Consider the following 144,179-nt stretch of genomic DNA (forward strand, 5'->3'; position numbering starts at 1 on the left):
TAGGACAACCACCCATTCTTACTCGACCACAGGAAGGAGAAGCACTCATATTATATCTCGCAGTGGGAAGTCGGACAATAGCCTCAGCACTGGTCAGAGAAGACAAAAGTGGGAAACAACCAATCTACTTCATCAGCAAAGCCCTACAAGGAGCTTAACTGAATTATAAAAGATAGAAAAGTTTACCTACGCTCTCATACTAACTTGTCGATGACTTCGCCCATATTTTCAAGCTCACACCATCAAGGTTCGGACCAACCAACCCATAAAAGGCATTCTACAAAAGACAGACTTAGCTGAAAGAATTATACAGTGGACAGTCGAGCTATCTAAGTTCGATCTTCAGTATTAAGCTCAGACGGCGATCAAGACTCAATATTTGGCCGATTTCATTGCTGAATACACGGACACCTCAGGAACTCCTACAAAATGGAATCTCTATGTAGACGGCTCTTCAAACAAAATCGGGAGTGGGGTAGGTGTGATAATAGAAAGCGATCAGGGAACCCAAATTAAATTTTCCTTGAAATTCGAGTTCCCTGCTTCCAATAACCAGGCCGAGTATGAGGCACTATTGGCTGGTTTGAAGTTGGCTAAGGAGGTTGGAGCTTAAAAGCTTATTATCTTTAGCGATTCACAAGTAGTTACCTCACAAATAGAAGGGACCTACCAAGCCAAAGACCCTACTATGAAAAAGTACCTGGACAAAACCAGAGAACAACTCGGACAACTCGAGGAATATGAGGTCCGCCATATACCTCGGGAACAGAATGCTCGAGCTGACGCACTCTCAAAACTAGCCAGCACCAAACCATGGGGAAATAATAGAAGCCTCATCCAGGAAATACTGCAGAACCCATCAATTTCAGAGGAAGAAGAGGTCCTAGCAATATCAGGCTAAGATTAAGGATGGATGACTCCCATAGTCAACTATCTTAAATCAGAAATACTCCCTACAGATAAGAAGGAGGCAAAGAGGTTAAGACGAGAAGCACAATACTACACCATCATAAACAATATCCTATACAAGAGAGAGATCTGGACACCCCTATTAAAATGTATACCGACCTCCAACACGAAAGAGGTTTTGGAAGAAATACACAGTGGCATATGTGGCAACCATCTTGGAGCACGAGCTCTCTCCAAAAAGGTACTCCGAGTCGAATTCTTTTGGCCGACCTTGCAAAAAAAAGCAACAGAGTATGTCAAGACATGTTCACCATGTTAGAAACATGCTAACTTTCACATCGCCCCACCAGAGGTGCTCATCAGCGTAATATCACCTTGGCCGTTTGCAAAATGGGGACTTGATCTCCTGGGACCCTTTCCCTAAGGATCAGGACAAATCAAGTTCCTCATTGTAGGGGTCGATTACTTCACAAAATGGATTGAGGCAGAGCCCCTAGAAAATGCCACTACTCAAAGAAGTCAGAAATTCTTATATAGAAACATTGTCACAAGGTTTGGGGTTCCTTACTCCATCACCACAGACAATGGAACTCAATTCACAGACACAGGCTTCAGAAAGCTGGTAGCAGACTTGAAAATAAAACATCAATTTAGGTCCATAGAGCACCCACAAGCTAATAGACAAGCAGAAGTAGCTAACAAAGTCATATTGGCTGGGTTAAAACGGAGATTACAAGACGCAAAGGGAGCTTGGGCCGAAAAGCTCCCACAAGTCCTATGGGCATATCGGACAACTCCACATTCAACCACAAAGGAATCACCTTTCCAATTGGCTTACAGAATGGAGGCAATGATTCCGGTAAAAATCGAAGAAGATCCCCCAGAACGATCTACTACAATGAAGAGGCCAACTCTCCACTCCAGAGGGAAGAGCTCGACCTACTTCTAAAAATCCGAGAAAGAGCTCGGATCAGGGAAGAAGCATTAAAACGTCGAATGGCCTCAAGATACAATCAAAAGGTAGTACAACGAAGCTTTGACAACAGCGACCTCATCCTAATCCGAAATGATATCGGAACAAGTCGACCAGGAGAGGGAAAGCTAGTAGCTAACTGGAAAGGACCCTACCGAGTCACAGAGGTACTGGGAAAAGGTTACTACAGAGTGTCCGAACTCGAAGGATGAGAGCTACCAAGGTCGTGGCATGCCTGCAACCTAAGAAGGTACTATAGTTAGGAGGTAATAAAGATCTTAGGTCAAGGTGCACTCTTTTTCCTGAAAAGGTTTTTTAACGAGGTACCAAGCCAAGATCTGTAAAATTGCCTGACTTAAAAGGGAAAACACCTACATGTATATATTTTATTTGCCTATATGTCTACTTTCTATTAGAATAAAACCTTTCAGATTCTCTACAAAGTTTCTCTACTAAGGCGCATTAATCTAAACGCAAAAATCCTTTGCCCGATTACAAAGCTACAGGTCGGCAAGGTGAAAACCAAATTCACCACCTGACTTTGATAAGCTCGGCCAAAGTGAGAACCAAACTCACCGTCCGACTTCGACAAATTGGCAAGATGTAAAAGCGATAAAAATAGATTAATACGAAAAGTTATAAAAAGTAGTCCATAGTAAAGGGCCCGACGAGGTCTGAGAAAAAATGGATTGCTAAAAATAACTTGGGAAGGACCGGCATGAAGAAACCGGACCAATCCCCCAAAGCAACAAAAAGTTATAAAAAGTAATCCATAGAAAAGGGCCCGACGAGGTTTGAGAAAAAATTGATTGCTAAAAATAACTTGGGAAGGACCGGCATGAAGAAACCGGACCAATCCCCCAAAGCAACAAAAAGTTATAAAAAGTAATCCATAGAAAAGGGCCCGACGAGGTTTGAGAAAAAATGGATTGCTAAAAATAACTTGGGAAGGACCGGCATGAAGAAACCGGACCAATCCCCCAAAGCAATGAAAAGTTATAAAAAGTAATCCATAGAAAAGGGTCCGACGAGGTCTGAGAAAAAATGGATTGCTAAAAATAACTTTGGAAGGACCGGCATGAAGAAACCGGATCAATCCTCCAAAGCAACAAAAGGTTATACAAAGTAATCCATAAAAAAAAATGCCCGATGAGATCTGAGAAAAAATGGATTGCTAAAGATAACTTGGGAAGGACCGGCATAAAGAAACCGGACCAATCCCCCCAAAACGGCAAAGTTATAAAAAGTAATCTATAAAAAGAGGCCTGACGAGGTCTAAGAAAAAATGGATTGCTAGAAATAACTCGGAACGGACCGACGTGAAAAAGTCGGACCAGACTGGTCAAAGCAACAAAGTAATAAAAAGTAATCCATAGAAAGAGGCCTGGCCAGCCCTTATCAAAATGGATTATTAAAAATAACTTAGAAGGGATCGATACGAAGAAGTCGACCCCATCCGATTTAAGCGACAAAGTTATAAAAAGTAAACCCATAAAAAGAGATCCGGTGAGGTCCAATTAAAAAAGGGATTACTAGAAATAACTCGAGAAGATTTGACAAGAGAAATCGAGACCAACAAGAAGACGTGCACTAGAAGGAACGCAGCTCGACCCAAAAAAGCCACGACCTCACAAGTGTTCTATATTAAAAGGAACAGCAAAACAGAGCTAGCCTCAGAGGCCACTTCGACTACAGCAGGAAATAAACAAACAAAAGAAGTCGAATAGCAAGACTCCCACACTCTAAAAAATTCCTGGAAGTGGCGAAAGTGCAAACCAGTATAGCAAAAAGATACTATAATAAAAGCTCAAGAAGACAACCTCAAAATCGACCTTAAGAGCTCAAAAGTATTTGTTTTTTGAAAGGCAAAAGTTGCTAAGTAAAGCAACCTAAAGCAAAAGTCAAATCATCCAAAAATTACAAAAAATAGAGTTCAAAGACCCACAAGCCGGGCCATACAAATACATAAACAAACTACAAAGGACTTAAAGACTCCCCAGTGGCGGCATCTCGAGGCGAAGGAGGACGGGTCGCAAGTGGGACAGCATCAACGGTTCTGTTCCAAGGGTTACCTGAAACTGGAGGTCGATCTCGGATGAGATCTTCTATACTGGTCGGAGATGACATGTCCGGCTGGCTGGTGGCAGCCGGAGCTGTTGTGTCCGACTTGTTGGACTTGCTGCACTGCTGATCCTTGGCCACCGAAGGGTGGGGGTACCTGCAAGAGACTCCGATGCTTAAGTTAGCATGGGTATTAAACAGGTTTATTGTAGAATCAGAGTATGAGTTATACCTGAGTGCTCCAGTGTATTTATAGTAGTTGTAGAGTGACCTTTCTGGAGATAAAATAGTTATCTTATCTTATCTTATCTTTGAATGAGGTCAGCTTATCTTCAACGGAATCGCCTTTCTCTCTGTAGGCTTGGGCTGCCTTTAGATTGGGCTGTGTTCCTTCGTTTTGGGCCTTCTTGGGCCTCTGTGGCGTTTTGTCCGAGCTCTTTGTGAAGAGGTCGGTCATTGGCCGAGCTCTTTGAGAAGAGGTCGGATAGTCTGACCTGAAGAGGTCGATCGGCTTGTCGCTAAACATCCCGGGTCAGACAGCTTGACCCAGGGTATGAACAGTGCCCCTTCTTGAGTTCGATCTTTCCGTGAGATTGTGATTTTCAGAGCTTCGATCTCTTTGGAAGTCGTGCTCAAGCATCTGTCTGGCTTGTTTCTTCATTGCTTTGCAATCTTTTGCAGATTTTCTAGAGGTTTGGTACTTCACAGTCCAACCTCTTTTGAGTAGTAGTGTGGGTTTTCTTCCCTTGCTTTCTGGATCGCGCCTTGCTTTAAATTTGTTGACAACCCTCTGCTTTGGCGAAGTTATCCCTGTGGCTTGATATCCGGACTTTTAGTGACTTGTCCAATGACTTTTTAGTATTCTTTATATAGAACCTTTTTTAGTCTTGGATGACGTTTGTAGCCCTGTTTGAGATTGTGCCTTCTTTGAGTAGAGTTGTATCCCTTTTAGCTAAGCACATTTGAGTCTTAAGTTGTTTCCCAACCTTTTGGCTTGTTCTTTTTTGAGATCGTACTTGCGCCTCTTCTTAGCTAACGTCGACCTGTCTGACTTTGCCCCTGCTTGAGTTTGGACCTTTCCGTGAGATCGTGCTTTCAGAGCTTTGATCTCTTTGGGAAAGTCGTGCTCAAGCATCCTGACTTTGGTCGATCTTAAGTAGTTTCTCCTTGTGCGAGTTTGGTATTGCCCCTTTTTAGTTTGTTGAGTGGTCTTTTCACCCTTCTTCCGATTTGTTTGTCTTCACTGCTCGGGCTTTTTAGTCATAATCCAACAACTTTTTATAGTTTGTTTGGATGACTTTTTAGCGCCGTCTTTGAGGCCGTGCTTTTTGCTTTTTAAGTAGTGTCTTTTTTCAAGACTTCGTACTTTTCAGCGAAGCACTTCTGGTTTTGGTATTTTGACCTTTCCTTGGCCTTTGTGAGATGTTTGTAGAGTGTTTGGTACTTTTGCTGTCCAACCTCTTTTTGTTTTGTCCACTTTCTGCTTGGTCGAGGTGGTCCTTTGGGGCTAACTTGTCCGACAACTTTTTAGTGTTCTTTGGTAGAATCTTTTTAATTAGTATGAACAATTTCGATAGCCTTGTCGTGGAGCCGTGGCTTTTTGGGCAAAGCTATGTCCCTTTTAGCGCACGTTTTTCGTTAGTTCGATTTCTCTTGTCGATCCTTCTTTAGCTTTCGTTGGTCCGACTTCTCTTGTCGGTCCAAGTTGTAGCTTTCGTTAGTCTGACTTTTTCCTGTCGGTCCAAGCTGTAGCTTTCGTTGGTCCGACTTCTTCTCGTCGGTCCAAGCTATAGCTTTTGTTGGTCCGACTTCTTCTTGTCGGTCCAAGCTGTAGCTTTAATTGGCTCGGGCTGACTTCTTCATGTCAGCCTCTTCTAAGTTATTTCTTAGTAATCCTCTTTCTTGGACCTTTGTCAGGTCTCTTTCAGGGATTACTTTTATAACTTGTTTGTAGGAGGCCGACTTCTTTACGTCGTCCTCTTCTAAGTTATTTTTGTAATCCTCTTTCTTGGACCTTTGTCAGGTCTCTTTCAGGGATTATTTTAATAACTTGTCTGTTGTAGGAGGTCGACTTCTTTACGTCGTCCTCTTCTAAGTTATTTTTGTAATCCTCTTTCTTGGACCTTTGTCAGATCTCTTTTAGGGATTACTTTTATAACTTGTTTTTCGTAGGAGACCGACTTCGTTAGGTCGATCTCTTCTAAGTTATAGCAATTCCTCTTTTATAGGGTTGGCTAGACCTCTTTCCAGGGATTTGCTGATAACTTGGGTTGACTTGGTCCGACTTCTCAACGTCGGCCAGTCTTTAAGTTATTATTTTAGCAATCTATAAGACCTCGTCAGGTTCTTTTTTCGGATCACTTTCGATAACTTCTTACATTATTCTGTGTTCATCTTTACCGATTTGTAGAAGGTTGTCTTTTTTTTTTGGTCGACCTTTAGATGAATCCCGTTTTCATCTTTATTGGTCTTCCATCGTGATCGTGCAGTGAATCTATTTTTCACTTTCTACCGATCTGTTGCTTTATAATCGGGCAATGAACTCTGCTTTCACTTTTTTTCCGACCTTGTCGAAATCGGGCGATGAATTCTGGTTTCATCTTTGCCGACTTTTATCGTGATCGGGCGGTGAATTTGGTTTTCACCCCGCCGACCTTGTCGTGATCCGGCAGTGAAATTTGCATTTCAGATTAATGCGTCTTGGTATAGCAGTGAATTTTGTTTTCACTTTATCGACCTTTGTCAAAATCAAATGATGAATTCGGTTTTCATCGTGGTCGGGCAGTGAAGTTGGTTTTAACCTTGCCGACTTGTCGCTTTGTAATCGGACGATGAATTTGGTTTTCATCTTGCCGACTTTGTCGTGATCGGGCGGTGAATTTGGTGTTTTACCTTGCCGACCTGCCGTAGTCGGGAGTCATGGTAGGAAACTTTTTAGGGAATCTGCAATCTTTTAAACAATAAAATGAAGATAAGAGTGTGTACATGTTAGTACTTACCTTTCTAGGTTGGGCAATCTTTTTGGATCTCGGTCTGGCGCCCTTTTTAGGTATGCCATGACCTTGGTAGCTCTTGCCCCCTTGAGGTTGGACATTTTGTAGCAACCTTTCCTCAGTTCTTCTGAACAACTTGGTATGGTCCTTTTCAGTTGGCTGCTAGCTTCTCTTCTCCTGACCGACCTATTCTGATGTCATTTCGGATCAGAATGAGATCGTTGTTGCTGAATTACCTTCCGATTGTATCTTGAGGTCATTTGACGTTTTAACGCCTCTTCCTTGATCCGAGCTCTTTCTCGGGTTTCAGGAAGTAGGTCGAGTTCTTCCATTTAAAGTTGGGAGTTGGCCTCTTCACTGTAGTAGATCACTCTGGACGATCCTTCTTTGACCTCCACTGGGATCATTGCCTCCATTCCGTAAGCTAATCGGAAGGGTGATTCCTTTGTAGTGGAGTGTGGAGTTGTCCGATACCCAGAGGACTTGTGGGAGCTCTTCTGGTGGGGCTATAGGGAAGTTGGCATGCTTTTGATGTAAGGCTTTGACTTTGTATTTGTTCTGAAGAACTTTGGTTATTTCTACAAAAAGTTTGCATCTTTGATCGTTTGTTGTCACTTTTCTTTTGTCATTCGCCTTTGAGAATAATGTGTGCTTTGCTTAGGGTTTGGTTGCTGTTCTTGTTTCTTTTCATTGTTGCCTGACTCCTTTTGTACAAAAGTTCTAGCTTTTGTTTTGACCTTTTGTTTGAGAGGTGTTCGGGCTGTTTGGGTATAGATTTTCGACTTCTTTTCTCTGTGTTCTTGCCCTGCTGTTGCCTCCAAAGGGTGCCCCTGGACCTTCGTGTGAGTCTTGGGATTTCCCTTTTACTGCTGTATCTGACACCTGATGTTTTACTGTTATTCTCCGAGTTGTTTCCTTATTTTCCCGAGTTGTTTGGTAGTAACCTCATAGTCGACCTATGTCTTTGAGATGTCTACTAAGATCCGGACAGCATGTCTGATTAGCTGGATTTCATAGTTTTAATGCGTGTTACTGTGGCTGACCCTGAGTACATCCCTTATACCGCCTTCGAAATTGACTCGTTGTGGTCTTGTAATGTAGCCTGGATGAGGCTTCTATTATTGTCCCCTGGTTTGGTGTTGGCTAGTTTTGCAAATGCATCAGCTCGGGCATTCTATGTGTCGGACTTCATTTTCCCCGATTTGTCCGAGCTGTTGGTGCTGGCTGGTTTTGAAAGTGCATCAGCTCGAGCATTCTATGTGTCGGACTTCATTTTTCCCGATTTGTCCGAGCTGTTTTCTATTTTTGTCCAGGGTCCCCCGAGATGTTCTCTGGTTTTGTCCAGGGTCCCCCGAATTATCCGAGCTGTCCTCTGTAGGATTCTTCCAGCTAAGTTTGTTTTCTGTAGGATGCCTTTTATGGGCTGGTTGGTCCGAACTCTGATAGTGTGAGCTTGAAAGTATGAGTGGAGTCATTGAGAGATGAGTACGAGGGCGTAGGCGAACTTTTTCTATCTTTTGATAGTTTAGTTCGGCCCCTTGTAGAGCTTTATTGATGAAGTAGATGGGTTGTTGCCCACTTTTGTCTTCTCTGACTAATGCTGAGGCTATTGCCCGACTTCCCACTACGAGGTATAATATGAGTTCTTCACTTTCCCGGGGTCTGGTGAGAATGGGTGGTTGCCCCAAGAATAGGAGAAATCTCGGAAGGCTTGTTCGCATTTCGTTGTCCTTTTCAAACCTCTCTCCCTTCCTTAATATACCTCTTTGAGGTGTCTTTTGCAAGATGATTTGGAGATCGAACCTCTTGCGAATCCTCCATTTATCATATGAACACGTCTCTTAGAGGGGTGAGGTAGACGTTCGACTTATCCGACCTCTTTGGTGTGAGTTGGACCTTTAACTCGTCCGACCTCTTTGTTGTGAGGTGGACCTTCAACTCGCCTGACCTCTTTGGTGTGAGGTGGATCTTCAACTCGTCCGACCTCTTTGGTGTGAGGTGGATCTTCAACTCGTCCGACCTCTTTGGTATGAGGTGGACCTTTAACTCGTCCGACCTCTTTGTTGTGAGGTGGACCTTCAACTCGCCCGACCTCTTTGGTGTGAGGTGGACCTTCAACTCGTCCGACCTCTTTGGTGTGAAGTGGACCTTCAACTCGTCTGATCTCTTTGTTGTGAGGTGGACCTTCAACTCGTCCGACCTCTTTGTTGTGAGGTGGACCTTCAACTCGTCCGACCTCTTTGTTTTGAGGTAGAGCTTCAACTCGTCTGACCTCTTTGGTGTGAGGTGGACCTTCAACTTGTCCGACCTCTTTGGTGTGAGGTGGACCTTCAACTCGTCCGACCTCTTTGGTGTGAGGTGGACCTTCAACTCGTCCGACCTCTTTGTTGTGAGGTGGACCTTCAACTCGTCCGACCTCTTTGTTTTTGATTGGGCGAGGTGGTGGGATCTTCTCAGTGTTGCGTATTTCTCGTTAGACATCCACAAGAGATAGATTTCTCAGTGGGTTGGTCTTCTTTCTTCCTGGACTCTTTATCCTTGTCCCGTAGTAGGTTAGGAGAATCTGGTTTTTGAGCTATCTCCCAATCGGGAGTTCTCCTCCATATTGATATATTTTTTCGCCCTTTCTTGAACTTCGTTTAGAGATGTTAGGTGCTTCTTGGATATTGAGTGGTTGAAAGGTCCTTCTCGCAGGCCATTAATGAGACCCATGATGGCGGCCTCTGTTGGTAGGCTTTGTATGTCTGGGCATGTTTTGTTGAATCTTTCCATGTAGTTGTGAAGACTTTCCGAATCTCCTTGCTTGATTCCTAATAGACTGGGGGCGTGCTTAGCCTTATCCTTCTGGATGGAGAATAACGGATTGCATCTGAGGCCTCCGTGAGATACATCCTGCTTCTGAAATTGCTAAGATGATGGCTTGGATCTGATGTGCCATCGTACGGGGTCATGTTGGGAGCTTTGAAGTCCTTTGGGACTTTAGCTTTCATGATCTCTTTGGTGGATGGGTCTTGAACTTTGTGGGGGCTGTCTTCGTGACCGGATCGAGTTGTTTTGGCCTTGAGATCTGCTTCGAGTTTTAGGAGCTTGTCCTTTAACTCGCGGCGTCGCCTTACCTCTCTTTGTAGATCCTTGCCAACTTCTCATTGATGCTGGCTTTCTTTTTCAAGTTTCTTTAGGCGATCTTGAAGCGCTTCTATTACTCCCGGATGTGATGAGTTTTTGTCTCTGTTAGATTCCGGAGTATCTTTTGGTGTAGTGTCCGCATTTTTGTGCGGCGTTCTGTCCTCTAGATCTGAATCGTGGTCGTTGTCATGGTCGTCCGCCATGGTGATGGGATGACTTCCAGGTTCCCCGGCAACGGCGCCAATGTTCCGAGGGTTACCTGAAACTGAAGGTCGATCTCGGATGAGATCTTCTGTACTGGTCGGAGATGACGTGTGGTACGCGGAATCGTGATTACACTTTAATTATGTAAAATTCATTGCTCTTTCTTTCCCTGGAAATGGCGCCAAAAACATGATGCCAAGACCATGGTTCACAACTCCGTGTAACTAACCAGCAAGTGCACTGGGTCGTCCAAGTAATACCTTACGTGAGTAAGGGTCGAATCCCACGGAGATTGTTGGTATGAAGCAAGCTATGGTCACCTTGCAAATCTCAGTTAGGCAGATATAAATTGATAATGGTGTTTTCGAATAATAATTAATAGAATAGGGATAGAAATACTTATGTAATTCATTCGTGAGAATTTCAGATAAGCGAATGGAGATGCTTTCGTTCCTCTGAACCTCTGCTTTCCTGCTATCTTCATCCAATCAGTCTTACTCCTTTCCATGGCTGACTTTATGTGATACATCACCACTGTCAATGGCTACTTTCGGTCATCTCTCAGGAAAATGATCCAATGCCCTGTCACGGCACGGCTAATCGTCTGGAGGCATCACCCTTGTCAATGGCTTCATCTTATCCTCTCAGTGAAAATGGTCAACGCACCCTGTCACGGCACGGCTATTCATCTGTCGGTTCTCGATCATGCTGGAATAGGATTTACTATCCTTTTGTGTCTGTCACTAACGCCCCGCAATCGCGAGTTTGGAGCTCGTCACAGTCATTCATTCATTGAATCCTACTCGGAATAACACAGACAAGGTTTAGACCTTCCGGATTCTCTTGAATGCTGCCATCATTCTAGCTTACACCACGAAGATTCTGGTTAGGAGATCTAAGAGATACTCATTCAGTCTAAGGTAGAACGGAAGTGGTTGTCAGGCACGCGTTCATAGGGAATGATGATGATTGTCACGTTCATCACATTTAGATTGAAGTACGAATGAATATCTTAGAAGCGAAACAAGATGAATTGAATAGAAAACAGTAGTACTTTGCATTAATCCTTGAGAAACAGCAGAGCTCCACACCTTAATCTATGGAGTGTAGAAACTCTACCGTTAAAATTACATAAGTGAAAGTTCCAGGCATGGCCGAGATGGCCAGCCCCCAAAACGTGATCAATAGATCAAAATATAATCCAAAGATGGTCAAAAAGACGTCTAATACAATAGTGAAAGGTCCTATTTATAATAAACTAGCTACTAGGGTTTACATGAGTAAGTAATTGATGCATAAATCCACTTTCGGGGCCCACTTGGTGTGTGCTTGGGCTGAGCTTGAGTGTTGCACGTGTAGAGGTCCTTCTTGGAGTTGAACGCCAGTTTTTGTGCCAGTTTGGGCGTTCAACTCTGGTTTTGGATCCTTTTCTGGCGCTGGACGCCAGATTTGGGCAGAGGGCTGGCGTTGAACGCCAGTTTGCGTCATCTAAACTTGGTCAAAGTATGGACTATTATACATTGCTGGAAAGCCCTGGATGTCTACTTTCCAACACAATTGGAAGCGCACCATTTCGAGTTCTGTAGATCCAGAAAATCCACTTTGAGTGTAGGGAGGTCAGAATCCAACAGCATCAGCAGTCCTTCTTCAACCTCTGAATCTGATTTTTGCTCAAGTCCCTCAATTTCAGTCAGAAATTTCCTGAAATCACAGAAAAATACACGAACTCATAGTAAAGTCCAAAAATGTGAATTTAACATAAAAACTAATGAAAACATCCCTCAAAGTAACTAGATCCTACTAAAAACATACTAAAAATAATGTCAAAAAGCGTATAAATTATCCGCTCATCACAACACCAAACTTAAATTGTTGCTTGTCCCCAAGTAACTGAAAATCAAATAGGATAAAAAGAAGAGAATATACTATAAATTCCAAACTATCAATGAAACATAGCTTCAATCATATGAGCGGGACTTATAGCTTTTTGCCTCTTGAATAGTTTTGGCATCTCACTTTATCCATTGAGGTTCAGAATGATTGGCATCTATAAGAACTCAGAGTTCAGATAGTGTTATTGACTCTCCTAGTTCAGTGTGATGATTCTTGAAAACAGCTATTTTATGAGTCTTGGCCGTGGCCCTAAGCACTTTGTTTTCCAGTATTACCACCGGATACATAAATGCCACAGACACATAATTGGGTGAACCTTTTTAGATTGTGACTCAGCTTTGCTAAAGTCCCCAATTAGAGGTGTCCAGGGTTCTTAAGCACACTCTTTTTTTGCTTTGGACCTTGACTTTAACCGCTCAGTCTCAAGTTTTCACTTGACACCTACACGCCACAAGCACATGGTTAGGGACAGCTTGGTTTAGCCGCTTAGACCAGGATTTTATTCCTTTAGGCCCTCCTATCCACTGATGCTCAAAGCCTTGGGATCCTTTTTATTTGCCCTTGCCTTTTGGTTTTAAGGGTTATTGGCTTTTTGCTCTTGCCTCTTGGTTTTAAGAGCTTTTGGCTTTTTCTGCTTGCTTTTTCTTTTTTTTTCTATTTTTTTCGCCTTTTTTTTCTGCAAGCTTTGTTCTTTGCTGCTTTTTCTTGCTTCAAGAATCATTTTTATGATTTTTCAGATTATCAAATAACATGTCTCCTAGTCATCATTCTTTCAAGAGCCAACATATTTAACATTCTTAAACAACAACTTCAAAAGACATATGCACTGTTCAAGCATTCATTCAGAAAACAAGAAGCATTGTCACCACATCAATATAATTAAACTAAGTTCAAGGATAAATTCGAAACTCATGTACTTCTTGTTCTTTTGAATTAAAACATTTTTCATTTAAGAGAGGTGATGGATTCATAGGACATTTATAACTTTAAGACAAAGTTACTAACTACTAATGATCATGTAATGAAGACACAAACATAGATAAGCACTTAACATAAAAACAAAAAATAGAGAAAGTAAGAACAAGGAATGAATCCACCTTAGTGATGGTGGTGTTTCCTTCTTGAGGAACCAATGATGTCCTTAAGCTCTTCTATGTCTCTTCCTTGTCTTTGTTGCTCCTCCCTCATTGCTTTTTGATCTTCTCTTATTTCATGAAGCATGATGGAGTGCTCTTGATGTTCCACCCTTAGTTGTCCCATATTGGAACTCAATTCTCCTAGGGAGGTGTTGATTTGCTCCCAATAGTTTTGTGGAGTAAAGTACATTTGAGGCATCTCCGGGATCTCATGGTGATGAGCTTCATACGCCTCTTGAGCTCCATGAATGGGCTCTCTTGCTTGCTCCATCTTTTTCTTAGTGATGGGCTTGTCCTATTTAATGAGGAGATCTCCCTCTATGTCAATCCCAGCCGAATTGCATAGGTGGCAAATGAGGTGAGGAAAGGCTAACCTTGCCATGGTGGAGGACTTGTCAGCCACCTTGTAGAGTTCTTGAGGTATAATCTCATGAACTTCCACCTCTTCTCCAATCATGATGCTATGGATCATGATGGCTCGGTCTATAGTAACTTCAGACCGGTTGCTAATGGGAATGATTGAGCATTGAATGAACTCTAACCATCCTCTAGCTACAGGCTTGAGGTCCAATCTTCTTAGTTGAACCGGCTTGCCTTTGGAGTCAATCTTCCATTGAGCTCCTTCTACACATATGTCCATAAGGACTTGGTCCAACCTTTGATCAAAGTTGACTCTCCTTGTGTAGGGGCGTGCGTTCTCTTCCATGTTTGGCAAGTTGAACGCCAACCTCACATTCTCCGGACTAAAATCTAAGTATTTCCCCTGAACCATTGTAACATAGTTCTTTGGATCTGGGTTCTTACTTTGATCATGGTTCTTGGTGATCCATGCATTGGCATAGAACTCTTGAACCATTAGGATGCCGACTTGTTGGATGGGATTTGTTAGAACTTCCCAACCTCTTCTTTGAATTTCATGTCGGATCTCCGGATACTCATTTCTTTTGAGTTTGAAAGGGACCTCGGGGATCACCTTCTTCTTGGCCACAACATCATAGAAGTGGTCTTGATGGACTTTGGAGATGAATCTTTCCATCTCCCATGACTCGGATGTGGAAGCTTTTGTCTTCCCTTTCCCCTTTCTAGAGGATTCTCCGGTCTTAGGTGCCATCAATGGTAATGGAAAAACAAAAAGCTTATGCTTTTACCACACCAAACTTAGAATTTTGCTCGTCCTCGAGCAAGAAAAGAAGAATAGAAGAAGAAGAAGAAGAAGAAGAAGAAGAAGAAGAAGAAGAAGAAGAAGAAGAAATGGAGGAGAGGGAGAGTGGGAAGTGTTTCAGCTAAGAGGGGTGTGTTGTGTGAATTTGATGAAGAATGGAGGGCTTTATATAGGGAAGGGAGGGGGGTTAAGGTTCGGCCATATGGGTGGGTTTGGGTGGGAAATTGGTTTTGAATTTTGAAGGTAGGTGGAGTTTATGAGGTAGGTTTATGGGGAAGAGTGGATGGATGTGAGTGGTGAAGAGGTGATGGGGAAGAGAGTTTGAGGTGATTGATGAAGGGTTTTTTGGGGAAGAGTGTTTATGGGGTTGTGTGAAAGAGAGTGGTGAGAAGAAGTGAGTGGAGGTAGGTGGGGATCCTGTGGGGTCCACAGATCCTGAGGTGTTCAAGGATTTACATCCCTGTACCCATTAGGCATGTAAAAATGCCTTTGCACACAACTCTGGGCGTTCAGCGCCAGGTTGGTGTCCATTTTGGGCGTTCAACACCCATTTGTGTGCTATTTCTGGCGTTGAACGCCAGAACCATGCCTGTTCTGGCGTTCAGCGCCCAGAAGCTGCCCATTTTGGGCGTTCAGCGCCAGAACCATGCTCTGTTCTGGCGCTGAACGCCAGACAGATGCTCCTCCAGGGTGTGATTTTTCTTCTGCTGTTTTTGATTCTGTTTTCAATTTTTCTATTTATTTTGTGACTCCACATGATCATGAACCTATAAAGACATGAAAAACAATGAAAATAAAAATTAGATAAATAAACATTGGGTTGCCCACTGTCAATAGCTTAACAGTGGGCTCTTCATGGAGCCTCACAGATGTTCAGAGCATTGTTGAGACTCTCCAACACCAAACTTAGAGTTTGGATATGGGAGTTCAACACCAAACTTAGAATTTGGTTGTGGCCTCCCAACACCAAACTTAGAGTTTGACTGTGGGGGCTTTGGTTAACTCTGCCTTGAGAGAAGCTTTTCATGCTTCCTCTCCATGGTTGTAGAGAGAGATCCTTGAGTTTTAAACACAAGGGAGTCCTCATTCATTTGGAGGACTAATTCTCCTCTGTCAACATCAATCACAGCTCTTGCTGTGGCCAGGAAAGGTCTTCCTAGGATAATGGATTCATCCTCTTCCTTTCCAGTATCCAGGACTATGAAATCAGCAGGGATGTAAAGGCCCTCAACCTTTACTAACACGTCCTCTACTTGTCCATAAGCCTGTTTTCTTGAATTGTCTGCCATCTCTAATGAGATTTTAGTAGCTTGCACCCCATAGATTCCCAGTTTCTCTATTACAGAGAGGGGCATGAGGTTTATTCCTGAACCAAGGTCACACAGAGCCTTAAAGATCATGGTGCCTATGGTACAGGGTATTATGAACTTTCCAGGATCCTGTCTCTTCTGAGGCAATGTCAGTTGATCCAGATCACTTAGTTCATTGATGAACAAGGGAGGTTCAACTTCCCAAGTATCAATGCCAAATAATTTGGCATTCAGCTTCATGATTGCACCAAGAAACTTGGCAGTTTGCTCTTCAATAACATCCTCATTCTCTTCAGAAGAGGAATACTCATCAGAGCTCATGAAGGGCATAAGGAGGTTCAATGGAATCTCTATGGTCTCTAGATGAGCCTCAGAGTCCTTTGGTTCCTCAAAGGGAAGCTCCTTATTGATCACTAGACGTCCCAGGAGGTCTTCCTCCTTGGGATTCACGTCCTCTCCTTCCCTTACAGGTTCGGCCATTTTGGTTATGTCAATGGCCTTGCACTCTCCTTTTGGATTCTCTTCTGTATTGCTTGGGAGAGTACTAGGAGGGATTTCAGTGATCCTTTTACTCAGCTGGCCCACTTGTGCTTCCAAATTTCTAATGGAAGATCTTGTTTCATTCATGAAACTTACAGTGGCCTTAGATAGATCAGAGACTAGGTTTGTTAAATTAGGAGTATTTTGTTCAGAGGTCTCTGTCTGTTGCTGAGTGGATGATGGAAAAAGTTTATTATTGTTAAACCTGTTTCTTCCACCATTATTAAAGCCTTGTTGAGGCTTTTGATCCTTCCATGAGAAATTTGGATGATTTCTCCATGATGAGTTATAGGTGTTTCCATAAGGTTCACCTAAATAATTTACCTCTGCTATTGCAGGGTTCTCAGGATCACAAGCTTCTTCTGCAGAAGATGCCTCTTGAGTACTGTTGGATGTAGCTCGCATTCCATTCAGACTCTGAGAAATCATATTGACTTGCTGAGTCAATATTTTGTTCTGAGCCAATATGGCATTCAGAGTATCAACTTCAAGAACTCCTTTCTTCATAGGCGTCCCATTACTCACAGGATTCCTCTCAGAAGTGTACATGAAGTGGTTATTAGCAACCATGTCAATGAGTTCTTGAGCTTCTGCAGGCGTTTTCTTTAGGTGAATGGATCCACCTGCAGAAGTATCCAATGACATCTTAGATAACTCAGATAGACCATCATAGAATATATCCAGGATGGTCTATTCTGAAAGCATGTCAGAATGACACTTTTTGGTCAGTCCTTTGTATCTCTCCCAAGCTTCATAGAGGGATTCACCTTCTTTCTGTCTGAAGGTTTGAACATCCACTCTAAGCTTGCTCAGCTTTTGAGGAGAAAAGAACTTGGCTAGGAAGGCCTTGACCAGCTTATTCCAAGAGTTCAGGCTATCCTTAGGTTGAGAGTCCAACCATACTCTAGCTCTGTCTCTTACAGCAAAAGGGAAAAGCATGAGCCTATAGACTTCAGGATCTACTCCATTAGTCTTAACAGTATCACATATCTGCAAGAATTCAGTTAAGAACTGAAAAGGATCTTCAGATGGAAGTCCATGAAACTTGCAGTTCTGCTGCATCAGAGAAACTAATTAAGGTTTCAGCTCAAAGTTGTTTGCTCCAATGGCAGGAATGGAGATGCTTCTTCCATGTAAATTGGAATTAGGTGCAGTAAAGTCACCAAGCATCCTCCTTGCATTATTATTATTTTCGGCTGCCATCTCCTCTTCCTGTTCGAAAATTTCTGAAAGGTTATCTCTGGATTGTTGTAATTTAGCTTCTCTTAATTTTCTCTTCAGAGTCCTTTCAGGTTCTGGATCTGCTTCAACAAGAATGTTCTTGTCCCTGCTCCTGCTCATATGACAAAGAAGAGGGCACAGAAAAAATAATAATAATAATAATATGGATCCTTTATACCACAGTATAGGGATCCCTTTGTGAGTGGAAGAACAGAGGGAGACAAAGAATGTGATGTAAAGGAAGAAACACAACTGTGAGGAGGGCAGAGATGTGAGATGAGATGTTAGTAAATGAATAAATAAATAGAATAAGATGGGAGAGGGAGAATTTTTCGAAAATAATTTTTGAAAAAGAGTTAGTGATTTTCGAAAATAATTTTTTTTTTTTGAAAAAGGTTAGTATTTTTTTCGAAAAATTTTAAAATCAAAAATAAAAATAATTAGTTAATAAAAAAGAAATTTTTGAAAAAGAGGGAAGATATTTTTGAAAATTAGAGGGAGAGAGTTAGTTAGGTAGTTTTGAAAAGGATAAGAAACAAATAAAAAGTTAGTTAGTTAGTTGAAACAAATTTTGAAAAGATAAGAAGTTAGGAAGTTAGAAAAGATATTTTGAAATCAAATTTTTGAAAAAGATAAGATAAGAAGATATTTTTGAAAAGATATGATTGAAATTAGTTTTGAAAAAGATTTGATTTTTAAAATCACAATTAATGACTTGATTCATAAGAAATCACAAGATATGATTCTATAACTTAAAGTTTGAATCTTTCTTAACAAGCAAGTAACAAACTTGAAATTTTTGAATCAAAACATTAATTGTTATTGTTATTTTCGAAAATTATTTGATAAAAATAAGAAAAAAATTTTTGAAAAAGATTTTTGGAATTTTCGAAAATAACTAAGAAATTTGAAAAAGATTTGATTTTTGAAAAAGATTTTGAAAAAGATAAGATTTTTAAAATGAAAATTTGATTTGACTCATAAAAACAACTTGATTTTAAAAATTTTTGAAAAAAGTCAAATCTAATTTTCGAATTTATGAGAGAGAAAGAGGGAAAGATATTTTTTTTATTTTTGAATTTTTATGATGAGAGAGAAAAACACTAAAAAGATGCAATGCATGAAATTTTTAGATCAAAACAATGAATGCATGCAAGAATGCTATGAATGTCAAGATGAACACCAAGAACACTATGAATGTCAAGATGAACACCAAGAACATATTTTTGAAAAAATTTTGATGCAAAGAAAACATGTAAGACACCAAACTTAGAAATCTTTCATGTTTAGACTCTAAGAAACGAAAAATGCACATGTAAAACAAGAAAAGATACAAAACATGAAAACATCAAGATCAAACAAGAAGACTTACCAAGAACAACTTGAAGATCATGAAGAACACTATGAATGCATGATATTTTCGAAAAATGCAAGATGCATATGCAAGTGACACCAAACTTATGATATGACTCAAGACTCAAACAAGAAACACAAAATATTTTTTTATTTTTATGGTTTTCTAATTTTTTTTGGATTTTTTTCAAAAATTATATGAAAAAGAAAAAATAAGGATTCCAAAATTTTTAACATGAATTCCAGGAATCTTGCCATGTTTAGTCTAAAGCTTCAGTCCAGGAATTAGACATGGCTCACTAGCTAGCCAAGCTTTCAATGAAAGCTCCGGTCCAAAACACTAGACATGGCCAATGGCCAACCAAGCTTTAGCATGTAATTCAGACATGACATGCCTGACATACCCTTCAGTCGTGTAACAGCTGATGGTTGGAAGCCTCAGTCCAAAAGAATTTAGACATGGCTTTACAGCCAGCCAGGCTTCACATGCTTCATGAAACACTAGAATTCATTCTTTAAAAATTTTGAATAAATTTTTTCGAAAACAGGTGAGAAAATTTTTGAAAGATTTTGAAAAGTTTTTGAAAATAAAACAAAAAGAAAATTACCTAATCTGAGCAACAGCATGAACCGTCAGTTGTCCATACTCAAACAATCCCCGGCAACGGCGCCAAAAACTTGGTACGCGGAATCGTGATTACACTTTAATTATGTAAAATTCATTGCTCTTTCTTTCCCTGGAAATGGCGCCAAAAACATGATGCCAAGACCATGGTTCACAACTCCGTGTAACTAACCAGCAAGTGCATTGGGTCATCCAAGTAATACCTTACGTGAGTAAGGGTCGAATCCCACGGAGATTGTTGGTATGAAGCAAGCTATGGTCACCTTGCAAATCTCAGTTAGGCAGATATAAATTGATAATGGTGTTTTCGAATAATAATTAATAGAATAGGGATAGAAATACTTATGTAATTCATTGGTGAGAATTTCAGATAAGCGAATGGAGATGCTTTCGTTCCTCTGAACCTCTGCTTTCCTGCTATCTTCATCCAATCAGTCTTACTCCTTTCCATGGCTGGCTTTATGTGATACATCACCACTGTCAATGGCTACTTTCGGTCATCTCTCGGGAAAATAATCCAATGCCCTGTCACGGCACGGCTAATCGTCTGGAGGCATCACCCTTGTCAATGGCTTCATCCTATCCTCTCAGTGAAAATGGTCAACGCACCCTGTCACGGCACGGCTATTCATCTGTCGGTTCTCGATTATGCTGGAATAGGATTTACTATCCTTTTGCGTCTGTCACTAACGCCCCGCAATCGCGAGTTTGGAGCTCGTCACAGTCATTCATTCATTGAATCCTACTCGGAATAACACAGACAAGGTTTAGACCTTCTGGATTCTCTTGAATGCCGCCATCATTCTAGCTTACACCACGAAGATTCTGGTTAGGAGATCTAAGAGATACTCATTCAGTCTAAGGTAGAACGGAAGTGGTTGTCAGGCACGCGTTCATAGGGAATGATGATGATTGTCACGTTCATCACATTTAGATTGAAGTACGAATGAATATCTTAGAAGCGAAACAAGATGAATTGAATAGAAAACAGTAGTACTTTGCATTAATCCTTGAGAAACAGCAGAGCTCCACACCTTAATCTATGGAGTGTAGAAACTCTACTGTTAAAATTACATAAGTGAAAGGTCCAGGCATGGCCGAGATGGCCAGCCCCCAAAACGTGATCAATAGATCAAAATATAATCCAAAGATGGTCAAAAAGACGTCTAATACAATAGTGAAAGATCCTATTTATAATAAACTAGCTACTAGGGTTTACATGAGTAAGTAATTGATGCATAAATCCACTTCCGGGGCCCACTTGGTGTGTGCTTGGGCTGAGCTTGAGTGTTGCACGTGTAGAGGTCCTTCTTGGAGTTGAACGCCAGTTTTTGTGCCAGTTTGGGCGTTCAACTCTGGTTTTGGATCCTTTTCTAGCGCTGGACGCCAGATTTGGGCAGAGGGCTGGCGTTGAACGCCAGTTTGCGTCATCTAAACTTGGTCAAAGTATGGACTATTATACATTTCTGGAAAGCCCTAGATGTCTACTTTCCAACACAATTGGAAGCGCGCCATTTCGAGTTCTGTAGCTCCAGAAAATCCACTTTGAGTGTAGGGAGGTCAGAATCCAACAGCATCAGCAGTCCTTCTTCAACCTCTGAATCTGATTTTTGCTCAAGTCCCTCAATTTCAGTCAGAAATTACCTGAAATCACAGAAAAACACACGAACTCATAGTAAAGTCCAGAAATGTGAATTTAACATAAAAACTAATGAAAACATCCCTCAAAGTAACTAGATCCTACTAAAAACATACTAAAAACAATGTCAAAAAGCGTATAAATTATCCGCTCATCAACGTGTCCGGCTGGCTGGTGGCAGCCGGAGCTGTTGTGTCCGACTCGTTAGACTTGCTGCACTGCTAATCCTTGGCCACCGGAGGGTGGGGGGTACCTGCAAGAGACTCCGATGCTTAAGTTAGCATGGGTATTAAACAGGTTTATTGTAGAATCAGAGTATGAGTTATACCTGGGTGCTCCAGTGTATTTATAGTAGTTGTAAAGTGACCTTTCTGGAGATAAGATAGTTATCTTATCTTATCTTATCTTATCTTATCTTTGAATGAGGTCAGCTTATCTTCAACGGAACCGCCTTTCTCTCTGTAGGCTTAGGCTGCCTTTGGATTGGGCTGTGTTCCTTCGTTTTGGGCCTTCTTGGGCCTCTGTGGCGTTTTGTCCGAGCTCTTTGAGAAGAGGTCTGATAGTCTGACCTGAAGAGGTCGGTCGGCTTGTCGCTAAACATCCCGGGTCGGACAGCTTGACCCAGGGTATGAACAGGTTCCATCCGGCCGGTTCAGGATCTGAACATCAGGGTCCGACTCGGAATGGCGGACCTCAGCTGTAGGAGTTGGAAAAGTCAGAGCATCAAAAGCTTTAGCTGACGGCTCAGGGCGAGGACCATCTTCCTCATCCTCATCTGGGGCTGACACAATCCTACCATTCTCAACAACATTATCCAAACTAAAGAGACTCAGGTCGAACTCGGGAGCAAGAACCCGGACTTGAGCTTTTAGGTTCCCATATGCGTCAGTCACACTACCCACAAGATGGTCCTGAAGCTCAGCATAATCAGCATAGGCCGTCTCAAGTCTCTCCCTGACCTCCAGCAACTCGCCGTTTGTAGTAGTATAACTCTCCTTCGAATTCTTGGCCATCTCCTCGGCCAAATTCGCAGCCGCCTCAGCCTTGGTAGCCCGAGACTTTTCCTTCTCTAAATCCAGCTCCAGCTTAATAACTCTATAGCATCCAGCTTGACCTTCAACCCCTTAATCCTGTCATACTCCGACTTGGCTTCCATCATAAACGCCTTTGTCGCATGGACGGGGGAATCTTGAATTGAGCAAAACAAGGCCGCACCCATGTGAGCCATTCAAACACTAGCACTGGTAATAAAATTCATATGACGCAGGAGGGACACATCGTCCATGGAAAGTCGGCCATAGGGAGCAATCTGGTTATCAACAAACCTCACAGCATCAAAATCAGGGGCATCCAGGTCAAAAGGCTCAGTAGTCTTCTGATTCTTAGGAGGAGGGCCAGCAGCAGAGTGAGAGGCAGCACCAGAGGTCAGTGGATCAGAAGAGGCCAAGCAAACTTGGGGAGTAAGGATAATCTTCCTCGGTTTAGAAGTATCCGAGGTCGACCTCCCCTGGGCACCCTTTGAAAATTCCTCCCCAAAACCTTTGGCCGAAATGTTCTGAGCCGCGGTAGCCTTCCTCGCCATCTTAAAAGCCTTCATACCATCAGTAGTCTTCACCATCTCTGAAAAAAGAAAGCAAAGCAAAGGCCAAAGTTACAAATGAGAAAGAGATATATTGACAAAATAAACAAAATAAAGACAAGGCTAAAAAGAAATCGGCAGCTACCCAATTCAGCTCGAAGGAGGGAGGGATTCCCCAAAAACCTCTTCGTATCAAGATGGGGAGGCTTCCCCCCAATTCTCCTCCAGTACATGTACAAAGGCCTGCTCGACCTCATTTAACATCTCCCAAGAATACCTAGACACTACCACATTCTTTTGCTAGTATAAGAGGAAGACAGGCTCATCATTCTGTTCCAAGAAAAAAGGCCGAGCTCCTTCAATAGCTCAGACCTTGAAGTAATAATTCTTGAAGTCCCTAAAAGACTCATCATACATGTAAAAAACTTTCTTCCCCTGGGCAGCTCGGAAAGAAACCCAGGAAGCCTTCTTCTTAGCCATCTCAGGTCTTGTCAACACAAAAAGATAAAGAAAGAGAGTTTGAGAAGGTCGTACATCTAGCTCCTGACATAACAATTGAAAGATCTTTATGAAACCCCACGAGTTCGAATGGAGTTGGGACGGGGCTACATTATAGGACCACAACAAGTCGGTCTCAAAGGAACTAAAAGGGAGGGTGATGTTCATTTGGCTAAAAAGTAATCATAAGCGTAAAAGAATGGACGTTCCCCCTGAGTCAGAGAAGGAAAACAAACTCTCTCATCTGGATTAGGTACTACCACTTCATAATTCTTCTCCTAATCTCTATCACTACAAAGTCGGTGATGCCTCCTAAGTTGTACGCAATATTCAGAATTCACCACAGAAACACACATCAAAACAAGGGAGTCCAGCCAGTCAAACATGCCCTCGGGGACTTTAGAAGACATCTCGACAATTTTTTGCGAGAAGACATAGGCCAACTAGTCCTACAGTGAGAAAAAGGAAAAATGGGTTACTAATCAAACAGCTCGAAAAAATACAGAGATAACACGGGCAAAAGCATGCAAATTTTAAAAGTCAGAACAGCAGTAAAAGGAAAACCCCAGGACTCACACTAAGGTCCAGGGGCATCCTTTGGAGGAAGTTATGAGGTAAGAACCAAGTCAACCCAGAAAGAAAGAAATCAACAGTCTATCTCCTAAAAATCTCTCAAAATACGAATCCTCCACCAACATCACTTCACAAAAGCAGCAAGAAACCCATTATCATCAAAACAGCAAAGCTACAGTCATCCTCTACCAACAGGCCAAACAAAAATAGGGGACCCAGAGACGAGGACATATAAGGACGAAAAGAAACAAGAAACAGGGATAATCCTAAGGCAGCAAAATTGCTCAAACGCATGACAATAGCAAGAGAGTGCAAGAGCCACTGCAAAGATGCAAGCTTTCTCAGGAAAAATAGAAATGAAATGCCACAATCTTTTCCTCGAAGGAATCAAGACTCACAATCAGTAAAAAATCACATGCAACAGTTTTCTCCATACACAAGGCGATAATCAAACACATAAAGGGGGGAAAAGAAAAATGCTAACCTGTAAAAGGATAAGAAGCAAGCACAAGGAGAAGATCATAAAGAAGTGACGACAAATCCACACCAGCAAGAAGAGAAGTGCACGTGGGCGTGAGAGAAACAGGGGGAACAGAGCAATGGTAGTAAATAACGAAGTAGAAGGAAACGAAGAAACTGAAAAGTAAATCTTTTTGAAATTCAAAAGTAAAGATACGAAAGAGGGAAAGAAGGAACGGCAAAAGGAGTTAATAAGCATTAAACCCTCGCACGTTTCTAAGAAAACAAAAACAACCAATTAAAGAGGAAAACGTTCCGCATTCAAGCTACTAATAAGAGTTCTACAACGAAGGTCGAAAATGCTCGAGCTCGGCTTCCCCGAAAGAAGCCAAAGTCTAGTAAAGAACACGACCTCAAAAGAAAGACCAAGCTCAAGCAGGGGCACTGTTCATGCCCTGGGTCGAGCTGTACGACCCGGGCTGATGAAAGAAAAGTCGACCGACCTCTTTAGGTCAGGATTACCCGAGCTTTTCTCAAAGAGTTCGGCCAAAACGCTACAGGAGGCCCAAGAAGGCCCAAATAAAGGGATACAGCCCAATCTAAAGGCAACTAAAGCCTTAAAAGATAAGGGCGGCTCCCCTTGAAGATAAGATGACCTCACTCAGAAGATAAGATAAGATAACTAACTTATCTTATTTGGAAAGGTCAGCCCACACTACTATAAATACACTGGGGCACTCAGGTATAACTCATACTCTGATTCTAGAAAATACCTGCTTAAAGCCCATGCTAACTTAAGCATCAGAGTCTCTTGCAGGTACCACCACCCTCCGGTGACAAAGGACCAGCTACATCAGCACCACCACCGCCTCCAACAAATCGGACGTATCAGCTCCGGCCGCCACCGCAGATCTCATCCAAGATGGACCTAACAGTTTCAGGTAACCCTCGGAATACCATCCATTGAGGAGGTGGATGGCTATAAATTGGAGTGGGAGTTAGAGGGTGTGAGTCATTGTAACAAACACTTGAGTAATAAAGTGTTCTTTCCACCAAAGCTTCCTTTTTCTTGTGTTCTCTCTTGTTCTTAGCTTTCTTGCTAAGTATTGAGGGTTAGGCTGACTTGGTCTTAGCTCAAGAGGTTAAGTAAGTCCGAGTGCCAGCACGGTAGCGTTGGAATGTGTCCAAGGCCGTGACAATTTGGCATCAGAGCAAGGTTCAAGAGGGAGCACAAGTGGTTTGTGGGTAAGACTTCTACTATCACCATGGAGCATGTTGAATCTCAAAGGGGAAGGGATGCTATTCCTTCTCAATGGGAAGGCAAGAAGGCCCGTTCTTCAAGTGAGCCTAGAGGTAAGGACTCTAACTTCTTAGAAGAGAGAGTTTCTATGTTGGAGAATGTTCTATCCTCTATGGATGAGCGCTTCCAAAGGGTAGAACATGACAAAGAGACCCTCAAGGCTCACGTGTTGGGAAAACAAGATGCTATCAAATAAAGCATGCTCCAAATCGAGGAGAAGCTTGATAATTCCTTGAAGTTATTTGAGGAAGTTCGAGTTTGGTTCGAGGAGGCAAAATCTCGACCAACCATTATAAGGGAGACGACAAAGATTGATCTTCCAAAGCCAAAGGAGTTCAAAGGCGTGAGAGACGCTCGAGAGGTGGAGAACTTCTTATGGCAAATGGAGAGGTACTTTGAAGGCCAAGGGGTAGTTGAAGAAGCAATAAAGGTACGCACTACAGCTCTCTACCTTTCTGATAATTCTACTTTGTGGTGGAGAAGAAAGTGCGTAGATATGGAAAAGGGTACTTGCAACATAGTCACATGGGAAGATTTCAAAAGGGACTTGAAAAGACAATTCTTCCCTGAGAATGTGGTCTATGAAGCAAGGAAGAAGTTGAGAGAGTTGAAGCACAAGAGTACGATCAATGACTAGGTAAAGAAGTTCACTACTCTCACGCTTTAAATCCCCAACTTAACATCAGAGGATGCATTGTTCTTCTTCATTGATGGACTCCAACCTTGGGCAAAGCAAGAACTACAAAGAAGAAATGTTAAGGATGTCGATGAGGCCATCGTGGTAGCCGAATCACTCACTGAATATCATAGGGGAGACTCTAAACCCAAGTCTTCCTTTAAACCCAGTTCTACTAAAGATGGGGGAGATAAGGGGAAGAGTTTCTCAACCAAGAAAGAAGGAAAATACTCTTCAAAAAAAGAGTATGAGGAAAAGAAGAAGTCTTTTGTGTCCAAAGGAGGATGTTTCGTGTGCAAGAGACCATACTAAATGAAAGACTGTCCCAAGTTAGGGAATCTGGCATCTATCACCGAAGAACGAGAGGCTCAATCACAAGTAACTGAGTGTGTTGGATCTATCCAACACATGAATGCTGTGAAGGGCAAAGAGGCAAGCACTGCAGAAAAGAAAGGCTTGATGTATGTCAAAGCCTTTATCGATGAAAAACCCATCATGGCTATGATCGACACTGGTGCTACACACAACTTCATCACGCCTGATGAAGCAAAGAGACTTGGGTTGAAGATCATCGAAAAGAATGATTGGTTTAAACTCGTGAATACCAATGGTGAACCCCTTAGGGGAGTAGCAAAAGGCGTTGAGATGACTCTTGGTTCTTGTTAGGGCCTTGTAAATTTCTCAGTAGCACCCATGGACAATTTTAAAATAGTCATCGGGCTCGATTTGCAAAGAAAGGCAAATATAATACCTATGCAAAGAAAGGGTCTCCATGCATGGTCCCTACAATCTCTAAAGTTGGAGGACCACCGATGCTCTTTACTACACAACTCAAGAAAGGGTCAAGAAGGGAGAGATTACATATTTGGTTCTATTCCAAGAGGAGTCAACATCTGAAAGAGAATACGTTCCTCCTGAAATCAAGGAAGTCCTTGAAGAAAATAAGGATGTGATGTCTCCCGAGTTGCCAAAACAACTACCACCTAGGAGGAAGGTGGACCACAAGATTGAATTGGAGTCAAGAGCAAAGCCACCAGCCTCAACACTTTATAGGATGGCACTGCCAGAACTTGAGAAGTTGAAGAAGCAACTCAAGGATTTGCTAGATGCTGGGTTCATCCGTCCATCGAAGACACCTTATTGTGCACCAATCTTGTTCCAAAAGAAGCATGATGGTTCGTTGAGACTATGCATCGACTATCAAATACCCTATTCCTTTGATAGTCAATTTGTTTGATCAACTTGGTAGAGCCAAGTGGTTCTCAAAATTGGATTTGATGTCAGGATATCACCAAGTGAGAATTGCTTATGGTGATGAGCCTAAGACCACGTGTGTCACGAGATATGGATTGTATGAGTGGTTGGTGATGCCTTTTGGCTTGACCAATGCTCCTACAACCTTCTGTACCTTGATGAATGAGATCTTTCGACCTTACCTTGATCTGTTTGTAGTGGTCTACTTGGATGATATTATTATCTATAGCAATACTTTGGAGGAACATGTGGAACACTTACGAACCGTGTTTAAGATCTTGCGAGAGAATAACCTATATGTGAAAAATGAAAATTATTCCTTTACAAGGGATGAAGTCCACTTTTTGGGATACATCATTAAAGGTGGAACTCTTTGCATGGATCAAGGAAAGGTGAAGGCTATCAAAGAGTAGGAACCGCCAAACAAGGTATCTGAATTGAGGTTATTTCTTAGTTTGGCTAATTACTATCAGAGGTTTATCAAGGGATACTCCACCAAGGCTGCACCGTTAACTGATCTTCTCAAGAAGAATCACTCTTGGGAATGGTCAAAGGAGTGTCAAAAGGCCTTTGATGAGTTGAAGGCTACTATCACAGAAGGACCAGTACTAGCACTACCCGACTACTCAAAGGTATTTGAAGTCCACATTGATGCTTCTAACTACGCTATTGGAGGGGTTCTAATACAAGAAGGACATCTAATTACCTTTGAGAGATGCAAGTTGAATGATACAGAGAGGCGATACACCGTCCAAGAGAAGGAGATGACCGCGGTAGTGCATTGTCTGAGAACTTGGCGTCACTACTTACTTGGTTCACACTTCATCGTCAAGACAGACAACGTAGCTACAAGCTACTTCCAAACTTAGAAGAAGTTAAGCCCCAAACAAGCTAGGTGGCAAGATTTCTTAGCTGAGTTTGATTTCGAATTTGAATACAAGTCAGGCAAAACTAATGTGGTAGCAGATGCGCTGAGCTGCAAGACTGAGTTGGCAGCCATTTCTATGGTCGAAAGAGATATTGTGCATACCATCAAGGAAGGGTTGCATTATGATCCATTAGCCAAGAAGTTGGTGGAGTTGGCTAGAGAAGGTAAGACCAAAAGATTTTGGCTAGAAGATGAGCTTCTTTACACTAAAGGGAGAAGACTATACGTCCCTAAATGAGAAAATCTAAGAAGAAAATTAGTGAGAAAATACCACGATACCAAGTGGGCTGGTCACCAAGGTCAGCGAAGGACCTTGGCACTCATTGAATCTTCTTATTATTGGCCTCAAATGAGAGATGAAGTGGAGAGCTATGTGAAAACTTGTCTTGTATGCCAACAAGATAAAATTGAAAATAAGACACCAAGTAGGTTGCTGGAACCTCTGCCTCCATCAAAACGGCCATGGAAAAGTGTCTCTTTAGATTTCATCTCTGCCTTACCGAAGTTCGAGGGGTTTGGATCTATTTTTGTGGTAGTGGATCGATTTTTGAAGTATGCTACCTTTATACTTGCCCCTACTGACTGCACTATAGAGGAAGCAGCACAACTATTCTTCAAGAATGTGGTGAAGTACTGGGGATTGTCTAGGAGCATCATTAGTGATCGAGATCCACGCTTCACAGGACGACTATGGATAGAGCTGTTCAAACTCCTTGGGTTAGAGTTTCGTTTCTCAACAAGCTTCCATCCTCAAATCGATGGGCAGACTGAGAGAGTGAATGCCTTACTTGAGTGTTACTTGAGGCATTTCGTAAGCGCTAGTCAGAAGGATCGGACAAAACTCCTAGACATTGCTCAGTTCTCATACAATCTACAAAGAAATGAGTCTAAAGGGAAGAGTCTGTTCGAGATTGTGACTGGACAACAGCCGCTTATGCCTCACTCTTTTTCTTCCTCTTACTCAGGGAAGAGCCCTGGAGCTTATCATATGATCAAGGCATGGAAAGAACAAGCAAATGTCACTCGTTCTTACCTCGATAAATCTACAAAGAGGATGAAGAAATGAGCAGATAAGAAGAGGAGGCATGCAAGCTATCAAGTGGGAGACAAGATAATGATTAAACTTCTCCCACAATAATTCAAAGCCTTTCACAAGGTTCATAAGGGGTTAATCTGCAAATACGAAAGGCCATTTGAGATCATTGGACGTGTTCGGGAGGTTGCTTACAAAGTACAACTCCCTCCCTCTATAAAGATCCACCCGGTCTGCTATGTAAGTATGCTTAAACCATATCATGAAGACCAAGATGAACCGAGTAGAGGTGACTCGAGTGGTGCTCCGCCTGTGGTGATTAAATCCTTTGATAAAGAAATCAAAGAGATCTTAGCCAATCGTGTCATGTGACGAAGAGGAGTACCACCAAGTATCCAATACTTGATCAAGTGGAAAGGGCTCCCGATAACCGAAGCTAGTTGGGAAGCTCGTGAAGATCTGTGGCAATTCCAAGAACACCTAGAACGCTATCATGAACAGAACGCGACGAGGACGTCTACGCATTAGGTGGGGGAGAATGTCACGGTAAATTTTAGAATGTTAGATTTAACAGTGTTTGTATAGTTTTCTAGAGTGTTTAAGAATGCTTTAGATGGTTTCAGAATGTTCTAGAATGTTCTAGAAGGTCCTGGAATACTCTAGAAGGTTTTAGAAGACTTTGGAAGGTCATAGAGTATTCAAGAAGAGTATGAATATATATAGAAGTATGAAGAGTAGTATGGAATAATCTAGAAGTATTTAGAAAGTTGTGGTAGGATAGATATTTGTAATGAAGGTTCTAGATGATTGATCTAGACTGTTGATTAGATTTAATCCTAACCATCCATTGAGGAGGTGGATGACTATAAATAGGAGTGAGAGTTAGAGAGTGTGAGTCATTGTAACAAACACTTGAGTAATAAAGTGTTCTTTCCACCAAAGCTTCCTTTTTTTTGTGTTCTCTTGTGTTCTTAGCTTTCTTGCCAAGTATTGAAAGTTAGGCTGACTTGGTCTTAGCTCAAGAGGTTGAGTAAGTCCAAGTGCCGGCACGGTAGCGTTGGAGTGTGTCCAAGGTCGTGACATTGTGCTTTTTAAAATATCAAACTCCTCATTTTGTGTTTGGTAAATAAAAAAGATCATGTGCTTGTGCTTGCAGCTTTTAAAAGATCAGGGTACTTTTGAAAGCACCTAAGATAGAGCTTTTCAAAGTTGACTTGTGGTTTTCAAAATTTAAAAGTCTAATCTAACTTCATATATTAACTAAGAGTATATACCCATTTTGGTCCTCAAAAAATTTCAGACTGGACACTTTAGTCCCCAACTAAAATTAATTGCTCGATTGGTCCCTAACAATTAACTCTGTCACTCACTTAGGTCCTTTACTCCGTTAATTCTAACGGAAGACAAAATAGTCCCTGACAACTCTAACAGGGGACAAAATGGTCCCTGATCTCTTCTGTTCAGAAACGACATTGTTCTCTCTCAATTTTCATCATATCTCGCATAACACTAACAGTCTAATACTATAACTTCAAACTACACAATGCACACTCTATAAATTTAATGTTCACAAGAAAATAAATCCTCAACTTGTTCTCAACCAATTCATACTCAGGAAACTAATGCTTATGTCTCTCAACTAGTTGTCGTCTTCGATGGATCCCATGAATCTAGACAGCAAGTCTGATTTGTTAAGACTCGTCGTCGTCGTTGCCATCTCCCTCCTCCTTTGCCCTAACATCTCCATGACTACATTGTCCACCACTACCATCGGTTCCTTCAGCTTCTTCTCTAAACCAATGTTCAGTAATCGCTTCAGTTTCCATATGAGCGACAACGGCGACATTGCTCGTTGTAATAGCTTGGATGCGAGGTCGAAACTGTCTCCCAACTTGGACTCCGGAAAAGAAGGAATGAAACACTCAGTGTCTATTTCAAATGAGAATTTACATATGATGTCGAAGGAGAATCTTCTCATGATGTCCTAATGTCCAACAATCTATATTGCTTGCCGGAGAGTGGAGAAAGGTGTGCCCTTGGAGCAGTTGTGGAACTTGGTCTTGAGGATGTCGTGGACGTTGTCGGGGTTGGAGGTGATGTTATCAAAGACATGGAAGTAGATGCTTTTGGTGGGTGAAGTGCAGAGGAGGTGGATGTATCAGTCACAAAGATTTAGGAAGTGTGTGGTCCATGACATGTTGAGGTAGGTGCGACACGTGTGACAATTACACCATGACTTAATCTTGGAGCTAAAGAGGAGGAAGAAAAAGATGGAAAAGAAGACTGTGAAGGTGAAGAAAGAGAGTATGAATGTTAGGGTTATGCGAGATATGATAAAAATTGGAGAAGAAAAGTGTCGTTTTTGAATAAAGGGGTCAAGGATCATTTTGTCCCTTGTTAGAGTTGTCGGGGATCATTTTGTCCCATGTTAGAGTTTTCAGGGACCATTTTGTCTTCCGTTAGAGTTGACGGAGCCAAGGACCTAAACGACTGACGGAATTAATTGTTAGGGACCAATCGAGTAATTAATTTTAGTTGGGGACCAAAATGTCTGGTTTAAAATTTTTTGAGGACCAAAATGGGTATATACTCATTAACTAATTTCCAAATTTAATGCTTACATTTATGTGTATTATAGTATTTTAAAATTTTAAAAGCTATTTTACCAAATGCAATTAATGTTGCTTTTGTTCATTAAAAGTTATTTTTAATTTGATTTACCAAACATAAATGTTACAACTTATAAAAAGTAAAAGCTTTACCAAACTAAGCCTAAGGGTGTTCGCGGTGTGGTTTGGATCGATTTTGAGTAAAAAAAAAAAACTCATCTGATCCGAATACTAAGTTTACTTGTGATGCAGTTTAGATTGGATGATTTTTTTTAAAAAACTTCGATCCGATCCGATTCAATTTCGAGCGGTTTGGATTGGAATGGATTTGCAATTTTATAAATTAAAAAAATTAAATATATATAACAAGTCTCAAATCAAATTTTAAATAACCAACAATGACATAGCAAGTCTCAACAATATTTTAAAAAACCAACGTTAACATAACAATAGAAATAAAATTATAAGTAAGTGAAAATAAATAAACGAGTATATACCCATTTTGGTCCTCAAAATATTTTAAACCAGACATTTTAGTCCCCAACTAAAATTAATTACTCGATTGGTCCCTAACAATTAATTTCGTCAGTCATTTAGGTCCTTGGCTCCGTCAACTCTAACGGAAGACAAAATGGTTCCTGAAAACTCTAACATGGGACAAAATGATCCCTGACAACTCTAACAAGGGACAAAATGATTGATAAACCCATATTTTATGATATATTTTGTTCCTAATTTAAGTGATTTATTCAATCATTCACTCACTTATTCATGTTAATTGCATAGTTTTACTTTCCCTTCCTTATTATGTGAGATATGTGAAAAACATGTTTCCTATGCTTTAAGAATAATTATTTTAATTACCCTTTATTACTATTCGATGTCGTGATTTGTGCGTTGAGTAGTTTCAGATCTTCTAAGGCAGGAATGACTTAAAGGATGGAAAGGAAATATACAAAAATGGAAGGAAAGTACAAAATGGAGTTTTTGAAGAAACTGGCAGCGACGCGAACGCGTGGACGACGCGGCCGCATGCCCAGCACGAAGAGAGCGTGACGCGAACGCGTGAATGACGCGAATGCGCCTCTTGAGCAGAACGCAGATGACGCGGACGCATGACCGAAGCGAACGCGTGATAAGGAAAACTCCAGATGACGCGACCGCGTGACCCACGCGGACGCGTGACAAAGGCCACGCACCAGAAATTACAGAAAACGCTCCCAGCGATTTCTGAAGCCCTTTTTGGCCCAAATCCAAGTACAGAAAGCACAGATTAGAGGTTATAAAGTGGGGAAATGCATCCATTCAAAAAAGGAGTCTCCAATTATTTACTTTTGATGATTTAGATGTAGTTTTTAGAGAGAGATTCTTTCCTCTCTCTCTCTTAGGATTAGGATTTAGGATTTTTCTTGCTTTCATGATTGTCCCTTTTTATCAGGTTCAACTTTTCTTTTTATTATCTTCTCAATTTAATTTATGTACTTTTCTATGTTACAGATAATTCTCTTAATTGATGTTATTTGAGGTATTTCAGTTTATGATTGCTCTCTTTTGTTTATGTTACTGTTACTTTCAACCTGAAGATATTTTTATTCGAGTAGATTTACTTTTCCCTTTTAGTCTTGGTTAAGAAATCAGTAACTCAGGAGTTATCAAACTCAACGTGATCAATAATTGTTATCTTTGCTAATTGAATTGAACTTCAATAATTCCAGTCCTTTCTTAGGAATTGACTAGAACCTGAAGATCATACTAATTAATCCACTTGATCTTCCCTTGCTTTAGTAAAGGCTAACTAAGTGGGATTAAGATTCAATTCTCGTCTCCATTGATAAGGATAACTAGGATAGGACTTCCAATTTCTCATACCTTGCCAAAAGTGTGTTTTACAGTTATTTATTTATTTTACTTGTCATTCAAATTACTTGTTCCTTACTTTCAAAATCCCCAATTTACAATCTTCATAACTAATAGTAAGAACAGCAGTTCCTTGAGAAGACGACCCAAGGTTTAAATACTTCGGTTATTAATTTTAAAGGGGTTTGTTACTTGTGACAACCAAAACGTTTGTACGAAGGAATTTCTGTCGGTTTAGAAACTATATCTACAACGCGACTATTTTTATAAAATTCTTTACCAGCAAAAATCCTAACGTCAATGATCCCTGGCCCCTTTATTCAAAAACGACACTATTTTTCTCCAATTTTTATCATATCTCGCATAACCCTAACATTCATACTCTCTTTCTTCACCTTCAGAGTCTTCTTTTCCATCTTTTCCTTCCTCCTCTTTAGCTCCAAGATTAAGTCATGGTGTAATTGTCACACGTGTCGCACCTACCTCAACATGTCATGGACCACACACTTCCTAAATCTTTGTGACTGATACATCCACCTCCTCTGCACTTCACCCACCAAAAGCATCTACTTCCACGTCTTTGATAACATCACCTCCAACCCCAACAACGTCCACGACATCCTCAAGACCAAGTTCCACAATTGCTCCAAGGGCACACCTTTCTCCACTCTCCGGCAAGCAATATAGATTGTTGGACATTAGGACATCATGAAAAGATTCTCCTTCGACATCATATGCAAATTCTCATTTGAAATAGACACTGAGTGCTTCATTCCTTCTTTTTCGGAGTCCAAGTTGGGAGACAGTTTTGACCTCGCATCCAAACTATTACAACGAGCAATGTCGCCGTTGTCGCTTATATGGAAACTGAAGCGATTACTGAACATTGGTTCGGAGAAGAAGCTGAAGGAACCGATGGTAGTGGTGGACAATGTGGTCATGGAGATGTTAGGGCAGAGGAGGAGGGAGATGGCAACGACGACGACAAGTCTTAACAAATCAGACTTGCTATCTAGATTCATGGGATCCATCGAAGACGACAACTAGTTGAGAGACATAAGCATTAGTTTCCTGAGTATGAATTGGTTGAGAACAAGTTGAGGATTTTTTTTTTTCTTGTGAACATTAAATTTATAGAGTGTGCATTGTGTAGTTTGAAGTTATAGTGTTAGACGGTTAGTGCTATGCGAGATATGATGGAAATTGGGAGAGAACAGTGTCGTTTTCGAACAGAAGAGATCAGGGTCCATTTTGTCCCCTGTTAGAGTTGTCAGGGACTATTTTGTCTTCCGTTAGAATTAACGGAGTAAAGGACCTAAGTGAGTGACGGAGTTAATTGTTAGGGACCAATCGAGTAATTAATTTTAGTTGGGGACTAAAGTGTCCAGTCTGAAATTTTTTGAGGACCAAAATGGGTATATACTCTAAATAAATAAATCACATTTTGAACATAAAATATTTATTAAATAATAATAATACATGAATAATATAAAAATATAACAAATTAAATATGTTATAAGTATAATTGTAAATATAATAATAAAATAATAATATTATAACACATTGTTCGATTTGGATTGAATTGGATCGGATCGATTGTGAAAAATAGATTCGAAAATCGATCCGATCTACGGTTTGTAAAAAATAGAATACAATTAAATCTAAATTAATACGATTTTAATCGATTTTCGATTTAAATTGAATTAAATGAGAAGTTTAATTTGAATCGGTTTAAATTTGAGCACCTGATCTAGACTCAGCATTCAGCATTGTTTCTTAACAGACAACTATATCACTTTTGATATGTTGATATGCTATCGAAAATGGCTAAACAGTAAACCCATCTTAACAAGAACAACAAAGTAAAGAGAGCTTGCATCTCTCTTGGATCATCGCCCCAAAACGTCAACATGGCCGCCGAGTTGACAATCGGTTTCGTTGGGGAGAACCTATCTAGATTGCTGATTCAAGAGTCAGCAGTGTTGGGCGGAGTAGCGAGCCATGTTGAGTCCATAGAGAAGGAACTTAGGCTAATGCAGCTGTACCTCGTTGAACGTGGAAGCTGGGAAGGCTTCGATGATTGGGTAGATAAGTTGAACGAAGTCGCTCTTGAGGCAGAGGATGTCATTCAAACCTTTGTCTTCAACTCAGTGAAGCGGAGGAGAGGGATTCACTATTTGTTTGTGAGATACAGAGTTGGCAAAGATCTGGACCGGATCAGCCGCAAGATGGGAGACATCTATCAATCTGAACCACGTAAGCAAGAGCAGATGGACAATTTGCGTGTGACCGTTGAATCTGAACCAGGAGAAACCTCAGCTCCCATGTTATCCCAAGCTATAGAACTGCTTTCTAACCTCATCAGTGAAAAGTTGGTTCTGCACTGGAACGTGATCAAGATGGTAGAACAAGCAAAAGATGAACTTGTGGCCATGCAAAGCATTGTCTCCAGTTTGAAATCAACAACTCAAAGAGAAGGCATCTGGTTGGAGGAAGTGAGGAGTATCTGTGATCTTACGGAAAATACTGTTGAGACCTTCATTGCCACAAGAAAGGATAAGGCTAGGTGTCGCCCTTGTTGGTTGTTTGCCCTGGAATGGAAATTTAAGAAGAAGATGGAGCATATCAATACACAAATTGGAGAAGCGCTTCACAGATCCTTGACTTACGGCATTGGCAAGGCAGATTTGGATTCTATAGGCGACAAAATAACAAGATCAGTGCATGTTCCAAACTTGACTTTGAGACGCGTGATACTTTCAAAAATCCCGTGCTTCATTTATTATGTTCTTTATCCCATCGCCACCGACCCTGAACTGAATTCCATACCGTTCTTCGTATTTGTTGTTTTCATGCAAGTTATCATATCTTTTCTGAATCCCAAAAAAAGGCTCGCAAAGAATCTCCCCAAGAAGAACAAATTTAAGAAATTAAAAATGTTAATTAGTCTGATGTTTATGTTTGCAATTGATTTAGCAATTTTCGTCTTCTCCGCAGTTTTCGGGTTGTGGGCAATGATACTTGAGTTTTGTTCTTTAATCGCTTCGGTTGTTATATGGGGTGTGTCATTGTGGAGGTCAACTGAGAGCAATTTGAAGTCAACCCAACGAGACTTGGCAATAATGGATGCATTATTCAGTGATATTGCAAGTGTGCAAGGCCTGAATAACAGACAGCAAGCATGGCTGGAGCAATTAAAATTGGTGGCTCAGAATGCTCGGTCACTTCAGGATGCTGTACATCAAGAGGGTGGATTTTTCAACAAACTTAAATTTGCGAATGACATCAATGGCTGCTTGTTTGAAATCCTTGTTGTCTTAGACAGGAAGAACATTTATGGCATTGCAAATATGGATGAAGGAAGTGGGCTAGTCTCATCGGGGCCAAGCATCCAAGTCCAAGAGGGAGAAACCAGCACTAGTGCGGTTCATGTTGATAACAATCATGATTTTGGCACCGAGAAGGATCCAATTGCAAAAGCTACGCCCTCATACCGACATGTCAAGAGTCTCAAACAGAGAGTCCGATCACTCCCGAGGGAAATGCAACTCATGAATGCTCTGTTTCAAGATGTACAAGAGATGGGGGAACTCAATGGAAGATCCCAAGTGTGGATTCAAGAAATGAAAGGCATTGCTCGTAAAATTGAAAATGTCATCCAAGAATATACTACTAATTGTAACTTGGAGAATGCACCAATCCACATCCGCATCATGAAGTGTTGGACCCGATTTAAACTTAGCAGGAAGATAGATGCCATCGAAAGCAAGATTCAAGATGCCACAAGAAAAGGAAGGAAGTATGGTTCGGTGCGACTTGAGCCCCATCCCAAGTCAGTCTCAGTGGCTCGATTACGCAAAGAGTCGAGTATCATTGGGTTCGATGATGTCAAGGTTTTGATGGATCAGTTACTCTCGGAAGAGGTAAGCAGCTGCATTATTTCAATAGTGGGAATTGAAGGCACGGGCAAAACAACACTAGCCAGATTGATATTTGAGAATGAGGCTGTTACAGATGTATTTGAGTGTCGAGCTTGGGTTCAAGTGCCCTCCGGTTGTACGGCTGAAAAGCTACTAGAGGATATAGCCAAGGAGATTATGGCAGGTCAAGAACTCAGTTGCACAACACAAGAGATGATTCAAGAACTAAAACACTTCGTGGGGAATAAAAGATGTCTCGTAGTTGTTGATAACATTGAAACTTATGAGGTCTTGGGTACCTTGAGAAAGACCATAATCGATGTGTCACCAGCATGGAGGCTTCTTATTACCAGTCGCAATGCAAACATGGTGTTACAAGCATCAGCTGCAAGAACCTTTGTTCACCAGCTACACTTATTGGATGATCAAAATAGCTGGATAATGTTCAAAACAAATCTGAAGGTGAACATTTCTGAAGAACTGAAGGAGGTTGGAAAACATATTGTGACAAAATGTGGTGGCCTTCCATCACAAATATTGAGAATGAGCGAGTTGCTTTCAAATACGGAGGCCACCACGGAGGAGTGGTCAAAAGTTCTACAGGAGCTCGATCAAGATAAAAAACCTTGGCTTGAAACAATCAATGCAATCAATTTGAAGCTACCTCTTTATCTGAAGAAATGTCTTTTTTATTTTCTTGAATTCCCTGCTGAATTTGAGATTCCTGCTAGACGACTGGTTGTTTTATGGGTTGCAGAGGGTCTGGTGCATCATGCAGAGGATGAAGAGCCTCCAGAGCAAGTTGCAGAATCGGTCTTAACACAATTGATAGATCTAAATATGGTTCAAATTGCAACAAGAAAGCGCAATGGTAAAGTGAAAACATGTCGACTCCCTAGTGCTATCTGGTTGGCAAAAGTTGAAGAGTCTAGATCTCGTCAACGCCAAAATGAGACACGTTCAAATAGAGGCAAAAGACAAAACATTACCCGCCGGGTGGCAGATCGTCTTGACGAAAGGGATGCCTGCTACAGTCATATTCATGGTACCATAGAAGATTCTTCAGCTTCCCTAGAAAATTACAAGAATGTTTTCTCTTTTCTGTCCTTTGATGCTCAAGAAGGAAGTAAGCCTGGCCAAGACATAGGTAACTTTCTCAGACGATGTATTGCAAGTGGATGTTTTTTGCTACTGCGGGTGCTAGATCTTGAACGTGTTTACAAGCCCAAGCTACCTAAAAGCATAGGTAGACTTTCTAAATTGCGGTATCTTGGATTAAGATGGACTTACTTAGAGTCACTCCCATCATCTATAAGCAGCTTGCTGAAACTGCAGACCCTTGATTTGAAGCACACTTATATTAACAGTCTCAGTAGATCCATATGGAAAATGGAACTGCGACACTTGTTCTTGAGTGAAACTTACCGAACCAGATTTCCACATCCACCAAGAGGTAATTATCTATCTGACCTTCAAACATTGTGGGGGCTTTTCATTGATGAGGAGACTAAAGTAGAGGATGGCTTGGACAAATTATTGAATATTAGAAAGCTGGGGTTAGCTTGCCAATCAATGTCATCACAAGAGGCAATGACATCACAACTTCGTGCAATAGCTGAATGGATAGAGAAACTAACATTTCTTCAATCATTGAGAGTGAAATCAAGAGATGAAAAAGGTCAGCCCTGGAAGTTACACTTGATGTCTTTGGAAGATCACACAAATCTTACAGACATGTATTTGCTAGGAATGTTGGACAGTTCATCCATACTCACCCAGTTTCCCCCAAGTCTCATTGAACTTACACTCTCACATTCCAAACTGCAAGATGACCCCTTACAAATTTTGAAAGATCTTCCAAATCTTCGATCATTGTCTTTACTTGCAGAATCTTACACAGGAAAAAAATTGGTCTGCAAATCCAGATGCTTTCCTCAGCTTCATATCCTCAGACTCTGGGGCCTCAAGCAATTAGAGGACTGGTTTATAGAACAAGAAGCACTCCCCTGTCTAGCACAACTGGAAATCAGATCGTGTAAGAATCTCAAGATGGTTCCTGTTGGACTACAATACGTTAGCACCCTACTTGAGTTCAAGGTAAGGGACATGCCAACAGAATTCGAAAGCAGAGTTTGTAACACTGGTGAGGATTGGTACAAGATCTCACACATTCTTTATCTCTGGATAAACGATACCATGTGTGATTCTTCCTTCCCATATAGGGATACCAGTAACAACCTCCAGAAGGCTTCTGCTTCGACATCAACTATCCTTCAGGAATTTAGGAAGGGTGGGACCTGTACATGGAAATGTCCTCCAGTGGGTTGGGTATGCATGAACTCGGCTGGTTCAGTTATCAGCAATTCTGAATCTGCTTGTGGAGGACTTGTTCGTGATGAGACAGGTTTGGTCTTGAGTGGATTTTCCGGCAACTTGGGAGGCACGTCCTCTGTAACAGTAGCAGAACTGTGGGGTGTCCTGCATGGGCTTAACTTGGTCTGGGACAGCGGTTATAGAAAATTGAAGGTAGATATTGACTCTCCTAGTGCCTTGTTTCTTATAGAATCATCTTCTCATGAGTCCATTCCAGTGTCTACTGTCGTCCAAGGCATCAAGGATGCCCTCAAGAGGGAGTGGACAGTGCAATTCTCTCATGTCAGCTCCGAAGCCAACAGGGTAGCTCATATGTTAGCTCAAACGGGACATCATCTTCCGCTCGGCATACAGCCATTCATCAGTCCTCCTATCTGTCTAGCTGATGTCATTCAAGAAGATCAAGCTGGTTCTGCTCAGCAGCAGCATCAGGATGCGAATTCTCAATAAGCACTTCAACATTGTTGAATGGTGAGTTTCCTCGCTTTCACTATATTTCAGTCCTTCCAGCTGACACCTGGTGATTTGTTAACATAGTAAAATATGTTTTCCTAATGTGCAGCAATTTAACTCCAGTAGCAGTGTTGATCAGCTTATCGCCATGCCTATCCAATTTGTATCCTAGTCTGGCTTCAACATATTTACCGGTATTTTGCTGTTAAACAAGATAGGATAGTAAATTTATTTCCTTCATCGAAGACTTTGAGTATGATAATTTGTGTTGAGACATATTTTATTTTCCTTGACTGTGTTGTTCAATCAGAGGAGTTGTTATTTCGCCTATTTGCTCCAACCTTCAACTAACTGTAACTATACAGTGAGAATACGTTATACGTTCATAGATACTTGAACGATCCATAATAGCTATCATTCAACTGAATAAACCGAATCACCTAGAATTGTGTGATATAAACAGAAAAGAATTGAAAAGGTTAATAATCATAATTCAAACATTGTAATTATCTGGGTTCAACATGTGGACAGTTTGGGCGATTGGCGTAAAGAAGGAATAAGCAAAGTTACTTTACCGCAATTGGCATCAATTATCTTCTTCAGACGTAGGAAATTAGGAATCTTCCCAAGCAAAGAGCCCATCCAAACCAGATTCAACTTTCAAGTATCTCGTGCTTGAATCTAAAATTCCGAGCTGCCAGGCTCAACGTTGAAACTAGAAACAATGAAAAGGAATAGATCTGAACCCCAGCAGAAGAAAAAATACAAAACTTTTCACACTGCGTAAAAAAAGAAAAAAATCTTTCGTTGGCAAAATGGGCTAGAACTAGTAAAAGCTAAAAGTTATTAAGGTGAAGCACAAGAACAGAACAAAAATTCACTTTCCACAGAGGTGACTATGTTAATACGTTTTGTATATGATTTATTTATTTATTTTGATTTTTGGTACTTAAACTTGAGCCTCCTATTAGGGGTTTTTTTTTTTTTTTTCTGAAATACGTAAAAGTGAGCCTTTGTTTCAATTGTTTGGTTTTGTATGATCACATTTTTCAAATAATAATAATAATAATAACACCCAGAATCAGTTTCTAAAAATTTTTTAGTCAGATATTTTACTTTTCAACAAATTTTAATTACTAAATTAATCTTTAAACTTTTATTTCATTACAGAAATCAGTCATTATATCATATTGTTCATTTATATAAAAAGACTAATTTAAAAATTTTTAAAAATCTTAGGAAGTATTATTTTTTTAAATAATGATAATAATTAATTTGTCTAATATTTTACTAAAATTTGATGTAAAATTTGATGTCTAACAAAATAAAATATTAAAAAAACACTAGTAATTAATCGTATAACGACTTTTCTACTACTAGTGGAATAATATTATATTACTTGGTTTTTTTAATTAAATTGTATAACAATAATAAATATAAGATTAATTAAAAACTTAGAATGAGAAATACTTTATTACTTAATAAATGATTTTGAATTCAAATCTTCACCCCATTCTTCGCACAAAAATAATCTTCACCCTATTCTCGTGATACATAGTGGACATGAACTTTGATGCATATGACCGACTGATTCTTGAGGCATAAATCAATAACATTGAACTGTGACATTTGGTTGCACCACCTCTTACTGTGTTTATAGTGGCGCGACTCACATTTTTCTAGGCTCTACAAACACAGCAGTTGTTCTTTGAGGCACAAGAAAACAGCCAGATAATGCCTCGTATCTTGAGCTCCTAACAAGATCATCAGATGACATTACCTATAATACAGCATAGAAAATGGATTTCACAAACACATCTGAAGATATAAATGGAATAATCACTTTAGACATTTGTTGCTTTTGTTTTCTTAGCGGCCTTGAGGATGGTAAATTGATACTGTTAGGAATAAGAATGAACAATTCCTTGTAGCAATATACTCAAGTTACTATATGATGCTAAATCCACCTGAAACTTCTAACAAAGGCTGACTTGAGTAACTTGAATATTCCATCAAAGCAATTATTTCACCAAAACATAATTAATTTGGAAATATTCCAGTTTATCACAACTTAAATCCTTAAGGATTATTATTATTGATACCTGAATAGGATGCAACTCAAAACTCCTGGATTGAAGGGAAGGGCAAACAAATGATACACCTTTTGGACTTGCATTGACAACAACCACAACGGACGAATATCTGCCGCCGCCATTGTCAACGAAACGAAACCATTTTATAGCAGGTTAGTATCACTGGGGCTGAAAAAAAGAGGGAAAAAAAAAAGAAAAAAAAAAACTGACATATGCTTTAACATACATGGGATCCAGCTGAGGCAACCCAGGAAAGCCCTCATGGCCATCTTCAATGCTCATTGCTATAATTCCACGAACCCATGATGGTCCGGTATTGTGAAAGCTTACTCGTTGCTGCAAATATGAAGGGGGAATCAAGAAAAGTATAGAAATAGAAGAACTAGTGATGATGATAGCAAATTCAGGAAATGTAAAAATGTCCCACCTGAATTGCATTTGCTGTCCTCAGCCGGAAAAGTGGTGAGGAGTACCTTATACGCATCAGGTTTAAGAAATTATCCAAAGCAGCAAGGATGTCATCCTTCCGAGGCCTGAAGGACGAGTCTGCAAGTCTTGGTTTGATTCTGAAAGCCATAAGATAACTCAAAGATCATGTTTAATATCATGCGATGTTAGACAAGCTGATTTTTAAGACTTTCTTTTCTTCAAATTATGATATTGTAATATCTAAATCCTTACAATGGCCAGTTGTTTTCATTTTTCTCCTGTGGAGGAAGTCCAACACCCCAATTATTAGAATTGTACGTGAAGTCAAGCCTGAAAATTGAGAAAGTAGAAGATGCAGAGGGAAAGACACCATAAGTGACACTTAATCCGTGGTAAATAACAGGATCGCTTGAATAACGATATTGGAATATTCTAATGAGGAAGATCATATACTAATTTTGGGAAGATTAAACAATAACAAAAATAGTTAAGTTCAGACTTTCAGTGTGTGTTGTATAGAGTACCTGTTGAACCAATCCGCAGAATTGTATGAGTCCCGATCCAGTGATTTTGAGCGGAGTATCTCATCTCCAGCGTGAAAAAATGGTATACCCTAACAACAAAAATCTCTTTACTACTACAATAGATTCACTATAAGAAATCATCTATAGTAATATATTGGCTAAAGTTTTGAAACTTTTCAAAAACTTCAAGGACATAAAGCATACTTTACCCTAATACATTTTACGAGTTTGTCTAAAAGTGCCCTTCAGCTCTCAAAGGCAAAAGAAATTTTTTTCCAAAAAAAAAGAACAAAATTTTGAAAAGTTCAAGCCAACGTTTAAAGGAAAACAATCGGTTTCTTGAACCTGTGAAAGTGCTATAATACTTGTTGCCAAATGATTTATCCTGCATCTATCAGCTACAGTGATGTCCATTGGAGTCTGTAAGCATGGAACACAACAGCACCAGTGACTAACAAAAGGTTGCATAAACAAAACAGAATGCTGAGAATGGTTTAAGCCATCACATAAAGGAGCATGAAGAGCTTATATCATATCTCTTACATAACTACCGTACCTTTAAGCTCACTATGTCGAATAAAGTCTCGTTGTCATGTGCAGAAACATAATTGATCTGCAAAAAAGCCAAACATAGCAGTTAGATGATGTCTGGTTCAAAATGTTGGATAATTGTGATTCAAAGTGCTGATAGTTGCTTAAATTTCACAACATATTTACAGGAAGTATAAAGTACTAGACAGTTGAGGCATATTCACACTAAAGAAACTTACGGTCTCTATGGGGGATAAGGCATATGCAACAGGTGATCCATCATGCGTTAATATTTCAGACCCTTTCACCTGAGACAATCAGAATAAAGTAACTAGAAAATATCACATACAAACCATTTCTTTTGAAGATAATATCTAGCCTCAAGCATAGGGAAGACAGGAATTTTCGTGAATAAGTAGACAAAGAAATTGGACCAATTTGAATACCTCTTTTCCATCAGAATTTGTTAGCATAAAATCTCGCAGGTTTGCTGCCATTCCGATCTGGAAAACATGAAAGAATGTAAAAAGATTAGCAGATTGAAAAACATTCAAATGATAACATTATCGACAATAGAATATAACAAAACACAAGGGTATTCGAATGCTTTCTCAAATTGAAAAACAGGACACCCAAACAAATAGAAGAATCAATAAAGCCAAATAACCTGGATATGATCCTTTGATGTAGCAAGCATAGATTCCATATTTTCTTGTGTTCCATGATCATGACCATTAGGCTACAGACAGAGATGAATAACAATATTCAGAAGTTTTCGAATACATTGCGTGCAAGCTTTAAGAGAAGTTCTATGCATCACATGACGAATACCAGACGTTGAAGTTGAAAAAGGAATATGCAGAAATTTATAACCTCTGCAATACTATTTCTGGATAAAATCAAAATCAGTTTTAGATTCCTAAGTATGTTATGTGTAATGTAATGTCTAGGAAGAAAGCATAATCACTACCTAACCCAGGTTTAGATTCAACTATGAAAGAAAACTAAATAGCAGCTATATAGTGTACTGAGTTTCATACAGATATCTTTTTTTTTTTTTAATATAAACAAATGAACTTTTGTCTTGAAGATATAAAATATAAACTATGAATATTTCCCAGTGCAGATTTGTGGAAACGCGATAACTTCAAGAAAATGAGCTTGATCCAGAGTAGGAAGGAACAATGGATGAGGTTAAAAATTGTTACCATTGCAGGATGTTTATATGTGAAGGTCAAAGCCAAAAATGTGGACAAAGAAAGAAATACCTGCAAGAGTAGCCCAGTTGCAAAACCCTGTTGAAGAGGGTGACCAAATGGAGACCCACCAAGAACAGCATCGCGAATTCGATCATTAAAGCTGAATTACGGACCAAAATAACTCATCAACAGAAACAAAGTATATTATGAAGATAAAAAAGAAAGGGGGAAAAAAACGAATATTGCACAAGTCACGGTGTAGATGAACAGTCCTACCTCCCAATTCCGGTTTGAGAGAGATTGAATTGAGACGCATTTATCCCACGTCCATTTTTGGCAACTTCACCAAAGTCCCATCCTTCACCATATCTTTTTTTTCCCAATTAAAATGAAAAGAAATGAAGTTTAAAGAAATAATGTAGCAAAAGAACAACATGCAAATGAATAAATATAAGAGGGACGAATGAAATAAAAAGTTAGATAGTGTGTCTACTTCAAGAAAATCCAACATTGAAGAACAAGTACATGTAGATGCTTGAACCATCAACTCCATCCTTTTGTTTTGTTAAGCTAAGCAGAGCATCTTTTGCTTTCACCTGCATTCACACATCATGTAATCAATATTTCTCCACAATTTCCATTTTACTTCTCTATGCTTTTTCCCCTATATACCCCGTATACTCTGGGATGATTCTTAAGTTACAAGCTACATTTTCCAAGCACAAAATGAAAAATTACAACATATTAGTGAATTTTTTATTTTTCTGGAACTCAATAAGCTATCTATCTTCAAATTAAATCATGTAAGAATATAACAAAATGAATTGAATACCATTGTGCTCTTCATTATATGACCCATCAAGTCAAATCTGAAACCATCAACCTGGAAGGAACAAAGAAAAAATATTCGCAAAACCTATGATGAACAGTTTCCGGAAAAGAAATAAAAAGGGAAAGTACACTGAAGAAATATAAACACTACAACGGCATAGCAACCAATTCATTGAAGCAGGAGTGAGCAGAAAATAGAAAAATAGAAGCTGTTTCGAGATCATATTGATTGATGAGGTAATGTGTGAAGAGCAATCAAAGACATAAACAATCACCTTGTAGTTAACTGCCCAATGTACAAGATCATCTACAATCAAACGCTCAACCATAAAATGCTCACTAGCAGTGTTATTCATACAAGTACTGTGCTCGATAAAACCATTAGCATTCCTCCTTAAATAGTAACCAGGGACAATCTACACATCCATAAAAGAATAGAAATTGTTCAAAACAATGAAGCAGTATGCAACAGGAATCTATATGTATAGGTGTCTAAACTGCTGAAAAGAAAAAAGAAAAGAGGATGTTGAATCATGACCTTATCAAGGACAGAATGTTCATCAAACGGTCCACTTCCTTGCAAATGATTGTAGACAACATCCAACACAACGCGAAGGCCAATATGATTAAGAGCCTGAAAGTATAATAAATTTCAAGAGATAAAAACAACACAAATTTGATTTAGCTGACTATATACACACACAAAGAAACATGGTATTGCGGGTCCACATTGCAAAACTAAGCAGAAAACAAGATCCATGGATAAAGAAACACTGAGTTCAGACCTGAACCATCTTACGGAACTCGGTTGTACGGTAGGGGCCATTTGGGTTGCTTGCATAACTTCCTTTCGGAACACCCCAAAGAACAGGGTTGTACCTTTCCAAGACAATGAAAATAAGCAAATTTTACAGCAAACAAATGTTGGAATTACCAACAGTGTGGAATTAGGAGCTTACCCCCAGTTAAATCCATCGAGGTCTTTGATGGCTGTAATAAGAGCTTGTTGCTGATCTGAATCGGGTGGAAAACTTTCCAGTACCAAGGTATCTATCAGATAGTTAGTGTCAGAGAAAAACGCATTCACAAACATACATGTCAAATGATATATGTTTATCTTGCTAGGAGGGGGATAGCATAAGGAATCAAGTATGTATATTATGTATTGATGTTTGTACAAACAAAAGATAACAAGTTTCATGATAGAAGGATAATAATAATATGAGATCCATAAAGATAAAGTTTCCCTAAAGAAGGAAAACTAAGAGGGTGGATAACATAGCTTTTTCTCAAATACTACATAATATTTTACAACTATTGCTAATTCATAAATGAGTGAACTTCAAGATTCAAAAGATCTACAAAGCATAAGAGAAAGGGTTTCACTACAAAAACGGAAGTGACGGTTAAAATCAGACTTTTAGAAGATAATCTGTCTTGTAACCTTACCTACATATCTCCAGTTCTCCTTTTGATCATCGACACCGGCAAACTGGAAAGTTGGCAACAAATGGACATGGGTGATACCAGCACTAGACAACTTCTTTAGATGAAGTACCCCAGCTGAATCCTTCAAACAGATGCTCATAGTAAATGAAATTGTACATTCCACAACAGGATTAGGACATCATATGAATTCATTACATCAATAGATAACAGGTTCTCCTCATGAAAGAAATCCACAAAAGTGAATCCATGACATGACACTTGTTCTTGCAATATTCTCTTTTAATGATTCCTATAACTTTCAAAGGGCTCAATATCCCATCATTTCTACTGTTAAGTCAAGGAAAACTTGATATCTTAAATTTATCAATATATTTTCTATTTATGTGCGTATACAGAATCTGATTCCATTTATCAAAGAAGCCTGAAAATCATAATGAGAAGACTTATATAGGATTGTAGGACTACCAGCAATGTAAAGGCCAGATAACCACCACGAAATTCAGGTTCCACGGAGAGGTCATTGGCGCTGTATTGCAACAAGACAATAATCAACAACTTTAAAGTTTATGGAAATAGAAATAGGAAACAGGCATTACAAGCAGCACAGCCACAACCACAGTTACCTGAAATCCCTTATATGCATTTCATATATGCTTATATCAGAGAAAGAATGTAGAACAGGTTTCTCATCTGCCAGATTATCCCATCCATCCGGTTTTAATTCATCAGAGTCAATATTAATTAGAAAAGTTCGTCTGCCATCCGCTGAAAGTCTGCTTGAATACAGGAAAAAGAAGGTAACTAAAATCAACTAGAACATCACGGAAATTCAACTTCATATTGAATGACATAAAATTGGTATCTCTAAATTGCACTTGTTAATACAAGAATCTAGAGCAAAGAAATAACACAAAAGATGATTGATGGCAAACTGGCACGAATAAAAGCATACCCTCTAGCATATGGATCATTTGCATAGCATTTTTCAACCCGTAAGGTGCTAGGATGGTAAACACATACTTCATAAACATAATAACACCCTTCCCAACTTTTTGGTCCTTTTATTCTCCAGACACCATCTTCCTCTTCAAGGCAAACAACTTCTATCGGATCATCTCCTGATGGATACTTATAGATGTGAGCATTTACTGCCTGTTTTATATGGGCAAATTTAGAAAGATATACCTCAGTATGCAGATAAGGTTTTAGAGAGAAACAAAATTACATTTCTTATTTATTAAAAGATAATATACTTGAGCAGTAGGTGCCCATAAGGAAAGTGACACAGCTTCATCTGAGTAAAGCGCACCAAGCGGACCGTTATACGAGAAAAGCTCATCTAAGACACCAGGTAACTGCAAACCAGTACAGTTCCTGCATTTCTCATCAGCTGCGAAAAATGAAGAAAGGAAATTCATTACTCACCTATGAACACATTACACAAGATACCCTTTCTTCCCACATTGAGACAAAGAAAGCTAAGCTATACTAATAAAGGGTCTAATCAAAAGTACATTTATTTGCATAACTAGTTGATGCATTTCAACATTCTATTATTCTAATGCAAAAGAAGGACTTACAATCATAAACAGCAACAGCTAATTGGGATTTAAGAAGAGATTTGACATCCGAATCCGGTGGCAATTTGAAAGCTTTGTAACCTCGAATATGTGGGAATTTCTCCACCACCTAAAAGCTCATAAGCCACCACATTGTCAAGAACAATGGGACATATATCAATCAACCCCAGTTCCATTTGGCAATGGTAGATATTTGAAAAGCCTTACAAGATGATACAAATTCAAAAAGAGGTCTATCTATTACCTTTGCAGGAAGGCCAGACCTATCCTCTTGAAGCTTAATTTTCACATCCTCACCTGCAAATTAGCACCACAATTGAGTCAATACATTTTTCACTTAATATCAATCCAAAGGGCACAAGGAATTAGAAAGCTTTGTTAAGGGAAATTAGAACCTTGAATTTGATTATCTGAAATGGTGAAAGAAGCATCCTTGCTAGTAAGTAAGGAACAAAAACCGTTTTCAACAATGTCAATGTTCCAAGCAATGATGGATTCAGTGACCCAATAAGCTCTGGAGTACAACAAGCTATCATTCTGCATCTGAATCATCATTTCATTGTAAAATAAACGGTTAGCGTGAAGTTTTTGTCGGAAAGCTAAGAAACCAATTGAAGATGTTGAAATGGATAAAAACAAAACCTGAGAAAATGAAAGAGATTGTTGTTGCAGAGAAGGAGATGATGAGCAGAAAAGGGGTGAGGGTTGTGGTTTTGGGGTGTGCGAGTGAAGTGGGGTTATGATTTTCGAAAGGGAAGAAGAGAAGGGAATCAAGTGAGAAGAAGAAGAAGAAGAAGGATTGAGGTAGCGGTGAAGCTTGAAAGGAGAAGGAAGAAAGAGAGAAGAAGTAGCTAAGAGAAGCATTGTTTTGTTAAATCAATGATAAGAGAGGATCATTTCATAGACATGGAGATCTTTTTCTTGTGTTGTTGTTTGGAACAGAGTGAGTGAGTGTATGATGATGATAACTTTGTTGCATGCACGTGCAACGATGCAAGTATCACTGAATATCCTCCAATTCAATCATGGAAGGGACGAAAGGGAACGAAAATTGTCAGTTAATTATTTTTGGATCTAGCTAAAAGGTCTTTTGAAGAAAAGATATATACACTAAAATCGATTATTAAAATTAGTCTATTAGTATATAAAATATATATTAAAATATAAAAATATATTAAAAATAAATTAAATTATATATATTTTTATATACAAATATATTAATGATTAATTTTAATATATAAATAATATTTTTATTTAAAAAATTACTTAAAAATAAAAGCTAAACACTTTTTTTTATTTGTTTTAACACAGTATATAAAAAATTTAAAAAGTATAATTAATTATTTAAATTTTTTATTTATGATATCTTTAAAGCGAGATTTTTTTCAAAAAAAATTGAAAATTGAATTGGTTATTAAACTGTTATAGTTATTAGTTCATTTGTATACTGTTTTAACTAAAATAATTATAAATTTTACCAAAATTAATATAATAAAAAATTTTATTTTCACAAAAGTAGCTATTTAGATGCAATTTTTTTTACATTATTTCTCAATTCAGTATGCAAAGACTAATTTATTATAGATCGAAAATTTATTTAAGAGTTTATCGTTGGTCATACTGTATATATAAAATGAGATTTGAATTTCTAATACTTGTTTAAGAGAACAACATTTTTTTCTGAACAACCTAAATAATAGATTAAAAAAAGTTAATTTTAATTTTAAAAATCAAATTTTAAATTAATTAAATTTAATAATAATTTTAAATTTTTTTATTTTTGAATCATTTTTTCCAAACGACGTCACCTTCCGTGTCTTCGTACTGTCCTCCTGTTTCTTCTAACCACCTGCTATTCAGACCTCTACTACTAGGCATCCACAATGCGCCGCCGATCCGCCTACGCAGATCTTCGCTGCCACCGAAAGGAAAGCCGTCGCGGGGTGTCTGTCCGTCTGCGAGATGCGTGCTTGGCCGTGAGTGCCGTTGTATCGCGTTACACGTGCAGTTGCCACAACCGCTCTCTCGCAATGCTGACGCTATGTCACCGTCGCCGTTGCTGTATTGCGACCCCGATATGCCCTCCGCAGTTTTTGTCTCGTTATTTGTTTTTTATCAACTAAGTCAGATGTTCATTTTACTGTGTATGCGGATGAATCTTTTCATTCTAAAGTGGATGTTTATTTGGGTAAAATATAATATTTTAGTTGATTTTCTTGATTTTACATGCACATGCTCCGCATGTTTCTTTTGTTATGTGGTTTGGATTATATTTCGTTTAATTTTGCTTGAATTCAAGTTGGATTTGAGTTATGCCATTTAAACATGGTGCATGGGTAGTATTTTGGTAAATTTGTTAGTTGTCTCTTATCAACTAAGGCGGATGTTCATTTTACTATGTATGCGGATGGTTCTTTTTACTAAGATGTGGATATTTATTTGGGTCATAACATTTGGCTGAACGAAGCAAAGCAGCACGCGATGGAAGTGGCGAAGACTCGACGCAGCGGCATGGAAGCAAGGGTAGAAGTGTAATATTGGAGCAGTGGCAAAACAAAGCCTCTAGCTCGATGACGGTGCAACGTCACTTCGTGGGCTTCGAAAAGCAGTGGTGTGCGAAGGATGGAGAGAAGACGCAACTGTGCGGCGGTGACCCAGCGGCAATGATGCAGTGTCCGAGCAACAGAAGAACTGCAATTCTCCTTGGCGGGTTAGCGACGACGGCACTGGGAAGCTTCATTTCCAGCGATAGGGAGGGCGGGGGTGAGGTGATGTGGTGATAAAACAAGATTAACGTTAGGGGTAGGTGAAAACGGGATTTAGGTTAGAAAAAAAGATAAAATGGAAAAGTGAAATTGAAAATAAGATGAGGTAATTATATTGGATGTTATTTTCTTAATTAATCTAGAATGTAGTCCATTGTTCACATTATTTACAATTTTTGTTGTTTACCTAATAAAATTGTTAAGCAAATTAGTGAATTAATCACTAGATCAGTCAAAATTAGTTTGTTAATTTTTTTTTCACCAAGTTGGTTTATTTGGAATTTTAGATGCTACTTTGATTTTTTTTTTATGTATCTTTTATTTTTATTTTTCAGTTTGTCTTGTTTTTGGTATGCGTTTTATTTTTGGTATGGGGTTTGTGCTTGATTTTTTGGTTTTTGTTTTTTTTTTTTTTCTGGTCAGATGAATTAAACAATTTTTAATTTTAATTACCACATAATACACCCACATATTTCTCAACAGTTAGAAAATTTTTACTATCGGTTGTAATTGGTGTTGGTGGGACTCAAACTCAAAACCTCTAGATAGAAAAAAAGAGACTATGCTATTTGAGTTATAGTTTGTTGGCCAATAATTCATAGCTAAACTTTGTCCCTGTATAATCCAATGACCAACAATAAAAATCTAATTCCTCATGTTTGTACGGTATGATGATGTGTCCAGTGACCAGTGACTCTGATTACGCTTCCTTAGCTTCTTCAAACTTTGGTACCATAACCAAATTGGAATTTGGAAGTATCCCTTTTCACTCTCTGGATCCTTTTTTGCACTTGGGTAATCTCAAGTTGTTTTCTTTATTGAAGATGCAGTATAATCATAGATAGATTCATATGTGATCATATTATTTGGTTGGTTGATTTTTCATTTTTGTTCTTTAGTTTCGTTTGACCTTATTTTTATCATAAATTTTTATATGAGCACTTGTATTAATGTTAAAGTACCCATTTCCATTCCTAGTTTATGTATGATTGAGCATAGGGTACTAAATCCTCTTGATTTCTAGATAATAATTTTCTTTATCTCAAAAGTGAGTTCTTAATTCTCTGTTCATTTATTCTAATATAAAATATGGTTACATGTAATATGTTTATGCAACATGAACAGTTACATCTATTTCAAATCATATGGTAACTTACATGCATGCACATTATTGTTGTCTTGAATTCATTGATTGAACTTTGAGCTGCTAGATTCTATTAAACTCATTTTGTTCTCCGGCAAACTTCTTTCGGATTCTTAAGATAGTTGGTGTAGGATACAAAGCCAGAGCAGAGGATGCAGGGTCTCAATTGTTCCTCAAGTTAGGATACAGTCATGAGCTTCAACTCAGCGTGCCTCCGGCGGTTCGAGGAATAGACAAGGGAAGGGTGAACCATTTCGCCGGCACTGTCCGGAGTATCAAGCCGCCAGACGACTACAAAGGCAAGGGAATAATGTATGTTGATGAATTTATCAAGAGAAGAAAGGAATAATATATATTGGCTAGTATTGATTTATCATCTTTTTTAGAGTTTTATTTTAACTGGTTTTATTGAGTATTAACAAAATTTTCCATTTATAGAAAGCTGTTTTATATAAAAGGGAACTTTATATCTTAGTTGAGAGGGTGTCCTTTTAAGGTTTGGTTTGGTAAAACTTTTAAAAAGGTGTTTGTGCTTTTTAAAAGCTCAAGCTCCTCATTTTGTATTTGGTAAATTAAAATGACCATGTGCTTGTGCTTGCAGTTTTAAAAAAATCGGGTACTTTTGAAAGTATCTAAAATAGAGCTTTTCAAAGTTAGTTTTTGCTTTTCAAAATTTAAAAATCTAATATAACCTCGTATGTTAACTAATTTTTAAATTTAATGCTTACATTTATGGCTATTATAGTATTTTTAAATTTTAAAAACTATTTTACCAAACGTAATTGATGTTGCTTGTGTTTATTAAAAACTATTTTTTATTTAATTTACCAAACATAAATGCTACAATTTTTAAAAAGCCATTTTTTAAAAGTTAACTTTTATAAGCTACTTTTTGAAAAGTAAAAGCTTTACCAAACTAAGTCTAAGTATCTCGGAAGCTATGCTAATGCACCTCCTCCATTGATGACTTCTTCAAGTACAAACAACATAATAATGCTCCTATAAAATCACTACAACAATTCCGGCAGATATGTCATTTAAGTTATAGCTCGTTGGCTGATTGTTGATTTATGGATGTATTGATAAATTGAAAGTGAAATTGTGTGACTGATGATGATTGAATGATCATTTAAAGTTATGTGTAAATTCTTGATGAATTTGATGAAACATGGCTTATTTAAGAATTATTTAATGATTAGGGGTCAAATTGTAAATAACATAAAACTAGTATGAGTTAAGCTATTAGGACAAAATTGTAATTTTAGAAGAGTTTGAGGTCTTTGATGTAAAATACAAAAGTTGGCTTATTTGAAATGATCTAAAACTCAAATAAGTCCGTAGAGGGTAATTCTAGTCAAATGGAGGTTGAGATTAATAATGTAAATTTTAATAAGTATAAAGATAAAATGATCATTTTAGAGAACAAGGGCTAAGTTGCAAAAGATGATAAATTGTAAGATCTTAAACAAGAGGTGAGCCAAATCATTTTTCACATCTAGATGTGTAACACCAAAACAGTGTGGAAAGAAGAATACGTATACACAATCAGTGCACACAAAATACTTCATATCAGTGTAGAACTGTAGCTAGTTCGCCACATGATCAAACGATGCTCACAAGTTTCTTTAAATCAGTCAGTACCATTCTTAAAATGGTTTGGACTTTTTAGTTGGGTGTGTTTAGGCATTCAAGCGGATGGCAACTAAAAGTACAATGTAACTTTGAATTTCTATTCCAAACAACGTGGATATGTTCATAGTGAAGATGGAAAATGTTACAGAGATAATATAATAATGATACCATTTCTGAGCCTTCACCTAATAACTTACACTTCTAGTCTAATACATTATGTTCAGAAGAGAATTACATTAGTAACATTCATTACATTGCTAAAACATATTTTTTTTACTGCAGCAAGGAAACTATTATTGGAAAAGAATCATCCAACCATGGTCTTCTTTCGCCCTCTTTGTCGCACTACAATAAAATTGTTAAGTGTGAATATAAGTAACATTTCTTGAAAAGAAAGAGGAAAGGGGGGAAAAATCTAAATTTCAAACAAGAGGGAAGTTGATACCTTGAGCAAGTTTATTCAATGTGGATGACCACTGCTTTGATGACTTGCGGTATGCAGCAAGTATTCGATCCATCTGTCAAGGAAGATTATGGTATCGTACTAAGTGAGAAATCAATATTGTTTGTTGCCTCTGTTTGATGAAGCAGAAAGCATTTTTTTTTTTCAATAAAAGAAACCAAGCACAGAGAATATTAGATCAGCATAAAACAAGCTATATATTAGAACAGAATAACAATCTATAGTCCCTCATTGGAAATCTTGACTCAGCTAGCATGAGCATCTTGGGAATGTCTCACCATCTCCGCATGTTTGAACTCGGTTAATTATCATGCTAATCATAAATTAGGCTTTAGTTTTAATTGCCAAGTCAGGGTTACACACTCTTGTGCAAGTAATCGATGAGAGGCAGTCATTCTAGAAGGAGATTAAGCAGTACTTGGACTAATGCATTGACCTAGCTGCCCAGGCATTATTATTTTTTCTTGGTTTCAGTTCATATCTCACATTCGGAGCTACAACCCAACTAGTAATATATATTATCAATATATGTCACAGACTCTTTAGAAGCCAAATACAATTTAAGAATTTAAAAATAAATAAATAAATAAAAACCCCAAGGTTGAAACTAGTGATGACTCATTAGAAATTCTAATAGACATTGTTGTGTGGGCACTCTTATAGTTCTCATAAAGCTATATAATAAGCCTGCAATCACAATTCACAACTGGAAATATTTCTAACAGCACCATTTTGTTTGAAGCACATCAAACACAAACAATGGCACTTCTAATCTGCAGCATATGCGCATACAAGTTAGGATTATTGAAAAAGGGCATAATGAATTACCACATTCCCACATGATGAATGCATTGAAAGAAGAGCTCTTTCCAGAACATACAAATCAACAGCTTTATCTTCTGGTAGAGTTGAAGTGAAGCTCAATCCAAAGTCAATTAGGACCTGCATAAAAACACAGTTGAGTTATGTTTTATCAGTTTTATGATATTTTCCATAATTACATAATTTGAGTCTACAAATAACAATAGTCCTAATGAGATGACAGTTAAAACAACTCACCAATTGATTGGTACCACTCTTCAGCAACATATTTGATGTTGTTAAGTCACCATGAATAAGGCCACCATCATGCAATTTACCAATTGCATCACCAACTTGGGAAGCAATATCATCAAGCCACTCTTCAACAACACCTTTCAACCCAAATTCAAGAAGTACTTCTTTGAGGGAAGGGCCCTCAACATACTCAAAAGTTAAAGTGTTCAAGACAGTATCCACGGCATAGAGTGCAGGAGTGCAAACCCCAAGCTTTCTCGCTTTGGTCATGCACCTAGCCTCCTGTTCAAACAAATTGATTTGATTGGTAAAAGGATAGCATGTCAAAATAATTCAAAAAGCACAGAAAATAGTAATACAACTAAACCTTTTCTCACCATATGGCATCAGTTACATGAATTAAACCAAGTCATTGAATTCCGGGGCATCATAATAAACATAAACAGAAAATAATGAAACTATTGTGATACTCACAGCATTTAAGCGCCTAAGGGTAAGCTTAGTATCCAAAGTTGGATGCCTATACTTCTTTGAGAAGCGTTCCTTGATAACAGACCTCCTCCCCACAAAATTGGACTCAAAAACCCTCTACAAAGAATGATTAAAATCAACAGAACAAAAAGCAAGTCAACTATATCAGACATGGATGGGTTTTTGAAAATTCATATAAAGGAAGTTGACAATATGACATTGACGTATATTAGCACTTACAGCTTCAGCACCTTGCTTTAACAGAACGAGCGGGCTGTGGTTTGCACAAGCTTCAGTCTCCTCCATTATGGTAGAAAATTCCTTCAATTTGACAAAATGGAAAATCGGGTATAGAAATGATAAAGTTACGATATTGATTTGAATGCGATGATATTCAAGTGAAAATAGTTAAGAGACAATGACATAACCAAGCAATTTGAAGAACTAACTGACAGTGTTTGGAAAGTTGAATACGTGAGAAAATTAAATTCTGATGTTAGGAACTAGTATACTAATGGAATCGATTCAATTATATAATTTGGAATGACTATTTAAATGAAATAAAACATTATATTTTAATAGTTACACACACAATTATTTTTTAAACAGCATGATATAATCAAAATCAAATCAATAACCAATGTATAAATCAGTTTTTTTTTCATCATTGTGCGGACTGTATAATTGATACAAAATCATATTACATAAAAAATTTATACAATATTAATAGCATGACAATCCATGATTACAAATTGAATACCACAGCTTCCAAATTGATCCTATCAAATTATTTGACAAACTGCATCAGCATCTCTAGTCTCTACTGCACCACAAACAATTCAATACAAAATTTCATATTCTAAATGATAGCATTTCACATTTAGGGTTTAAGGTTGACAAAAGTCCGAAGGGGGCAAAAATTGATGGTAGAGACCAACTCTCTTATCTTTTATCCCTTAACATACAGCAACAAAAGATTTAGCATTTTTTAAGCAACACAACAACAAGGTTCAGTAACAAATTCAACTCAACTCAGTTATCCAGCAACAAATTCTACTTTCAGCAACAACCATATTTATGATATGTTCAGCATCAAATTCAACTTACAGCTGACAACAAATTCTACTTTTAGAGTTCTAGCAACAAAATCAGCTATGATAACTATGAAAACTTTTAGGCAGCAACAGAAACATAAACTATGATAACTTTCAGGGAGCAACAAAAAAACTCCAATTCTCCAAATATGATTTACAGCAAATTAACATTAGCTAATCCTAATTTCAGCAACAAACTCAACTTTCAACAATAAATTCAAGATGTACTAATAATTTACAGCAATGAAATTGAAAGAGGAATAACAAGGCCAAAGATGAAACTCACCTGGGCAAAGAGATGAAGCAAAACTTAACAAAGTGATTATTCAGCAAAACAGCACCAAATTCAAGGTTCAATAAACTCAGTAATGATTTTCGGCAACCGGCAAACTTAAGCTAAGTGATTATTTTGGCAAGTCAACAACAAATTCAAGGTTCATGATAATCAGTAACAAATTTCAGCAACACATTCAACTTTCAGCAACAAATTACTCACAGCAACAAAATCAAAGTGCAGTGATGCAGCACCAAAATTGAAACAGAAAGACCAGGGGAAACTCACCAAATCGGGTTGCACGAAGGAAGTTGACGGCGATGGAGAAGCAGATGGCAACGAAGATCAGCCCACCGGGATCTGTTGCCTCTACTACCGGTGACGAAGAGCGCAGGGAAGGGAGAGATCGAGACCAGGTGCGAGACAGAGACCTTGAGAAGCAAGAAGACGACGACCACCACCACCCGAGGGACCAGATGCGGTTTCGTCTGCTTCTGCCGCCGGCGAAGCGAGCGCAGGTGCACGGGACCGCGACGACGACCGAGGTGAGGGGACGAGGGGAGAGACCGAGAGCGCGACGAGGTAAGGCCGTGAGAGACTAAGAGTGACGACCGACGAGTTGAGGGGAGCGAGGAGTGAGTAACGAAGGGAAGGTGACGCCGTGAGCCGCCGTGAGCCGCCGTGAGCCGCCGTGAGCCGCCGTGAGTGATGGACTGTCGAGCTCGAGAGAGAAGAGACACAAGGCTGGCTGGGGGTTAGGGGGGTTCCAATTCCATTCAGATTAGGGACATTAGCCATTACGGTTCATGCAAATCAACAGGGGTGGAGGACAGGAGGAGTTAAACGACGCCCCATTTCAGGCATTTATATAATTAAAAAAAAAAAGCATGACCCGGATCGGATTAAATTAATCGGTCAGGTCACCGATTTTAATAAAAACCGGTCATCAGACCAATTTTTACCGAGTTCATTACTTGTCCAATTTAAGGAGGGACTCGATTCAATTAAGTAACCGGATTTTAGATCGAATCGACCAGATCGAACCGAGTTTGATAACTATGGGCGGGAGAAGAGCGGGGACGCTCACTTGGCAGTTGGTGGCTGTGGAACAAACAAGCGGGAAACAGAGAGAGAATGGTTTTAGACTTTAGTTTTTTTATTTTAGATAAGCTAGGGACATTTTTGGTATATTAACTTTTATGTAAGGTATTTTTGGTATCTCATAAATCTAACTTGATCTTGCCTGGAAAATAGATCGGCTTTTACTCCTTGAAATCAACCGAGCTATATGCTACAAGGTTGGACGTCTGTCCCTTCAGGGTCCGAGCTTTTGGTGTTCATTGTAAGGTATAAGAACGTGAGCAATGCAGAGGAGGTGGAGTGTACCTACAAAGGCACTCCGATACTTAAGTCAGTAATGGTGTCAAGTTCGGAATAGAATCAAAAAGATACTTTACCTTCTCTTTTATAGATATTTTCTCGTCCGTTGTATCTTTAGATGATTGTTTTGTCCGTTTCTGATGATTGGTTTGGTAACCGATTTTATCCTTACCGTTTGGGACGTCGGTTATAATAATATTGATTTTGCCGAGTTATAGCTCATAAGGGCCGAATAATAACGGAAAATGACGAGCTATGATGATGGCTGGTTATGAGGCTGAGTTATGATTTGTATTAATGGTGACCATATCACAGCCCCCAAGCTTAGCCTGAGGAGGATTTTAATGAAGCAGGTTGAGCTTTGTTTTTGATGAGTTATAACTCGGCTTGCGTGGGTTAGTGGATGAGCCCCCAGATCAACTTACTTCATTAAAAGATGGTTAAGCGTTTTGAATTTTGGGTACGTGGAGAGTCATGTCCGTTATTTTCTGATGAAAGAGAAACAATGATGGTTGCATTTAAGTTTGCTGATTCCCAATGTTGGGTTCACTGTTTGATGTGGCTTTGGGAGTGGGGGGTTATTATTTGGAACTTTCTGTCCCTTTAATTACTTGAATCCCTTCAGATTTTTCGTTGGTTTTTGTTGGCTGTTTGTTATATGCTTGCTTCTTTGAAGAATGAGTAAGAGAGGTATGAGTCTCCTTTCCTGTTTCTGATCCATTTCTGCATTTTCTTCTCTCTTTCTTCTTCTTTCTGTTATTCTGATACTGTCTGTGACGCTAATGGGTTTTGAGAAAGAGAAAAAGGATAAGGTGGATTGGTCTTATGATTGGGTGGGGGAAGATGTTAAATCACGAGTTTCACTGTTTTCTGATGATGCGGCGGTGAAGGAGGTGGATGTGAATAGAATAGTGAGGGCGGGCTCTGGGGTGAAGGTGGAATTGTTACCATGTAGTGTTAATGATAGGATTTATCACCGAGAGTCGGGGTTTGGGTTCTTCTACATGCACAGTTGTGTGCTTGAAGAGTTGCGGGTTAGGCTTCCGTTTACTGAGTTTGAGTGTCAGATTCTTAAGCAGCTCAACTGTGCTCCTTCACAGCTTCATCCTAATGGGTGGGCTTTCCTGAGATCCTTTGAAGTTTTGATGGAATATCTAGAGGAAGTGCCGTCTGTGGATTTATTCTTTTCTTTATTTCAAGCTAAAGGGGTTTGGAAGGGGGGTGGGTGAACTTCAATAGTACTTCGGGATTTGGGATTTTCAAACTTTACAAGTCTTCTTTTAAAGACTTCAAAGAGATGTATTTTAAGGTCAGGAGTTCAGAGGAGGATTTCCCGTTTTTTATTGATGAAAATCTTGCTGAGAAATTTCCTCTCTTTTGGTGCTCGGAGCCGCAAAATATACTCGGCCCAGAGGTGATATCGCCGAGGAATGAGTGTCTGATAGAGTTTTTGGTGGAGAATGTTGATCGGAAAAATTTGATATTGATGTATGAGTTGCTGAAGTGGGAGGATGATAAAGTTGCTGTTGTAGAGTATTTAGGTGAGTTTCTAGGGTTTACATTAATGTTCGCCCCCCTTTTTTTTTTCTAAGAAATCTAACATGAATTGGTTGTTGTAGGTGGAAAGTATCCGGGCGTTTCTGCTGCATCTCTGAGGATGCGGTTCAAGAATAAGAATCTTGAGAAGGAGGTATCGTCATCAAATGCCGAGAAGGTTGTTGGGACTGGCGAGGTTTTGCAGCCTCGTCAAGGGCGGAGGAAGGTGATTGTGAAGAAGAGAAAGAAATCCGACCTTGTGGAGCTATCAGATGATTCTGATGAAAAAGAGTTAGCTGTCCCTCTGGAAGAGATACAGGCCTTTATGGGAAATCAAAAAAGGCTTCACGAAGTTTCTGAAGAGAGCGAGGCATTTTCGGTGTGGGGAAAAGAGTATCCTTACATGGCTGTTGTGGACGAGTATTGTCAATCGTCTGCGGATGTGACTCTTGCAAAGGAGGTCGGGGATATGGCCATTGGTCAATATATGCAGGTAATAAGTTACTGATTTTACCTTATTTTTCCTTTGGTAGTCTTATGAGTTTATTTTGCTTTCTAGGTTGTTGGGCTGTGCCTTGCAAGTCTTGGGCGAAGTCAGGAGTTGAAATATAAGGGGGTTGCTTCTAAAAAGGGGGAGGTTTCTGTTTTGAAGGAGGAGTTGGTTAAGTGTAAGAGTCTTGCTGCTGAGCTTCAAGCTCGTCTGACTGAGACCGAGAAGATGCTGAAAGAGACTAAGGAGAGTTATTCTAAGGATGTTGAGGATTTGAAGAAAAAGGAAAGCGATTTGGTGAATGTGCAAAGTCGTCTGATTGAAGTGACTGCTCAGTTTAAGGATATGGAGAAGAAAAAGGCGGATGGGATTTTGGATTCGTTTGTTGAAGGTTTTGAAAGGGCAAGGTTGCAGGTCAAGTTTTTGGTTCCGGATGCCGATATTTCTGGCATGGATCCAAGGAAGATAGTTCGAGATGGTCAGCTTATTGAAGATGATGGGGATGCAGAGGATGGGGCTGACAACGTTTAGAAAAATTTCTTTTGAACTTGTTTTGTATATGTTTAATTTGAATGTGTATTGTAAGTTGATAACAGTATGGCTCTTGTTTTTTGAACTTTTGTTAGATTGACTTGTTTGAATGTTTAATTTGGTGCTCTTTATAAAAGTTGTTTGTGATTTTCGGATGTTTTTCCGAGTTTATTGGTTTTTCTGGTTTGAGTATGTTATTTGATTTGTAGCTTAGACGAGTAGTGGTATTTGTCCGAGCTGTATGGATAGATTGATAAGATCAATTTGATAGAGTAGCAAAGATGAGACATTGTTCGTCTCATTTATATTTGAACCTTTTACATACAAAGGTGCAGGTAGGCTAGCTTCGTTAAAACCTCTCCAAGCAAAACCCTTTGGGATAAAATCTTGGTAGTAGAAAAAAGAGTACAAGCATGTCCCTGTCTTTTTAACTATAATATTTCTTTAAGGAAGACACGTTCCATGTGTTAGGCAAGATTTTTCCATCTAGTGACTCTAGTTTGTATGCTCCTTGGCCGAGTGCTTTGGATACTCGGTATGGGCCATCCCAATTGGCTGCGAGCTTTCCATGTGTTGGTGGTTTCCGAGCAGTTTCTGTTTTGCGGAGGACTAAATCTCCTGCGACGAAGGATCTGTTTCTGACCGTCTTGTTGTATTGTCGAGCTATTGCTTGCTGCGCTGCGCGTTGCCTCAATGTGGCAATTTCTCTGACTTCTTCGATGACGTCGAGCTCGGATCTCCGAGCTTCGTCTTGATTGGTGATATAAGTTCGGATAGAGTTCTGGGAGATCTCCAGTGGTATCATGGCCTCTGAGCCATATACCAATCGGAACGGCGTCTCCTTTGTTGATGTTTGTGGGGTGGTGTTGTATCCCCAAAGGACTTCGGGTATTAGCTCGGCCCAGAGTCCTTTGGCGTCATCTAGTTTCTTCTTTAGTGCATGTAAGATGACCTTGTTTGCAGCCTCAGCTAGTCCGTTCGTTTGAGGATGTTCGACAGAGGCGAAATGTTGCTTTATTTTTAGATTCTGCAAAAAAGTTTGGAATTTCTGATCGGCGAACTGGTGACCATTGTCAGTTGTAATATGCTTAGGTATGCCAAAACGGCAAATAATGTTTTTCCAAACAAATGTAATAATTTGTTGTGATGTTATTTTCGCTAAAGGTTGGGCCTCCACCCATTTGGAGAAATAATCAATGCCGACAATAAGAAATTTTACCTGGCCCGGTGCCGTAGGGAATGGCCCGAGTATATCTAGACCCCATTGGTTAAATGGCCAACTAATGTCCGAGTGATGTAACTGTTTGGCAGGTATGTGTATCAGTGGTGCATGTATTTGGCAATTGTTGCATGACCTGATTTTCTGTTGGCTGTCCTGGTGCAAAGTCGGCCAGAAAACCCCAGCTCGAAGGATCTTTGATGCTAAGCTCCGAGCTCCTGTATGGGTGCCGCAGATTCCTTCATGTGCCTTGGCTAAAGCTATGTCGGATTCGGATTTGTTGAGACACTTGAGTAGGGGCCGAGTATAACCTCTTCGATACAGTTCTCCATTGAGGATTGTGAAGGAGGATGCTTGCCGTCGAAACTTTTTATTGTTTTCGACCCCTTCTCGTACAACACCTGTTTCTAGATAGTGTATGAAGTCGTTCCTCCAATCTGTTACCTGTGAAACACTTAACACGTTTATCAGAGTAACAGTGGGTGATGTTATTGTGAACTGTTGTAGTGTAGATAGTTTGGACTGAGTACTGCCGAGCTTAGATAAGAGATCTGCTCTCTGATTTTGTTCACGTGGTATATGTTCTATTTCAAATTTGACAAATTTCTGTGATAATTTCTTTACTAATAGCAAGTATTTAGAGAGTAGAGGATCTTTTACCTGAAAGAGGTCATTTACCTGCTGTACGACTAACAAGGAATCACAATATACCTTGATCGTTGATATTTGAAGATCTAAGCAGAGTCTGAGTCCGGCGAGTAATGCCTCATACTCGGATTGGTTGTTGCTTGCTTTGAAAGCTAAGTGTATTGAGTGTTCCAAGATGAATCCATCTTCGGCTTCGAGACGAATTCCTGCACCACAGCCTCCGTGATTCGAAGAGCCGTCCACGTATAAAATCCATTGTTTTGCATGATCTTCCTCGGATGGTATTGTAAGCTCGGCAATGAAATCCGCCAGGAATTGTGACTTGATAGGTCCTCTGGAGTGGTATCTTATGTCGAACTCGAATAGTTCGACTGCCCATTTTATTAGTCGTCCTGCAATTTCTGGTTTGTGTAGCACTTGTCTTAATGGGTGATCGGTTCTGACATGGATAACGTGGCTCTGGAAGTAAGGTCGGAGACGTCGCGCCGAAAATATAAATGCTAACGCGAGCTTCTCGATCCTTGGATAATTGAGTTCGGCCTGCTGGAGAGTTTTGCTAATAAAGTACACTGGATGCTGAACTTTGTTTCTCTCTGTAACAAGGGCTGAACTTATCGCCCAATCAGTAACTGACAGATATAGAAATAAATCTTCCCCTTGTAGGGGTTTTTGTAGAATCGGCGGTTGTGAGAGTGTTGTTTTTAATTTTGAAAAGGCCTTCTCACAATCGTCGTTCCACTCGAATTTATTTTTCTTTTTAATTGTTTGGAAAAAAGGAACAGAAGTTGAAGCAAGGCAAGGAACAAATCTGGAAAGTGCAGCGAGTCGTCCTGTTAGGCATTGAACTTCCTTGACTGTTTTAAGGCTGGCCATTTCCAGCACTGCTCGGCATTTGTCTGGATTTGCCTCTATTCCCCTGCATGTTAGTAAAAAACCTAAAAACTTACCCCCTTAAACGGCGAAGGCACATTTCTCGGGGTTGAGGCGCATGTTGTACTGGCGGATCTGGCCGAATATTTCTGTAAGGTCGCTGATGTGATTATGTCCAGTTTTCGTTTTGGCGACCATATCATCGACATAAACTTCGATATTTCTGCCGATTTGTTTGGCGAACACTTTATCCATAAGGCGTTGGTAAGTTGCACCTGCGTTCTTTAATCCAAATGGCATAACTTTATAACAATAGTTACCGAAATCAGTGATAAAAGCTGTTTTATCTTGATCGGAGGGGTGCATTAATATTTGATTATACCCTGAATACGCATCCATAAAACTTAAAGTAGCATAGCCTGATGCATTGTCTACTAAAGAGTCTATGGATGGTAGGGGGTAAGAATCCTTTGGGCATGCTTTGTTTAGATCGGTGAAATCGACGCACATGCGCCACTTACCGTTTTGTTTTCTTACCATTACGACATTGGCTAGCCATGTAGTGAATCTGATCTCCTTGATAAATTCGGCGTTGATGAGCTTTTGTGTTTCTTCTAATGATGCTCTCCTCTTTTCCTCGTCGAGTTTTCGTTTCTTCTGTTGTACTGGTCGGACTGCCGAGTTTATTGCTAGTTTATGACTGATAATGTGTGGATCGATTCCGGGCATGTCTGATGGTGTCCATGCGAAAAGGTCGGCATGTTCTTGCAGGAAGGTTGTTATTGCTTGCAACTCAAATGCATTGGTGAGGTACCTACATACGTGAATTTATTAGGGTTATTGTTGAAATACACTTTTTGTAGTTCATCAGAGGGTTTTGGGCGATCGAGGAAATCAGCTCTTGGGTCCAGTTCGGCTAGCGTGTGCTCCTTTTGGTTCAGGCCGACGTTGTTGACTTGTTGCGTGGAGCGATTTTGGAATTTCATGCTGATGTTGTAACATTGCCGTGCCTCTTTATGGTTGCCATGAATTGTTCCAACCTGGTTTTCCTGCAGAGGAAACTTTACACAGAGATAAACTGTAGATACAATGGCGCCGAACTTATTTAAAAAAGGTCGGCCGAGAATAATGTTATATGGACTGAAACAATCGACTACTAAATATTGAATATCATTAGTTTTTGAAAGAGGTTGCTCACCCAGTGTGGTTTGTAACCACACTGATCCGAGTATTGGAACTCGTTCTCCTGAGAAGCCGACCAGGTCTCCTCCTGTTGACTGTAACACGTTGTCGCTGAGCTTCATCTTTTGAAATGTGGAATAAAACAGAACATCGGCACTGCTCCCGGGATCCAAGAGTACTTTTTTCACTAATAGATCCCCTATCTGGAGGGTGATTACCACAGGGTCGTCCAGATTTGTATATTGGAGTTAAAGTCGGCCTGTGTGAAAGTGACTTCTGGTTGTGGGTTAGTGATTGCTTCATCTTGTTTCGGTCCTTCTACCGAGCATATTGCTCTGAACGACCTTTTTCTTGCCGAGTTTGTGTATCCCCCACCTGCATATCCTCCTAAAATACAATTTATTATACCTCGTGGTCTTTCGTATTGGCCTGAAGATGCCTTCTCTTTTCCTCGGTGTTGTTCAGAGAGGTCGTTTGTTGTGGAACTAGGGCCGCATTTTTGGATGTGACCACCGATGTATTTGTCTAGGTGACCTTGTCTTGCTAGTCGTTCTAAGAGATCTTTGGCGACCACACAATCATCGGTATTGTGGCCGTATTTCTGGTGGAAAGCGCAGTACTTTGACTTGTCCACGTTCTTTGCATCCTGGTATGTGCCGGCCTTTCTTGGAGGCTTAATTAGTTTGGAGTTCAAGATCTCCTTGATTATGTCTTCCCTCTTAGTGTTAAACTGCGTATAAGAATCAAATCGAGGTGTTAGTTTAAAACTTTTCTTAACGGTTGAGTTCTTATCTTCTTCACGGAAGTGTGACTTGTCAGACTTCCGAGCTTGTCTGAGCTCCTCGATGTCAATTTGTCCTTTTGCTTTCTCTCGAAATTCTGCTAGGGTCTTTGGTTTTGCTACTGCGATCGTTTCCTGGAACTTCCCGGGTCGGAGGCCGCTTTTAATTGCGTGCAGATGGACCTTGGGGTGGAGATCTGGTATGCTGATTGCGACCTTGGTAAAGCGAGTCATATATTCCTTTAAGCTTTCGTTTGGTCCTTGCTTGATAGTGTTCAGGTAATCGGAATCGTGCAAGTATATTGCAGATCCTGCGAAATGTTCTTCAAATAACTTCGCCAACTGATGAAAGCGCGAAATGGAACCTGCAGGCAAAGCACACAACCAATCAAGTGCAGGACCGTCTAAATAATTCGGAAAACAACGACATAAAACTGTATCTGATGCACCATTGACGATCATTATTGATCGGAATTTCTTTAGGAACTTCCTCGGATCTCCGAGTCCATCATAAGGCGTGAGAGTCAACGGCAGAGTGAACCTCTTCGGCAGTTCGAAGTTTGTTACTTCTTCTGTGAAGGGGCCTACAGGGTCCTCGGACTCTTCTTTCTCGTCTTCGGGCTGCTGCCCTTCGTGTCGAGCAGTTTCTAAAACATGAGTCGGTTGGGACTGATGTTCCTCGTCTTCCGCCTGTTGGCGATGAGTCGTTGTGCTCAATCCGAGCATGATTTAGCTCAGCAATTTGAGCAGCCATTATTTGGTTCTCGTCAGCCATTCGCTAATTAGCTTGTTGTAGCTCAGCTACCATTCGCATAAGTTCGGACAGTGAAGGAGGCGGTACGTCAGCCATGGATGTAGATGGAAATGATGGGACCAAAAGAAAAAATATGATTTCCTCGGCCCCACGGTGGGCGCCAATTGATCTTACCTGGAAAATAGATCGGCTTTTACTCCTTGAAATCAGCCGAGCTATATGCTACAAGGTTGGACGTCTGTCCCTTCAGGGTCCGAGCTTTTGGTGTTCGTTGTAAGGTATAAGAACGTGAGCAATGCAGAGGAGGTGGAGTGTACCTGCAAAGGCACTCCGATGCTTAAGTCAGTAATGGTGTCAAGTTCGGAATAGAATCAAAAAGATACTTTACCTTCTCTTTTATAGATATTTTCTCGTCCGTTATATCTTTAGATGATTGTTTTGTCCGTTTCTGATGATTGGTTTGGTAACTGATTTTATCCTTACCGTTTGGGACGTCGGTTATAATAATATTGATTTTGCCGAGTTATAGCTCATAAGGCCCGAATAATAACGAAAAATGACGAGTTACGATGATGGCTGGTTATGAGGCTGAGTTATGATTTGTATTAATGGTGACCATATCATAACTATTATTTTTTTTATTATAAAAAAAGCAATTACAAATTTAACATTTTAACTAGCATAAATGGATAATAAGTTAATCTATCAAATCTTCGTTTTTTTCTTTTTTTTTTTTTAATTAGGAGTGCGTTCAAAGGATAAAGTAGTTATTGATATATTAGTAAATTACTTTTTATAGAGATCATTTATTTTAATTGTTTGATTGTTGAGGGTTGGTTTAACCAATTATTTAAATGATTAGTAATTAATTAAGAATGATTAAATAATGAAAAATCTCCAATCCCAAAAAAAAAGAGATAAAAAATCGCTTTATCCAAACAAATAATAAAAAATCAAAAAAATATTTATTCTAAAAATAAAAACTAAATTATTTAACACTTTTATTTATATTTTAATATTTAACACTAAATACAAGATTAAAATATTTTAAAAATATTATAATTAGTGTTACAGTGGGTAATCGGAGATTATTGGGCTGGACTCGCTGGGTTGGCCCAATCGTCTATGGAGGGAAGCCTTCGGACGGATTCGCGTCTTCAGGGCCTCCGTCCGACTTGTGAATACGAATGAATGGGGGTGGTACCTACAAAGACACTCCGATGCCTAAGTCAGCAAGGGCATAAGCAGGTCTAGAGAGTATTGGGACTTAGAGATACCTGAGGGGTGTATAGTGGTGAGCCAATAACCACCGCTGAAGTAGTTCCACCTTTTAAGGTGGATAACCGTCCATTTATCTTAGGGAAGTTGGGATATGGTTCTTGGAAGTGGGTTGAGAGATCTTAGGGGCAGTTACTCATTTGAGTGAGTGTTTATCTGCCAGCTAATCTTCATCCACGACTTCTTTAGAGCAAGTCGTGGTGAGAACCGACTTCTTTAGGGGAAGGTCGGTGTGGGGTGAGGCTCAATCCTTTGGACTGGGTCTTTTCGTTTGGACCTGGGCCTTAGTGTTGGGCCAGGGTATGAACAGTTCCCCTACTCGAGCCCAATTTCTTTTTAAGACTTGGGTTCGAGTATTCTACTCGGGATCGTAGCCGACTTGTGAGGGAACCGACGTGATTATTCGGAGCCGACGTGACTTTTGTGACTTTTGATTTTCACAGTCGCGTCTAATCAAACGTCGCGTCCGTTAGAGGTTCGTGTAGGGATTAATTACCTTGGTAATGGTGCGCTCATTAATGACCGCTTTCCGTTTTTACCATTATGCCCCTAACGTGTCTATAAATACTTTCCCTCTCTTTCGTTGTTTCGTTTCTGCGATTTTTCAAAATTTCCTTCTCATCTGTTCGTGGGAAATTCTTCATTTGAAGGCTTTCATCTTCCTCTACCTTTTTCTCAGGTAAGGGTTAGTTTTTTCTCCTCTTTTATACAGTACTTCTATTTGCATGCTTTTACTTTTTTGGAGAGAGGAGTTGGTTTGTAGGTTTCTGTTTGATTCCATGCCCCCTTAGGGACCCTGTTCTTGTTCTTTTTCTTTTCCCTTTGTAGGTTTTCGTCAACCTTTAGGAAACAATGTCTTCTGTAGAAATTCTTGCCCAGTGGGTTGACGTCACGGTCCTAGGGGAGGAACCTATGGTCGACACCGATTTTATCACCAACCTCCATACTCATCATAGACTTTGTACCTCTGATGAGGATGAGCCGAAGTATGAATTGGTGGTCTCGAGTCCGAAAGATCGGGTTTGTTTCGGGAGGGCTTCTGAAGTAGCCCCTCATTTCTTTTATATGTATGAGAGTATGATCACCCGCCTGGGCATTTTTCTCCCCTTTTCTGATTTTGAGGTTGCCGTTCTACGCCACTGCCGAGTTGCTCCTACCCAACTTCACCCCAACTCCTGGGGTTTTCTGAAAATCTACCAGTTTATTAGCCATAATTTAGACTTTCCGACGTCCCTGAGGATTTTTTTTTTCTCTTTCACATGACCAAGCTCTTCAGTGGGCAAAATAATAAGCAGCAATGGGTGTCTTTCCGAGCTATACAAGGTCGGAGAATCTTCACTCTTTTTGATGAATCCTTCCATGACTTCAAAAATTATTTTTTCAAAGTTCAAGCTGTAGAGGGTCATCATCCCTTCTTTTTAGACGAGAGTTCTTCCCCTCGCTTTCCTCTGTACTGGCTGGAGGCCTCCCCCTGTGAGAAATATGGTTTGGATGATCTGAATGAGGTGGAGGCTGCCATTGTGGGGTTCCTCCGAGAAGTGTGGGGGAGGGCCCCATATCTGGATACCAAAAAATTTCTCCAATGGTCGCTGACCTTTGTCCAGACACAACTAGGTAGCTTTTATTTATCCACTTTGTTTCCAACTTGTTTTTACTGACTTGTTTTCCTGACTCTTTGGCTACTGATTGTTTTTTACAGAGATGGCGAAGAAGAATTTCAGGGAGTCTTACCAGAGAGTCCAGGAGGCCAAGGCAAGGTCCCGTGCCAGGGTTAGTGGCGCCAGGGTAACTAACGCTCCTCTTCCTTCTCCTCCCCCTCTTGCTCACAATTTGGGGACCCCGAACCGACCTATTGTCATTTCTTCTTCAACCTCCTCTCAGCCGTCCCCTCCTCCCCGATCCTCCCCTGAGCCAGAAAAGAAGAAGCGCAAGACCTTGGAGTCTAGCTCTTCTTTTGAAGGTGAGGCTAAGGTGGATGCACCTCAATTTGTCCGGAAATACATCTATCCCCATACCCGCATAGGTATGAATGATGTTTCTATTCGGAACCACCTCACTATTCTGGCTCAGGAGAGTATCAGGGCGGCGGGAGTATGCACAAAGTTCCTTGATATGTTTGAGAAGACTCCTCTTAGCTCTCTGGGTTCAACCTCGAGGGTTGAAGAGTTGGAGGGGAGGCTTCTCATATATCAGGAGCATGAGAGGGCGCTGAAGGAGGAGGTCGCCAAATTGAAGGAGGAAATGGATGGCCTTCAGGAGAGTGAGCGGAAGTTGCAAGCTCGGTGCAACATGGAGGAGGGCCTGAGGCTGAAGGCGTAGGAGAGTTATGCGAGCTTGTTTGAGGACCTCGTGGTGGTGAAGAAGGATTTGCTGAAAGCTCGGAGTGACTATACCGAGTTGGAGGACTCTATTGCTGACAGGGCCGAGGAAGCATGGAGGATCTTTAAGGAACAGGTCGGAGTCCTTGCTCCCGACCTGGATCTCTCACCTTTGGATCCGGACAAGGTCGTCATTGACAGGGCTATAGTCTCTCCTCCCTCTCCCCAATATGTCACCGAGTCAGATTTGAAGACTCGGAGGCAGAGGGTAATGGAGTCCCCTCCTCGTTCCAAGGATGCTCCGAGTTCCTCGAAGGCTCACAGAACCTCATCTCCGGCTCCTATGGATACTTCTCTCCTGGGACCTGATGGCGCTCCGACTACTCTCCCTGACTCTGGTGGTGATCCGACTACTCCCTTCGGCTCTGGTGGTGATACTCTTTAAGAATATTTGTGGCTATATGGGGCCCGGCCTGTGGGTCCCCTCTTTTTTAAACTCTTTATGTTGTGGTGGTTTGCTGACATTTCTTGGCATTTTAAGGCCGTAAACAAAATATTTGTAGAAATACCCTTTTTTTTTGGATAAGGGTTTAGGTTGACAAAAAATACCCCTTTTTTGGATAAGGGTTTAGGTTACCTTTCTTTGTCTTGTTGTGTGCATGCTTTTCTGATTTTGGTTTTTGAAAAATCCCCTTGATCTTTTTGAAAACCTTTTTCTTGGCTGTTTGTCTTTTTGAGCCTTTTAACTTTAAGGACTCAGGACAGTCTTTTGGCTCTTTGATAGGTTTTTCGATCTCTTTTTAGTATTCCTTATACTCAATTTTTTGATTCATTGAGTTCCTATGACTTAGGTTATTTTTGCGATGCGTTTTCTTTGCTTCTCGGGTTTTCATTTCGACTTATGAGTCGGAGTGTTTCCGAGTTTTTCACGATCAACTTTTATAACCTCTTTATACCGACTTGTACCTCGTCGTTTTATCCTGACGACCATCTAGGTCGGTTCATGGGATTTTCACGCTTTGTCGAGCTTAAGTCGGCGCGTTTCGTAGAAAGAAAAACAAACGAGAAGGAATTTATAAGAGATATTGTAAAAGATCTTTATTTATTTGGGAAGGTACTTTCGCTGCTACTAAGGGTTTTTGATAGTCCGTTCTCCCTTTGTCTCTACTGTGATGCTTCGTTAAAAACCCTTCTTCAAAAAAAACCCTTTGATTTTTGGGGAAAAATCGTGAAGTTGGGAAAAGAGTACATCAGGGAGTAGAGTTCGCATTTAACTATAGTACCTTTTCATGTTACAAGCATGCCACGACCTTGGTAACTCGGTGCCGTTTAGGTCGGTCACCTTATAATACCCTTTTCCTAAGACCTCGCTAACTTTGTATGGTCCTTTCCAATTAGCAGCGAGCTTTCCTTCCCCCGATTTGTTGACTCAAATGTCATTTCTGATCAAGATCAAATCGTTTGGGGTGAAACTCCTTCGAATGACTTTTTTGTTGTACCTGGTAGTCATCCTTTGTTTCAATGCTGCTTCTCTTATCTGGGCTTGTTCTCGGACTTCGGGGAGCAATTCAAGCTCCTCTTTATGCCCCTGTACATTTTTGACCTCATTATGGAGGATCACCCTTGGGCTTTGTTCATTGATTTCTACTGGTATCATGGCTTCTACGCTATAGATAAGTCGGAAGGGTGTTTCTCCTGTGGCGGATTGTGGCATCGTCCGGTAGGCCCATAGCACTTGCGGGAGCTCATCAGCCCAAGCTCCTTTTGCATCTTGTAATCTTTTCTTTAGCCCTGCCAGTATGATTTTGTTAGCTGCCTCCGCTTGTCCATTTGCTTGTGGATGCTCCACCAAGGTGAACTGGTGTTTTATTTTCATACTGGCTACTAGGCTTCTGAAGGTAGAGTCGGTGAACTGGGTTCCATTATCTGTGGTAATGGAATGAGGTATCCCATACCTTGTGATGATATTTTTGTAGAGGAACCTCCGACTTCTCTGGGCAGTGATGGTGGCCAATGGTTCTGCTTCTATCCACTTTGTGAAGTAGTCTATTCCCACAATTAAGTATTTGACTTGTCCTGGAGCCTGGGGAAAAGGTCCTAACAGGTCCATCTCCCATTTTGCAAAGGGCCATGGAGAAGTTATACTGATTAGCTCCTCGGGGGGAGCCACGTGGAAATTTGCGTGCATCTGGCATGGTTGGCATCTTTTCACAAATTCTGTGTCATCCTTCTGCAAAGTTGGCCAATAGAACCCAGCTCGAATTACTTTTCTTGCTAGCGACCTGGCTCCGAGGTGGTTTCCGCAGATCCCATTATGAACCTCTTCTAGTACTTCAGTTGTCCTTGAGGTCGGTACGCACTTTAGCAATGGTGTTGATATTCATCTTTTATAGAGGGCATTTTTTACCAAAGTGTAGTATTGTGCTTCCCTCCGAATTTTCTTGGCCTCTTTTTCCTCTTTGGGGAGGATGTCGAATTTTAGGTATTCGACCAAGGGGTTCATCCATCCGAGGTTTAACCCGGTTACTTCAAGGACTTCCTGCTTGTCCTCTGTTTTCATCACAGAGGGTTCTTGGAGAGTTTCCTGGATCAAGCTTCTATTATTCCCTCCTGGTTTGGTACTGGCTAACTTGGAGAGGGCGTCTGCTCTGCTATTCAGGTCCCGAGTTATGTGTCTGATCTCGGTTTCTGCAAAGCGCCCGAGATGCTCCAGAGTTTTTTCCAAGTATCTTTTCATATTCGGGTCTTTAGCCTAATACTCTCCATTTATTTGGGAGGTCACTACTTGGGAATCGCTAAATATTAGTACCTGGGTTGCACCGACCTCTTCTGCTAGCTTTAATCCTGCAATCAGGGCTTCATATTCTGCCTGATTGTTGGAAGCTGCAAATTCAAATTTGAGGAAAACTTCTATCTGTGTTCCTCCTACATTGGTTAGTATTATGCTTGCACTACTTCCTGTTTTGTTTGAGGATCCATCTACGTATAGTTCCCATGTAGTCGGCTTCTCCTCTTGATCTTCTGCATATTCCGCTATAAAGTCGGTGAGGCATTGGGCTTTTACCGCTGTCCGAGTTTCGTACTTTAAGTCGAACTCGGAGAGCTCTAACGCCCACTAAACCATTCTCCCTGCAACATCCGCCTTTTGGAGGATTTGCTTCATGGGTTGGTTCGTTCGGACTCTTATTGTATGGGCTTGGAAGTAGGGCCTTAACCTCCGCGAGGCTATTACTAAGGAGTACACAAACTTCTCTAGCTTGCGGTACCTTAGCTCGGAACCCTATAGAACTTTGCTGGTGAAATATACTGGATGCTGTCCAACCTCATCCTCTCATATTAGGGCCGATGCGACAGCTTTGTCGGCTATAGACAAATATAGGACAAGCTCTTCCCCCACTAGAGGTCGGGTGAGGATTGGAGGTTGGCTCAAGAACTTTTTGAACTCTTGGAACGCTTCTTCGCATTCTGGAGTCCACTCGAACTAGCATCCTTTTCTCAGCAGAGAGAACAGTGGAAGGGACCTTAATGCTGACTCTGCTAAGAACCTGGAAAGGGCTGCAAGTCGGCCATTTAATTGTTGGACTTCTCTCAAGCAAGTCAGGCTTTTCATTTCTAGGATAGCTTTGCACTTGTCAGGATTTGCCTCGATCCCTCTTTGGGTTAGCATAAATCCTAGGAATTTTCCAGCTTCCACCGCGAAGGTGCATTTTGCGGGATCTAGTCTCATCCCATGCGCCCTTATGGTGTTGAAAACTTGCGTGAGGTCCGTAAAAAGGTCGGCCTCTTCCCGGGTTTTTACCAGAATGTCGTCTACGTAGACCTCCATTAAGTGCCCGAGGTGGGGAGCGAACACCTTGTTCATCAGCCTTTGGTACGTGGCCCCTGCGTTTTTTAATCCAAAAGGCATGACCACGTAGCAATAATTTGCTCTAGGTGTGATGAACAATGTCTTTTCCTGGTCTGGCTTGTACATCGGGATCTGGTTGTATCCCGAGTAGGCATCCATAAACGACAAGTATTAATACCCTGAGCTGGAGTCCACTAGAGTATCAATGCTTGGGAGCGGATATGGGTCCTTGGGACATGCCTTATTCAGGTCGGTGTAGTCGACGCACATCCTCCACTTGCCGTTTTGTTTCTTGACTAGCACCACATTTGCTAGCCATGTTGGATACGTGACTTCTCTGATGAAGCCGGCCTCTAGGAGTGCTTGTACCTGCTCTTCCACCACTTGAGCTCGTTCTGGGCCGAGCTTACGCCTTCGCTGCTGTACAGGTCGAGATCCTGGGTGTACAGAGAGCCAGTGGGACATGAGCTCGGGGTCTATCCCTGGCATGTCGGAAGCTTTCCAGGCGAAGAGGTCGGAATTTTCTTTTAGGAGCTTTGTCAACTTTTGTTTTAAGCTTTCTTCCAGGTTGGCTCCTATGTTGGTATTTTTTCCTTCCTCTTCACCGACCTGTATTTCTTCAGTTTTTCCTCCTGGTTGGGGGCGTAGCTCTTCTTTGGTTCTTGTGCCACCGAGCTCTATGGTGTGGACTTCCTTGCCTTTCCCTCTCAGGTTCAGGCTTTCATTGTAGCATTTTCTTGCCAGCTTCTGATCTCCTCGCACCGTTGCTATCCCCGCAAATGTCGGAAATTTCATGCAAAGGTGAGGGGTAGACACCACCGCTTCGAGTCGATTTAGGGTAGCTCTGCCAATCAAGGCATTATATGCTGACCCCATGTCGAGGACTATGAAATCTATGCTCAGAGTTTTGGACCTTTTCCCCTTTTCGAAGGTCGTGTGGAGGGGTAGAAATCCCAATGGTTTTATCGGCGTGTCGCCTAATCCATATAAGGTGTCGGGGTAGGCTCTTAACTCCTTTTCATCCAGCCCTAACTTGTCGAACGCGGGCTTGAAAAAGATATCTGCCAAACTCCCTTGGTCTACTAGAGTTCTGTGGAGGTGGGCGTTGGCTAGGATCAGGGTTATTACCACTGGATCATCATGTCCAGGGATTATTCCTTGCCCATCCTCCTTTGTGAACGAGATTGTGGGGAGGTCGGGTGATTCACTCCCGACCTGGTAAACCCGCTTGAGGTGTCTCTTGCGAGAGGACTTGGTGAGTCCTCCACCTGCGAATCCTCCCGAGATCATATGTATATGTCTCTCGGGAGTTTGTGGTGGTGGGTCTCTCCTGTCCCCGTCCTCTCGCTTTCTCTTCCCATGATTGTCCGACCTTTCCATGAGATATCTATCAAGCCGATCTTCTCTGGCCAGCTTTTCTATCACATTTTTGAGGTCGTAGCAATCATTTGTTGAATGACCATAGATCTTATGGTACTCACAGTAATCACCACGACTTCCTCCCTTTTTATTTTTAATGGGCCTGGGAGGTGGCAGCCTTTCAGTGTTGCAGATCTCTCTGTATACATCCACCATGGAAACCTTTAGAGGAGTATAAGAGTGATATTTCCTTGGCCTGTCGAGACCGAGTTCTTCTTTCTTCTTGGGCTCTCTTTCCTTCTCTTTTGCAGAGTGGGAATGCCCAGGTCGCCAACTCGGCTCTCGTAGTCTGGCATTTTTCTCCATGTAGATGTACTTTTCTGCTCTTTCCTGTACATCGCTCAGGGAGGTGGGGTGCCTTTTTGATATGGACTGTGAGAAGGGACCTTCTCTAAGTCCATTCACTAACCCCATGATGACAGCTTCGGTGGGTAGGTCCTGAATCTCTAAACATGCTTTATTGAACCTTTCCATATAGTCCCGCAAAGGTTCTCCGACCTCCTGCTTTATTCCCAGGTGGCTCGGCGCATGTTTTACTTTATCCTTTTGGATGGAGAACCTCATCAAGAATTTTCTCGAGAGGTCTTCAAAGCTGGTGACTGACCTCGGCAGGAGGCTGTCGAACCACTTCATCGCCACTTTTGACAAGGTAGTCGGAAAGGCTTTGCAGCAAGTTGCATCAGAAGCATCAGCCAGATACATCCGACTTTTGAAATTGCTTAAGTGATGCTTCAGATCTGTGGTTCCGTCATAGAGGTTCATATCAGGGCTTTTGAAGTTTCTTGGAACTTTTGCCCTCATGATGTCCTCACTAAACGGATCTTCTCCTCCCAGGGGCGACTCTTCTCGATCGCCACGGGAGTTCCGACTTCTCAGAGAAGATTCTAGTCTTAAGAGTTTTTCCTCTAACTCTTTTCGTCGCTCTATCTCTTCCTTGAGATTTCGCTCCGCCTTTCGTTGTCGTTCTAACTCCTGTTCCAACTGTTCCAAACGACCTTGGTGGCCATGGACCAGCCCTATTAGCTCGGTTGCGTGGGGTGGCCCTTCCTTTCCTGACTCTCGTCCATCCGAAGAGTTTACCTTTGGATTTTTAAACCCAGAGGTGCCTTCTCGATGTTGATCGCTTGCCTCCGGGTGAGGAGTTGGGTTCGCGTCGTTGTTTCCAGTGTCCAGGTTTTCCTGCTCGGAATCATACGCCGTATGACCATCTTCCGGTGATTTGTCCGCCATAACTGGTTGATCTCTCGGGTCCCCGGCAACGGCGCCAATGTTACGGTGGGTAACCGAAGTTTATTGGGTTGGACTCGCTGGGTTGGCCCAATCGTCTATGGAGGGAAGCCTTCGGACGGATTCGCGTCTTCAGGGCCTCCGTCCGACTTGTGAATACGAGTGAATGGGGTGGTACCTGCAAAGACACTCCGATGCCTAAGTCAGCAAGGGCGTAAGCAGGTCTAGAGAGTATTGGGACTTAGAGATATCTGAGGGGTGTCAGTGTATTTATAGTGGTGAGCCAATAACCACCACTGAAGTAGTTCCACCTTTTAAGGTGGATAACCGTCCATTTATCTTAGGGAAGTTGGGATATGGCTCTTGGAAGTGGGTTGAGAGATCTTAGGGGCAGTTACTCATTTGAGTGAGTGTTTATCTGCCAGCTAATCTTCGTCCCCGACTTCTTTAGAGCAAGTCGTGGTGAGAACTGACTTTTTTAGAGGAAGGTCGGTGTGGGGTGAGGCTCAATCCTTTGGACTAGGTCTTTTCGTTTGGACCTGGGCCTTAGTGTTAGGTCAGGGTATGAACAATTAGTAAAATAGAAAAAATCAAAATTTTATGTGAAATCGAAAAAGTAAATTAAATATGTAAAACATAAAATTTTAATAAGATTTAAATCGTAAAATCGTCAAATTTAGTATAAATTACTAAATTTCGTAAAATTGATTGACTGATTTAAAATCGTAATATTAAAAAATTTTAAGGAAAAGTATAGAGTACCAACATATTATCTGCCAACTTCTGCCAACTCTTATTTATAATTGTGTTTCATAGAAGTGTGTTCGTGGATGTGTCTAATAATTAATATATTTTAAATACATATATAAAGAGACACATCCAGAAAATATATCTATAAAGACATTTCTATTAAACAGAGCTATAAAAAAATATTTTTATTAGACACATCTACGAACACACTTCCATGAAACACAATTATAAATAAGAGTTGGCAGAAGTTGGCAGATATGCTGTTAGTAACGTAGCGGAACCGAAATTTTAAGAATTAAATCGAGATTCTAGTTATTATCATAATTGGATAATTTTGATCTACACTTTATTTATTTATATAATTTATCGTATAAATGATATCTTTTAATTTAGGTAAATATAATTGATCTAAAATTTTAGGCAGAATAAATTATATTTTATAAATTGAATCTTAACAAATTATATTTTTAAACATTTAAAAAACAATTCATCCAAAAATAAAATTATAAAATTTTACCGAATGATTAGCCGTTAAAAATTTAAAACATACCCAAAAATAAAAAAATCAAAAAGTCCTACTAATAAATGATTTTTGTAAAAATATATAAGAAAAAAAAAAAAGGTTTGGAAATCCCTAGAAAGCATAGAAACCTTTGATGAATGGAGCTGAAAACATTAAACTATCAAAATAATAAGAGTAGCTGATCCACTTGCCAGAGAAATTTAGAGAACCGTAGAAGCTTTTTTTTTCTTTCCCCTTTCACGGTACTCTCTTGTTCTGTTCTTCTCGCACTTTGTCTCTTCCTTTTTTTCGTCTCTTATTTTTGTCCCTAAAACCCATGCTATGTATGCTGATTTTGATTCAAAAAATATATTTTTTTCTTATTTTAAAAGATATCACACCAAAGTTTCTTCTTTTGTTATTGCTGCAAAATTTTCAGGGCTTTTGGGTTTGTGGGTTCTGTTTAATTTCATGGGATTCTTTGCTTTTGTGGCATGCCATGCTCAGTTGCTGTTAATTTTGTGACATTATTTATTTCTTAGTTATACTTTTTAATTTTCTTTCATCCTTATGTATATAATTTGTTGTGAGCATAGAATTAGTTAGCTGTATTACTTGCTAATAGCTTGCTTTTAGTTGTGATTGAACATTTTGTCAATGTGTTCTTGTTGGTTGATTTACCTGTTTGTATCAAACTTTTGGAGATTTTATTCATATTTCTTCATTTTGATAGCACCCTTTATTTGTTTTCAGTGATTTTCCACCTACCATGAAGAAGACAATGCCATGGAGTGATGAGGATGATGACTCCTCGGGTGACGAGTCGCCGGCTTCGCATTCCGATTCTGACAACGATAATGAAGCCAGTGGGAAGAAATCAAAAGGTATTTGATTGAATGAATTGGTGACATGTATGATGAAGTTCTGATCTTATGAAAAGTTCTTGATTGAATGATAGGTGCAGATTGTATCTAGGCTGAATCTACGTGTCACACTGTGACTCCCTTCATTTCAAACTAAAAGGTCGATTTGAATGAATGATAGGTGCAGATTGTACAAATTGCATACTAGAAAAATTAAAACGACTTGTCAATATGAAATGGAGGGAGTAGATTCTGAAGAGTATCCTAGTTTTGTTGAAAGATGAATGTGGCAATGCACATAGATGGTTGTTATGATTATGTACAAAAACTGTGTTTCGAGCTGTGCGACGGTTGTAAATATCCCAACATATATATTATTCACAATGTATCTCATGGTTTTATTCTCTATATTTGCTTCAACTCTATCGTGTGTATCAACTTCCATTCTAGTTGTGAAACCTTGATATGGTTCTTTCAGGTTTTGTTTTGAATATTTCTGAGCACAAAAACAAAAAAATGGAACATTCCTTGATGATCATATCGTTGTTGGCAACTGATAGAGTAGAATTTCTCATGGTATGTTCTAACCAAACATACCCTAAAGTTGAGAGATGGTTGAGAGACAATTTATGGAAGAGAGGTTGCACAATTTGATGATGCTGCATTGTCAGATAGGTTGTTTCTTCTTGTTAATGTGGATAGTGATTAATAATCTAGTGATAATGTTGAGGATAATTGCATACCAAGCAATTACTGATGACTATATAATTATGGTCTTCCAGAGGATGTTACGTTACCTAATGTCGTGATCCATGTCGTGAAATGTTAGATTACCTATTAGAAGAATTGATTGAGATCTATACATGCATAAAAAGGATTGATAAATGTGAGTATACAATCAACTATGACAAATGTGATTCCAGTTATGGTTTCTTTAGCTTCTAGAATAACAGATATTTGGGCAAATTATGACGACCTTCACTCAGGTTTGGCGAAATTCATCGTGATTCTCATCTATTTGTCTAGGTGACATTGACCTTTCTGATCTTACTGTCTTGTTTATAGGGTCTTAGTATCATATTATAAAAAATACGAAAGTATCAAGTGTATTACTACTCAAATCTATGGATAGGATAATCAATAATGTGTGATTTTAGAAAGAAGTTGGATTTCACGAAACCTGGGGAGACGCCGGTATAATTCGCCCTAGATATTTTCAATTGAACTTAAATGAGAAACATTGGGATCTTTAGCACGATTGGTGAGTGTTGTTGGTTCATGAAGTTCCTAGTTTCCATAACCAATATTATTATTATTGCTTCATACTTGGTGCTTTTAAAAAGTTGACATATTGAAATTTGCTCACTATTTCGATTGCAATATGATTTTTCTGTACATGTCTGCAGGAAAATCTGGGAAGCTGAAAAGTGCTGCAATTGATTTTGAAGCTCTGAGGCGGCATGGATATAAAGGTGGACCGTCGGTATTGAGGATACCCCCGCCGAAAGAAGTCGACACAAAGCAGGATTGGTCTTGGTCCACTGGAAAAGACAAGCGTGACAACAAGGAAACTGAAGAATCGTACGAACAGCGACAGAAAACAAGAGAGGCTATATCGATTGGAGAGCAGCTGGCGACTGTTCAGACTCGGAATGATAAGAAGAATCTTTCATTCTTTTAGAAGGAAAAGAGGAAAAGAGAACTTGGTCAGGCAAGTAGAGGGAAAAGTTATGTTGAAGAAGAGAAGAGGTTGTTGAGGGAAAGTGGTATATATTCTGGTTTTGATTCTTGATTTGCTAGGGTAGAATCCACTTCATCATGTAGAAAAAAGTTCACTATCATCTGTGGTTTTTGACAAAATACAGAAGCAAAAAGGAAGACTGGAAAAGGCGTGAGTTGAAGAAGAGGGCAAAGGGAAAGGTCTGCGAGTTTGACGGTGTTGTAGTTGGTTGGTATGCATGTTGAGGTTGGTGAACGAATCTTTCTGTGGGAGAGGAGGCTGAGACCCTGCAACAGCAGCGGCGGGTTTTGCCTTAGGAGTCGTGTTTAACCGAAGCACGACGCTGTGTTTGCTTTTGATTTTACCTACTTAGTGTTTCGGTGGAATAACTGATGCGTTTTCAAACTTTGGTTCGAGTTGTGGATCTCTTGGTAATGTGAAGGCTGATGAGGTTTTCGAAGACACCGTTACTGTTGTTGCTTGAGCTTTGAGAAGTCCTTCATTGTTTAAGGTCTCTAAAGATGGTTAGTTTTGGGTAACTTAATCACTTTATAGAGTTTCAATTTTTCTTTTTTATTTGTAAATAATGTCTGATTTCAACAGATATGATGAGGAGGCAATATTCTTTGATGAATCTATTTTAGAAATGCAAAACGAAAGCAATTGGAGTCCAAGGCATTGGATGTAAGTCTTTATGCTACCTTCTAATTGCTTTATTGATTTATTTTTATTCATTTAGATTAAATTTGAATACTAGCAACAAGTGTGGTTTGAATAATTCTGTAATCCAGTATTCTAAAATCTTAAGCTAAGCAAATGAATTCAATCATATAAAACTAACAATGCAGCAATATTCTTTAATCTAAAAAAGTGCTATTATGCTTGCTCTTTTGTTATTACTTTCTATAATTTAGCATTCTATCTAAACACATGATAATTAGTTTAATTACTTGCTCTTCTTTCAGTTTATACTCACCAAATAAAGGAATGCAAGGAAAATTTTATAAATGAAGCTCATCAGAAATTGAAGGTTAGTTTATTTGCTTTTGTATTAATAAGTATTTTTTAAGGGGATAGGTTATATTGGTTAGTGGTTACTTTTAGGTAGAGAGGGCTGATGTGTTAGTGTAATTTGAACTTATTATTCTTATTATAGTAGATATTATAATTATGCATTTGGCCTTTCTTTTATTAATTAATATGTTTCTTTGCTAATCTATTCGGATTTAATTTTTTCGTTCTATTGATAAGGTTCTTGCTAATTTGCTTTTTTTTTTTTCTATTGATATTTGATATAGTGAAGTTTTGCTTAAGGAGTTTCTTGCAAAGTATGTTAATGATAAGAAATAATATTTTGGCTCTCCAAAAATGATCTCTGTTTGATAGAAAGTACCAAATATGGTGTTTTTTGTTTTAGAATTTATTTGTGGAGTTTAATTCCTTTGCTTTTGCAGTGCAAAGATTTTCATTATTATTATTATTATTATTATTATTATTATTATTATTATTAAACCTGTCTTTAGGATTTGACTTAGAAAGAAGGAAAAAAAAAGGATAGAACAATACTATGAAAAAGAACTAATAGGATTACCATGTCGGCTTCCCTATCATGAAAAGCTCCTGCCTGCTTAAGTGTTTTCTCCTAACTAATGAAAAAGGATAATCTAACATTAGTACATGGTTTATCCCTTTAGATTTTAATAATATATTTTTGTATTTATATGAGGATGTCTCATCTCTTTTGTTTCTCTTTTTGATAAAATCTTTTTCTATAAAAGAAAATAATAATTATTTACTGTTTTGTTTGTGTACTGTGCAGATTGCAAATCTTTTGGATTGCACTTCATGGTCAGGGGATGGACCAAGGCTAATGGATGCTTTTACTCAAGGTTCTCTGCAAGTAGGACCAGTTGGTGGATTCGAGTTTTAGTCATCTGATATATCTTTGCCATAATGATTTAATTTATGTCATATTAAAATAGAAATTCTCATTGTAATGGCTTTTTATGTAAATGAAGCTTATTGAAGGAGGATGTGAAGCTCCAATCCACACAGTAACTCACCTTTCTTTATATTTATTTTAGACTAACTATGAATTGTGTATTTGTTCACTCCGTGCATACATCTTTGATTGATGATTTCTTTTACTACAGATTCTTTTAGTATTCAGCTACCACATGTTGGAGACAGTAGGTTCTTCTATGGCATCCCCTCATTGAGTTTTCAGAAATATCTCAGGAACTGAAGATAATATACACGTATGAGGTTTCATGATTTCTCAACCACTCCTAATTTGATTTTATTTGATTTGCTGTGCCTTAACTTTGTTATGAACATACCTATTAAGAGAGTCTCATTGATATTATCATTATCTCCCCTTTGGCAAAGGATGATGCGGAGTTGGGGTGAGGTTCAAATAGCAACCGTGCCATTTGTATTAAGATCAGAGTTTACTCTGACCTGCCCATAAAATTTGTTCCTAATATTTTATTGTTGGATAGCTTACTGTATTTGTCTTTTATTAATTATATTGCTGATTTTTTACTGTTTTCATGTCTTATGTCAGTTCTTAGACATTGAGATTATAAGAATTCATTTATTTGTTGTGTACTTATCTAATTTGTAGAATTGTTGTACACAGAAGTGAACCAGTTTTCAATTTTGATTATTTGTGAGCAAAGTTTGTAAAATAAAGAGTGAAGAAGCTGGAAATATTCTTTCGTCACAATCCCATCCCAACTCCTTTGTTCTACCAAAAGTATCCCTTTTTTAATTATTTTCACTTTCTTTTCCATAGTTTGCAATATCATACTAATAATATTTGTTAATTTTTGCAGAAGAAAGTGCTGGGCTTCATTTCCAAGTGTTTGGTACCCACTAGCATCTTTAAATATGTAAGTAGTCAGAGGAACTTCCTCAAATCTTATATAGTTATATGAATTTTTTTAGATAATATTTATATTTGATTGGATGGTTAGGAGAAAATATGTAGGTATTAGTTACAACTTTTCATGTGATTTAATGATGTAAAAGTTCATTTTCTCTGCATTTATTTATTTATATTTTGTTTCAACTTGAGTTGTTCTTTCTTGGAAAAAATAAAAGAATGTGAATGAATTGGGTATGTGATGCAATGGTATTTGTTGTTAACATTCACCGGGTGGTTCGTTGCACAAATAAGGAGGATGATTCAGAGTGAAAAATAGGAGAAGCTAATAATAAGGAGATTGGAGTGACTGATGGATTGGAGTAGGGGCAGGTTGTTACTGTTGATTTAGGCGTCGGAAGAGATCAGAGATGAAAAAAATAAGTGGATACATAGAATGTGTTGATGAGGTTAAGTCCTTTCCAGACTTTTTTTAACCTTAAATACAAACCTAAAAGTAGAATAACAATCTTTTGCATTAGGATCTGAAAAAAAGCATTCCTTTTTTAAATAAAAAACAAAAAGACTACGTTACGTTGAGGAAGATATGGTAACTTTTCAATAAGGAATATTTAAAAGAAAAGGTTGCTATGTCTATCTTTAATTACTTAATACTTTAAATTAGTAACAATATTTTTTTGGTATGTTATATTAATATTAAGTAATATGTCTTGAGGCAGCACTTTAATGGCTTCAAAAGTTAGATGATGTATTTAGTATTAAGTTCTCTTTGAATAGTTTTAAGTTTCGATGACTTTTATAAAACTGTTGCATGTGTTTCATGAGCATCTTGGATATGTAATTAATTGTAGGACTTCTTCAGATTTCATCTAATTATGATAGCAAACTAACAAGAACCAAGAGTAAAACAAAATCAATTTGCCTTCATTGACACTTCATGAATTTGAAAAGTACCAAGAATGCACGTAAAAGATGGCAGATATGTGGGAAAAAAAAAGGAAATTGATAGCATATTTTGTGTTCAAGTTTTCATATTATGAAGCTATTTAATTGCTTGCTATATATTTGTGTTTAGGGTTAACGTCATGGGTGCTATGTTGAACACATTAACAAAATAATAATATTGTAAAGTATATTTTGAGTCTTTTGATATCTGTAATAAGTTGGTGCCCCCTTTTGGTTTAACCCTCCTGTTCTTAAACATTGAACATCTAATGTTGTGATTGACCTACAATTATAAAATTTGTTCTAAACATTTTGTTGTTGAATAGCTTACCGTATTTGTCTTCTATTAACTATATTGCTGATTTTTTTACTTTTATGTCTTATGTAATTTTTTAAACAGGGAGGATCTGAGATTTTGATTGACTTGCAACTAAAATTTTAGGTCTCTAATTATTTGTAGGAAAAACAGCAGCCAAAGATATAGAAAAGGATTGACAAATGTGTAAAAGAAAAACAAATGTCGGAATTTGCTTCTTTGTGTTTGCTTATAAGACTCTGATTGGAACTATGTTAGCATAATTGTCCAAAATTTAACTGGCAGTTTTCTTCTATGCCTCAACATCAATAAACTTTGTATTTTTTATGCTAGAGTAATATATTTTGTGATAGGGTTTTATATCTTCTATTGAATATGCAGAGCTAAAGAAGCAAAAAGATTTTGAAACAAAGAATGAAAATTGATGAGCAGAAGCTTTGGTACCCTCACCATACTGTTTTTTCTTTTGTTAAAAACATATCTTAATTTCTTATATACATTTTTTTGTTAAGCTTTGGCTGTAAAATTATGGCACACAAGTTTGATTTGTTGGGTTAGTATTATAAAAATCTCATCAATAATTCTTTTTTGCTTTTGGTGCACCCATTTTTTTTAACCTGCGATTATTTCTTAATGTTTGTAGGTATTACTAAAAAGTATCATAGCTCAAAAGTTGAGAAGCAGTAGGGATCAAACAAGCTCATATTCAATTACTATTGTTAAGGAGTTAGGAAAAATCATTGTTTTTAACCTGTGTTGCTCATGTGATAGAATAGATATTCCTCCTATAATGTTTTCCATCAAGAACATTTTGATGGACTAGTAGGGAGGATGAGAGAATATTTTTTTGAAGATTCTAAAGATGCTACCAGTTTATAAAAACTACAGAAGAAAAAAGCAGCACAATTATTTATTCAAAGAACTAAAAGAAAATATTTGTTTCACTAGATATGAGGCATTGACAACTAAAGTAGTCGATGATTTATATGATTTATACTTTAAGGCACTACACTTTATTCTCTTTTTTGTGTGTGTGTAAGGATATTAGCATTTGCTTGAATATTGATTTGTGTTACTTTAATAGATTAGGCAATTATATGTGCTTAAATAGAACAAATGTTGATTATATTGTATCAGTTACTGTATTAAGTAATTACACATTTCAACTGTTGCGTTTATTTTTAAGGTACAGAAATTCACTTTGATATTGGTCTACGTTGTCTTGAATTTTGTTAAAGCTTTCAATTTTATTCTATGCCTAAAATAATTTGTTCTTCCATATAAATTTTATCAGAGTTGTTATAATGCCAGGTGCATGTAATATATATAAGTAGAAATTAATGTAATTTTTTAATATCTATGTGAAACATGCTATTTATTTTCATTTCTAAGTGAAAATAATTGTCTTACCGCATATTCAATTTCAAATGCAAAAGTATAACATTACATCTTTATACGAAATTGAATGTTTAATATTTTAAAAAATATTAATTAATCTCGATGACTTAACTACAATATTTTTTTTTTATATTTACAGACCAATAAATCATAGCAATAAATATCAAATATATATGAATAATAGTTAGTGTACTAAAATGAAATTCTAAATATTTAAACGGTAAAAATTCTCGCGTTAAATATATAAATAATCAATTCTAAGTATAATAAATCGATATGCCTTAAATTATACCACATTAATCAATTATAAATTATACCACATTAATCAATGTAAGAGTATAATATAATTTATCTGATTTATAACTAGAATTAACGACTCATCAATATACATTTTACTTGGTTTAATAAAAGGGAAGTGCTAGGGGAACAATGAAAATTTTGAACAATATGAACAACCACCAATCAAATGAAAATACACTACACTCTAATTTAATGCTACTAATTAAATTTATTCTTTTAACCCTATTAATTCACATTGTTTACACATTGTTCAAAAATCTTGTTGGTTACCTATACTTTTCCTTAATAAAAATACAAACTTTAGCAATAAACTAACTTCTTTTCAAATTTAACGAGGTACTTCAATAATTTATATAACTTTTTAAGTATTAATACTTTTTGCAGAATATCTTACATAGATAATTATAGAGATAAACAAATAAATAATTATAAAAAATAACAAAAGTCCATCACATAATTATTTAAATATTTTAAGCAAAATGGTTACAATACAAACACGGATTTGGATCCTCTAAAATTTGAATTTCACTTTAGAGAGTAAAGTGTGATCTTCTACCCTTGAATAATTTCTCTTTCATATTTATTATTGGTCCCACTTATAAAATTAATGGTGAGAGATCACACTTTATTCTCTAAAGTGAAATTCAAACTTGAGAGGATCCAAATCCATACAAACACTACTACTACGTGCGCGTATGTGCGGAGGCTTTTGCTAGTTGTTATACAGATATAGATATAGATACCGAAATGGACATATATACTCTCGGATTTTGTTTGGGCCGAGTCCAATACTGAGCCCAAGTTGAGCTGAGTACGACAAAGGAAAAGGAAACGCCATGACCGAAAAAAAGAGAAAGGAAAAGAAAAAGGAAAAGTAAGAGAAGGAGTTGGTGTTGGAGAAGAGGAAGAAGAAGACGCATAGGAAAAGAGAGAATGGGTTCAGCAGGGAAAAACACAGCAGAATTCTTCTGGAGGAGGGACGAATGGAGGAAGCACCCAATGCTCACCAATCAATTCCGCCACGCCCTCCCTGGCTTTGGTATCGCCGTTGTTGCCTTCGGCATCTACCTCGTCGGCGAGCAGATCTTCAGTCGCGCCGGCGCTCCTTCTTCCCACTCTCACTCTCACTCCCACTCCACCGCTTCTTCCTCTCACTGATATCTCCAGGTACCCTCCTTTCCCTCCACCATCCATTCCCATACATTTTTAGTGTTTAGGATTTGTATGCTCACAGATCTGCCCTTCAAAATACATTCAATTTTTATTCTGCTATTGCACCTATCGCACAAATCACGCTAGGGACAGAAATATGATTCAATTTCTATTCTTGCGTTTTAGTTTTACTTGGTGATTGTAGGACCCTGGTTCTTTGATTATGCTGGTAACTGCACTGGCCCCTACTTTCTATTACCAAGTATTCCTTCTTGGCTGAAAATTCCCTTAAAAAATTACATTGTTCTTGTAGGTGACGGTGGAAGGAGGCTGGGAAGAAGTAACAACTATGGCACTTGCCCCTTTTTTAATGTCCATTAATAAGCTTTTAAGTTCAACTTAAACTGGCACCCTTGAATTTGTAAATCTCAGACTACCTCACCTATCTTGGTATTTTGTTTATCATTATTATTGTTGCTGCATTTCATACATTGTGCTGCTTGTGCTTTGAGATTTTACTCGTTCTTTCTTCATTTATGTTTGTATTGCTTTAGAATGTTCTCTCCTCCCAAATACCTTTTAGAAAGAGAGAAAACAAGCAACTCTGTTTAATATCAATCACAAGTATTTTGAAGTAACAAGACTACTTGAATTTTAGATTGAGAAATCAGAAATACAACATTATATTTTGGTTTGTGTTGCATAGTCTCCCCTAGTTGTAGTCTTGTCGAAAGCTGTACATACCAATTTATTAGGTAGGCAATTGACACAGAACAACATGAACCCAAGGTATATATAGTTGTAGATTAGCATGACGAGACCAAAGAAAACAGAGATAATAACAATAATCAACGTAGTCCAAGGGATAAAGAAAAGGTAGCCCAAGGGATAAAGAAAAGGTTTTAATGCTGATGATGATAGTTCCTCCTGTTTGTGTGGCTTTCTTTCAAGATAAAAGGTAGGCCTTTACATTACATACTGTAATTGTTTCCTTTCCTTGTATAACTAAGATAAACATGCCTCTGTAAACATAACTTTTATGAGGAGGACTAGCATGATATCCGCACGATGCGCAGGCAACACATAATTAGAATGACGTGAATATAAAGAATTGTTGGTTATTTTATTTAGTGTAAAAAAGAAACGATCATCTTTATTATTTTTAAAGTATTTGTAAAATTTAAAGTAAATTGTAATTTTTTCAATTAAAAAAGGAAGACATAAAGAATATTATACTATTCTAGTATTGTTTGTAGATGCAGTAATAATATGAATAATACCATTGTGATTTCAATTCATTTAGTGTTAGAATTCTTTTTTATACTTAAGTAGTAAAAAGTAATGCAAATTTGATTTCCAATAAGAATTCAATTTTCATGATTCGGTTTAAATCAAGTCACATAAAAAGTGGTCTAATTTTCAATTATATTCTCATGAGCTATAATATTACCAAAATTATCCTCACTAAAGAGTTAGTGATAATAGTTAAAGGACAAAATAATTATTTCAGACACACTCTACATGTTCTATTTCAATTATATTCTTTTGGTTCCTAATCAAAAAATTCTTTCCATAATTAATTTAATTCTCTCAAACATTTTATTAAACTCTAACTTATCAAAAACTTTCAAATACCCTCAAAATTAACTTCATTCTTTCAACATTGTTGTTTAACATACTCTTCTTTGTAGTCACTTGGTAAGTTGGAAACAAAAGAACATAATTCATGGAATATAAAATTATACACAAACTAAACAAAAAACATCCCTAATGTCATATCTTCCAAGTGATGTCTCCATTCTAATTACGCCAATGATGGACGCACTAACTGCTGTGGAGAACTTTTCTATAATCAAGTCATCATCAAGAATAGAGCATCAGCGTGTATTCCTAAAAATACAAAAATTTTTAAATGTAAGAAGAAGAAACAAAAAGAAAGAACAAACTTGCAATATTTACCTAAGGCTCATTGGAAGCATCATGTGGACTTTAATCTGCCTGTTTTTTGGCCTCCAATGTTCTCTAGATAAAAAAAAGCGCATATCTTAAGAAGCCATTAGATTTATAAAGCTCATATCTTAAGAAGCCATTAGATTTATTAACTAAGGATTATCCTCTGCATCTAGCAACTAAACCATGAAACCAACAAAAAAATATTTTTTTATGGAATTTGTAATTTGCTTTAGTCTCTTAATGTTTTCAGAACCCCGTAACTCAGTCATAACACAATGAACATGTAGGGAACATTTTCATCAAACGTGTTGTGCGAGATGAGGTTCGTGACCAATTAAGCCTCAACCTGACAAAGCCGGGTCATTAATCACATATTAGCAATGTTCTGAAAATCGGACCGAACCGACTGATTGAACCGGTCTAACTAAGAACCGGAAGCTTTAACGGTCCGGTCAGTTATGCAAAACCGCTGAAATAAAAACCGATGAAAAATTGCTGAACCGACTGAGAACCGGTCGGTTGGACCGAACCGGAAACCTTCCGGTTTGAAGGAAACGGCGTCGTTTGCAAACTTTGGCCTACTGATTACTGAACTGAACCACTTCACTTCTCACTCCTCTCAGCCTATGTTCTGCTTGCCCGAGTCATTCACTCTCCCTTATCCAACCCTAGCTACTCTTTTCGAGCCACTGCCGCCTCTCCGTCGAGCTACTGCCTCGTCCGTCCGTCGAGCTCGGCCACCGTTCGTCCGTGTAGTCACTGCACCCAAGTCTCCAACTCTCCTGCTCTCTTCTTCCGCGAGCTCGCCCCATCCCCTACTCTTTGCATCTTCTTGCCATCGGCTTCATCTTCTTGCCGTCGTCTGGTCGGTGTCGTCCATCAATGAAGGGTTTGTCGACGTCGTCTTCGAAGGTCAGTGAACGTCTTGCTCGCTTGTTGTTCAGTTGTTCTTCGTTTTTTCCTACTTTTTTATGCTCTGTTTTTGTGATTAGCTCTGATTTTGTGTGTTGCGATTTTATTGATTAATGAATGTTTTGTGATTAGCTCAGGTTCTTTACTGATTATTGGTTTTTTACTGATGTGATTAAACACCGTGGCAGTTAGATTACCTCCAGAAACGGTGCCAAGAATTGTGAATCCGCAATATTATTTTTTATTTAGGATTTAGGATTCAATCAAGAATTGGCTTTGGTATTATTTAAGAGCAGATTGCTGTTTTTGGCACCTGTATCACTAAAAAGTATTTAAAAAACCATAGTGTATGTGAAGCTGAAAGTGAGTGACATATTGTTTTCATGGGTAATTCAACTTGCTGCATTGCATTACTAAGTATCTTTGTTCTAATGAATAAGAAAAAAATATAAATTGATATGAATCGAACAGGTTCTCCTCTTGTGAATAGGTTTTGCACTTGATTATGGAATAGGTAACTATTATTGTTGAAATTATTGCTTAAAATGGATTTGTTACGCTGCTGCTGCTATAAATTAATTTATTTCTAGCTCTTGACCTCTTGTTAGGAAGGTTCAGATGCCACATACTTAATTGTGTGTTGTATGTATTGCAAAGGGTACAATGAAGGTAGGCCGGCTAGCAAAGGAATTAGCAGCCGATGTAAATATTAAACGCAAAGCCAAAGGACTGCTTCCTCGTCCAGTGGGTTATGTAACAATTAAGTGTCAATTTTAGTTGTCATTCCTTTAATAATTATTTGACAAAAGAATTTCTCTTATTGCTCAAAAGAATTCCTTTCCTTATCTAATATCTATACATAGAAAACATAATTTAAACCGTATGGGTAGTAATTTTGTACTTCTTTCTCTGTTGCAGCATTCTTATAACTCCTAAATGATATAAATATAGTGAAACACATTGAGTGAAAGTTTGGATCAATAAATTGCATAACCAAAATAATCTATCTGATTGCTGTGTATAATCTTTATGCTATTTCTTGTGTTTTTTATTTTACAAAAATAAGTTTATTTTTCTTTTTAGGTTTTACACTAGTTCTCACTCTTTAGTACTTGTTTCAAATGAATATAACTAAGTTGAAGTGAATTATTCATGTCACTGTGTAAAGGTTCGAGTTGGAATAGTTGGATACCCTATTGTTGGAAAGTCATCATTGATAAACCGTTTACTAAAGTGAAGAATGTGCCCTGCAACCCCAGACCAGGAGTTACCTAATTGTTCATGAACTTGTATTCTATTAAAGTTGAAACTAATGGCTTCTAATGTTGAGCACCTAACAAGTTTTTGTGAAGATGATTGATGACAAATTTTCATGTTGGCATTTAATATTTAGATATTTTTTTTTACTATTTAACTTTTGAGTTTGTATTTTGATAAGATCATATAATTTTAGTGGATGTAGCGATTTAAATTTGGAGGATATTTTAAGATTTATATTAGATTATAATTATATTTTAGAATGTTTATTTATAATTTATTTATTATTTTATTTTAAAACGATTTTTACGGTTGAATTATGATTGAACCGGTTAGACCAATAAACCAGTAAATCAGTAACTAGAGCGGTTCGATGACCGATCTGGTTATCAGAACCTTGGTTTTTGTTGTAATGAAAAAGATTTGTTTTTAGTAACTTGAAAGTGTGAAACATCAAACATATGAATTAGAGGGAAGTTTTTATGGTTTTAACTTTTAAGAAATATCCGTGGTGTCAAGATTGTATTTTGGGAAGGCAATTCTATCCGCCCCATGTTAAATGGAGCAGATTTGGGTCGACCTAATTGTTTTTTGTTTGGGTATGAGGCAATATGTCCCATTATCCGCCCCGTCCAAAATTTATAACTCGAATGTCATAGTTTTTCATGGTTACTTAGAGATTTTGGATTCGAATTTCACTCTTAACTTTTAAAATAAAATAAAAACGCTCTTAGTCCTTCTCACCCAAACTTAGAAATCCTAATACGCCTCCCTCCTCTTTCTCTTATCAAAGATGTTTTTAAGATAGTGTTGAGGTACTGAGAAGAATGAGACTCAGTATCATGTTTGTTTGTTTCAATTTATGTCTCTCACTTTGCACTAACAGAATACTGAGATTTATTTCAATCTCTGTCTCTTAGTCTCTGTCTTTCAGTCCTAGTCTTTCCGTTTCTGTCTCTCCACCAAACACTACCTAATAGATTAAAGTAGCGAGACACCAAGTATAAGGCTTTACCTATTGAAAGGAAGGAAATTGCAAGGGAAGTTTGCAATAGCTTAAAAGTTTTCTTTAATGTGACTGAGATGTTTTCACGAACTAAATATCCCGCTCCTAATTTATATTTTTCTCGAATATGTGAGGTTAAATTATCATTGATGGAGTCGTTGCAATTTCCAATTGAGATAATAAAGAGGATAACAACATCTATGTTAGAGAAATTTGACAAATATTGGGATGTATGGCTATCAAATACGACTTCAAGAAAGCCTATGATCGTTTAAGATGGAGCTTTTTAAAAGAATGTTTACTGAAATTTGGTTTAGGAAGGAAGTTCACCCAGCTCATTATGGAATGTGTTTCATCTGTCAATTTTGATGTGCTGTGGAATAGAGGGCGGACGAAGATTTTCTCCTCCATAAGAGGAATAAGGCAAGGGGATCCGCCATTCCCTTACCTTTTTGTCATAGCTATAGATAGATTATCTCATCTCATAGAAGAGAAGGTAGAGAAGGATATGTGGAGACCTATGTGGGTTGGTAGAGATGGACCGAAAATATGACATCTCTTATTCGCAGATGACTTACTTATATTTGCAGAAGTGTCAGAGAGCCAAATGAAGGAAGTGAATAATTGCATGAAAACATTCTGCGAGGTGTCGGGATTAAAGATAAGTGAAGCCAAGACCTTAGTTATCTTTTCAAGCAATGTAAAAAGAGAAGAGAGAAACCAGATAATGGGATTGAACAAGTATGAAGAGAAGACTAGCATAAGGAGATATCTAGGTGCTATGTTAACCAACCAGAGGAAAGAAAGGGATAAATTCAAAAACGTTCTGGAAAGAGTACAAAATAAACTAAAAGGATGAAAAATGCAGTTCTTATCCTTGGATGGGAGAGTTACAATTACAAAGTCAGATTTTAATCCAATTGCAAATTTTGAGATGCAACACACCAAGATTCCCAAAGGCATATGTGAGCAGATTGAAAAAAATCTAGAGATGCTTTATCTGGGTGTGAGAATCAAGGTTAGAGAAAGGTACATCATGTGGGGTGGAACATGCTATGCAAGGAGGAATAGGTCTAAGAAAGATGAGCAGCATGAATGAAGCTTTCCTCATGAAAGTTCTTTGGAGACTCATAACAGAGCCAGAATCTCTATGGGCGAAGGGTCTAAAAAGTCAATACATAAATAAGAAGAGACAGGAAATTAAATCACTTATCTCAAAGAATACAGATTCTCCTCTATGGAAAGATCTAGTGTAGTATTTAGAGCACAATGCAATAAGATGATTGGAAATGGAAAAAAAAATACTCTTTTCTGACAGGAAGATTAGGTCCCAAATGAAAATAAGCTGTCTAATTATACGCTAAAACCTATCTCAGATGAGGAAAGGGAGGCAGTAGTGGCTGACTACGTGGGAGAAAGAGGAGAATGGAAATGTGATGAGATGAGAAAATCATTAATAAGATACGGGCAATCGAAGACAGGGAAGATGCGGTTAGCCGGAAACACTCCAACAATACCAGTATTTTTATGGTGGCGTCTACTTACAAGTTCCTGGAAGGGATCAACAAAAAATAAAATAAGCAAAGTTGGAGGAGCATTTGGAAAACATTTATGTGGCTTGTAGCACATGGAAGAATACTGACCGCCAGCAGGAGAGCGAAGATGCTGGGGACTAATCCAAACTGCCACACCTGTCCTGCGCAAAGGTGGTTAGAGTATGGACATCTATCTTCTTTGGAACAAAGTTAGAGGAGTAGTATGCTGGTAGAATTGGAAATGGAGGAATCAGGAATTATTCTCCCCACCATATGAGAATCCCAGGAACACAGTTAGCGCCATCACAGTAGTCCCAAAATTAAAAAGACTTTATACAAGGATGAACCGTATAAGACGACAACAAAGACATCAAATAGAACCCACCTATACAAGGTTAGGTGAAATTAAACACTGATAGATCAGTTAAGAATGAATCTGGAGAAGTTGGTTAAGAACATACAAGGGAGAATAGATTAGTGGTTGGGGATCTGCCACATTTTACAAGCGAAACTATGGGGGATATATCACAGTCTAAAGGTAGCCTGAAACTTGGGGATGAGATAAAAAAAGTAGTGATTCAATGGAGATAATAGAAAAAATCAATAGGGAATTAAATGGTGGAACTCACTATAATTCTCTCCTTATTCAGATTTGCGAGATGAAGAATAGACTATGAAAAATCTCATTCCAACATACACAGAGGGAGAGGAATGAATGCGCTGACTGGCTAGCCAAGCAAAGTTTCAAATTCAACGACGGATCACTTTCCTTGACAACCCACCTGATGACTTAAAGGAGCAGTTAATTAGAGAAGGAAGAAAAAGGTGCCTCCAATGTAATGTCTGATTTTTTTTTTTCGGGCTTAGGCCTTGTACTCTAACAAAAAAAAAAAACACATATTATTTTATGGTAATAAAAATGCTATAGACTATTATAGGTGAAATCAATAAATGATAAATAAAAAAAAATATTAGAACTATTAGAATTTATTATTTTTATTTATTATTTAATTTTTTTAGTTTAATTCTTTTAATTTAGTAATATAACAACATACTTTATTTTATATTTTTAAAATATTAATGATTAATTAATAACCAAAAATAATAAATCTTCATGACTCTCAGTATTTCTCAATAAAAACTATTGTGTATTTATATATGTTAGATTAGGAAGGAGATAAAAATTACGTCAAAAATTTGTATAGATGACTTTTATGTAATTATACAGTTACTTGTTCTATTTCTTAGATAGGAAGAATGCGGATTATTTAATACAATATAATAATAGTGGTCACACTCTTTCAAAACCTTAGATGTTATCTGATCTCCCACTTAATTTCATAATCAACTCGTTTCTCACTTAGCTTACACTGTAATGTCACTCACACTCACAGTGTGTATGAAAGTCCACATCATCATATTATTATTGACAAAAAGAATTCCATTGATGCAATTGCTAGTACGTCATAATAATGTTCATTAATTGGATTGATGACTAACTAAAATTATTTCCTTTGTATAGATCTAATAGATAAGAAAGTAACGTTACTCCAATGACAGCACAACTGGTCACACAATTTTCATCCTATAATTAATTAATTAATTAATTAATCCATATATATTATTAATTATTATTATATTTTTGAGAATTTTCATAATCTACCGTATGAAATGCTCATAGTTTAGAGAATTAAAATTGACAATAAAAATGTTTGCTTATAGAAGTTCTTATAGTGTATGTGTGATAAGCATGTTTACATCAAAAACCTTTATGCATTTTTAAAAGTTTTGAAATAATGAGATCCTAAATCAACACTCACATCTGAGTATTAATCACTGAAAAATTATTCTGTGACATAAATAATACTGAAAGAAGGCATGAGTTAACCCATGCTCTAATTTCTCTTTCTGAAGTTAACTTGAAGATGAAAGGCAATTAAAAGTTGAAGAAGGACATTTAAAATTTTGTAATGTTGGTTGTTTTATTGAATTAATTAACTCCAGTGAAAATTCTACAAATAAAGTACCCAAAAAAAAGTTAAAAAACAAAATAAATAAGAACATATAGATTTGGTTTTAGTCTATGACAATGCATGCTTAATGAGCTGTTGGTATTCTGCAAAGTTTTAATTTAGATAAAAAAAAATATTAAATGTGTCATTTTCTTTAGGTGGTATATATATATATATATATATATATATATATATATATATATATATATATATATATATATATATGATTTTTAAGTCAATGTAAATATGTAAAACTAACAATCTGATTAATGTAATAATGATTATAGCTAGATTGTTGTATGTATAAAAATTGTAGAGCTATTTAAATATAGAAATATGATTTTAAATTTTTGTTTTTATGAATTGTGTTTGATAGTTTAATTTGATGTCACATTCACACTTTGAGTGGCTTCCTGCTCCTTGGCATCATTTAGTAAATACTTTAGAAAGTTCTGGAAAGCAAGACATCAAAATGGGGAAATGAAACCTGAAATTTGTGAGTTAGTTGCATTCACCACATACAACTGGTGAGAGACATATATGAATAAATAAGTAAAAATAAAGAGAAGAGAGTGAGAGTGGCAGACGGAACCACAAGAAGTCCATGGAATGCATGTGTTGTTGCTCATGCAGTTGCAGCCATCACATAATGCCAAAAAGCATCACACTCAATAATAATAATAATAATTTAATTTTGATACACTGTGAGTGTAAAATAATTTTATACGTACACTCAATTACATATACGATTAAATGTCTATGTAAGATGATTATCAAAATTAAACTCTAATAATGATAATCATATGTATTTTGGTTTCTTAATTAATAGTTTAGACTTGAATTCTTAAAATTTTCATCTCTTATAGGAGACCTTCATTGAGTCAGGACTCAATCCAAATATATAATTAAAAAAAAAAACAGAAAATAAAAAAGAAAGGGGAAGATTAAGGCAAGTGATCGAAGAAGGAGAAAGCAACGCAGATTCCGTGGTTCCAGGCTTGCATTCCAATCATGTAATAGTTATCAGATACACAAACCGTTGAAACAAAGTAATGCATTTTCTCTATTGTCTATGCCCTATTGCTTCCATCCTTCCTCATTATTCCCTTCCTTCACCTCTTCTTCAATGCCATCATACTAATACATACAAAACTATAATATAATATATAATAAAATCATACACAACAAAAATGATCACCACATATTCAGTATTACAAAAGAAATTGATTATATTATATATAATAAAAAAAATTAATAACTTTATTACAAGTTTAATTATATATTTATATGTTGATATTAGTGTTAATTTAAGTAAGAAAAATTCTTGAGAGTAAGCTATATTTAATATTTTTGGTTATTATTTGATTAACACAAACATTAAATTATTTTTAATAAATAAATTTTATTTATTTATGTGTATAAATTCTAAAAAATATTAGATACAAATTATATTGATTTTATGGTACAAAATTTTAGTAAATATAGGTATAAAATTTCTTAAATATGAGAGTAAATTATTGATAACTAAATACTGACAAAAGAGTAATGCTATGAATATAAAAAAAACAGTCAGAATTTATAATGTTATTTTTGATTAATTTTTTTGTTATTAAATTATTTATTCTTGAATAAATTCATAAAAAGAATAAAAAGATTTAAAATTTTCAAAAAATAAATCGTTGTCACAATCTTTTAAAACTCAAATTAGAATTTAACAAACTTTTTTAGTGACTAAACTGAAAATATATGCATTATTATACTATACCAGTGGATGAAATGACTAATTTAGTCAATTACCAATTATTACCCTCTATTTGTTAATTTATTTAAGCTGCTTCAAGTAATGAATGTACTTACTATTTACTGCCACCACCACCTTCCTACTCTAATATTTTGATGGGGTGGATTGTTTCTATAGATAGCTTGCATGTGACTCCAGCCTCTCAAAATGTTGCTTTATTTTTATTTTTTAATATTTTTTTCACTGACTTGGATATGTAACCACACAATAGGGGTTTGCTGTGTTGTAATTTGCACCATTTTATGCAAACCACTAAAAACAAAAGGAGAAAAAGAATGCACCCTAAATTTCATGCTACAAAAATTGAAGCAGCTTTCTTCTAACTTTTCACTAACTTGGTGATCTAAGCCACCGAAAGCTTTGATGTACTTCTATGTTTGTAACTTGCACCATTTGGTCTGTATTTTAAACCACTTGAAGATGGAATCCCACATAAGTGAAATTATATCAATTTTAACCTTTTTTTAGAAAAGTAACAATTATTCACATAGTGAGCTTCTTCAATTTGAATCAAATTATTTATGTACATAATTAGGATAAAATGACATCAAAATTAATTTAAATAAATTCTATATAGTTAAATAATTTTTTATTTGTGTAATTTTAAAAAAAATCAACCATTAAATTAAAAATTTATATATTGTAAATCATTTCTAGAAAGTTTCATGTAAATCCAAAATAGTTTGTTGTGTTTTTTATATTCTTTAAAAATAATTTGTTCATCAAAATATATATAAAAAAAAAGATTCTTCAATTCCATATTTATTAATGTCTCTTTTTAATATAAAATGTGCTGTAGATGTTTTTCAATATATACTATTGTGATGTAATGGTTGAATCAATAAAATATACATCTTATAAAAATGGTAATGTCAGAAAAATGAAAAATAATGAATCCAAATAGCCTAAATTTATTTTATTTAGTATTTATTTATTACCGAATGCATTAAAAAAAAGCCAAAAATTATAAGTTTTGTCAATTTTTGACTAATATTTTTTAATTATCAAATATTTTCGATAATTAATTTGGTCTATTGTAATTTACACATTAACTAGATTAGTCTCTCCAAATTAATTAATATTATTCATCAGCATAGGTCAAACTAATTTGACTCGCACATATAATTTGAGAAACCAAATTAAATATATAATGGCATGTATTTTTTGAAGGAGCAAATAAATAAGTAGTATAATGAAAATAAATAGAAGAGAAGAATGGTTGAGTTAGTTTGATTGATATGGTGGAAGTGCGTTGGCAAAGTGTGAGAAAGAGAGTGTGGGACGGACTATGTGCTGAAGAAACCAGTCCTTCAATTTTCTTGTCTTCCAATCTGTTAACACTAACCATATTTGGTCACTTTCTGTTAATCACGTTTATTTTTGGCTCTATCCTTAGAGTGCTATATTTCCTCCCCTCTCAATTCCTAAATCATTCTATAATTAAACATCTCCCACATAGCATAACTTAGATATTGCACGCCTAATTCACACTCACTTTGACTCATCCCTTAAACACATATCATCAATATATAAATAACCAACCCCTTAAACTCTTGTTTTCCTCTGCTTCCTTACAACTCTCCTAGCCTCTCTTCTCTTCTCTTCTCTTTTCTCTCTTCTCTCTATCTCTCTTTCTTTTAAGGTTTCTCTTCCTTCCCCACGGTGAGGACCATCATGGAAACACCAGAGGAACTCACCTTGGGTTCCAAAGACCATACCAACATCGTCAAAGGCAAGAGAACAAAGAGGGTACGGCCTCAATCCCCCATCCCCTTCTCCATCGCCGCAGCAGAAGAAGAAGGAGGGGAGACTAATATACCATCGCAACGACAAGAAGAAGAAAAAGAAGATATTATTTACAATGCGAATGCGAATGGCAACACAGCAACTACTTCTTCCGTGGGTCCACGAGACAGCACGGAAGAAGAGGAGGACATGGCCAACTGCCTCATCCTGTTAGCACAAGGACAATCCAGGGAATCCCCAAGACGCCCGGCCGCCGTAGCAGAAGAAGAAGGAGGAGGAACAAGCTACAACAAGTACAGCAGTAGGAAGTTTCTAGAAGCTGCCGGAGTCGGCGTTGGGTACGGAGGAGGAAGAACAGGAGGATATTATGTATACGAGTGCAAAACATGTAACAGGACATTTCCGTCTTTTCAAGCACTTGGTGGACACAGGGCAAGCCACAAGAAACCCAAGGCCGCCATTCCTGCAATCTCCATTCACCAAGAAAGAAAACAACCACCGCCATTGTTCTCCTCAGACGAAGAAGAGTTCCAATTCAAGAACACCACCGCCAACAAATCAAGCTTCCTCCAGTTGAACACAAGAGGGAATAATTTGTATAGCAATAACAATAACAAATCCAAGGTTCACGAATGTTCCATTTGCGGAGCTGAATTTACATCTGGACAGGCACTTGGTGGACATATGAGGCGGCACCGAGCTCCGGTGGGGACTAACACTAACACTAACACCACGCTTTCGCTGACCACGACCACCACGGCTGCCGCCATGGAAGCAGATGAGGAGCAACCTAAGAAGAAGACGAAGGTGTTATCTTTGGATTTGGATCTCAACCTTCCGGCACCGGAAGATCAAGATCAAAGGGAATCCAAGTTTGCCTTTGTATCCAAGCAACCACCAACGCAACCGCAACCCCAACCGCAACCGCAGAAGCAGCAACCACAAACAAGTCTTGTCTTCTCTACTACACCAGCTTTGGTGGATTGTCATTACTGAACAGGGAAACTAAAAAGTTTGAAAATTTATTGGCATTTATTCAATTCATTCATCATGTGAAAGAATTAAGAACAACATTTTTTTTTGTTTAGCAATACATTATTGATTTGTTTGTATGTATGTATGATTAACTGATTATACACACATACACATTTGAAAAGATTTTACAATAATTCTTTTGATCCTTTACCAACTTGAATTAAGCACCTGGAATAATCATTATGGTGACTTCATCAGTTGTTTAATTCATTGAAAGTTTAAAAAAAAATCATAATTTTTGTTCTCTGGATAAGTCCTCTATACAACTCATGGATAGCTCATGTTGGCTACTCTCTTTTTTTCTGTTTTTATTTTATTTTCTTTTTCTTTTTTTGGCTATTTTTCAGTGCCACGGAATATGATGTATTAAATATTAATACCCTTATTGTTACTACAAAGAGAGAGATAGAGGCATATAGCTCATAGGTTATTGGTACTGTCCCAAAAGTCCCTGTTTAATTTTCATTGTTATTGTGCACAAGAAACCTTTTCTACTCTCTGTTTGGATAAATAGCTGCATATTCATTAATTCATTTATTATATTTTTATTTCTAGTGTTTAAAAGTTATATATAAATCAATAATAAGTAACTGTAAATATAATTAGAATGTGTATATATTAAATATGATTTAGAAGTGAGTGTCCTCTTGGTCATGGAAATAGAATAAAAATATGGAAAGCCAGTGAGTAAATGCTATTCTCACATGAATCCTAACAGTCCTTTCTCTTCCTTTATAACATTATGTTGCCATTAATCTTTTTTGAAAAAAATAATGTTACTCGGTCTTATTTTATTCAGTTATTTTTGTTGTTTTCTTTTAACTGCTTCTTCTCTTGTGCTAGTTAATTGCCTAATCATTACACCTCAGCATGAAACCACATCCATCACACTTCACAATTCACAAGCCTATAAATTTCTCCACTGGATTCTGATCTCAACCTTGCCTTAAATATACAGCTAATAAATACATGTACCAAAGTTGAATCATTAGATCAAACCCACAAGCTATGAGAAAGTAGTTAATAAGATTTGAGTCATTATTTAATTTTTAAAATTTCTTTATGCTGATGATTTCCCTTTCTTTTCGATAAAGTAAGAAGAGAAAGGCGTTGAAGAAAACTTAATTCCTCATCCACAAGTAGAGATTTACACTCAACCTATTATTAGTAGGGCCATTGTGTTTTAGAAGTTCAATATTCAAAAGGCTTCACATCCATAAAGAGCTTTTTATATTTCGTTAAATGCATCAAAAGTCAGAATTCATGTTGCATGAGATTATGTAAGTGCAATTAAGTTGAGGTATTGAGGATTTAATTTATCTAATTACTAATCAGATATTGAACAAATTAAAAGAAATAAAATGAAAGAAGAGATAGGAGCGAGCATGATGGGGGCAAAGGGTTTTTAACTAGTTGAGTTAATTGGTTTTCAATTTGGAAAAGTATAGGAGTCTACTAGCCAAAAATTGAACAACTCAATTAATAATGATTAATTTTAAATTATTTTTTTAAATTTAAATTTTGATTAATTAACATTAATGGCATTTTTTAACCAAAACTTACCCTAATTTATTTTCACTTCAACTCACCATTCACCACACAAAACCACAAATCCTAATCCTTCTTCCCAATGTCCCACACTGCTGCGGTTTCGTTCTCGTGCCGTTAGCGTCACCGCAGCACCGTCCTTGCGCGCCATCGCCATTCGTCCTTGCATCCTTCTCCACCACCTCATCTGCCGTTTGTGCAGGAAAGACAGCCACCATCGCGCTTCTACTTCACCCTCCTCGCGTCCCATTGCGACTCCTCATCGCTCGCCACTCGCACCCTACGACTCTCCATCCGTCGTGACGCAGCCACCACCAGGTCCCCATTCGCGACGTCGATCAACTACTCCGATCCATATGGCGACTCCTCCACTCGTCGCAACACACCACCGCGAGTCTTCCCACTGTCCACTCAACGCCGTCCAAGACATCGTCGTTGGCCACCCTGCGGTTCTTCTTCTCCTCCTCCTATTTGGTTTTGAATGATTTTTTAACTAGTTTTTTTATGTTTCTTTTTTCTACATTTCGGATGATTCTTTTTATTAGTTTTGGATGATTCTTTTTTCTTTGTTTTGTATGTTTTTTTCTTAGGATTTGGATGATTCTTTTTATTAGTTTTGGATGATTCTTTTTCCTATTTTTGTATGTTTTTTTTTCTCAGAATTTGGATTATTTTTTATCTTATGTTTTGGTGCTTTTTGTTTTTTGGAGTTTCAAAGTTTTTTTTTGAAAAGATGAATTAGTGTTTGCTTAATAAATAGTAACGAATAAATTAGAGTAAGAAGAGATAATTAATAATCATTAATTTTGTATCTTTTAAAAAAATTTAAATAATCACTAATTAATGACAATTAATGTTATTAATTAGTATATAATATAATTCAAAAATATTTGTTGGCTTATTGTTGGCTAGACCCTTTTTGGTTTTCTAGCGGGATTCCATCATTTTAATATGGTTGTGGAATTTAAATTAATTTTTCAATTGACGTGTCAATCATCTCTTATAATAAACCATCCTACTGCAAGTTTTCGCTTTAGAAGAGAGATGTCATCATCGGATAGGTATCCAAGATGTCTTTCTAACCAGGAATCGGTTTTACATTGTATTCAGGATTGTCTAGAAGCTCAGCTTGTATAGCATAGGTTAGATATTTCTTGTCATCCTTTGGATTTGAAGAACTGGTTCTTGTTTCATAGCAGAGAGCATCCGTTCAAGTTCTTTTCGGGATTTTGGTGGATATGGCGTATAAGGAATAATAACATCTTTAATCCTCATGAAACTTGGCCTCCGAAAAAAGTGATTTGTCTGGCATTAACTTCAGAAAAGGAGCTTAGGAATATTTTTTAATTACAACGTATGTCCATTCCTTCTACTCTAAATGGTTTTTGGAATCCCCCATCCATTAGTACTTTCAAGATTAATTGTGATACTAGTTATCTTGGTTCGGGTGATAGTGTTGGTTTTGCTTGTGTTATTAGAGATTGTAATGAGAGTTGGCAAAGGGGATGTTTGGAAATGATTGAGAGTAATAGTATTCTTCAAGGAGAATTGTTTGCTATTTGGAGAGGATATCCTCTTAGCTTGGGATGTGGGTCAACGAGATGTTATTTGTGAGACGGATTGTGTGGAAGCATTTAATCTTATTACTAATCACCAAGATGGTTTTGGGTTTATTGATCTATTGGTGCTCAAAATAAAAGATATCATGCATTGGAATTGGCGTGTTGACTTTCGTTTGATTATAAGAGATGCAAACACAGTGACAGATACTATGACAAAGATGACGATGAAGTTACAACTTTCTCATGTAGAGCTTCTTTCACCTTGAGAAGAGTTTAATAATAGTCTTAAAAAAGATTATTTCTCTATTTAAACAGATCCTTTGTTTTATTTTTCTTTATTTAGTTTATTTCAGTCACAAACAAAAACCATCAAGTTTTCTTTAAAAAAATGGTGAACAATGAAATGAAAAAAAAAAGGGATAATTTTTATGGTTTTTGAGAGTGGGATGAAATTGACCAATTCTATCGGATTATAACTAGAAATGGGCTATTAAATTAGTCTACTTTTAGCTAAATTCGATTGTTAGTCAATCAATTAAAAAGTAAAAAATAAAAATAAAAAATAATAAATTAATTGAACCATTTGATTTTTTAATAATTAATCGGTTTAAATTAATAAAATAAAAAATTTATTTTTTTAAAATATTATATAAATATATTATTTTATTATATTTAATTAGTTAGTTTGGTTTACTTGTTTATTTGTCTAATGACAAATAAATTAATTATTTAATAATTAATTATTATCACCGCAAATTTTATGTAATAAATTTTAAAAATATTATTTCATATACTAAAATTAATCACAAATATATTTATATATAAATATAGGTGTGATTTAATTTATTTTTAATATATATTTATATTTTAATATATATTTTATATTAATAAATAATTTTAATAGTTGATTTCAATATACATGTAACATAATCTAAGATAATGAAACAGATTTTAATATATGTATGTCAATAGTCAAGTTCTCCTTTTGATTCATCAAGTTCATCTGCAGAGAGTGCTCAGTACTTTACCTTAAATGGATATATTCAACTACTACATACATAAATTAAATTCTCCAAGCTAATTAAGGAGCATGAACCCATCTTTTATTAAGAATATTTTCACTCTCGTATTTATTTGGTTGACCAAGCATTTTGGTTTTCAATAGAAAACCCTAGTTGCACTGCTATTGCAGACCTTGCTTGCTCGTGCACACTGCACTTGCAGCTATAAGACATTACTAATATTTTAATTTATTATTTTATAGTAGACAAAAGCTTAATTTTGAAGCACACTTTGCCTTTAGGTTTATTATTATTTAGATTACAATATATATAGATATATAACTAGAAAACGAGTATACCCATAACTACTTGTAGTGGCAAAGGGTAATATATACGTAGAGTATACACAATACAACAGTCTTCAATATACTTTGCCTCTACCCCACTTTACCTCCTTTATCTGTTACTTCCAAGTTTACTACAAACATGATTCTCCATATCCTAACTAAACATTTAGTTAATCATTGCTTACGTAATAGGTTTTTCTTAATTATATTTTCATCCCAAACTACCCAATCTTGAGTTTTTTTTTTCTCTCTCTTCTTTGCTGTGTTTATGGTTCTTAATATGCTAAACAGACAATCAACTTAGTCTTTAAAATAATATTGTTAATATAAATAATGCAAAAAAAAAAAATCTAGCACTATAACCGTTAATTTCAGTTAATATTATACCAAGTTATCAAATAAGTTCATTATAAAACTCACTAAAAAAATTTTTATTGAGTTTGAATTTTAAATATTTTTTCTAATTGAATATCAAATTTTTTGTTTTTGAAATTTGGGATTCTTTTTCAGTTTTTCTTGTGTTTGAATGTTTGTTATAACGTTGATTCCAAAGATTTTTTCTATTAATAATTGTATTGAAATATATTGTTGATGACACGTCTTGTGTAACTTTCTTTTCTAAAATGTGTGAACTATCATAAAATAAATATTTTTTTTAACATGAGAAAAACAAAACAGTTTACATTATTAGATAGTTTAGAACAATGATTAGCGGAAATGATAACTCAACAAATATTTTTTAAGAAGATTTTTCATTATTTTTAACAATGAGAAGAATTTATTTTTCTCCTTCTCTTAATTTCTTCTGGTTCATCAAACCATTAACATCACAGCTTGAACAGTTTAAGGCATGAAATTTTCTTCCTGGTACGGTGAGCGTGAAGAACAACCAAGTTGTGGATCAAATTGAAAAAGTTGTGAATTGAGATCTAATCCAATTTTGTCATTTTCTTTCTTTTTCTACTTTTTCTTTCATTTTTTTTTTCATTTTTACTTCTTCCTTCAAACTCATCTAATAGAGTTTGATGAGAGGCTATTTCTCAAGATTATTCTTTCTTGATAAACATAGCTGTTCCGATCAACGAGTTGGAAGGAAGAAGATCTGAATTCTTATTACTCTGTGATTCATTGATTTCTTAAAATGGCAGACATGGTAAACACATCCTTGAATGATGGTTTTCAATATCAATCAAACCCCTATTTTTTCCATCCTAGAAAAGATCTAGATAGTAGAAATCGTGGAGCTACATTGTCATGCTCTCATTGTAACAAGCAAGGCCACACAGAAGATGTGTGCTATAAGAAGCAGGATACTCCTCTCATTTCTATCAACGGCAGCAACATAACACCACCATTAATCACGTGATCACTAAGGGGCATGATGCTATACCATGATAAATAATCCTAACTCAATTGTCTCCAAAAGAACACTGGAATATCAATATCTAGATTCACTCCAGAGTAAAGATTTGCCTTGTTAGAGTTGATCAAAGACAAGAGTGTGTAGCAACAACCTTATAATACAAACCAAATTTTGACTAATTCGATTCAGACCTCCACTTCAGGTAAAACCATTACATTACCTTTTAATGTGAGAATTATGAGTATTATCACTCCAAAATCTGCACTATGGGTCATTGACTCTGATGCAACAGAGCATGTGACTTTTGACTTAAAAGATTTTGCAAGCTTTCAAAATATTGATCCAATCAATGTGATATTACCAAATGGGACCAAAACTGTTAGCACCATCATTGGCACAATCACATTCTCTAAAAAATTTTTTCTCAAAAATATTTTATACATTCCTTCTTTTGATTTTAAATTGACCTTTGTGTTGAAATTAACCTCAAACTTACATTGTCAACTGTTAATCAATGATAAGTGTTGTGAGACAATTCACATAAAAAAATGATTGACATTGCTGATTGTATAGAAGGGTTATATACAATGAGTAGAGAACCAGAGTTCTCTCACTTTCCCCTTCCTCCAACAAAACAACCTTCATTGGCGGCAACTACAACTACTACTCATGCCACAATACCTTCACACAATGAGCCCAACAATATTTGGCATCTTAGATTAGGACACATATCCATACGTAAATTGATTTTACTGAAGAAGTATTATCCTTTTATAGACTGTATTGCTTCAAAACTTCCTTGTGACTCATGTCATTTTGCAAAACAAAAGAAATTATCTTTTGATCTTAGCACAACTGAATAAAAAATTGTTTTGACTTAGTTCATATGGATATATGGAGTCCTATTTCTGTCCCTTCCAATAAAGGACATAGGTATTTTTTATTGTGGTGGATGGCAAGAGCAGATTTTTACTTGAATTTTTTTTATGAAAACCAAATCTGAAGCATCACAATTGGTTATTAATTTTGTGAATTTTGTCAAAGTACAATTTGAAAAACAAGTTAAGTGTATAAGAACTGACAATGGGTCAGAATTCACTCTAAAATCCTTTTTTGCATCAACTGGAATTTTACACCAAACTTGTTGTGTAGAAACACCAGAGCAAAACGAGATTGTAGAGAGAAAACACCAATACATTTTAAGTGTTGCTAGAGCACTGCTATTTCAATAAAGAATTTCACATTATTTTTGGCAATACACAGTTGCTTACGCCATTCACCTAATTAATAGGCTGCCCAGCACTAAACTGGATAATACTAGTTCTTACAAGTTTTTGTATGGTAACTTACTTGACCTTTCATATTTAAGAGTATTTGGTTATCTTACATATACCTCCACATTAACAAATTCAAGAATGAAATTAGACCCAAGAGATAGAAAAACAGCTTTTCTTGGTTTTAAATTAAGAACAAAGGGCTTTCGACTTATTGATTTAAAATCAAAAGAAATTTTCATATCCAGCAATGTAACTCTATGAAACTCGATTTCCATTTTTACATTCCACTAGCACTGACATTTCTGCAGTACCTACTCGTACTCCATAATGCATTGATCTTTTTTAATATGATACACTATCCACACATCATTCGCAATCACCCACACATACCACACTCACATATTAAAATGAACATTTCTCAAGCTCAATGCACTCACCAATTTTCTCACACACCATTGCACCCATTACCACACCACACACTAACAATGCACCTGCATCACAACACTCTGACATCACACATGACTGCATCACTAGAAAATCTAAAAGAGTCAAGAAATCGCCTGCTTATTTGAAGGACTATCATTGTATGATAACCCACGCAGCTCACTCTAGCAACTTTGCCAACTCTAACTCTTTATATCCTATCTCACAACACTTGTCATATGATAAACTAACCCCAAAATATAAGTCACTTTCTCTAGCCATCACCTCAAATCCAGAACCTAGTACTTATGAAGAAGTGGCTGCACATGAATGTTGGAGAAAAATAATACAAGATGAATTGACAGCTCTAGATCAGAACAGAACTTGGTGTCTCACTGAACTCCCAAAAGGCAAGAAGGTTGTGGGTTACAAATGGGTTTTTCGGGTAAAATTCAATCCCGATGGCACCATAGAGAGGCACAAAGCGAGGCTAGTTGCAAAAGGATTCACTCAAGCGCAAGGAGTAGATTATGGTGATACTTTTAGTCCAGTTGTCAAAATGACTACCCTACGAGTAATGTTAGCATTAGCAGCCGCAAAGAAATGGCATTTGAAATAGCTGGACGTCAATACTGCCTTCCTTCATGAAGATTTGGACAAGGAAGTTTATATGAAGATACTACCCGGTTTGGCTGTGTCACAACCAGGTTTGGTTTGTAAATTACAAAAGTCTCTATATGGGCTTAAGCAAGCAAGTAGGCAATGAAACATTAAGCTCACTCAGATTCTTGTGGATGCTGGTTATAAGCAATTCTTTTATGATTATTCACTCTTCATCAAGAAACAATCTGAAAGCATCACTGCCATTCTAGTATATGCTGATGACTTAGTTTTAACTGGGAATGACATTGGCAAAATCAATTCCATCAAGCAAAATTTGGATGACAAATTCAAAATAAAGGATCTTGGTGATCTCAAATACTTCTTGGAAACGGAAGTAGCACGCTCTAACTCTGGAATTCATATTTATCAGCGGAAGTACACCATGGACCTTCTCAGGGATTTTGGTTATTTAGATTGCAAGCCTCTCTCTACCCCATTTGATTATAGTCAGAAACTCTCAAAGGAATCAGCTACCATTTTAACAGACAATACTATTTACAGACAACTTATCAGCCGACTCCTTTACCTCACAAACACTAGACCCGATATCTCTTATGCTGTGGGACGTTTGAGCCAATTTTTGGACTGTGTAACCACTACTTCTCACCTACAGACTACTTTTGCATACTTCGATATTTAAAAGGCCGATCTGCAACCGGTCTATTCTTCTCCTCTACTTCTAATCTGCATCTCACTGGATTTGTCGACGATGACTGGGCTACCTGTGCCGATACTCGTCGCTTCGTTTCCGGTTATTGCTTCATGCTTGGGAACTCTCGTTAGCTGGGAGAGTAAGAAGCAAACCACAGTTGCCAAGTCCTCTACAAAAGCTGAATATAGATCTCTTGCTGTTGCCACTTGTGAAGCTAGTTGATTATCTTTCTTAATGGATTTCATTGGTTTGCCGCTTCAAAAGTCTATCACTTTATTCTGTGACAACTAGTCAGCCATTCACATTGCTAATGATCCCATCTTTCATGAAAGAACCAAATACATTGAAGTGGACTACCATATTATTCGTGAAAAGCATTTGTCTGGTCTCGTCCATCTTATGCAAGTTCGTTACAAAGATCAACTTGTTGATTTTCTTACCAAAGCTCTGCCACCGGTCTTTTTTCTAATGTTTCCAAGCTAGGATTGTTAGATTTACACAATTCTAGCTTGTGGGAGGGTGTTACCTAAAGAGTACATAAAGAGTACATAAAAAGTACATAATATATAAGGTGTAATAACTCAACAAATATTTTTCAAGGAAATTTTTCATTCTCTTCAACTTCTTTTCTTCTTCTTCCTCTCTCTGCTCTCTTCACCCTTCTATACTTTCTCTTTCTCAATTCTCTAAAATGTTGGAATACTTCTCTACGGAATGGTGACTTGGTACGATAAAAATCGCAGTGGAAAAATAATATCCTAAGACAACAGGACCGTCTCCCTGTCAACTTGATAATCAGATTCTTAAGACTTTTATGGAGGTTCAATACACCCTTTGCCAAGAGAATACGGGCATACTCGACGCGGATAGAGTGCCTTTTTCTGTGGTATCTAAAGATGGACAACAAAATTTACACCGTAAAAAGTGCCATGCTACTGGCCATGTCAGAGAGTATTGTAACATTGATCCCAAAAAAATATAGGCTATTGCAAATGTCAAATCAAACAAAAGCTCCGACAGCCAAAGCATGCTATAGAGGACTCCGACGTGGATAGCTTTGTTGGAAGAAGACTTTGATGTTATCTTTGGTGCTTTGATTTATGTTATGGCAAATAGTTTAATTTGGTACAAGTAGTTTTTGTTATTTGTATGTCTTTCCTAATTTTGATTAGTTTTTGAGGAATAGTACTTTCTAAGAATTTTGGTTTGCATATGGCTTGGAAAATATTTGTTGAATTATTACATTTTATATATTATGTACTCTTTATGTACTCTCACTACAAAATTACAATACTAAACCTATTATTGATAAAAAAAACTTAGGTAACAATACAATTTTTTTTGCCCTGATTGCAATGCTGAGAATACAAAATTACAATACTAAATCTATTATTGATAAAAAACCTAGATAACAATACAATTTTTTTTGCCCTGATTGCAATGCTGAGAATGAATGCGTAAATTGCTTATCAAAGTAATTTTAAATTTTGGTACGGTGCAACGAACTAATTTGGATATGGACATGATTGTACTTAAGTACTTTGAATTTTTCTGTTCCGTTTGGGTCGAGAGTTTATAATTAACAAAAAAATTAAGATTTGGTTTGATAAAATTTTTAATTTTAAAAATAGTTTATAAAAATTAATTTTAAAAGATTTTTTAAAAATTATAGTACTTATGTTTAGTATATTAAACTAAAATAATTTTTAATAAGTACAAGTAATAACAAATATTTTTGATAAAATAATTTTTAAAATTTAAAAATACTATAAAAGATATTAATAAAAGAATTAAATTTAAAAATGAATTAATATATATACAAGATTATATTAGATTTTTTAATTTTGATAAGTATATATAAGTTATCTTTAAAAAGTTTTACCTTAAGTGTTTTTAAAAGCATCTCTATTTTTTAAAAACTGCAAACACAAGTACGTTATCTTTTCGATTTATCAAATGCAAAATAGAAAACTTCTGCTTTTAAAAAAACACAAACACATTTTTAAAAAGTTTTACCAAACCAAACTTAAATAAAAGTTTTATTATTTACTTTTCTAAAGAATATACAAATACTTTTGTAAATATTACTATTGGTATAAGTCGTAAGGAGACAATTACGACGCAAATTTCATTTTGCGAAATATTAATTTGGGCAACGGATTCTTTACTCCTACTTTTGTGTGGGAGTACCATTAACCATAGTAAAAATATTTATGAGTAGAACCCCACTTTTTTGTTTTTGAAAGAACTAAAAATAAGACATTTACCCCTTCGTATTTTTAGTTTTTCAGAATCCCCTTCTTTTTTAACCATTCTTTCGAAGAAGAGAGTCTCTGTTAGGGTTCTCTCCTACACTCAGCATCATCACAATTGGTTCTGTGAAAAATCTTTCCTTTAATGTCCTCATGTTAGTTACTACCGTCGCGCCGCACTACACTTTCAGTTCGGTTCGTGTTCTTGTTCTTCACTGTCGCGTTAATCTGCTAGGTTTCTCAAGTATCGTCGCCGATTCTATCCCTAAAGTCGCCGCACCATGTGTCGTCGCTGCCTACGGGCCCAAAAAAATGGTTAGAGACAGCGTCCTCACCTGGCAATCGGTGCCATCAGTATCAGTGAGGATTTCATTACCTTGTTCTCTATTTGGCTTTCATACCAAAACATACTGTTTTTTTTTGTTGTGTCCTTCACTTAGTAAAACATGCCATAATTTTCTTTCTCTTTCTTAGGTTTTCAGTTTACTAATGATGTGTGTATTTTAAAACTTCTATTATATATGCAGGTACTGTTTATGGGACATATGATGCGATTTTGCTGAGTCCTTGATTATGATTAAATTATTGAATTTAATTGTTGTGATTTCGTTGGTAGAAACTATTTTAATTTCTAATTGAATAAAGTTTCTAATTTTTTCTTATTTGAAGTTTAACCTCTGTTGTGGAAATAGAACAATAGTTGTGAAGAACTAAAATACAATACATGGTGTCTTATATGAGAAAACTCATTGAATTAGGAGTAAATTTTAGAGATTGTATCAATAGGAAGTCAAAGATGTTTCTGAGGATGCTAATTTGCTGAGTAAAATAAAATAAAATAAGAAAGATGAATGAGGGAAGAGATTTGTTGATTTTATCTCAAGATGCCTTTTGTAACTTGTTAGTTTAAATTTCAGAAATTTTTAAATTTTAGGAACGTGATATTGAATGCATATTTATTTTCTCTCTTTTTTCTAATTGGAACTCCTATGTATTATTGTACTTTTGTTGTAATTCTTTATTTTTCATAGCATTTTGGTTCTGGCACAAAACTTTGTCTATGCTATTGTAGCTAATTGTTTGTTTTGCATTTAAAAATTAATAAGATTAATTGCTTGTCAAAACAAGATTTAAGATCAATTTCTTTAGTGATGTACAACTTGCCAAATTGTTTTTGAGTTTGTTTTATATAAGCAATCATGGAGTTAATTTTTCTATATTCTACCATTCAGGCTCCAAAAGTTTCTTTAAGAAACTCAATGGTCACAAATTTGTGGGGGTGTTCAATGCCTTGTGTATTTAGATAAAAATACTAGAGTATGCCAAGAAAGCAAAGCATATGTGGTGGTGATATCAAACCTTAATAAGGACAAGTTTGTTGATTTTTTAAACGAATTTGTGGAGAAGCATACTCAATAGTTCAAAGATTGCTAGTTTTAACAATATTGCATTACAGTGAAACTTGTTGCTTTTGCCATTTAGACAAGTTTTAACAGATTTCAATCTTGGGTCCAAGGTTTTAGTTAGTTTATAGGGGGCATATCCTATGCTTTATTGAGATTTTGAGGCACTTGAGATTTGAGAACCGGTTGGTTTCCTCTGTTATTGACATTTTTATTTACACTTGATAGAAACTAGTTCTTGGAGAATTTTATATATAGCTTGTTATCAACATTAATTAAAAAAACTTACTCTTTAGTTGTCTTATGTTTTTTAGTTTTTATGTATTATTTGGGAATGGAATTTCCAACCATTGAAACATTCAAGAATGCTTTGAAGGATCATGTTATATATGAAGGGAGAAAGATAAGATACATAAAGAATGACCAAAGGAGAGTTAGGTGTGATTGTGAACATGGTGTTGTAAGGATTAAAAAACCCAGAAAGTCAAAGAATAAAAAAGAAAGAAATGTGGAGGATGCAAATGGAAAGGATACAAATGAGGATAATGGGACTAAGGAGAATGTGAATGTGGATAACAATACTGTCCAAACTAATAAAGAAAGTGATGTTGTTCAATCCAACAATGCTACTATTGTAAATGAAAATGGGCTCAACAGTGGGTCTGCAAACAGGTCACCTTGTCTATGGCTTATATGTTGTGCATGGAATACTCAATTGAAGAGTTACCAGATAAAAACTTATATCTCGGAACACACTTGTGCTAGAGAATTCGACAGTAACATAGCAAGTCAGAAATGGGTGGCAAAAAAGCTAGAAAAGAGGCTGCGAACTCAACCTCACATGACTCTTAATAAGGCATATGAGCACATCAAAATTGACTACAATGTCATAATAAATGGAAAGATGGTATATAGGGTTTTGAAAGAAGCTAGAGAGCATTTGATTGGTAATGAGAGGGCACAGTACAATAAGTTGAGGGAATACCTGGCCGAGCTGTTGAGAAGTAACCCAGGAAGCCATACAATTTTGGATGTGACACCAATTCCCGAGTTACCTCCATTATTCAGCAAGTTATACATTTGTTTAGAGGCTTGTAAAAGGAGATTAAAAGCTGGGTGTAGAAAACTAATTGGGCTTGATGTATGTTTCTTGAAGGGTTACTTTGGGGGTCAACTATTGTCGGCTGTGGGTCAAAATGCAAACAATCACTTCTATGTGATTGCATATGCTGTTGTCGATAGTGAAACTAAGTAAAGCTAGAAATGGTTCCTCACTTTCTTGCAAGAAGATCTTGGAGATCAATATATCCGTGGGTGAAATTTTATTTCAGACTAACAAAAGGTAAATGTTATTCTTGTTAGTTAACTGTTATTCTTGTTGTTACTTTAAGTATTAAAATGGCTGATTTATATTTGATAATTACATTACTTTAAGTACAATTGTGGCTGATTGAGAATTATTATTTGAGTTACTTTAAGTTTTCAAATGGCTGCTTTATACTTGATAATTGCTTCACTTTAAGCACAACTGTGGCTGATATTGAATTATTATTTGAATTACTTTAATTTTTCAAAATTGTAAGTACAATTGTTGATGAATGAGAATTATTAATTGAGTTACTTTAAGTTTTTAAATGGCTGCTTTATACTTGATAATTGCTTCACTTTAAGCACAACTGTGGCTGATATTGAATTATTATTTGAATTACTTTAATTTTTCAAATGGCTGATTTATGCATTATTGTAAGTACAATTGTTGGTGAATGAGAATTATTAATTGAGTTACTTTAAGAGGGATTGTGTTTTGATGGCTGATTTAAATTTTGAAGAGAGATCTCAAAAATTTAAACCATTTCTAGGCCTCAGTTTGATTGTTCAATAATATTGGCTTAAAAAGAACTAAGTATATAAACATCAAGATTACAGTTTTACTTACTTTATTAGTAACACATTTATTTAACTTGGTTTCTAGAGATACATACACTTCTGCAATATTTTCTCATATTATAAGATTAACCAATGAAAATTATGAATAAAGTATATTACATATAAATGTTCAAATTGCAGATATTATTGAATGGAAATAGAAGGGTTAATCAAAGAAGCGTGTGCTCAAAATTATCAACAACGTGAATTCTGCATTTGCATATTTACTTGATTTAACATAATTGTTCTGAAATACGATATAATAATATAAAAGGATAAAAAAAATAAAACAACTTATCATCAGGAATTTCTTGAGCAGTTTAGTGATCTAATATGCTGATGTGATCATTTTATTGTTTAATTGCATTGTTTGGCTTAAGGTCTGTTGCCTGCATTAAAGGAAGTTATGCCTCACGCTCATCACCGGAACTGTGTGAGGCATATCTGGAAAAACTTCACAAATCGATACAAGGATAAGCAGATTAAGAATGTTGTATGGAAATGTGCTAAATGTACTACTGACGCTGAATTTCAAGCAAGCATGCAAAAGTTGAAAATGGTTAATGAAGAAGCATGGAGCTACCTTGCAAAATTTGAGCTGGCATGTTGGACTGAGGCTCATTTCAATCACGGGCCAAAGTGTGACAACCTCACCAACAACATGTGCAAGGTTTGGAATGCAAAAATAGTGAATTATCGTTCCAAGCCGATTCTAACGATGTGTGAGGAACTCCGGTGCTATATCATGAGGAGAATGACCAAATACAAGCAAGTCTTAGAGACACATATGGGCACTCAAGTGGCTCCTACTCAACAAAAGAAGCTTGATGACATAACGAAAGGTGTGAGATATTGGCATCTAATTTGGGTTGGTGACGATGAGAGGTGAATCTTTGAAGTGCAACAAGGATCTATAAAGGTTTCTGTAAATCTGTCTCAAAAGAAGTGTACTTGCAATGCCTAACAACTAACAGGTACAATTACTTGACTTTATCATTTAATTTTCATTTATGAAATTGTTATCTGCTATTAATGAATGCCTTCTGCTTGATAGGCCTCCCATGTGTTCATGCACTTGCCGCCATTACTAGAAGAGGGGATAGACCTGAAACATATATACACCCACTGCTGAAGATTGGGGCAGTACTAGCTACATATCAACACTGTATTCAACCAGTTAATTCGGAGGAATATTGGGAGAAGACAATATACATGAATCCGATTTCACCAAAGTTGAAAAGGCCAATAGGCATACTGATGCGTGAGCATCTTATCTATCTTTTCCTTGTGAATTTGTACTTGAATTTCTAAGTTTAATCAAAATTTAAATATCTTTTAGCCACTATGGATGATACTTTGAGTTGTACACAATTTTATTTATTTCAGGTAGCATTTGAATGGCTTTGACAGAGTTTTGTAGTAGAAAAGGGAGAAAGCGAATGATGCTGTCAATCCTGACCTTCTTGCACTCAAACAGAAATAACTTAAGCTACAGAGGTCCAATTGACGTGATTTCAGAGGCATTGAAAAGCTAACTTCTAGAGCTTTTCAACGATATATAATAGTGCATACTTCTTTTCCAGCAACCTCTGCCTCCTCCACGTTGAACTTGGCCCCTGCCAAGTTCAGCGTGGAACTTGAAAGCTCCCAGGAACGCGTACTAACCATTCCACGCTGAACTTGAGAATTTCCAAGTTCAGCGTGGATCCAAAGCTCCAAAGAAAGAATTGCACCTCATCCACGCTGAATTGGAGGATTTCCAAGTTCAGCGTGGACCTGAACGAATCCAATGATCCCTCGTACAAGGCTGTGCAGAAAGTTTAATGAATTTTGATTTAATTTTATTTTATTTATAATTAGGAAAAGATATTATTTTAGTTTTAGAAAATATATTTTACATTAATTAGAATTAGATATAAAAGGAAAAAGAATCAACCCTTCGGGCTCGTCTCTTCTCTTCTACCTCATTCCGCAATTCAGAGTTTTTCAGAATCCTTATTTTCTCTCTAAACTATGAGTAACTAAACCTCCGTTGTTAATGTTAGGAGCTCTGTCTATTGTATGGATTGATACTATTATTTTTTTATTTTAATTCATGTACTGATTTATAATTCAAGAATTATTTTTGTTCTTTATTTTATGAATTTGGGTGGAACGGAAGTATGACCCTTGTTCTAATTGAGTTCTTGTATAACTTGGAAAAGCTCTTTACTTGAACAACAGCTTGAAAACATATTCTCCTAAATTTCTAATTATCTGGACTTAACGGAATACGTGACATATAATCCTCTTATATTTGGGTAATTAGAATTTCTGTGGCATATAAACTAGAATTGAACTTCACCCTCTAATTGGAATTAAGTGACCAAGGAATTGGCGGTTGATGAATTTTAGAGGAGACTAAAAAGGTCTAAGGAATTAGGGTTTAGTCACATATAGTTGCCATGAATTAAATCTTGTATGATTAAAATAGTTAGTAAGAAAAGTCAATCCGAAAAATAGATATCTCTGAAGCCTTAACTATTTCTCCATATATTATTCACAACTCATTTACTGCTTGCTTTCTAATTTACTAAATTTACTGTTTAATGCTTTTGAACTTTCAAACACCATTTACTAAATAAGTAGAAGGCCAACCAATCCAAATAAGAGAATAATATCGAGAGCTAGTTCTAATTCTGGAACCTCATCACATATTGCAGATGAGATCAATGTCTCTCAATTAGCTCCACAAGCACAGGTAAAACCAAACCCAACCAAAATTATCTTTTTAAACTTCCATAAGGACTACATTGAGCTTTTTAATAAGTTATGGAGACTGCATTGGTATTTTTTTTATTAGACTGCAATTTGAACTGATGTTTGGTCTCTTGTAGAATGTGAATATTAATGCTCATCAGATTCTTTCAGAAACAGCAAACTTGGGTGTAATGCCTAATGTGGTAAGTTAAAAAATTAGTGAATATGTTGTGCTTCTAATACAAAGGTTTATAATCTAATGAGTTGTTATTTGTTATATGAAGATAACTATGACACCACCATCATCGCAAGGTCCTGCCAATTTTCAAGCGCCAATTCCACCTAGTGCTAGAGCCAAGCAACCTATCACTAGGCCACATCAACCACCCCCCCATTCAGTCGAGCACTCCACCACCAATTCCACCACCTACAACAACTGGAGGGATCTCAGCTGAAACAATGGTAGCTGCTAGCAAGAGTACTGCATCAAGGATGTTCCAATTTATTCCAAATTCTGGTTTTAAGCATCTGAGGAAAAAGTGACCAGTATTGTATGCTAAAGACATAACATTAGACTTTTTGGTGTCTTAGTCTAAACTGTGTTTTGGATTTTTAATTCTCTACTTTGCTATGATCATATTAGTTTTAGATGAGAGATTGTTGTGTTGAAAACTCTCAGTTTGGTTTTCATGTTGCTATATGCATGAAGACTTTGTGTTTTGACACTTCCTAGTATCTTGTTAGCTTGCAACTATGACATGAATAGTTTTCTTGAAGACATGTATGCTAAGTTCTAAAATATATAATCCACAGTAGTTTACTTAGTATTGGAAATAATGGTGTATTATGTTGTTCCCATTTATTTTTTTCGTGATGTTTGTGATTGCGTATTTAGCCCAACCAACACTGTTCCTTCATCCTTACTAATAGCCTCACTTCAACGCCAAATCATTGCTCATGATTCTAATAGCATTAACCAATTAGTTGCTCTTGATTTTAATAAGCATACATATCGCAAAAACTTGCTTTAACTTACTACCATTCAATCCAAAAAAATATTACAAATGTGCTTGCAATTTCACTAAAATGCCATTCAAATATTGAACTAAAATTTCCCAAATCAGCCTTCACAAGCTATTTCAGTCCCACTGATCAATTTTCCTAGCAAACCTTATCAGCTCCCACCAGTCAATATGCACAACCCTTTTTATTTCATGCCAAGCAACTTGATTTGCATGCATTTTTATCATCAACTGACCACTCTATGCTGCTACCTTTTACTTCTCAAGGTGGTCAACCTGCACAATCAAGTGGTCATATGTATAGTGGATTCCACCCCCAGGATGGTTCTTTTACTTCAGGAGCTCCACATGCATCTGCTCAATCTCAAAATGAGTATAACGGTGCTATGAACAGTGGGAGCTACTTGCCACAAGGATCTACAACATCTATTCCTTCACACGTAGCTCCCCAAGCTCCAACAGGACAGTTATCACAAAACACGAACTTCATCAATTATGGTGGATCCAGTCCCCACATTACTTCCCACATGGTGTCTCACTCACCAATGCCACAAGCAGCACAGTTTAATGGCCAGAGCTTCATGGGACAACAGGGGAGTGCTGCGCATCTTAGCTCACCACTTCCCCATCAATCACTTGCTCCTAGTGCTGCACCATATGCTATTTCAACCAGTTTTCAAGTTCTATGGTATCTCAATCCGCTAAGGACAAATTTAAAACAATCAACAGTTTCGGCAGATACACTAAGTAGGGAACTGGTATATGACGAACTAGGGTTTCATGAGGACTACCTTCAATGAAGAAGAATAAGAAAGGAGGAGTATTAATACGACGCCATTTTTTCAAAAAATTTCAGGGACTATTTTGCCCTCTTTGCACATGTGGATACTTAACTGTCACGTGTGCGATTTAACGTGTCAACTCAACAATTTTCGTTAATGAGTCATGCCGAAAAATAGCCTGGAGACTAATATGTTTGACGGAAGAAAACTATGAAAACTGATTTGTGTATTAATTTTTTTTAGAAACTAAAATATCCATTTTTAAAATCTTTGGAGACTGATTTGGATAATTACTCTATAATAATATATAACTACCTAGTGATGAGTGTAATTATGATTTTTTTTGTAAATGTTATTGTTCGAATATATATTAGTTACAATTACATTAATGAGACCAAATAATAATGTCAACAAGGAAAGGGGTGAGGGGGCACAATATATATATATATATATATATATATATAGTTGCAATAACAATAAGAATAACTTATTAATACAACAACCACAAAATAAATTAAGTTGATAGGTCCAAGTGACTAGTGAGAGCATACTCACACACAATTTATTAATTACAGAAAAATGGAAACATCACTATTTAATTATATAAATGGACATACAATAATATATGTAACATTAAGTAGTTGTGTGTGAAATGTTTGCTACTAATATGCCAATCAAGATGCCCTATTCTTGCATGTTTGAGGTTAAGCAAAAACAACATTATCAAGTGTGGCCGAAATATGACACTACAGAAAATCTTGTTTTGTATATATATTGGAACATTAAAATTGCAACAAGATATTGAAGTAGTATTTAAAATATAAGTAACCAATATTTGTCAATCTAGCTATCATTCTTGACCCTATATATTAACGTGCTAAAAAAACAAGGGGAAAAGATGTAGTGAATATATAGCTTTCAGTTCTTGATGTAACAAATTAAGTAGAAAATAGTAGCGTAGTGTAGTATAGTGTTCCATTCCTTCTCAATGGAGACCAATGAAGAAGAAACATATGGCAGTGGTGATGATAGCAAAAAGAGACCTATTAGTACAAGGAAACATATTTATTAGTTTTATCATAATAAGAAATTTCCACGTAATCATTAATTAATGGTGTCACAAATGAAAAGAGTTTTAATTAATATAATACCTTGGTGTATGTGGAGTGTTTGCATTGGATGATGGGGATGGTGTTGGTGCCACTGACGGAACTGGACTTGGTGGCTGAAACTTCCCTGTGCAACAACAATAATCAACATATTCTAAAATATTTTGTACATTTAACAAATTTTCATTTGATTTAAAATATAAATAATAGTAACAGATCTAAAAGTTTTGATTAATTAAGACAATATAGTTATTATCTGTCACAAATCATGTCGTTTTAAATAAAAATGGATTAATGTTTTTAAGAGATAAATAGTCAATTTTTATTATTTATATTTAAAAAAATAAATATTATTTTTTTATTTTTGATTATTTGTTCGAAACACAAAATATATATTTTCAATTAAAAATTTTTTAATCGATCTTTAATTATCTAAATAATTAGTCTAAACAACTCTTATAAATATTAACATGTTGATGTGTCAGAAATTGCTTAAAGTAACAATACAAATTACTTAGGTCAATTATTAAAATAATTATGAGTTTATGACTAATTAAAAATTTTTAAATTATAAAAAAAGATGTCTTTTAGATAAATTATCAAAAACCAAAAAAGATATTTGTTCATGTAAAAGAGCGTGTGATCTTTAGTGTAAATAAACTAAATCTGATGAATATTTATCCTTGATATTTTAATCATTATTAAATTAAAGAATGGATATTTAATGAAAAGCAGATCAGAAGAAATTATGAAAATGAATGAGAATACTAACCACATAGTAGGAGATTTTGTGGTGGTGACTTCTCTTTGGCAGGGTTAGGATCAGGATCATAAACTCTAACATAGAGCTCTTCACCCAAGAACCAGTTGTTCAAGTTCTGTGATCTCAAGTTCCACATTCCAGGATTATCAGGGTATACATACAATGCACTCCACCCTCCTGGGAACACCTGCACCGTTGATCTCGCTACAGGGTCATACAAGTTGTAACTTGACCGTGATTCTGCTCTCCATTCTCCTTCTCCCATTCTAAACACACAAATTTCTTACCAACAATAATTCATGCAAACTCTGAGTTTTCTTTGCCTTGCATAAGTTTTTCTAAAATTTACTCATTTTTAACTTTGCTCTTTATGAAATTTTTGAGAAATTAATTTTTAAATGGGTGTTTAGTTAGTGTAATACACTAAAATGAGTAGCTGAAGTGATATGCAAGAATATGATCGTTTTTTAGTTTTTACAAATTCTAGAATAAAAGATACTAAAGAAATATCAAAATTTATTGATTTTCACTCTGAGTTAATTATTAATGTTTAAAAATATAAAATAAAATATGTTATTGAATTACTAAATTAAAAGAATTAAATTGATAATTAAACAATGATAAAAAATAATAAATTTTGATGACTCTTTAGTATTTTTCTTACAGAATGCCTTATGAAAAAATGCATAGTCTTTCGTAACATGTGAAAAAAAATTGTTACTTTTTGTATATTCTTAAAATTAACCTATATGGTTCAATTTGAAAAAATTTACATTTCTTTTAAAATTATAACCGAATTTTTTGGTTTTTATTTAAGCACTTAACAAAACAAACCATATGACAAAAATTTTAAATATAAGATATAACTATATTAGGTATACATTAAAAAATTAGTTGCCAAATCAGTTATCGATATAAAATATATTATATATATTTATAAAATAATACTACACATTTAAATCTTTTTGTTAATCAAATCAATTAAGTTGGTCTAATATAATAAAATTAAGTTATGATTAGTATTATTCTAAATTGAGAAATACTATTTGTACACTAAAATCAGTCACTAAAATTAGTCACCAATGTATTTGTTTATAAATACATATGTGGTTTAATTTATTTTCAATGTGTATTTGTATTTCAACATGTATTTTATACTGGTAACTGATTTTGGTGACTGATTTTAGTGTACACATAGTATAACCCTTCCAAATTTGATTGTTGAACTTGATTAGACTTGATTTATAAAAAAAACTTGAATGTAGCATTACTCGTATTTATTTACAAATATATAAGATTCATTTTTAGTGTGCATATATTATTTTTTTATTTAGATAAGTGTGATGGCTATGATGTGTGTATGACTTACCCAACAACAAAAAAGCTATATCCATCCAAATGCCAAGAATCAATGGTGTCCAAGGTGTTCTTGATCACTATCTCTGTCCACCCTTTATATATGGCGCTGGCCACGAAAACTCCACTCACAGCATTGGTATTTGAAGTGTTAATGGGAAAAGCGTCCAGAACATACACTCCAGAACCATTGACAAGAAAATCAGCAAGCTTCAATGGTGTATCCGGTGTTAAGTAAGACACATTGTTTACAGCATAGCGAGGCGAAGAAGAATGGTTGATCTTCGCCATTGATGCCTTTAGAATGAAAGTCTCTGCTATTGTCACATTTGTAACGTTGAAGGTTCCTTGTGGATTAGGCCTGGCCGCGCCGGTGCTAAGATTCCACCTTCATATTACAATAATGTTAACATTTTTTAGCTTTGCAGGCGAGTGGCCTAACAACATTGGATCAGATAAGTTATCATATAAGATTAAAATTGATTGGATCTAAGTCAACCTTAGAAGTTGGTGGAAACTCAAGTACAGTCAACTTCGCGTGAAGCTAATAACTGAAAGTCATTAGTTGAAAATTTAGTCAAATCATTTAACGGCATTCAACTATCAACTTTACATAAAATTGACTGCACCCGAGTTTTCATCTTAGAAGCTACCTAATAGATTTTGCTTGATTGATGGAAAATTTTAGATCAAAAGGATCTGGACCCTTAGGAAGAGGTCCATTAGGCTTTATGGTTGAGTTATCATAATGAAGTATGGCGACACCAACGAGCGAGCTAGGATTTGTTGTGTCGCGAAGCAGTTTAGGCGACGCGACCATGTAGTATTCAGCAGAAGAATCTTGGTTTGCAGTGACAAGGACAGAGTAGGATTGGCCAACATGAACATCAAGAGACTTCAATGTTAGTTGATTAACATAAGATCCTTCAGTTTCAACCAAAACCATATCATGGTTCTGAATCCTGAAATTGAAGCTCCAAAATGTCCCTACATTTGATATCCTAAGCAGATATGTTTTACCTGTAACAAATGTTTTCATAATACACGATGACATGATCCTACGTTGAGAATTGAGATTCAACACTTGAATTGATTCAGTTCTTAATAGTACCTTGTGTAACATTCAAGGTCTCATATGATTTTGAAACAGGGTTCAGATATGGTCCTTTTCCGTTTATTAGCATCCAATTAGGAGAAATAACATCAGATATATTCAACTTGGACCTCATATCCTAGTTGAAATTGCATGGAAGAGAGTCAGAACTGGCAAAATTTGAAACAGAGATATAAATAAATAATTAAATCATTTTCATAGTTACCTTGTAGCTACTGTTGTACCAATCACCAATTAAAAGATCAAACTCAGCTTCAGCTTTTGGGAAAGGAACACTTATAAATGGAAGGTTGTTGACTCGAATCGGACCGAACCCTCCGGCAGCTTTGAGGAAATTGATGGAAGGGAAGTAGGAGAATGTTCCGATTTGGTCTTTGATTGCGAAAACATAAGTCCAGTTCCTGCTAGGTTGGATAGGGCAGTTTGTACCAGACACTCCATCTTGCCATGAATTTAACCTTTGCTCTATGCCATTCCTACATCAAAACCAGTTCCAATTCCTAAAACTAAGGCAATACTATCAAAACAATAACTCAGCCATCAGCTACACGGATTAGACGACGACTTTGTCGCTTTGAAAATTTGATATATTTATAACTTAATGTATCTCAAAAATTTTAAGTTGTGGATAAGAACTTATAGAACCTTTTTTTTTTAATACAACTTTACATTGAGAGCAGCAGCATCCTATGAATTAAGGAAGGATGTTAGGAGTTGTTAGCTGAGTTTACAAGGTAGTTAGGATTTGTTTAACTAGCCTTTATATGTTGTTGAAGTATAAATAACTACTCTCACTTCACATTATTGTAATGATTAGCTACTTCTAATAATTCATCATTATTTTCTCTTCTTAGTACTCTCTTGTACTCTTTCTATAGCTCTCTCTATGCTGTGATACTTTACTTCACATACTTTGATACTGGTTTTTGATACCTTTCAAGTATTTTAGAGAAATTCACAAAATTTTTGTTGCTATCTTTTATTGCTTCCTTATTTATACATCAAATTTCGTTTGATACAGACATATCTTCAATCCAATATATAATTAGAAGTTCAGAGTCTTTTAGGTTGTAATTCCTTTTATTCTTTTTTGGCTCTATAAAATTTTTAAAATAAAAGTCAGTAAAGATATAAAAATAGATAAAAGTTAGAAAGAATTCTCAAAGATTAATTTCTTCCACTCGATTCAATTGGTAAGAGGAATGATAGGGAGAAAAATATAAAGATATATGAATGATCCGTCAACAATTCTTGTAACTTATGTATCTTGTGAAAATTTATTTCATATTTTTTTATCTAATATTCTAAATGACAGAGAAAAACTCAATCAATTACTTCTTTCATTCATTATTTTGTATTAAAATTATTATCTAACTCTCAAAATGTTTTTTTATTGTATTTGGAATAGTTCATCATCTACTAGAGTCCACCAACCAAGCACACTAAACATGTTAAGTAAATTCAGCTAAAAATAAATGTTGTACACTTTATATGTTGTTGAAGTATAAATAACTACTCTCACTTCACATCATTGTAATGATTCACTACTTCTAATAATTCATCGTTACTTTCTTTTCTTAGTACTCTCTTGTACTCTCTCTATAGCTCTCTCTATACTGTGATATTTTACTTCACACACTTTGACACTGGTTTTTGATACCTTTCAAGTATTTTAGAGAAATTCACAAAATTTTTGTTGCTATCTTTTATTACTTCCTTATTTATACATCAAATTTCGCTTGATATAGATATATCTTTAATCCAATACATAATTAGAAGTTCAGAGTCTTTTAGGTTGTAATTCCTTTTATTCTTTTTTGGCTCTATAAAATTTTTAAAATAGAAGTCAGTAAAGATATAAAAATAGATAAAAGTTAGAGAGAATTCTCGAAGATTAATTTCTTCCACTCGATTCAATTGGTAAGAGGAATGATAGGGAGAAAAATATAAAAATATATAAATGATCCGTCAACAATTCTTGTAACTTATGGTATCTTGTGAAAAATTATTTCATATTTTTTTATCTAATATTCTAAATGACAGAAAAAAACTCAATCAATTACTTCTTTCATTCATTATTTTGTATTAAAATTATTATCTAACTCTCAAAATGTTTTTTTATTGTGCTTGGAATAGTTCATCATCTACTAGAGTCCACCAACCAAGCACACTAAACATGTTAAGTAAACTCAGTTAAAAATAAATGTTGTACACTTTATATGTTGTTGAAGTATAAATAACTACTCTCACTTCACATCATTGTAATGATTCACTACTTCTAATAATTCATCATTACTCTCTCTTATCAATACTCTCTTGTACTCTCTCTATACTCTAATACTTTACTTTACGATGGTCTCTGATACCTTTCAAGTATTTTAGAGTTTTTTTATTCCCATAAAATTGGAGAAATTTTGTCTAATAACAGAACATTTAGACCTATTACTGTATTTGAAAACAAAAAGAAAGAGTGCAATGAAATATATACCATGTAAAGAGCAATGGTTCATCCAAATAATTGAAAACATTGACATGAACAATATCATTTGTTGAAGCATTTATAAGAGGTCCAGGGAACATGTCATTGATCGTTATAACCTGACAAAATCAGGAATGAGATTAATGATTAGGATCCCCATGTGCATGCATGCATATCTACTAACACAAAATCACAAACATAAATATAAATAATGAAAAAATGAAATGCTAAAATCTTTTATTAATACCGGTTGATCAGTGGAAACTGGCTTAACATTGAAATCAAAGGAAACATTCCAATCAAGGAATATATCAGAACTCATGGATGTTGTGACAAAGAGTGCAAGAAGCACCAAAATGGAACATGAAGCATTAGCAATGTGAATTTGAGGAAGAAGAAATGGTGCAGCCATTTTTTCTTGAGACTTTGTTTTTGTTATTGTTGATTTGTTAATGTTGTTACCTTTTTGGCTTCCATTTGAGGAGGTAACTGTAGTGTTAAGAGATTATAAATAGTTTTAATTGTTCATAATATTGCCAAATTCAAGTAATACAAAGCCGGCCAAATTCCAAAATGACTTTAAATTTGGATTAACGTTACCTTTTGTTATTGTTATATTCAAAATCCACTAGTCTTAATGTTTCTTCTTCTATTTTTTTTTGTGAGACTAATTTTTATACAAAGTTGGGGACCAAAACACACGGATGAGAACAATAATAAAACTTTAATATGAGCCTAAATCCAAATATGGAACACAAAAATGTTTATCAACATAAAAATTGTCATCCAATCATTTAATTTCATTTTGGCTATTTATTCAAAAATGTTATATACACACTAAAAATTAATTGCTATGTTTTTGTTTAATATATGTATGTAAATTTCAATATGTATCGTATATAGATAATTAATTTTTAGTTTAGATGTTGTATATAGTTGGTATTTATATGTATTGTTTTATATATTTTTTAAACAAAATAATTAGTTAGAATAATTAAATCTAATATAGTAGAATAATTAAATCTTTTATATTAGACTAATTAAATTTTAAATATGTATTTTGATACTATAATTAATTTTTAATATACATGTATTAAATATTTATTTTCCTATATATAGCGAAATTATATATGAAAATTGAAATTATGAAATGTCAAGAATATTAGTATAGTTCATTCCTACATCTTACATGTAAGCTGGTCATACTGCACATTTGTATCAAAATTACGTTTTCAATCATTCGGTCGCTTTAATTTGATAGATTACAAAATAGCATTTCTAAATAGCAAATAGTTATTTATCATAACAACCCAACGTACAAGTAAAGAAGTGCTCATCGTATCACTAATTAACTATTCAGCTTTCCGTTTGTTAAAAACCAAAAGTGTGGAAACCAAAATTTTTAGTCAAAAATTATCAAAAGCTTTTAGATTCTAAGATAGAGGAGAATAAAAAATTTTCAAATGCCAACTAATTATATATCATATATTTGGATATTTGAATAAAAAACGTGAAGATAATTCATTATTAGATAATTGTTATTTTCTCTTTCAGTTAAAAAATTAAAAATTTTTGTTTAAATTCTCACTACATCCAGCAAACTCATTTTTTAATATTTTCTAAGTCTTAAGAATATTTGTTTTTAAGACAATTAAAACAGTCATCTCCAAATAATCAATATTTGACATTTAATAATTAGACTCATAACTTATCTGGCTGATGAAAAAAAATTTAAACTAACTTTTTAAAAAGAACAATATTCGTACAATAAAGATCTTTAATCTCCAAATTTTTAAATATGTTTAGAGTCGCCAACACTTTTCAGTTAACAAGATTCAATCAATTTGTCATTTTTAATTATAATTTTTCATAGACTCCAGATTAATGATGATTCCTTTAGAAAAAATAGAGACCTAAATCTGATACGTAAAAATAGCAACTACAACAAAATTGACCAAACAAAGTCTACCTGTCCAGTTAAGCAAATTCTCTTTCTAGTTTGCTAGTCTAGGGGTGTCCGCGGATCGGATCGGATATGATATCCGCACTTTTTAGTGTCGGATCTGATCCGATCCGATCCGCATATTTGCGGATTGGATTGGATCGGATATCGGATATATCCGTATAATTAAACATTTTCTTTTTAATCATATTTCTATGTAAAAGAATTCATAAAAATATTTCTTTCATACTTTTAAACTTATTTATTCCTAAAATATTTTTAATCAAACTCTCTCTAAATAACAAAAATAAAATAATACAATATATGAATAATAATTACTAACTAAAACATACAAACAAGTAAATATAATACCAAACATATATATTTATTTATTTTTTAATTATTATAGTGCGGATTTGCGGATCGGATACGCGGATGTAGAGTAGATATCCGCGATCCGATCCGCAAAGGGTGCGGATCGGATCCGATCAATTTGTGGATCGGATCGTATCCGCAATTTTTGGATCAGATGCAGATATTTACCACGGATCTGCGGATACGATCCGATCCATGGACACCCCTATGCTAATCTATAGCAAGTCTTATTCAGAACACCATTAAAAATTGAACAAATTATTCTAAAATAGCTAAGGGTAATTTTAAAATACTTGTCCAAGTCCTGAATAAATTTGATGGAGGTTATCTTAGTGAAATTTTTTTTTCTTCTAGCAAAGACATTCTTAAAGCAAAACACATTAAATTTTTTTACATTGACAATATAATAACAATTAATCCACAATTTTTTTTTTGTTGTAACATAAATAAAAATGTAAGGATGTGCTCGGTTTAAGCGTTTTCAATTTTTATTTTCACTTAAAATAAAAAATAAAGATGAAAACATATTAGTTTGATTTTAATAAAATTTGTTTTTATGGGAATGTTTTCAAAATAAATAAGATGAAAATAAGGATACATTGATTTTGTTTTCACAATTTTTATTTGAAAATTTTGAAAGCGCTGTGGCATATATATAATTATAGAATGCCTTTTTTCGCATTTCATGGTAGCTAAAAATAAAAAGAACGTATTTTTTTTTTTTTTTAAATTTATCTCTCTTTATTCTTTTTCTGTGCAGCCTGCATCCTCTCCATCCTCTCAACTCTTCTTCAATTGGTAGTTATTGTTCTTGGTGCTGCCTCTTGTCAAAATATTTTTGGTAACTTTTTTTGGAAAAAAAAAACATTCTTTTTTTATGTGTTTCTAATTTCTAAATGACATTTTGGGAGATTTTAGTTTCTCCTAGTTTCTTTTAACATTCTGCTGATTTTTTTTAAGGGACTAAGTTTTGTTTTACTTCCACTCCTATTGCAGTAGTATTGCTAATAGTTACATGCAACATTCTCAATTTCTCATATTTAATAGTAGTTGATATTTATTAGCATAAAATGGGAGAAAATCTAAAACCAAAGATAAAAAAAAATGATCCAATAAAAATACTAAAACTTTTATTGACATACTATATCAACGAGTGAAAGAAAAATGAACATTTGCAATATTCAACATATACTCCTATTGATTTATGATTTATTTTTTATTTATTTTTTTAAATGCAGATGGATGGTTTTGTTTTACCACCTTTTGATTCTACTAGTATTTTGAACGATAAGGATTTCTTGATTTTTTCCTAATTTTTTCTTTGTATTTTTTTGTTGCTCTGTAATATTTGTTGTTCCTTAAGTACATGATAATGTGAAAAGAAAAGGGAGCATGCTAATTGATATGGCTGATACATGGATATCTGCACCTAATGGGAATCAATCCATAGAGCTTGCAAAGCTTCTTGCAATTAAGGGGGGCTCAAGATGAGGAGGTTAGAGGATATGAAACTGATTCCGAGGAGGATGGCAGTGGCCAACTTGATGATACAATTTATACTGAACCTGAAGCAGATGCAATGTAATCTCAAAGAAGAGAAAAACATTAAAGAAACTCAAGAGCCTGAGCTCTGTTTATATTTTCCAATAAATTTTCATTTTTATTCATACAAGCATGTGTATAGATAAACAAAGTTGAAACATATGTGAAAGAAATCACAAGTTGTAATTGAAATTTGTATGCATGTTTTTGTCTGTTCAATCAGAAGAAAATGAAGTTGTCTTGGCTAGATAAGTTGGCAGTCACTTCTGAGATTCATGAGAAGGAAAATGGAACCCACCAGGACTGTACTCATAACAAATTGAGCCTTTTTGAGAAAGAGAATTTTTTTTTTTGGTGACTTTTTTGAGAAAGAGAATGACAAGTCATCTAATTTATCTAACCAGAAAAATAAGTCTAGAAACCTTAAATCTCATAAAGAGAATAATGACAAAAGTGAGCCTAAGCATGATGAGAAAAGGTACATTTTCATTCCAAATGTTTAACTGGTGCTTGTTTCCTTTTCTTAAAAAGCATTTGTGTGTAAATATGATTCTTTTTAGGCAAAAAATTCTGGTTTATTTGTTTGGACTCTGGAGCCCTTCTTTAAGCTAATTTTGGAACCATTTTCCTAGGACAAATGTCTCTGTTTCCATCATATTCAAACTAGGATTTTTCAGCTCATTTTTTCTTCTACGTTATATAGGTTATATCAACCTCAAGGTGATGATGGAAGTGGCACTAAGAAGGTACTTACTTATTTTCACGGTTTTAAATTCAGATACATTATTTTGTTCCATTTAATCAGTTAAGACTGATAAATTTTTGTAGGGTGAGCATGGGTCGGTTTGGTTTGGGTTTAAGGTGAAATTAGAACCGAACCGATTAAAATGTAATTAGTTCAGTTTGGTTTGGATTTGCATTTTTTTTGTGTGCATGTATCCGAACCAAACCAAATCGATTAAGAACGGATGGGTTCGGTTCGGGTAATTAGGTACCCGATGACTTTGAAATTCATAAAAAAAACCAAATTTTTATCTTAAAAATTCAACAAGTACAATAAACATGTAACATTAATATAAATAATCTAAATATGTTAAACACCAAATACATTAAAAACTAAACTCATTAAAATCAAAACATATTAATAGTGAATAATCTCACTAAAAGCCACTAAAAATCATATATATTTTTTTATTTTTTATTTAATTAATATATGATCGGGTTTACGGGTTAGTTCGGATTCCGCACTCCCAGAACCAATACCTGTTGATTCCAGAACCAATTTAATTGGTTCGGTACTCGAACCCACAACCTCTTAAATGAGTATGAGAAAATTATGTCATTTGAGCTATTACTCATTGGCTACACTTTGCTAGTTTAAATAAGGATTACATGAGACATTGCATCTAATAAAATAAATGCCTTAAAAGATATGTTTAATTTGCTGAGTTGTATCCAACCCCTTCTAAATCAACATGTAAATTACTCTCTATGACATATCACTTTTTAATTGATTGTTATGTTAACTATGGTTAAATTATTTTGAAATTAAATTATAATTCAAAATGGATAATTGTATAATTTACTAAAATACTAAAAACTGAATCTTTGATTTTTCTCCAAATCATACTTTTAGAGATTGAACCTTAATTTCTTTATAACTTCTCTCCCATTCTGTCGCCGTCGCCGATCTCCAAATCATCGTCGCTGCTATCGTTACAAGCAGCGCCGCCTTTTTGCACATATTTGATACATTGCTTTCATCCATCCGCTGTTCATTATCTGGTATAAGAAAAGAGAGGAAAGGAAGAAAAGAAAGCGAAACAGATGTTCACTAATTTTTGTCACATATATCAAAGTTGGAATTGATTGTAATTGCCCCCAACATTGATCATTCATAAGAAACATAAGTACAATTTCAATTGAATTTCTCAGTTTATTTTCTCATTTTTTTACGGAAAAGGCTGATCGGGCTTCTCTCGTCTTAAGGATGCATACATATAAATTTAGGATTTTTTTTTATAAAATGTAAAAACATATAAATTTATTTTTTAATATTTATAAAAATTATCTAATCATTCATCTTAAAAAAATATTTAATTATAAAATAGCCCAACTTTAATTAAGATGTTAATTCTTATTGGATTAAATTAACTTAAACTAAAACTAAATATCCAATTAACATATACCATGTCATAGATAATAATTTATATGTTGATTTAAAAGAGATTAAACAGAACTCATCTATTAATTTATTTTATTTTATAAAGTTTATTTGTTCTTTGTATTTATACGTGTCAAAAAGTAAAGAAGTACATGAAGTTTAAGAAAAATGAATTTATGCATGACTATGCATTTTAAGAAGAATGAATTTATGCAATGACATTATGCATGACTATTTGTTTATATAACATTATTTTAAAGATTTTTAATATATTAAAAATAATCAAAGCAAACATGTTTTCAGTGTTTTCATTTTTTTTTTAAATTAGAAACAATGATCAAAACAAACATTTTTTAAATTCTGAAAATTTGAAAACAAAATTTTTTTTTTAAAAAATGAAAATTGAAAATAAATACAGAAAACATTTCTTCATACCAAACACCACCTAAATTTTCATATAACTTATTACACATAATTGTACATGCTACAAGAATAAAATAAATATGTTTTGATAATAACCTATTTATTCTAAGGGAAATGCTAGTTGTACACTATTAATCAGCCTTCAATCAGCTTTTAATCAGATTTAAATAATATTTAATTATTTTTTTAGTGTAACATGTTTCTATTTTGTAGATACATATCTATAATTAGATTTTAATTTAAATTTAAATTTTAAAATCCACCCACTTCATTGGTGGTTACTATGACTTTGCTTTACTTTCGTAACTTCACGTAACAGATACAGTTTTTTAAATTCCTTATTCTACGGGACATTCACACGCATTAGTGAATCCCAAACTAAAAAGAACGCTGCGAGATGAATTTTCCATCTCATCTTCATTGGTGAAGACTATCACCACCTTCCAGCTGAAGCACTCTCTCATTTTGCATTGGTGAAAGGTATCATTATTTTTTACACATGTGTTTATGTAATTTGTTAAGAAATATCATGTTCAACATTTTTAATTATATTTTAATTTAAACATAAAAATACTTTGCTGATTTAATTGGAACAAGGTTGATCTTATTTAATTTTATTAATAAAGTTGTTGTAAATAAAGTACTTTCTACGTAAGTAATTTGAAAAAAGAAGCAAAAAAAATCTGGAGTTTAAGAGAGAAGATGTAGTTGATATAGTCATAAAAATTCTGTTGTTGTTTATCAATTATAACACATATGATAGTATGATATTTTATTCAAAATATTTTTAAAACACATCCAAAATCAGGCTAACTTTAAATATTTAAATTTAAACGTTAATAATACAATTAATCTTTTGATTTTTTATTCGATCAAATGAATATAATATTTATTATTTAAATTATTAGTTGAATTTTTTTCGATACTTATTAGTTTTCAAAATTATTATAATCAATAATTAATTTAAAATTGTGTTGTTATTTTTTGATTATAACACATCTGATAGATTTTTACGATTTTAGATGTGTTTTAAAATATTTTGTATATAATATCATACTATTAGATGTGTTATCATTGAAAAGTAACGAAAAAATCCAACCAATAATTTAAATAATAAATATTAGATGCATTTTATCGAATCAAAAATCAAAAGATTAATTGTATTATGTACGTTTTTATTTAAAAACTAGAATTTAACGATTTTGAAAACGTTTATATCTAAAAACTAGATTTTTATCATTTTAGATGTGTTTTAAGAATATTTTGTATATAATATCATACTATTAGATGTGTTATAATTGAAAAATAAAAACACAATTTTTTATGACTATATCAGCTACATCTTCTCTTGTAAACTCTAGATTACTTTTTGCTTCTTTACTCAAACTAATTAAGTACACGTCCTGAATCGTAATAATCCACGCTAATTACTTGTACAAGTTCTTATCTTTATTCTCATCCCAACAAATAGATGTATTTCTTTTAATTTCAGTGTAACCAGCCCATGCAACCAACCCAGCAAGTTAATTGACTATGAAAGCTATGTAACAAAAATAACATCTTTCGATCATTAACACACTACTAAATAGAACTTAATCATAATTTTTTTGCACCCGTTAGAGTTAATCCATTCTAAAAAGTAAAAAACCTTTAGAATTTTAAAAGTTAAATTTTAAATTTTGAGTAATTTAAATTTTAGATGTGTATTTAAATTATAAAATATTATTATATTAAATATATTAAATTTAAAACAGAAATTTAAGATTTAAATTTTAAATGTTAGTTTGATTTAATTTGAATTTTAAATATGAATTTAATTTTTAAAGACACTAAATCTATTTACAATTTTTAAATGTGTTAGTTTTATTTTTTTTTAAATTACTGTAAAAAAAAGGCTGAAAATTGTACCATATTTAAAGGATACCTAGTTGAACCGTTATTCTAATTGTGCAAAAAAATTTGATCGGTGAAATCGTTGAGACAGTACCAACAATGACGATTCTCTAAAATAAAACTTTTTTCTATTTTGACAATGATATTTCTCTCAAACAACTCTTATGAAAATACTAAAATAATCATTTATTTCTTCGGTTGCATCTCTTTAAATTTATCAAGTCGGATAGATGTTCGAAAATAATGATGTTTTTCCTCCAATTATTCTCTTCTCCCATGCCTAAAGTAGTGATAATGTTTGGTTAATCGTTCTGTTTTCAAAACTTGTTTACGGACGAATTCCCTCAATTTTTTTTAATAATTGAAGGAGTAAAATGTAATTTCTCATCATTAATTTTATGAGTAGGACTAAAAATAAATATAAAAAAAAAACAACAAAAAAATTAAATATCACATTTTATACTTTTAATTTTTTAAACAATCGAGAGAATTTATCCTACATGTTTTCCGCCACCATTTTCGTTGCTCCACTTCATCATCATTCTTTGATTTGCTGACCTGTTTTTTTTTCTTTTTCAATCGAACTAATATGAGGGTTTATTATTTTTTATCTTCTATAATTGTTTTTTGATATTTTAAAAACAAAAATTACGGTAAAAAAGACACTTAGAATTTTATTTAAGTTAAAAATTGTTTATTTCAATAATAATAATAATAATAATAATAATAATAATAATAATAATAATAATAATAATAATAATAATAATAATAATATAGTAGTTGTAACTTGTAAGAATATCTTCATTATTGTGTAAACTCCGGTTAAATTAGTAGATAATTAGTTAATAAATTAGTTTTTAATAAGGAGGATTAGAAATGCAAATATTATATTAAAATAGGGTAGAGCTCATCGAAACGAGAATTTTGACACTAATTTTGAAGAAAACGGTCCAAGATTGGACCGAAAAGACCGAACCAGTTGAACCGGACCCGAACCGGGCTGTCGGTTCAACCGGACCAGCCCTTTTAAGTGAACCCAAGCCCTTCATCCCCTTCATTCCAACAGAAACGAAGCTTTCAGCTTCCAGGGGAGGGAAGAACGAGAAAAAAATCCCGTAACCCTCACGTTACTTTCCAAATCCCGTAACTCCTCCGTTCGAGCTCCGATCGCCGCACCGTTTGTGGCCACGCGTTCACCGCGTCGAGCTCTACATTTCTACCGGAATAATTTTATAGGTAAATTGCTATTTCACTCTCAGCTTCATCTTCCCCCAATTTTCGAATTTTAAGTGGGAATATTGAATTTCTTTGATTTCTGATGTTTTAGGATCCAATTAGCTTGAGAGAAACGTTCACTCTTGCTTATGTGAAGCTTGGGTAAGGTGAGGATACGATAATTCTATTTTAATTTCATTAAATTTGAGCTTTGAGTATTAAATTGGGTATATATGTATTATGAATGTGTATTAGGTTGAAAATAAATAATTGGAGCTTGAAATTGTGAATACTGGAACTTGGAGGAAGCGGATTAGTTGAGTTTTGAGGGGCTGTCTTGGTTTTGAATAAATAGCTTTGGTCGTTACGTGGAAATCAGCTAAGGTATGGTTTAGGTTTCTTGCATTTAATATATAATATTCTGTGAAAACTTAGGCTAGACGGCCATAGGATAAGTTGGAATGCAGGTGTATGTTTAATGTTTAGTAATTTGTTGATGAATATATTTGGTTGAAGTTTATTGGATAATTAGTTATTAATCTTGGATGGTGAATGTTATTGTTGATGAACATGGTTGGTTTAGTGCTAATGATTTGGTGAATTATTAATTTGAGATATTATGTGTTAGAAGCCTAGGGTTAGTGAACTATGATCCTTAGTTGAATTTTGGTTGTTGGATTTGAATATTGTATGAATATAATTGTTAATCTGAAGTAGATTTATTGTGGTGACTGTTATGATGATGAGGAAGGGTATGTTGAATTGAAAAGAAAGCAGGTTTGGACCCGAAAAGGGTGGCAAAGTCCGAGTTTTAGAGGAGATGCTGCCGAAATTTTATAAAAGTTAGAGATTTTGTTTATATGATTATTTAAAAAGATTTAGATTTAAAGGTTATATGGTTTGATTTTGAGTTATTAAGAAAATGAGCATGTTTTAAGTTTAGTTCATTTGGAAAAGAATGAATTATGTTTTGAATTGGAACTAATTGATGGACGGAATGAGAGGTGTGATAATGAAGGATAATGATTGAATATGATTGACGTATAATGATGAATGAGATGTGATTGAGAATGATGTGGATGTTGATGAATTTTAATTGAATTATTTATATGGCTTATGAATTTGAATAATCTGAGATACGAGATTCCCTGGATTAAGTGCCGTGGCTTGCCACCACGTGTACCAGGTTGAAAACTCGATACTCTGTTGACCCTACGACGTAAGTGTGACCGGGCACTATATAAATTCCCGGGAATGTTACCCCCATTGAGCAATATTGATTATTTGAGAAAAATCTATGCATAGACTCTTGGGGATGCACGTCGGGGGACAGTCTAAGGACAATTCAGACTTGTCGGATTGGCTGGATAACCGACAGATGAGCCTCATCAGCCATAGGACAGGCATGCATCATATGCATATTACTTGAATTACTTGCTTGTGCTCTAATTGGGTGTGCCTATCTGTATTTGTCATGCTAAATGTGTATTTGTTACCTGCAGTAGTTGTAACTTTCTTGTGTTTGCCTTTATCTGTTTATTTGTCTGTGAAAATGCATGATGGAATTGGAGGTATGGAGGAATGGCAGTATATGACTTAGATTTAAGGTTAAGTTAAGTTAGGATTAAATATTTTTAGGAAACCACCTTTTATGGCTTCTGTTTAATACTTTAAGCTCTACAATCTGAGTGCCGGCGTTCTAGGATTGCCTCTGGCATTCCCAGGACCTTATATATTATGTGTGTGGCACCTTTACCATACTGAGAACCTCCAGTTCTCATTCCATACTATGTTGTTGATTTTCAGATGCAGGTCGGGAGCCATCTCGTTAGTCGTCTGGACTCTTAAAGCGGAGGGGTTACTGGATAGTGTTGTTGTATAGTTTTGCTGTACAGTGATGTATATATATGTACTTAGCTTTCTCTCCGCATAACTTGTCCTTTTTGATCCTCTTAGAGGTTTATGGAGAGGCAGGATTGTGTGTATGTACTTTTGGGTTTTGGATATGTATGTATATATGTGTAAATATTCTCCGGCCAGTCTTGACTTCGCAGGCTGAGTTAGGAGCTTGTTATTTTGTATCTTTGACACTCTATTCCTACTTCTATTATCTTATGTTTGACAGTTACAATTTTCTTAGCACGCAAGTTAACTCGTTCCTTGAGCGTTGCGCTTTTATCTCGCGATTTTTAGTTCCCCTATCCTTCAAGGCTCCTAGCATATTATAACTCTTCTGCTATTATATGTACTTATTTTATTTTAGAGGTCGTAATACCACATCACCTCTGTTTTACGACTTAAGCGTAAATCTTTGTGTGGTAGGGTGTTACATTATGGTATCAGAGCAGTTCGTTCTTATAGAGCCTGAAAGATGGACTGATTGTGCTTCTGTGCATTCTCTGTATATGTGTGTATGTGCTATTAGGATATCTGATTGATATATATGGCATAAACGTTTGTGGGCATGCATTTGGAACTTAAAGCATTAGACCTGCGATATTGAGACTGATCAACTTAATATCACTTGTTTGGTGTGTATAGGGACCAGATGTCGACTCGCGGACGCGGTCGCGAGCGAGGTAGAGGTAGGACAGGCACCGTTACTCCTGCGTCCATAGGGACTGATCCAGTAGACTTTATGGCTGCCCTGGGAAATATGGCTGCAGCTATGCAGGCAACAGCTGAGGCATTGGGTAATCATGGGAACAATAATGATGAGGATGGTCCTATGACACTTGCTACATTTCTGAAAGTTCGCCCTCCGACTTTTAGGGGAACCTCAAATCCCACTGACGCAGATAATTGGATTCAGGCTATGGAAAGGGCGTTACAGGCACAACAGGTTCCTGAAGAGCAATGGGTTGAATTTGGGACTTATCAGTTGCAAGGTGAAGCTCAGTATTGGTGGCAGGGAACACGACGTATCCTGCAGCCTGATGGTGCTGCGATTCCTTGGGAGGTTTTTCGGACAGAGTTCTATAAGAAATACTTTCCTAATTCAGCTAGAAATACCAAGGAACTTGAATTAATGCAGTTAAAGCAGGGACAAATGACTGTTGCTGAGTATACCAGTAAATTTGAGGAGTTATGTCGCTTTTCTCGTATCTATCAAGGTGCACCTGAAGATTTTGCTGAATGGAAGTGTATTAAATATGAGGGAGGTCTTCGGAGCGATATTCTGAGCTTCGTTGCCCCAATGGAGATTAGGGTGTTTTCTGAATTGGTGAATAAGAGTAGGGTGGCTGAGGATTGTGTGAGGAAGGCGGCAGCAGAGAAAGGGAGTTTGAGGATGCCTTTTTAGAGGCCTTCAGGGAGGAACTTTGCTCCGAGAGGTAGGAATTTCAAGCGTGGAGGCTTTGTTTCGCAGCAGACTCAGGGTCAGGGTAATTATAGAAGGCCGAATATTATTGCTAATCAAGGAAAAAGGTTTGGGAAGCAGCCACAGCAGGATCTGAATTGTCAGAAGTGTGGAAAATATCATCCTGGAGTTCCGTGTAGATTAGGACTTGGAGTGTGCTATTCCTGTGGACAGCCCGGGCATATAGCCAGTAATTGTCCTGAGAAGAAGAAGTATGAGACTGGTAGGGTGCAACAGCCGGGGAGAGTATACACTACTTCTACCATTGGTGCTGAGGGATCTGAGACACTTATTAGAGGTAATTGTGAAATGGCTGGTAAAATCTTAAATGCTTTATTTGATTCAGGAGCAAGTCATTCATTTATTGCATTTGAAAAGGCCCATGAATTAAGATTGAGAATGGTGGTCTTAGATTATGATTTGAAAGTATATAATGCTACTCATGAAGCTATGGTGACTAGGATAGAATGTCCACAAGTTCCCTTTCGAATACAACAGCGTGAATTTGTGCATGATTTGATTTGTTTGCCTATGACTGGTCTTGATCTCATTTTGGGATTGGATTGGTTATCCAAGAATCATGTTTTGCTTGATTGTTCTGAGAAGTCAGTACAGTTTATGCCAGAAGGGTCAGAAGCACCGGTTGTGGTGAATAGTTACTATTTGAACTCTATGATAGTAAACTGTTCTGGAACCGAATGTCAGGGTATTATGTTATTAACTGCGGGAGTATCAGGTGATGATTAGATTTTAGAGCAAATTCCGGTTGTATGTGAATTTCCAGATGTGTTTCCGGATGATATTAATGAATTCCCACCTAACCGAGAGGTTGAATTTGCAATTGAGTTGGTACCTGGATCCGGTCCAATTTCAATTACTCCTTATAGGATGTCGCCTTTAGAAATGGCTGAACTGAAGGCTCAGCTGAAAGATCTGTTGGGTAAGCATTTTATCCGACCAAGTGTTTCTCCGTGGGGAGCGCCAATGTTACTGGTAAAGAAGAATGATGGAAGTATGCGGCTGTGTGTCGATTATCGGCAATTGAATAAGATCACTGTGAAGAATAAATATCCGTTGCCTAGAATCGATAATCTAATGGATCAGTTACAGGGTGCCGGTGTGTTTTCTAAGATTGACCTGCGATCCGGATATCATCAGATAAGGGTTAGAGACGAGGATATTCCGAAAACTGCTTTTAGAACCCGTTATGGTCATTATGAGTATACAGTGATGTCTTTCGGGTTAACTAATGCCCCGGCAGTATTTATGGATTATATGAACAGGATTTTTCGACCGTATCTGGACAAGTTTGTTATTGTCTTCATTGATGACATTCTTGTTTATTCTAAGACTGAAGAGGAACATGCTGATCATTTGCGAACTGTGCTGCAAATTCTGAGAGACAGGAAGTTATATGCTAAGCTATCTAAATGTGAGTTCTGGAAGAGTGAAGTGAAGTTTCTCGGCCACGTGGTGAGTAAGCAGGGGATAGCTGTGGATCCTGCTAAGGTGGAAGCAGTGATGAATTGGGAGCGACCAACTTCAGTGACAGAGATCAGGAGTTTCTTAGGTTTGGTGGGGTATTATCGCAGATTCATTAAGGGATTTTCACAGCTTGCCTTACCTTTAACTAAGTTGACTAGGAAGGATACACCTTTTATCTGGACTCCGGAATGTGAAGAGAGTTTCCAGGCATTGAAGCACAGGTTGACTACTGCACCTGTATTGGTATTACCTGAACCAAGTGAATCGTTTGAAGTGTATTGTGATGCATCTCTGAAAGGGTTGGGGTGTGTTTTGATGCAGCACCAGAATGTTGTAGCATACGCCTCACAGCAGTTAAGGCCGCATGAGATGAACTACCCGACACATGATTTAGAACTTGCTGCTGTTGTGTTTGCTTTAAAGATTTGGAGGCACTACCTCTATGGCGTTAAGTTTCATGTTTTCTCAGACCATAAGAGTTTGAAGTATCTTTTTGAGCAGAAAGAGTTGAATATGCGTCAGAGGAGGTGGATGGAGCTTCTGAAAGATTATGATTTTGAATTGAATTATCATCCAGGAAAAGCGAACGTTGTGGCGGACGCTTTGAGTCGGAAGTCTTTATATGCAGCTTGGATGATGCTACGGGAGGAAGAGTTACTGAAGGCATTTCAAGGTTTGAATTTGGGAGTTAGAGAAGAATCTGGAATCCTGTGTTTGAGTCAGTTGCAAATTTCAAGTGATTTTAAATCAGAACTTCTGAAGGCTCATCAAGATAGTGAAGCGTTACGTAAGGTATTACCAGCAGTTGAACAGGGAAAACAGTGGAGAATGTCAGAAGGTCATGATGGTTTATGGAGGTTCAAGAACCGGATTATTGTGCCTGATGTTGGAGACCTACGACAAAGTATCTTGAAGGAAGCTCACAAGAGCGGGTTTTCAATTCACCCAAGGAGCACTAAAATGTATCAGGATCTGAAAGTGATGTTCTGGTGGCCAGGTATGAAGAATGATGTGGCATTGCATGTATCTAAATGTTTAACGTGTCAGAAGGTTAAGATTGAGCATCAGAGACCATCAGGGACCCTTCAGCCTTTAGAGATTCCACAATGGAAATGGGAGAGTATCGCAATGGATTTTGTGATAGGGTTGCCTAGAACCCGATCAGGTTATGACGCTATTTGGGTGGTTGTAGATCGATTGACGAAATCAGCTCACTTTCTTCCTATCCGAATAAGTTGCACAATGGAGGAATTGGCTCGAATGTATATCAAAGAGATTGTCAGATTACATGGTGTGCCCTCTACTATTATATCTGATAGAGATCCCCGTTTTACATCAAGGTTCTGGGGAGCTTTTCAGCGTGCATTTGGGACTCAGTTAAGCTTGAGTACTGCGTATCACCCTCAGACAGATGGTCAGTCAGAAAGAACTATTCAGACCTTAGAAGATATGCTAAGGGCTTGTGTTTTGGACCAGCCTGCGAGCTGGGATCGGTATATGCCATTAATAGAATTTGCTTATAATAATAGCTATCATGCGAGCATCGGAATGGCTCTATATGAGGCTCTGTATGGCAGGAAATGTCAGTCTCCGTTGTGTTGGTATGAAACTGCAGAAAAGAGTTTATTAGGGCCTGAGATGATAGCCGAAACGACTGAACAGATAAAGAAGATTCGTAGTCGAATGCTTATAGCCCAGAGCCGCCAGAAGAGCTATGCTGATCAGAGGCGAAAGCCTTTGGAATTCGAAGAAGGAGAACATGTCTTTCTGAAAGTTACACCAACCACTGGAGTGGGAAGATCTATTAAGACCAAGAAACTGAATCCTCGTTATATTGGACCGTTTGAGATTCTGAAGAGAATTGGACCAGTGGCTTATAGAATTGCCTTACCGCCGTACCTTTCGAATTTGCACGATGTATTTCATGTATCACAGCTTCAGAAGTATACTCCTGATGCAAGTCATGTTCTAGAACCAGAACCAATCCAAGTGAGAGAAGATCTAACACTCCCAGTAATTCCGGTGAGGATTGATGACACCAGTGTTAAACGATTACGAGGAAGGGAAGTATCATTGGTAAAAGTAGCTTGGAGACGAGCTGGTATCGAGGAACATACCTGGGAACTCGAATCAGATATGCGAAAGGACTATCCACATCTCTTTTCAGGTAACTATATTTGAATTTTGAGGGCAAAATTCTTTATTAGGTGGGTAGGATGTAAACCCCGGTTAAATTAGT

The 144,179-nt window shown here is 36.6% G+C and overlaps 7 protein-coding genes, 3 long non-coding RNA genes, 1 other non-coding gene and 1 pseudogene across 14 annotated transcripts; 9 read left to right on the top strand and 3 right to left on the bottom strand.

The window, feature by feature from the left end:
- The first annotated feature begins 17,010 nt into the window (after positions 1 to 17,010).
- LOC148546533 (small nucleolar RNA R71) lies at positions 17,011 to 17,114 on the top strand. The gene has a single exon (XR_015900327.1). It is a non-coding gene; the product is annotated as a small nucleolar RNA R71 (small nucleolar RNA).
- Positions 17,115 to 26,542: 9,428 nt separating this feature from the next.
- LOC148546534 (uncharacterized) lies at positions 26,543 to 29,478 on the top strand. The gene is made up of 6 exons (XM_088499243.1): positions 26,543 to 26,817; positions 27,029 to 27,405; positions 27,455 to 27,876; positions 27,958 to 28,257; positions 28,426 to 28,576; positions 29,006 to 29,478. Exons 1-6 carry the CDS (start codon positions 26,543 to 26,545, stop codon positions 29,476 to 29,478), a joined length of 1,998 nt encoding a protein of 665 aa, XP_088355369.1.
- A 6,263-nt stretch (positions 29,479 to 35,741) lies between these two features.
- LOC148546535 (putative disease resistance protein RXW24L) lies at positions 35,742 to 40,654 on the top strand. Its single transcript, XM_088498345.1, has one exon. The coding sequence runs from the start codon at positions 35,822 to 35,824 to the stop codon at positions 40,652 to 40,654; it is 4,833 nt and encodes a 1,610-aa protein (XP_088354471.1). The 5' UTR covers positions 35,742 to 35,821.
- Positions 40,655 to 42,103: 1,449 nt separating this feature from the next.
- Positions 42,104 to 50,369, bottom strand: LDA (limit dextrinase). Its single transcript, XM_016319710.3, has 28 exons — positions 49,936 to 50,369; positions 49,689 to 49,836; positions 49,538 to 49,590; positions 49,294 to 49,402; positions 48,967 to 49,103; positions 48,666 to 48,865; positions 48,337 to 48,486; positions 48,179 to 48,239; positions 47,714 to 47,834; positions 47,224 to 47,314; positions 47,050 to 47,143; positions 46,803 to 46,898; positions 46,540 to 46,680; positions 46,266 to 46,316; positions 45,959 to 46,029; positions 45,710 to 45,802; positions 45,503 to 45,593; positions 44,902 to 44,973; positions 44,681 to 44,737; positions 44,474 to 44,542; positions 44,260 to 44,316; positions 44,049 to 44,123; positions 43,704 to 43,792; positions 43,432 to 43,509; positions 43,178 to 43,316; positions 42,977 to 43,086; positions 42,760 to 42,859; positions 42,104 to 42,437 (listed from the first exon to the last, which is right to left on the bottom strand). Exons 1-28 carry the CDS (start codon positions 50,155 to 50,157, stop codon positions 42,327 to 42,329), a joined length of 2,886 nt encoding a protein of 961 aa, XP_016175196.1. The 5' UTR covers positions 50,158 to 50,369; the 3' UTR covers positions 42,104 to 42,326.
- Positions 50,370 to 54,898: 4,529 nt separating this feature from the next.
- LOC107617839 (uncharacterized) lies at positions 54,899 to 59,323 on the bottom strand. Its single transcript, XM_016319711.3, has 7 exons — positions 58,481 to 59,323; positions 57,065 to 57,145; positions 56,828 to 56,941; positions 56,357 to 56,635; positions 56,126 to 56,239; positions 55,280 to 55,352; positions 54,899 to 55,179 (listed from the first exon to the last, which is right to left on the bottom strand). The coding sequence occupies exons 2-7, from the start codon at positions 57,128 to 57,130 to the stop codon at positions 55,142 to 55,144; spliced, it is 684 nt and encodes a 227-aa protein (XP_016175197.1). The 5' UTR covers positions 57,131 to 57,145; positions 58,481 to 59,323; the 3' UTR covers positions 54,899 to 55,141.
- A 20,224-nt stretch (positions 59,324 to 79,547) lies between these two features.
- On the top strand, positions 79,548 to 81,716 carry LOC148546536 (uncharacterized; annotated as a pseudogene). Its single transcript, XR_015899435.1, has 2 exons — positions 79,548 to 79,808; positions 81,194 to 81,716. The product of XR_015899435.1 is annotated as an uncharacterized LOC148546536 (transcript).
- Positions 81,717 to 83,643: 1,927 nt separating this feature from the next.
- On the top strand, positions 83,644 to 86,438 carry LOC107618112 (uncharacterized). 2 transcript variants are annotated; one of them, XR_015899436.1, is made up of 4 exons: positions 83,644 to 83,765; positions 84,149 to 84,265; positions 84,345 to 84,401; positions 86,299 to 86,438. It is a non-coding gene; the product is annotated as an uncharacterized LOC107618112 (long non-coding RNA). The 2 variants fall into 2 exon arrangements; XR_015899437.1 differs by having other exon boundaries at positions 83,661 to 83,772.
- A 1,757-nt stretch (positions 86,439 to 88,195) lies between these two features.
- On the top strand, positions 88,196 to 88,996 carry LOC107618113 (NADH dehydrogenase [ubiquinone] 1 beta subcomplex subunit 3-B). 2 transcript variants are annotated; one of them, XR_015899438.1, is made up of 3 exons: positions 88,196 to 88,520; positions 88,692 to 88,734; positions 88,819 to 88,996. XR_015899438.1 is itself a non-coding variant. In XM_016320053.3 (2 exons), the coding sequence occupies exon 1, from the start codon at positions 88,287 to 88,289 to the stop codon at positions 88,509 to 88,511; it is 225 nt and encodes a 74-aa protein (XP_016175539.2). In that variant the 5' UTR covers positions 88,197 to 88,286; the 3' UTR covers positions 88,512 to 88,520; positions 88,819 to 88,996. The 2 variants fall into 2 exon arrangements, 1 of the variants encoding a protein (XP_016175539.2); XM_016320053.3 differs by lacking the exon at positions 88,692 to 88,734 and having other exon boundaries at positions 88,197 to 88,520.
- Positions 88,997 to 91,070: 2,074 nt separating this feature from the next.
- Positions 91,071 to 93,130, top strand: LOC148546537 (uncharacterized). The gene is made up of 2 exons (XR_015899440.1): positions 91,071 to 91,370; positions 92,028 to 93,130. It is a non-coding gene; the product is annotated as an uncharacterized LOC148546537 (long non-coding RNA).
- A 7,309-nt stretch (positions 93,131 to 100,439) lies between these two features.
- Positions 100,440 to 101,906, top strand: LOC107616962 (zinc finger protein ZAT5). The gene has a single exon (XM_016318819.3). The coding sequence runs from the start codon at positions 100,656 to 100,658 to the stop codon at positions 101,721 to 101,723; it is 1,068 nt and encodes a 355-aa protein (XP_016174305.1). The 5' UTR covers positions 100,440 to 100,655; the 3' UTR covers positions 101,724 to 101,906.
- Positions 101,907 to 121,707: 19,801 nt separating this feature from the next.
- On the bottom strand, positions 121,708 to 127,955 carry LOC107616023 (monocopper oxidase-like protein SKU5). The gene is made up of 9 exons (XM_021110301.2): positions 127,791 to 127,955; positions 127,553 to 127,662; positions 125,270 to 125,540; positions 125,062 to 125,182; positions 124,604 to 124,970; positions 123,964 to 124,338; positions 122,604 to 122,860; positions 121,874 to 121,958; positions 121,708 to 121,765 (listed from the first exon to the last, which is right to left on the bottom strand). Exons 1-9 carry the CDS (start codon positions 127,953 to 127,955, stop codon positions 121,708 to 121,710), a joined length of 1,809 nt encoding a protein of 602 aa, XP_020965960.2.
- An 8,983-nt stretch (positions 127,956 to 136,938) lies between these two features.
- On the top strand, positions 136,939 to 139,202 carry LOC110266195 (uncharacterized). The gene is made up of 4 exons (XR_015900162.1): positions 136,939 to 137,118; positions 137,210 to 137,264; positions 137,353 to 137,481; positions 138,904 to 139,202. It is a non-coding gene; the product is annotated as an uncharacterized LOC110266195 (long non-coding RNA).
- The last annotated feature ends 4,977 nt before the right edge of the window (positions 139,203 to 144,179 follow it).

The sequence above is a fragment of the Arachis ipaensis genome, chromosome B9, assembly GCF_059453495.1.
Source record: "Arachis ipaensis isolate K30076 ecotype BB chromosome B9, ASM5945349v1, whole genome shotgun sequence".
Lineage (NCBI taxonomy): Eukaryota > Viridiplantae > Streptophyta > Magnoliopsida > Fabales > Fabaceae > Arachis > Arachis ipaensis.

Bases quoted from the DNA above. Each gene is read 5' to 3' on its own strand.
- LOC148546534 (XM_088499243.1), top strand. From the start codon at position 26,543: ATGAAAGACTGTCCCAAGTTAGGGAATCTGGCATCTATCACCGAAGAA. The intron at 28,258-28,425 runs GTAGTGCATTGT...TTTGAATACAAG, and splicing joins AAGAGAAGGAGATGACCGCG to TCAGGCAAAACTAATGTGGT. The intron at 28,577-29,005 runs GTAAGACCAAAA...ACTGCACTATAG, and splicing joins GGTGGAGTTGGCTAGAGAAG to AGGAAGCAGCACAACTATTC.
- LOC148546535 (XM_088498345.1), top strand. From the start codon at position 35,822: ATGGCCGCCGAGTTGACAATCGGTTTCGTTGGGGAGAACCTATCTAGA.
- LDA (XM_016319710.3), bottom strand. From the start codon at position 50,157: ATGCTTCTCTTAGCTACTTCTTCTCTCTTTCTTCCTTCTCCTTTCAAG. The intron at 46,681-46,802 runs GTCATGATTCAA...ATGGATGTGTAG, and splicing joins AACATTCTGTCCTTGATAAG to ATTGTCCCTGGTTACTATTT. The intron at 42,860-42,976 runs GTATGTTAAAGC...TGGCGGCGGCAG, and splicing joins TTGCCTCAGCTGGATCCCAT to ATATTCGTCCGTTGTGGTTG.
- LOC107617839 (XM_016319711.3), bottom strand. From the start codon at position 57,130: ATGGAGGAGACTGAAGCTTGTGCAAACCACAGCCCGCTCGTTCTGTTA. The intron at 56,942-57,064 runs GTAAGTGCTAAT...CATTCTTTGTAG, and splicing joins TAAAGCAAGGTGCTGAAGCT to AGGGTTTTTGAGTCCAATTT. The intron at 56,240-56,356 runs GTGAGTTGTTTT...GTTTTTATGCAG, and splicing joins AGAGTGGTACCAATCAATTG to GTCCTAATTGACTTTGGATT.
- LOC107618113 (XM_016320053.3), top strand. From the start codon at position 88,287: ATGGGTTCAGCAGGGAAAAACACAGCAGAATTCTTCTGGAGGAGGGAC.
- LOC107616962 (XM_016318819.3), top strand. From the start codon at position 100,656: ATGGAAACACCAGAGGAACTCACCTTGGGTTCCAAAGACCATACCAAC.
- LOC107616023 (XM_021110301.2), bottom strand. From the start codon at position 127,955: ATGGCTGCACCATTTCTTCTTCCTCAAATTCACATTGCTAATGCTTCA. The intron at 121,959-122,603 runs GTTAGTATTCTC...GTTGTTGCACAG, and splicing joins ACAAAATCTCCTACTATGTG to GGAAGTTTCAGCCACCAAGT. The intron at 121,766-121,873 runs GTATTATATTAA...TTGTACTAATAG, and splicing joins AACACTCCACATACACCAAG to GTCTCTTTTTGCTATCATCA.